Source organism: Tetrao urogallus (genome assembly GCF_951394365.1).
Source record: "Tetrao urogallus genome assembly, chromosome: 13".
Taxonomy (NCBI): Eukaryota; Metazoa; Chordata; class Aves; order Galliformes; family Phasianidae; genus Tetrao; species Tetrao urogallus.
In genome coordinates, this window is record NC_136826.1 from 4,962,838 (window position 1) to 5,072,654 (window position 109,817).

General features: G+C 44.7%; 2 protein-coding genes across 2 annotated transcripts; one reads left to right on the forward strand and one right to left on the reverse strand.

Moving 5' to 3' along the window:
- Window positions 1-20,988: 20,988 nt before the first annotated feature.
- Window positions 20,989-47,336, reverse strand: SMARCA1 (SNF2 related chromatin remodeling ATPase 1; the record flags this gene model as incomplete). Its single annotated transcript, XM_079542010.1, has 24 exons — window positions 20,989-21,060; window positions 21,748-21,858; window positions 25,898-26,110; window positions 26,338-26,456; window positions 27,905-28,037; window positions 29,588-29,710; window positions 31,540-31,653; window positions 31,826-31,936; window positions 32,461-32,580; window positions 33,209-33,357; window positions 34,284-34,416; window positions 35,554-35,706; window positions 36,103-36,224; window positions 36,679-36,905; window positions 37,568-37,677; window positions 38,412-38,480; window positions 39,217-39,348; window positions 39,593-39,748; window positions 40,640-40,819; window positions 41,608-41,708; window positions 41,811-41,911; window positions 42,823-42,989; window positions 45,030-45,116; window positions 47,244-47,336. The coding sequence occupies 24 exons, from the start codon at window positions 47,334-47,336 to the stop codon at window positions 20,989-20,991; spliced, it is 3,096 nt and encodes a 1,031-aa protein (XP_079398136.1).
- A 6,255-nt stretch (window positions 47,337-53,591) lies between these two features.
- Window positions 53,592-103,912, forward strand: GAB3 (GRB2 associated binding protein 3; the record flags this gene model as incomplete). The annotated part of the gene is made up of 10 exons (XM_079542113.1): window positions 53,592-53,663; window positions 88,712-89,015; window positions 93,958-94,174; window positions 95,046-95,515; window positions 97,952-98,007; window positions 99,068-99,323; window positions 100,213-100,294; window positions 101,535-101,637; window positions 102,856-102,969; window positions 103,796-103,912. The coding sequence occupies 10 exons, from the start codon at window positions 53,592-53,594 to the stop codon at window positions 103,910-103,912; spliced, it is 1,791 nt and encodes a 596-aa protein (XP_079398239.1).
- Window positions 103,913-109,817: the final 5,905 nt, after the last annotated feature.

A 109,817-nucleotide genomic window follows, 5' to 3' on the forward strand; every position in this document is an offset into this window, starting at 1 on the left:
TACCAGAAGAGGCGGTCTTCAAGCGTGGAGCCGACCGCCTCTCCTTAGCAAAGCTCAGAGGCTGTTCCACCACCTTGTTCTCAGCCTCCTCACCCTCCAGTTCCAGGGTTTCAAACCTATTACTCAGGGGCACCTGAGGAACCGAGGTAGGTCGGGAAGGGCGCCGCCTGCGTCGCTGAGGTGGGACATGCTGCCATTCCTCTTCTCCTCCCAAGTCAGCTCTGTCGGTTTTAGTACCATAAGGCAGAGAGTCCACTACAGGCTGGGGGTTGCAATCTCTGCTTGTTTCTCGCAGAGAGTTACACCACCAGTCTATCTCCCTCTCGCAGTCCCTAATGGATCTTAACCGCTCCACCTCCTCCCTAAGCTCTACCACAAGGCTGAGCAGCTCATCCAACTGTTCGCACCTCACGCAGGCGGATCCCTCCCATCGTCCCCCGGCAGCAGCAGACTCAGGCACTCCCTGCAGCCAGAGACTTGAACCGCGGCAGTTCTGGGCAGTCCCTCTGTCTGGGTCGCCACAGACTTGTTGGAGCATGCCCGACGTCTGGTAGAGACCATGTTTGAACTTACAGTCACTGGGTCAGCGAGTGGGAGAGCAGTCACCTGAGCAAGGACAAGATCAATTACGTGCCCTGCCACAAGACCAACCTTCCTCACCTACGGGTGCGGCAATGGGCAGCGGGGGCTGCGCTCACACACTGCCGGCGCTCCTTGTTAGCAGTTGCTAGTGGGCAGCAACACCCTTTTTTCACCCTTTTTTCACCGGGTACGCTAAGTAAGCTAAGAGCTAGCTCCCGCCCTCCCAGGAGCTGCTTATAGCCTCACAGAAAAGGGTCAAGGTTAATCACAGAGATAAGAATGGGCGGTGCCGGCACCACCCCTGCTGTCTCAGCAGCCCGCCCACCAGCTGCTGCCACCCCCAGCACCAGCGCCGTGCTTTTGCTGGTTCAAAGCAGCTCTAAAAAGAGCTTTTTGGACGGCCTTTTTGGCTTTTTTTGGCTTTAGCTCCCTTGCCCAGTGCAGTCTTACCTGCCCTGAAGCTGGTCTCCGCAGCAGAAGAAGAAAAAGAAGCTTGACTGGTAGAAGGGGAAGGTTCTACATTATCAGAGAGAATTGCTGTTGGCGACCTTTTTACTTATATAAAAGTTGTCCAGATCAAAAGTATATGATTGACTTTACATGCAGAAAAATGTAAGCCAGCAGACAAAAAAGATTTGGACATTTGAAACTCGGCGTAAAGGTCTTCTCAAATAGTTCTTTTATGTTTGTGCTGATCTGTGGAAAAAAAAAAAAGTTTGAATGATTAACAGCACGATTAGTATGATGGAGTGGCAGATTAATTTGCTTTTAGATACAGCCAAAGTGCTCCACAGCTGCAGGAGGTGCAGCATGCTGCACCTCCAGGTCACTGGTTCAAACACAGCCCGGGGGTAGGAGCATTTTTCACATCTAATGGTTGTTCAGTGGCCCATGTGAAATGAGTTTTGTGTGTGCACGTTCACTCCAGGTATCACAGTGAGTGCCTGAGCAGTGGCTGAGGCCAAGGGTTGGGTGGGTACGGTGAGCAGCGATTCCTCGCTTCCCAAGAGTGCCCTTACTGTGATGGAAGATCCACGCCTGAGCTGGCTGCTATACAGCTGCCCAGCAACAAAACAGACAGTTGCACAGCATCAGGGCTTGTCAGCTCAATTCTTGTCACCAGAATTTAATTATTTTTAAGCAAGCATTCAAGACAGAATTAATACCAAACAGACCCTCTTAGAAACAAGATCTTATTCAGTGGTGAATAAGCAATCCCCCTCCAAAGTTTCTCCTTTTTTTTTCCCCACCACTTGCAGATATTTGAGTTTGGCTGAAGAAATGTTAAGTTCCAAAATCTAGGAGGCTGTGGGCTGCTCTGGACCATTTGCAGATGCAACAGACAGGGCACGTTGCACCTGGAAATGTCAGCTGTGGGCAGACAGAAATAAGCAGCATGTCGTTTGTCCCTTACATAGTCCTACACCATAACACTGCCGAGAGGCCTCATTCTGTACCTGATATACATTTGAAGTTGCTTTTACTCCTGTGAGATAACACACTTATTTTAAAGGCAGAAAGCTGCTGGATTTTTTCCAAATTGGAAAACTCGTTTGAAGTCCAGAGCTTGAGAGCACTCAGTCTTAATGAGGGAGAGGAGCACTGCTCCCAAAAAGGCTGCTCTGCGGACACAGCCAGGCACCAAGTAGAGCTGTGCTGGATGCAGTGCTTTGCAGAGAAGGGAGGTGTTGCACAGGGACTGCAGAGGCAGCTGCATGCTCCTGGCTTCAGCAGCTTCCTCAGTGGCACACAGCAATGTGATCCTCAAGAGAACTAAGAGTTGCTGTGAGGCTTTCCTGATTTTCTTCTGCAAATGACACATCTTTTCAGGGGAGCCCCAGCCATACCTCTTCCTTACCCTGTGCACTCTACACGGGAGAGGGAAAGAGAGGCTACACCAGATCACATCTACAATAAGGAGAAGAAACAAAAAGCAAGCTCATATTTGCAAGCTCTCTCCATAATGCTATACAGAACAAACTGCAGATGGGGTAAAGGTTCTTGCCCCAGGTGCCCACACATAACAATTTATAGCACCAGATTTGGGGGCATTAAGCCGTACACGTAAATTGTGCCCATTATTATTATTCACTGTAAACATGCCATAAGTATGGAAATATGGCCCTGCTAGGCTACAGAAGTCTGTACTGAAATATTAAACAGCCCATTAAATAGAAGCAGTAAATACTCCAAAGTGCAGGAGACCTTATTCAGTTATGTAACTCTGGACAGGCTTTAAGCCTGGAAAATGCTTGGCTCCATCTAAATGCCCTCCTTACATCCCACAACTCTGCACTGCAAGAAACCACGGGAGAAAACAGCCAGCGAAAATCCACACAGGGCAGCAAATGCACTGCCACTTGAGTGACTGCTGGCTCCTAGAGCAAACAAATGGCATGAAAAACAGGCTCCACTAAAAGACAAGAAACAAGGAATGGAGACAAGGAATGCAGGCAAAGGTTACTTGAGCACACCTCCTGGTCCAGAGCAAAGATCTATCTAATTTAGGAAACAGAATTCAGGGCCTGGGGGTCCGAAGCTGATATGAATCCCAGAAAAACTCATCAATCCCGGACTCCACAGCATCTCTGATAGGGTGAATCCAAGGCCTTAGAGATGCATACGCTGCTTTTAACCCCTGTGTTAAGCTGCTGCCCCATGTAAGGCAGGGCCAGGCCTGGAGCAGACTGGCGCAGGATGGCACCTGTGTCCTCCCAGCACCAGCAGAAGTGCCAGGACGAAACAGCTGAACTGGGGGCTGTAAGGCTGGAACGCAGCCCAGCCTCGTGGCAGTTCATACCACTGTCAAGGACAGAAACCACACGCTTCTTTCTCTACTGAAGAACACAAAACCTCATTTACTCCCCTGATTGCATTAGCCAATATGAAACAAAGTAACTTTTAATAAAGTGTGCCATGGCAGAGAAAAATTGATACAATCACAGAGCCGGTATAATGGGATTTAATTCTGCTTCAGATGTGCTAGTTTTAATAAAAAAGGATTGAGCAAATCTAAAATAAATTACAGTGAAAGGTCAGGCTTATTGCTTGTACTGTTACGTTAACTCTTCTGCAGACATTTTTACAGACTGTATTTATGAGACCTTTTGATTTTCAGGATAGGTATAAAATACATCTGCAATTTTCCCATTATTTGTGGCAATGTTTCTTTTACAGGTGTCATTTCCCAGTGCTTCAATACAAATTTCCCTAGCTGACATTTATAAGAAATGATGAGTTATTTATGGGGTGGTGTTGTTGAATTAGCAAAACTATTTCCCACTAGAAAGTTAAACTCAACTAGAAAAAAAATTGTCAAGGGAATGATTATCCCCATTTTTGTGTCAGTGACACTTGTGATTTCTTTGTCATTAATCATTCCACCAGCACATCACTTATTCAATAGGAAGCAAATCAATTACTTACTGTTCTATTCAGCTATGTCCCTGCTTCTCTGAGTACTGAGAACAGACAAGAATGGGAAAAAGCTGCAAACACTGAATCTCATTACCTGTCTCTTATTAAAATTACTGCAGCACCTAGAGACCCCAGCCAAGATCGCAGCCCATTTTGCTCAGCGTTGTAACACAGAGCTCAATATCCATCCTAACCCTAAAGGACACACACAGCACAGACTGCTGTGGACAAGAAGAGAAGGTGAGCAAGCTGCAGAGGAAGGAGCTTGTTGTCACAGAGGAACTACGAGTGCATCATGGGCACACGGGTGTTTCTGGATATTTCTGTGCATCTTTACCCAACTTAGGTGCACATGACACTATGCATGGAAGGGGAACTATCCATTTTGCACTCATCTTGCGGTGATGCCCAGACACAATGAGCTCAATGCTCTAGAGCTGCAGCCATAGAAATCCTGCTGAGCTTGATCAAAGGAGCTATTGGAAAGAAAATGCAATCCCCTTCTTGGTATCTGTCTGTATTCACTCTGTCAGAGAGCCTGGCTACAAAGCCTAGACAATACACAAGCAAGGAAAGCCAGACTGTGTGATGTTAAAGCCCAGTTAAGTCATGTGTCCAGTTAAGTCGGCTCAGGACCATGGAGTCAACTGGGAGCTCCAGTGGGGAGCCAGCAGGCCAACCCCACCTGAGCTGTAGGCAACAAGAATCCACCCCAGCAGTCAAGGGCTCTTCACAGGGCTCCTGGCTTTTAAGAGTCACTTTGATCCTGAAACACTAGCTTTTATTTCATTCTGATGAAATCAACAAGAAATTAATGCCAGCTATTGAGGAGCAGATACCTGCTTTGTGCACAGCACAGAATTCAATCAGGAATGTCACTGCTCCGTAATCAGGAACATAAGCAGACACTACTCAAACTTAGAGAGCCATGGATTGATACTGTGGGCTGCAGAAAGGCAGTCTTCATGAGCTAGCAGCAGAGATTCTGCAAAACGCACTCATCAGAGTCTGAGTTACATGAATGTGTAAAAGGGGGCATGCTGAGAACACCTCTGAAGCCTGTGAAAACTCTGCATCACTTCAACATTTCTGCTTTAAACAGTCAAAAATTGCTGAGGTAGAGTGGTAACCAGAGAGCAAAGTTTGTGGCTTGGCCAGACACACATTGCCTGTGAGCTGTGTTACAACCAGACAGGTTCCACGTGCAGGAGGTTGCCAAGGCCTCTCCAGTCCCTCGGTGCTGCCCTGCACCTAGAGAAGGGGGAACCACCACGGTCCTCCTTCCCCCCTCTTGGCCTTCCATGCTCAGCCAAGGCCCAGCACAGGCTGTGCCCACAGCCTGTTGGCAGCAAATTGAATCTGAGCCAGCAACATGCCCTGGCAGCCAGAGGGGCCAACCATCCCCAGGGTTGCACCAGCCCCAGCACTGCCTGCTGGACAAGGGAAGGGCCTGTCCCACTCTGCTGTGCACCGGTACCGACTTGAGTACTGAGTATATTGGATCGCCGAGGTCCGCGGCTCGAAGCTGTCTCTGGCAGAACCGCCGCGACTTTTAGCGAGGTACAAGGGGATTTTAATCGCTTTCCTCATCGAGGATTCCCGCGGCAATCGTGCGGACGCCGCTCTCAGTCGGGCTGCTCTCGCGAGAGCAGCTGACGCAGAGTGGGCGTTGCCAACGCATCGGCGGGAGATTTAAACGGGCGCAAACCGGAAGCAGCCCTTGATCGCTGCTACTAAAAGCCCTAGGGAGGGCAGCGACACGTCGCTGCCCACCTGAGGCACAGCAGAGGAGGTAGTATAGCTGTCTCCCAGGCTGTCTTAACGTGGTGCTTTTGCAAGCTACCCTTGTCTGCACTCTCCTGCAAGGAATCTTGTTACAGCTATTGGTGGTAAGTGCCAGGGCACTTAGCGAACCTGGCAACAGTGTGAGGGTAGGGGGCAGCAGGGCAGGGCCGATCACTTGCACCCCTTTAGGACTTTCTTGTTGAGTTAGTGAGCCTGCTGGTTGCCATGGGTGCACCCCGGCAGAAGGCTTCAAGCACAAAAACTGTGAAGACCCGTGCAGAGGTCCCGAGCACACGCAGCAGAAAGACAGCAGCCAAGAAGACGGTCCAGAGCCAGACTGAGGTCTGGTGCGTGCATAGAGGGGAGAATAACAGTATGAGGTGTGTGGCGACTCAGACAGAGATACCATCACGAGATGCTAGTGTGCAGGTCACTGGCTGTGAGGAGTGCCACAGCCTGGCATTTGCAATGCCACATGAAGGAGGCAGCACTTGTATAAGGTGTGAGCAATTGAATGACTTGCTCAGCCTTGTGATTAGCTTGAAGGAGGAAGTGGAGAGGCTGAGGACTATAAAAGAGTGTGAGAGGGAGATTGACTGGTGGTGTCAGTCCCTCTCAACCTCAGGTTCTCGGCACACAGACGAGGCTCCTCACGGAGCACGTCAGCCCCTGCCACCTTACAAACACCTGGTAAAGGGGAACCAGCCAGCTGACAGCGTTTCAGCGAGCCCCCTGTCCTCTCTTCCCCCTAACAGCAATTTGAGAAGGGAGGAGGAGTGGAAACGGGTACCTGCTCGGCGGAGGGGGCATCCCCCAACCCGTCCATCCCCGACTCCCCAGGTGCCTCTGCGTAACAGGTTTGAGGCCCTGGAATTTGAGGGGGGGACGAGTGAGAGGGCGGAGACAGGTTCACCCGTGAGGTTGCCTCAGGCGAAGCGGTCGCCCACAAGCCTCAAGACTGCTTCTACCCGTAAGGACAGAAGGGTGATTGTCATAGGTGACTCCCTTCTGCAAGGAACAGAAGGCCCTATATGCCGGCCTGACCCTACCCGCAGAGAGGTGTGCTGCCTTCCTGGGGCTCGGGTCAGAGACATTTCAAAGAAAATTCCCGAGTTGATTCGGCCTTCAGATTATTACCCACTTTTAATAATTCAGGCTGGCGGTGAGGAAGTTGATAAGGAAAGCCTGAGGTCTATCAAGAAAGACTTCAGGGGTATGGGGCGAATGCTTGAAGGTGCTGGGGTGCAGGTGGTCTTTTCTTCTATGCCCGTGGTGTCAGGGAAAGGTACAGGGAGGATCCAAAACACCCAACTCTTAAATAGATGGCTAAAAAGCTGGTGCAGACACAAGAATTTCGGCTTTTTTGACCATGGGGCAATTTACACTGCACCTGGCATGATGGCTGCTGATGCATGCAGCCTGTCCCTGAGGGGTAAGAGGATATTAGCTGAAGAATTAGCGGGACTCATTGACAGGTCTTTAAACTAGGAACGAAGGGGGAAGGGGACAAAATAGGGGCTACTGGGGGTGAACGGGTCATTCGAGGGCTTGTACCAAACTCCATGAGCAATGACGGCAGAGTGCACAGGGAAGGAGTAGGGCAGGGGGATGCTGGGGATGCTGCTGTTCTAGGGGATCCTAGATCCCTTATAAAGGTGGTGAGACGGATAGCCCGGCTGAAGTGCCTTTATACCAATGCACGCAGCCTGAGTAACAAGCAGGAGGAACTGGAAACTGTGATGCACTCGGAAAGTTATGACCTTGTTGCTATCACAGAAACATGGTGGGATGACTCCCACAATTGGGATACTGCGATCGATGGCTATAGACTCTTTAGGAGAGATAGGCGAGGTAGGAGGGGTGGGGGAGTTGCTCTCTATGTCAGAGATTGGATAAACTGTGAGGAGCTCCCTACGAGAAACAGTCAGGAACAGGTTGAGAGCCTGTGGGTTAGGATTAGAGATGGGACTAATACAGGTCAGCTGGTGTTAGGGGTATACTACAGGCCACCTGATCAGGGGGAGGCTGTTGACGAGGCTTTCTTGCTCCAGATGCGTGAGATGTCTGGCTCACGGGCTCTTGTCCTGGTGGGGGACTTCAACCATCCGGACATCTGCTGGGAAAACCACACGGCGAGCTGCAAGAGCTCCAGAAAGCTCTTGGAATCCATTGACGATAGCTTTCTGGTTCAGGTATTGGACAGACCGACCAGAGGTGAAGCGTTGCTGGACCTGCTGCTCACAAACGCTGAGGAGATCATCAAAGGTGTCAAAGTTGGAGGCTGCCTGGGCTCCAGCGACCACGCCTTGGTTGAGTTTGTGATCTCAAGCGATGTGGGCCTGGCAAAGAGCAGGATCAGGACGCTGAACTTTAGAAGAGCAGACTTCAAGCTACTCAATGGATTGCTGGCCAAGATCCCCTGGCGCGCCGCCCTCAAAGACAAAGATGTTGAGGAGAGCTGGCTGCTCTTCAAGGATGCCCTCCTGGAAGCACAAGAGGTCTCCATTCCTCTGAATAAGAAAGTGGGCAGGCGAGGTAGGAAACCGGCATGGCTCAGCAAGGACCTGCTGAGAGAACTGAGGGCGAAGAAAGGGGTGTACAAGCTCTGGAAACAAGGCTGTGTCACCTGGGAAGAGTACAGGGATGCTGTCCGGACTTGCAGACGTGGGATCAGGGAAGCCAAGGCGCAGGCAGAACTGAACTTGGCAAGGGATGTGAAAAACAATAAGAAAACCTTCTACAGGTACATTGGCCAGAAGAGACAGGCCAAAACGGGTGTACCTACTTTGGTAAATTTAAAAGGAGAACTGGCTTCAACAGATGAAGAAAAAGCTGAGGTGCTGAATGAATTCTTCACCTCGGTCTTCACTGGTGGCCAGGATTCTAGTCTTTTTCACGTCCCTGAGCCCTGCATCCCCAAACCTCTATGTGGGGACCAAGGAGGTAAATCCCTCCCCACTGTAAGGGCAGAGCAAGTCCGACAGTGCCTCCTTAGACTGAATGAATATAAGTCTATGGGGCCGGATGGCGTGCATCCCAGGGTCCTGAAGGAGCTGGCTGAGGTGGTTGCCGAGCCGCTCTCCATCATATTTGAGAAGTCGTGGCTGTCAGGTGAGGTCCCGGACGACTGGAGGAAGGGTCACGTCACTCCCATATACAAGAAGGGGAGCAGGGAGGACCCGGGGAACTACAGGCCGGTGAGTCTCACCTCCGTGCCTGGGAAAATCATGGAACAGATCCTCCTGGACAACATGCTCGATCACATAAAGAATGAGCATGTGATCCGAGACAGCCAGCACGGCTTCACCAAAGGAAGGTCATGCCTAACTAATCTTGTGGCCTTCTATGATGGAGTGACGGCATTGGTGGACGAAGGGAAGGCGACCGATGTCATTTTCCTGGACCTGAGCAAGGCCTTTGACATGGTCCCCCACCACATCCTCATCTCCAAATTGGAGGGAAGTGGATTTGATGGGTGGACGACCCGATGGATAAGCAATTGGTTGAAAGGCCGCAGACAGAGGGTGATGGTCAATGGCTCTATGTCCAGGTGGAGGCCGGTAACAAGTGGTGTCCCCCAAGGGTCTGTCTTGGGACCGGTGCTCTTTAACATCTTTATCAATGACATCGATGAGGGAATTGAGTGCACCCTCAGCAAGTTTGCTGACGACACCAAGCTGAGTGGTGCGGTTGATACGGTGGAAGGAAGGGATGCCATTCAGAGGGACCTCGACAGGCTGGAAAGCTGGGCTCGGGTGAACCTAATGAGGTTCAACACGGCAAAGTGCAAGGTTTTGCATTTGGGCCGGAAGAACCCCAGGCACCCGTACAAGCTGGGAGGAGTGGTCCTTGAGAGCAGCTCGGCAGAGAAGGACCTGGGGGTCCTGATGGACGAGAGACTCAACATGAGCCAGCAGTGCGCTCTGGCAGCTCGAAAGGCAAATGGGATCCTGGGCTCCATCAGGAGAGGGGTGGTCAGCAGGGACAGGGAAGTGATTGTCCCTCTCTACTCGGCTCTTGTGAGGCCCCATCTGGAGTACTGTGTCCAGGTGTGGAGCCCTCAGTACAAGAAAGACATGGAGATTTTGGAAAGGGTCCAGAGGAGGGCGACTAAGATGATCAGGGGGCTAGAGCACCTCCCCTATGAGGACAGGCTGAGGGAGTTGGGCTTGTTCAGCCTGGAGAAGAGAAGGCTGCGGGGCGACCTCATTGCAGCCTATCAATACCTGAAGGGAACCTACACCCAGGAGGGGAGTAAACTCTTCATAAGGGCTGACAATAGCAGGACTAGGGGAAATGGATCCAAGTTGAAGGAGGGAAGATTTAGGTTGGATGTTAGGGGGAAGTTCTTTACGAGGAGAGTGGTTGGGCCCTGGAACGGGCTGCCCAGGGAGGTTGTGGATGCCCCGTCCTTGGACGTGTTCAAGGCCAGGTTGGACGGGGTCCTGGGCAACCTGATCTAAATGTGTATGTTTGGTGGCCCTGCTAGGCAGGGGGGTTGGAACTACATGATCCTTGAGGTCCCTTCCAACCCGGGTGATTCTGTGATTCTGTGTGATTCTGTGATTCTGTGATATAACATGCTGCAACGTGAAGAGATTAAAACTATTAGGGCGTTCAAAGGAGGGGAAGGGGCTGGAGAAAGAGACAGGTGGGAACGGTCTCACTCCCTTCCAACTCAGGCTATTCAATGATTCTTCCATTATGCGCGTAGCAAGTGTAAATGGTGAGCAGAACACATACACTAAGGAGCAGTGCTTGCAATATAGGGGAATTGATCAGCTCTTGGGTCTCTGATGAGCTCTTAGGTCTCTTCCTTAAGAAGCCCAAATCCTGGCCAAGGCCAAGGGCAGTAGACACTACACAGGAAGAATAAAAGACAGTCCCACACATAAAATAACAGAGCCAAGAAGATAAAAGAGGCCAGGTAGTACCAAAAACTGACTAGAGAAGGCCAATAGCACTTGCACGAGACAGAACACAAGATAGCTCTCAGCGAACAGATAAATGTAAGCTGCCAAAAAAAAAATCATACTGAAAGTTGTGTGGTCTTTTTGATGACTATTAGATAACTAGTAAACTGTAAGAAGATGTTACCTTCATTTTTCTCGTTGATAAATGTAGCAACCTTTAGACATACCCTCCCCAACTTTGCTTCAGAAGGAGAAGCATCTACTGAACTCAGTATTGTGATAGATCTGTTCATATATACTTTTCCTTATGATGCCACTGAGTCTTTGACAAGGTATCTGTATCTATTTCTAGCTATCTAAGATACAGACATAACCCACAGTCTTCGCAGAGGACCTACTATTTATAACCTCCAGCAACTTCAGAGGATTCACATCAATCATAGCAGATCTCCAGCAGGAATGTGGTCCCCATCTGACAAAACTGTCTGTCTTATTTTGTCTTTTATTTTAATAGGTTTCCTGCCAGCCAGGTTCTGCTTCCATTTGATCAAGGGTACTAAGTCTTCAATCAACTCTTCTCCTTGCTTTCTGGTCTATTTTTAAAGGCATTGACCCAAATCCATGAGAGCAGTAAAAATACTGTAATTTCACAACTTTTATTACAACAGCTAATTCCCAATGAGAACAATCATTTCTATAGCAACCCTCCAAAGAAGGCCTCAAAGCTAAATCAAAAATAAACTGAGTACACAGGCAAGCTAGCAGTGCTGCTCATCTTAGGTTCCAGGCACCATTCTTCCTTGAGGAATGGCTTTAAAAAAGCAGGTAGTAAATCGCTGACAGTCTCATCAAAGCTGTATGTCAACACAAACATACTGTACTGCATTAATTGCAAAGCAGGCTCTCCTTAACTCTCCAGCACCCTTGGCACACGCAAACAGGCTCTGACTGAAGGGCTGACTGTTTAGGTTGCCTCACCTAGTCTACTTCAGGAGCATCTAGGCGTGAGCAAGGGATACAGCAACCACTCAAAACCACTGGAATAACTTACTGTAACAGTTTAATATCCCTGTTGGGGGGGGGGAAGAATATTTTCCATCTATTTTGTTAATAGATGTAATTAACTACGTGTTACTTTTAGTTTCCTCTGCTGAAGAAGACTTTCTGACCATGTTCAGACAGCCTACCTTCAACATAGTACCAAGAAAATTGTGCGTGAAAGATGTGTTTTTTTCAAGAGTGATGCAGCCAGCCCATGCACTGGATTCTAAAGGCAGATGAACTGAGAAAGCTGGAGGTAAACATTAAGTAAATCACGCAGACCTCAGGATGGTTGAATGCCACCGAACATACTCTTCTAAAGAGTTCTGTATCTCAAAATACCCATGTGGAAGACAGAGCCATTTTCTTTACAAAGTACAACTCGACAACACTGTGCTCCTGTTTTCAAGCGAATTACTGTCCACAATCCTAATTTTCTGCCTCTGCACCTAAGACTACAGTAAACCTCAAACACTCCACAAAGTACATAAATGTTTATGTGACTCTGCAAACAGAAAACGAACGAGAGGGCAGCATGCAGCAAGGCATCTGATGCAGAATGATGGAGATTGGTACAAAATCTGAGTCAGCAACGTTTGCTTTAGGTAATGCCTGGCTCTGGGGAGCCCTTATTAGATGTGTCTTGTACACAAATCAACAGAGTAGAATAGGGATTGTTAAACAAAGTGACTGCAGCAATCGGTCAATACAGAAAGACCATTAGGGTTGGATGTAACTCTGCAGAAAGAAAATAAAAAAGTAAATTACCAATGTACAGAATACCATAAATCTTACAGCAAATAACTGATGCCTGTGTTCTACTTCTGCCAGAGATTCAGTCTTTTTATAACACCATTGTACCTGCCTTTCCAATTCAAATCACCTTTATTGTTGAAACAAAACACTAAGCACCAAAGAACAAGCTTTGCCACTGTGTATGTTAGTTGGTGCTTTTTTTAACAGAAAATCTGATGATGTATCTGCATCCTGCTTTTCAGTTTGTTTTGGCCAATTTCTCACTCATCCATCAAAACTTCTGCTTGTAAGGATCCTCATAAAGAAATGCTTGAGCAAACACGATGGCACACAAGGGTCATTCTCTCTGCCTGTGATGGCTCTACCAGCACCTGCAACCCAGCACATCTACACAAAAGGCACAAAACCACACGTAAAAGCATTGCACCCAAGATGAGTTCCCACAGAACACTGGATAGGAATCAGGACTGGTGCTCAGTCAGCTCTTACTTTTCAGGTCTCTGAGTACACTTCTAAAATGGAACACCTGTCAGTGCTGAAAAAAATAGGTTGTCTCTGATTCTGTTTCTGATTCACCACAAAATAACTTGCAGCTCCATAAACTTGGTCATGTTGTCACAGCACAAAAACAAAATCAAAAGCTTATTTATTCACTTTTACCTCGTAAGTCCTAAATCAATAATTGCACCTAATGACTAACAACAAATTCAAAACATTAATTTGCATTGAGTACCGTAACCTAATAAGAAGGCAACAACTGTATTTGTTGAAATTGATTTTCCTTTTGTTACCAGCACAAAATCTTCAGGTCTGTATAATAATAAGATACAGCGTATGGAGGAGTTCATTATCACAGAATACCAAATAGGCAAAAATTAAGTTTCTTTTTCAGTATGGAAGGGAAATGTTGAATCTCCAGGGCTGATGTTTGAACAAAGGAAATTTCTTGTACCTCTTCCGCACGAGCATTCAAGCAGTGGGAATCATCAAAAGGTGAATTTCAAAGCCTACTAAAATCACTTCGTAATGTAAATAATTAAAATCATTTCTGAAGTACATACCCATAGAAGCTATGAAGTGATGCTGAAACCCTGTTCTGAAAGGGGCAGGTGTTGTTTCCTTTGTTTTTCATTCCAGCAACAACTCTAGCAGCAAGTCACTGAAGCCCAGCCCTGCGGCACGCTGAGCGATGCTGGGATGTTTATGCTGCTTTTCGGCAAAGGCCTCCTCTCCAGGCGAGAGCAGGTGGGCACAGGGAGCACCACATCCACCAGGAGCTGAAGCGGCAGAGCCCTTCAAGTTGAAAACCTGTGGGGCTGGAGCAGGAAGGGGCACCCGGCTCACCCCTCACAACACCATCCATGCGGGTACTTTTGGTAAGGACCGACCAACTGGGAGGGGAGCGCAGGACTATGGCCTTGCTGAGGCAAATCTAAACTAAAGCCCCAAGCACCTCAGTACTGAGATAACACTCTCAGCAGCAAGTTACAGCAGCTTTACTTCAAATTTCAGTTTTTTACCAATAAAACATAGATTTTATCACTACTTGCCAGATAACTGCACACCAAGTTTCCCAGCACAGGTAATTGTTTTGAAGCCACAACCTTTTCCCTCTTCATTTCCAGTGTTAGCAGAGAGGCCCGCTGTGGGAGCAACCCTCACAACAGCTCAGAAACCTGCCAAGATCCCAATCTGTTAATTTGGACAGGTTTCCAAGGAACCTCCTCATGAAAACATCCATGATGCCAGCCAGCCCAGCAGGATTTGAATTAAGGCTTGGAAGCAAAATCTTCCTCTCGAATCAGAAGCACATTTTTATTGAGCACATCTCACACACTCATGCATCTCTGTTCATTACAGAGACTTGACCACCCTACAATCCAAACACCAAGCAGTATTTCAAGTGGCAGTAATAACCTACAACTCCTGTCTCTCCTCCTAGCGGTTGGCAACCCTGCCCACGGCAGGGGGCTTGAAACTAAGTGATCTTTGAGGTCCTTTTCAGCCCAAGCCATTCTGCAATTCAGTTTTTGCAGCCATGGAAGCATCAATCAGCAGCACAGCCTGGCATAAGCTGATCGTCTTCAGGGCTGCTTGAACTCGAGCTGTGGCAAGATCACACATGCCAAGCAGGAGAGCTACAAACAGCTCTGAGAAGGGTGGAAGCACCCAAGGACGTTCCTACCAACCAACTGCAGAGCACAAGGAAATCAGAGTGCCAACAACCACCAGCGATGAGGAACAAGGTACTGAATGAAAATATGAATCCTCATTTAAAATCATGTGAAGGCACCAGGGATTTCCAACCACAACAAGAAGGAAGCAAGCACCACATCATCTTGTTTTATTTAGAGGGGATGACTGAAGCAGAGTTGATGGCATAGAGTACGTGCAGTTTCCCCACATGCAACCAAAGTAGGCTTTTCAGTCAAACACGGTTGGAAAGAGTTAACTGATCAGTGGTATCACTCAAATCAGATGCCAAATCAGTGGTCTAGTTTGCCCCTGCTGCAGAGTGATTAATACATTCACCAACACATAGAGGCAGGGCCCCCCATCTGTTGAACAGTATTAAAAAAACACTCAGCAACAAATGTGTTGTCAATGAATAAGGTGTATCAGCCTCTAATGAGCAGCTATTCTTTCCAGAAGAGCACTTTGTGAACAGTATCTATTCAGAAGTTCTGTATAAATAAAAGACAGGACTCCATTATCAGTGAAGAACCAAATATAAACTCCTATTATCCCATGTTCTTACTGTGCCTACTACCACTGAATACGAGTTCATTAAAAAAAGCATTAGTTGATGAACAGGGAGCTCAGGCAGAAAAAAAGGAGCAATTAGCAAAGTTGAAGTTCTATCCATAAGTATATAAATACGGCTAGTGACACAGCTAATAAATATTAAAAGTTTATGGTTTACCAATATAGCTACTAGTCGTACCATCATGGTTGTATAACCAGTGCCTCAAGGTGCATTACAATTAAAAATTTATAACAGCCAATTCCTTTGAGAATCTTAAGCTATAATGCAGTTGCTACCTGAACACTGCTGTATTACGCTCATTTAGAAAAGATGACTCACCACCAACATAATGGATTTACTCTTGGAATTGTGGAGAAGCTCCATGAAATTCCAAAGCCACCAGTATGCAGCATTTGGCATTACTGGCACAAAATCTCAGCTACAGCTTCTCATTAGTGGCAGGGCTTAGGATTGCGATTTAAAATACTCCATAATCAAGTGTTCTTTTCCCCAGCAGAGATCACAAAATAAGAGGCAAAGAAAGCACTCAAAAAACAATCCTGAAGAATCTGTGGCCTTGGGCAGCATCCAACTAATTAACAATGGATAAAATAAAAAGGTAACTTTTCACACTGTTTTCATAAGGCATGAAACTGCCAGATAGAAGCAGCAAGTTCTGTTCCCTGAGAAAGATGGCCTTCCCAGACACTGAGGGCTGCTGTGAGAAAACCTCACACAACACCAACCACCACTGCTCTTCTGGCTGCTCCCAGAGCTGCAGCTGCTCACCCCCTTTCCACCTGCCCCAACTTCTCCTGCGCTGTTTTCCAGATAATCTGCGTACTGTAGCAGATCTCAAGTCCTGTAAGCAAAGCACCAAGTTCCTCCAGCTTCCCAGCTTAAAGGGGGACATCCCCACTCCCCTCCCACTCCATTTGCTTTCCCTAGTCCCTGGTGGAAGTGCTCTCATAGCACCTATAAAAGCATAGGTCACACAACTGTTATAGTGGAGAGCGATGTGGAAACGTTCTCTTCAGGAATGACTACAGAAATCTTTGTTTATAACAAACTGTTTTATTACAACAGTTCAGTATCTCTCCAGATGGGACAGATCTGCCCCAAGTTTTTCTAGTCCTCCATAAGGGGAAACTACCAACTATTCCTGCAGACAGGATAGCTGCTCCCTTTACAAGTCCTCTTATTTGAGCACAGAAGCTTCTTCAGAAGACTTAACAGGTCCAGCTTCCAAAACATTCTGTAAATGATAGGCATCAGTGCTCATAGACAGTATGAAAGTAGGAAGTAGCTACAGATCATCCTCAGCTGGGCACTAAACTGAGCTGAGGAATGAGATTGTGGAGTCACATCCACTGGTGATCAAAGGCTGCAGTGATACATTGCCTGGTTCTTACTACTCTACGTCAAATGGACATAAGCTCCAAAGTATTTTATTTCAGTAACTCACCAGAGGGATGAAAAAAACTGAAAAAACAGTGCAATATACTTTAATAAAGCATCAACATATTTTGAGACAACAACAGGTAAGGCTGTCACAAAAATACAGACACTAACACTTCAAGATTACAGGAAATTAGATTTTGAAAGCAGATGTGGAGCAGCCATACACACACCTTGCATTCAGCTGTAATAGCCTGAAAGCTCTGAGAAGTACAAGAGAAATGGAAATAAACCAAACTATTCTGAACAGCATCCCAAGTGCAAGGGCCAGTCAGCACCAGAGTGCAGTTACTGGAAGACGATAGTTCATATCAATTTTTATGTGCAATGTAAATCTCATTTTTAAGAAGTTCAGAAGTTACCTTTCAACACAATGCAGACTGAACACGTAGATGCTGAATGTAGAGGCTGGAAAGCATACAAATGCAATTAACACATTTCAAAATATGCAAACCAAGTTCAATTCTACTCTTTTAGAATATTTGCTTTTAATTTTTCCAACTGTGATGCAGCAAAGCTTTTACATATGTGCTTGAAGTACACGGACTAGATAAACTCACATAAAATTTAGCAATCAATCTTCAGTTCTTAACAGATATGAACTACAGAGATCAACTCTTTCCAACCCAACATCAGCAAGGGTGTCAGTGTCACATCTGTCATTTCATACTTTCAAACTACTGCTGGCTGAAAAATTCCATGTTTTTCCAACCTGTAAGGCCCTCGGAGGTTTTGGCTGTTTGTTAGTTGGGGCTTTTTTTTTTTCCCTTCAGTAGCTTTGTTATAAATCTGTCATCGCTGAACGTGCTTAATCCCAGCAGTGAGCCTGGGGAAGAGGCAGGCACAGTGAGAGCCTACGGCCAGTGCCAGGGACTGTGACAGCACACAGCAAGAAGTGCAGGTGCTGTAGGAAATGCATAGGAAGTTACTTCCATCAGCCATTCAGATGGATTCCGATTATATACTGCATTCCTTTGCTTATGACGTCAAGGAGTGAAAACTATTTTTCTTTCTAAACCATAACCAGTATTAGCAATGAATTCAAGAAGCAATGCAAATTTACAAGAAAAAAAAAATCTATTCTAGCACAGTGATGCTACTTGTTCAAATGGCACCTGAAGATGGTTTCACATTACTAGCAGGGAGAAAACCCTTCCTTCTAGATGTCATTATGAGAAATAGGAATTATAAAGAATGAAGATTCAGCCATGTAAGTTTATCACCACAAACACAACTCAAAAATAAAGGGTGGCTAATTTGAAACAATAAGTGAAAGAGCTGTTGTGCCCTCTCCAAGGAGGATACATGCACTTTGAGAAGTGCTGGATGATTGTGCATTACTTTCTTCAGCCCCAACACAACCATCACCAAATTTTAGTTGTATACTCAACAGGAGACAAGAAATTCCTTTCAAACTTTTCATATCATATTTCTCCAACAACTACCCAATTGTCTGAAGGCCCAGAGTTTTCAGGAGTTCTTTGTGTGACATTACATTCAGTGCTTACAAATTTCTCACAGGCAGTATTCCTCATCTAAGATAAAAGTAGTTAAAACTAAGTGATTCTTTTCTTTCAGCCCACCTAATTTTGAGCCACAGCAGCATATCACTTAGATTCTGCCAGGCACATACTGTGGTTATATCTACAACTAGAAGAACAGAAAAGGAAAAGAAAGATCCATTTTATTTTAATCCTGACCAGCACCTGTTAGCAATTTTCTTTAGTTATCACTGTGGGACATGATGAATAGGAAGACTCAATATGCTGAGCAACTAGAATATAGTATACAAGTGCTCTCAAGGATGCAGCAGCACATTTAGTTTAACCAGGAACCACAGACTGTACAAGATAACATATTTCCTGGGAGTATCTATCATGCTTCAGAGAAGCTGTCTGATCACAAGGGTAGTATCTGAAAGGACTGCATGATCTTGTGCTATGCAGCTACTGTATCACATCACTGAAGGAGCAGTATTAATTTGAGGTAACCAAAACCACAAAATCTGCATAAAAGAACAAGTTGAGGTATTAATATTTCAAAACTTCCCATATACTTTGCAAATAGTGCAGAGAAACTGGATACACAAGAACATAAACAAGAACAGAAGTGTAACAAAGCTAATCTCCAATAAACAGAAAAACAGATTTCATGTATTTTAAGACTTAAAGCATTAAAAATATTACCTGATTACAACAAATAGTAGCGAAGGAATAGGGTTCTACCCCTAGCTGACATAAGTAAAAATTAATTTGGCTCTTCCAGTTTATTTCCCTTCCTCTTTATACACGCTGTTATAACTTCAGGCAGTAAAGTTACTGAGTGACACAGGAGCTGAAAAGCAAATGTAAATAAGGCATCTTCCTCTATTAATAGCAATGCTCCAGAGATTTGTGATTTATATGTAGGTAGCTGCATAACAATTTACAGACCATAATTACACTAGATGTCCTCCTGCCAAGGACAAAACAGGACACTGACTACTCTGATACCAGCAATACTATTTGGAAAGCCATCCTTCTCCACACGCACTCTACCCCACTGTGGTTGCATACTCAGTTACAAGTATGCTGACCCCCATCATTAGCCTGCTGCCTGAAAGCTGTGCCCCATCATTACCAGGCATGGCTCTCAACTCAGATCTCAACAATAAATACTCTGTTGAACTACAAATCTTACAAACAAGCGCCCAGGGCAAACAATTAATGACTGGGTCCCTGGACAAAAGCTCCATTCTGAAATACAAAAGCCAAAAGAACAGCATCTTTCCAAGTGCCCAGCCAAGCCATCACACCCATTTTCGTACAAAACCTTCTACGCAGACCATCAGGAAAGACTGGTAATCGTTCATCAAGTGTACAGACATTAATCCCAGGAAGCCTCAGACACATTCCAGCAGATTTTAATTAACACAAAAATGTGGACAGAACTCTGTCCTAGAACTCAGTAAGTTTTTATTAAAGCTTAAGTTTTACAAAATTCAGAAGAAAGTAGCCAACAAAAGCATGAAATACAAGGCAACATTATCATCTCGAACAACTCACGAAGGAATCAAACTGCACTAGAAGAAACTTACACATCTTCAAGGAAAGTACCATGTAAAGCACACTGCATTAATCTAGACTTGACATTATAAGGTCATGTGTTGCTGTGGCAAGGTCCATACTAAACACCAGATCAGAGACAGAAGATTAAAGTAAAACATTAGATGTCACAGTCACTGTTCTACTTATCTGAGAAAGGCAGAGACTCCAAGGTGAGCAGAAACTATGAACCTGCTTAACAAAGGCCATTCTCACAAAGTCAAGAAAAGGTACATCCAACACTTTCATCCCCTCATTAAAATGGAAATACTAAAAAGGAGCACTCCATAGCATATCCCCATTGCTTCTGACTGACGTGCTGAATCAAAGGTGAAAGGAGAAAGAATTAAGAGCTAATTACAGCAACAGATCATCTAGCACAAGGCATCGTATCTGAGCAGCCTACCAACCAAGAGAGGAGTTATTTTGTTTGCTACTTAACGAAGCTATTAGTTGCACACTTCCATTCATTAGGCATAGAAAAGGTTTAATGTGGAGGTCATTCCAGGAAACACTTCACCCTGTGCTTAAGCACACATGCAGCCTAATAGAAACCAGTGACTAGGAAAACAGAAAAACTTATCTGCAGCATTTCCTTCGGAGTACTTCTGAGAAAAACACCCATCTGATTCTGACACCAAACAATGGCATCAGCTCCATTAGATTTTGTTTTGTCATGCTCCTGATGCTGTCTATATACTCCAAAAAAAAAAAAAATCTGATTGATGATGAAGGCACAATTATACAAACCTTAACATTCACTTTAAATGAGGCTATGCAGAAAAGAGGGGAGGGAAAACAAAGATGAAGTATGTTTCTGTTCAAATAATTTTATTTTCCCACAGCCATATAAATTTAAAATATGAAACAACAATAATACAGCTATAGAATCTAGTTCTTCTTTCAAAGCAGCAGCATATAAAACATATAAAAGCTAAAACCTCAGCACAAGCTTAAAAAAACAAGGACTGAGTGACTTTTGCTGAAGACATGATTTCACAAAATACAATACACAAAAATACTGGAATGCATAAAATATAAAGCTACACATTCTAGGTAAAGAATGACATTGTAAAATATACAAAATTGCAAAATTAAGCCAAGGAATTTGTGGGTGGGTACCATGAATACAGAGAAGTTGGCAATTAATACTTGTAGATGAAGAGAAGAAAGAGACAGCTTTATATTTTGAATTTGTTTTCCAAGTTCACGATTTAACTTTCTTAGCATCTTTCTTTCCAGAGTTTTCAGCAGCCAGGTCTGCTTTTCTCTTTTGTGACTAAAAGGGAGAAAATTTTAAAATTAATTCATAGAAATGGTGACATCACATTGCTTTGTTTTGCAGTATGTTAACTAATCAAGCAACATTAGCAACATTGATATATTTAAGTTCCAATTCAAATTTACAGGCCAAAACAGCAGGGTGAACAAAACAATCTTAGCCATAGACAGAATTCTGCCACCCCTTCTGCTTTCCTTAAGACCTGCACAAAATGGTCTCAATGGCACAGATACCATACAGCACAAATTAGATACAATCAGGACCTCAATTTATGTTTTATTTTAAAGGATTGTCATCTTTAAAGCAAGTAAACAGAACACTTCTAATTTCTTCCTCCAGGAACTACTACAAAGGGAGCAATGACAGTCCTTAAACTCAATTAGAGCCAATATATCACATATACAAATAGGCAGGAAAAAAAGAAAGCTTTGTTTTCTTACTAGCTCCTCAGTTACTTACACTAAAGCTTCTTCTGAGGAGAAAAAAAAAAAAAAAAAAGAAAAGACCCAAGCTGAATGAATTGGGAATACCAACAACAAATCTAGGGGAGTTGTTAACACAGGTATTTGTTTAATCTCTCAACTAATGGTATATACTTGAAGCCATCAGATGCTATTATCTTCATTTTCTAACAAGATATAATGGAATTCAGCCCCACTAGCAGTAAGGTGCTGCTCAACATACCGATGTGACTTTCGCTCCTCTTTTCTTCTTTTCAGCTCTTTCTTTTTCCTCAATTTCCATGTTTTCTTTCTCTATTAAAGATATGAGAGTATTGCAGCGTCTCTGAAACTCCTGAGGAAACAGAAAACAAGTTCCAAATAAAACTAATTAACAAAAATAGCTGAAATTCTTGAATTCCAAAGTACTCCATTTTTACAGAGTTGTCTTTTTCTTCTGAACCGATTACGGACTGATCCAGTCTTTTATCTCGCTTAGATGAAGCAAATAATACACTGCCTGCCAGCATACTTCGCCAGATTTTAGTAAGAGAGGTCTTAAGGTACATCTTTAAAACAGAGAGAAAAGAAATCCAAACCATCTGCAGCATTACTTTGCTGTGACACACGGAATCTCTTTGCAAAGAGAGAACACAGTGCAGAGCTCCAAACTACCAAAGATCTGTGCAGCTTTAAGCTTAGAACTCAGTGCTGAATTTTGGTCAAAAAGCACCCAGAAAGTAGGAGGCCTTCAACACTTGTAAGCAGCATGTCTCCCGTGGCATCTGAAAGCAATCTAGATTAAATCACATGATTTTTCTTTTTTTTTTTTTAAACTATAAACAACATTCTTCAGTACAACTGCCACCAAGCTGGCTTGGTAAAGAAAAACCCATTTGATTCTTCTTTGTATCCCATCTGAGAATAAAAAGTCTCCTATGAAATAATAAGTACATACTACTGATATTGTGTTTTATGCATGTTGGGAACAGCAATTCCACTGCTTTTCTTTTCTGCTCAAAGAATAAACATATATATATATATATATATATATTCTATCACACTCATGTGGAAGAAACCCCACAGCAAAAGAAAAACCAAAAATCTTCACAATTCGACCACTACAAACCTTCAAATTCCACACAAACACTGGCACTCAAATTAACAGTCAGCAAGTATGAGAAAGCTTGGGTGCGAGCAAGGCCAGTGGTGTCTGTCATGCCAAATACACCACTCTCTTTAGACCCCTAGGGATGACTAAAAGCAGAGAAGAGTAGAAAGATGATCATCCACGTGGCAGAGGCACTTCACATTGTTGGAATCTGTGTACATTGCACTCAGAGACTTCGGAACTGTAGGTAAAGACCAGTGACGACCTGTTCCACACAAAAACCCTTACTTCAACCTGTATGAATGTAAGAGAAATTGGCTTGTGCTAAATTCAAGACAAACCATTATCAGAAAGGTGTTGAGAAATAACCGTGCACCATTTGCCTCAAGAGACAAATACTCTAATTTCTCAGGTAAAAAATGTCTGCATAGACACATTCAGGTTCACACTTGGGGATTCCCAGATGGACTGCCACTGCAGAGCATGCTGTGGACAAAGGACTCAAAAACAGCTTTCTCAGGAGAATCACAGAAGCATGTGACATCAATAAGTAGCATGCACATGGACTTCTGCTACACCTACTATCACAGCATGATGAAGTCTGCCTTCAACTACAAGAAGTACTGTATGGGCTGATCCACCTCATTTTAGTGCTATGAAAGTACACTCAGTCTGAAACGCCTTGCACCTTTGCAGATGCAATTTCACTCAGTATGGCCTGATACTTTCCTCTTTAGGATTGAAAGAGATAAGATGTACTCTGCTCCCTGCTTTCATGGCTATAACAGCTAGTACTGCAGGAAGTAAGACGGGTGCACTGAACCATCACCTCCTTCTGCATGACTGAAGGCAAAGATGTTGGCATGAGTGTGAAAGTAGAAGTTCAAGGCTCTGTCAACAGGTCTGAATATTCCTGTATGTACAGTGGATCATTTTTCTTACACTGGGCAGGGTTTGCAGAAAAGCCAGAGGGCATGCACAAATTATGCCCAGAAAACAGAGATGATTCATTATTGTCACAATATTCTGCATTCTTCCTACGTAAGACAGAAACAAATCAAACATGCATGCCTCCACGCCATGTTAAGAACTTTATCACTTTAAAGAGCACCTAAGCTCTCTCTCTGCAAACTTACATTTTAGATTAAAAATAAAAAAAACTGTTAGTGGAATAAGTCAATGGAACAATTTATTTTTGCTTTCCTGTGAGAAAATTTACAGAAGAAAAATAAGATGGAAGATAAATCAGCTATTTATGTGGAATTCAAGAGACATCTAGTGGATAGTAGAATGCAAAGTCTTCCTGGAAAGCCCGATCACAAGTTCTTTTCAGAATTACACTCCCTGCTTAACTTGTTTCATGAGTTTGAATGTAATACAAGGTAACTTTGAGGTTACCTGTGAATTTCAGTGTTCTAAGGAGGGGTTTTATCCACTTCCACTAAACTTACTACACATATCCCTTTGTAATGATTCCTATTTATTCTTAGCATGTAATTCTTGGAACCAAGTTATCGTCCAACACTTCTCTTCACAGAAAGTATCAAGCCTGCACAAAACAGATCCACAGATGTGAATGCTTCCACAAATATCACCATATCTGTATGCATAAAATACACGATTATTGGCAGTTTAATCTTAACTATCCTAACAATTTAAAACCATTAAGAAAAATAAATGCATATATGAAGTGAAAGATTTTCTCTGTATTTTCATACCACTCCTTCAGCTAACAGTAGAAAAACAAATCAGTATTACTGTATATAGTTTGAGAAAATAATCCAGAATTCACTGTATGCCCCTCCCTTGGTTTCAGCACTAGCAAAACATTTCTGCACTTTAGAAAATGACTCCTTTCTCCTTCAAAAATAAAAATTTGAGTAAATGTACGATTAGGAAGATTTAAACATAAGATTTAACACTACCTCTGACTTAAATATGCCAACCAAAATTAAATGTTGAGCCATATTTTTAATTTCTAGTACCAGTTTCTATGACTTACTTGAATGGATCTCTCCATAGACTACTAAAAATTAACTGGACTTAATACTGGAGGCTTCTTTATGGTTACAATTTTACCATCAGTAATTCTTCAAACTGACATTTCAGCAAGAAAAGCTTGCTATCCTTTTTAATTAAGGGTAACCACTGGACTATCCAGAAACACTTCAATTGCTGAAATGTCAGGCAAAAATTGGACTGTGAAGCTGTAACAGTGGCAAAGTACACATTCAAAAACACACTTGAAATATTTCAACTTGTTCTATTATTCTTAGTACTGTACCCACAATTCTGAAAAAACATTTTATTGACAGCCTGAAGGAGACTGCATTAAGTAATGCACAAGTTGTTCTGCTGCACTGAACTATCGTAAGTTGCAGCTTTGCAAACAAAATAGTATGTGAGTTACATGACCACAATGTAACACTGAATTAGAAACTGGTTCACAGGGCAAGAGGGAATATCTAGGACAGCTGCATCTAGAAAAGGGTACTTCCCCTAGGTGTCTCAGCCATGCCATCATGCCTAGCTCTCACACCTTAGAAGTAAGATCACTTGATGTTATTATCAGAAAACTGGAAGGACATGTTTCCCATGTTTATATGATCACATACAAGATACAAATGCATTTGTTCTTTACATAGTGCAGACCTGCACACTGTATTCATGAATAGGCTCTCAACCAAAATTCAGAGTATTCGTGTATTTATCTACTGAACTTGGATTTGTTTTCCAAGAATGAACAAAAATCTCCAGAAAATGTCAACTAAAAAGCATTACATATGAAATCCCTATTAAAAACTAAAGATAATTTTAAACTAATGATTAGCTCACATTTAGCTCTGAAAACTTCCCTGGGCATTTAAAAATTAAAGAGCAAAGTTAGAAAAGCTGAAATTCCCTCTAAGTATCCAATTCAGATGTTTTCAGATCTTAACATTGTCCAGTAATTCTGAAGAGCAGTCACATTTTAAGAGATAACATTAAAACTTCCAGCTTGCAACAGCAGTACCTCTGCTACTTGTAAGGCTAGCTTTCTTCTGCATTAGTCCCTTTGGTAGCACGTGACTCAGAAGATTTTCTGCGCACTGTGTTGTCTGCTGTGCTACAGGAATAGGTTGTTTTTAGAAAACTCAAGTGAGAATGAAAGCCAACACTACTTTCTCAGCATGTTTTTCCTAATTTCCAGTATTCTGGCATGAATCCAAAGTATGTGATCCAAGGAAAGCTGCACTTAGTAATGACTTAATCTAATGACTTAGATCATGTAGCCAATACCTACCATTGCTGTTCTGGATTTGATGAACCAGTCAAATCTGAACTGAGGAGCGTTGCGCACACACTGCCTTAATTCCTCATACACATTTTCTTTGTCAAAGCCCATCTTGTGCAACATGCAGATCAAAAATCTGTCTTCCTCCTCTGTGTAATTTTTCCCTTTGTTTGTTCCATACTGAATACGCAACTGATGAAAAGGTGCTTTATACCTTGCAATCTGAAGAGAAACAACCACTGTTAAACACACAGCATGTCACCATGGATTACACATTAATGCTGATCACACACACATGGTTACTACATAAAAAGCTAGAACTCCCAACCCCAGCTGCCCCCTTCCTGACAGGATTCAGAAGATTCTATAATCTGTAACCTGTAACCCCTGTAACCACAGACACAGTAAGAAGCAATCAGCCTAAATTAAAAAAATCTTGCAGTAATTACTTTGGCATCAAGGGCTTTCTTGATACTGATCCTCCGTTGAATTCTTGCCTCTCCTCGTTCAATTTGAGCCATAATTCTCTCAATGTCCTGCAGTTCATTGCAACGTTCCCAGAAAACAGCTGAAAAACACAAACCAAAACAATTAGCAAAATAAAGTCTTCCCCTTTATTCTTACGCCTTTCCTCCATTAAAGCACTCCAGCAGAAAATGTAGTGCAGTTTGTAGATCTGTGAAGTTTTAAGGAATTGGTAATACTCTCCCTTTCACTGTGCTAGCCAAAGACAGCTCACACAAACCTTCATTCACCATCTTTACAGGCAACTACATAAGTTGCTCCAGAAGTAATGCCTCCTATTTATTTCCTCGGAAGCTACAATGGATACAAAGAGCACAATAACACCATCAATAGAACAAATTCTCAGCTACAAAACACTACTTTTCAACAGTCACCATCATCAGTTCCGCATTTTCAATGGCAAACAAGAGCCTGCATGCCACACCTGTGAACATCTGCACCAGCAGAGATGAGCCCTGCTCACTGTTGCCACTACTGAAACTTACCCCTCCCACCTCTCACTGTGCTCACATCCACTGCTTGGCTACCACAGATGCTCAGCAAGTGTCAATGAGTGTCAGTGGGTACCATTTCTTCCATATGGAGGAATTCAGTTCCACCCCTTTGCTTCATACACCCTTCTATGTCAGACTGCCCCTCTGCTGCTATCTGTCACACAGCAACAAACTGTAACAGGACACTGGTGGGAAGGTTCAACTTCTACTGCCATCCCACCAGCATCCACCTCTGATCTTGCAGGCCTAGATCATAAAATAGGTGGAATTGCTTGGAGAGCAGCCTTCATATAAGCAACGATTACTAACAACTGCAAGATGATCTACATCCAAAATAATTAACTGAATTACATAAAACTGAAAAACCTTTAAGTGGGCTTCTTATAACAATGGTGAAACTGGTTAATAACATGAGTAGACATATTTTAATGTCAGCTCTCACTTGCTGGGATTACCTGGTACTTCAGTTAACAAAGAACTTTAATTTGTGGCTTCCTCCCATCACATCTTTTTATTAACTCAGTAATTCAGCACTTTATAGGGAACTCTTGATTAACTGTTTGTGTTTTTTTTTTTTTTTTTAAGCAACAGGGAGAACACTGCAAAGTTCAATTTAATGAAGGATTTCAGCAAAATTAATATAAGAATGAAGCAAAGAATTCTGACCAAATTAAAAGATACTGCATAAATATCTAGCTAGAATAACAAATATATCTATAAAGAGTTCGTAGCTTCTAAAATACAACCTCATGAATCTGCAAGACCATAGCATCAAGGTCAACTATGCCACCTTTTAGATTTCAACTGAGGGATGGATAAGGACAGCTGCAGATGTTGTATGCTGCAAACAACTTAACATAACTAAGTCATCTAGGAAGAATTACAACAGTTCAAAGAGTTCTTCCAATACACAACCAAACCCTAATCTTACAGAAGAATATGCAGCAAAAATTGTGGATATCAGAGCTAAGAAATATATCTCAACAGATCCACATACCTGAGTACTCAATGACCTCCTCAGGCGATTTTCCCTCCACCTCACGGGCAATATTATCTATATCATCACGACCGTATTTCTCATTAGCTTTAATGAACTGATTAAAATCCCTCTTATTCCAGTTTGTAAAACCCTGTAAGCAGCAAGAGATCAAGAAGCCATTACTGAGGAGAAAGGCAACAAGTTCTGTCTTATGTGTCATTAGTTCCAACTGACAATGCCTCTGCAGTGCCACACAGTCACAGTGGCTAACAGTTCTGCAGGATTTCCTTAACTTCTATTACCCAGGGCTATTAGAGAGTCATTAGAAGTCTAATGAGTTTGAGAGTTGGTTTTTCATTGTTTTGGTGGGGTTTTTTTTGTTTTTGTTTGTTTGCTTTGCATGACTCCACATGCATTAATAAGAGCTTCTTAGTTTTTTTTTTCCTCTTAAAAATCTTCTCTACAGTACTTCTGCAAAGAAAAATCTCACTGACAGGTCAGTGTAGCTTCACCTAAATCACCCTTCACCAAAAAAGCAACAAAAAGTTTTAGGAGTGGAGAAAGCTCCATTGCAAGTGTCATTCCAAGTTCCTCAAGCAATGCACACAGCTAAAGCAATTGCTGCTATTTACAACATCCACAAATTTTGAACCAAACAGTTGGATGAAAATTTAACTATGTCAGGAAAAAAATCTCGTCTGAAAAGATGCAGTCAAATTCTATAGCACTGTCAAATAGAAAACATGTTGTGTACTGAAGTGAATTCAGAACTGAACAACAGTTAAGTGAAATGCAATGCACAAAAACATCATTCAAGAAACACATTTTCAAGACAGGGAGAGAAGAAAACATCAACAACGCCAAATACAAGCCTTGTGCCTTAACAGCAACTTGTAAGAGTATTTCTGTGATGAAAAAAATGCACTACCAGGAATTCTGTCAGTTCTACAGCTGACTCTACTACTAGACAGCTTCATTACAAGTTTAATATACACAACAGAAAGATTTTTAATCAATCATGAACAGCAGTACTGACACATACAACAACAACTTAAATATTCCCTCTACTATAAACAGGTGAGATTAACAGATTAACAAATTGTTACCTTGCAAATTTCAAGGTACACTAAGCTCAATTGTTTCAGAGAAAACTTATTACTTTGAGATACACCTTTCTCCTTACAAATTTGTTTTTAATAAGCCTTATTCAGCAATGTAACAGTCCAAATTGTCAAGAAACTAGCCAGTGATAGAGACAGCCATGGCAGAAAAAGAACATACCAAACTAAACTGGGGCAGAATTCATGACACTGCTTTATACAGCTGTGTGAAAAGCTCATGTTGATAGCAACTTGTCCTCTCCAAAACCTTTTCAGACAAAAATCAACAGTCAGCTGCAGGTAGAAGGAAGCCATTGCCTGGTTTCTCCAGGGACTGCTTGGCAGGACACTGACCACACAGTGTTTGCCTCAGAAATACTGCAGACATTCAGGGAACAAGAGCTGACTAGGAAAGCTAAGACTCAAGGACAGGAAAGGTCACTCAAAAGAAAAGCAAGTCAGAATTGTTGTATCTCTGTAACTTCAGTGCAGCTTTCCTTCGCATGTGGCATCATTATTACTTTGTATTTATGTTCCATGCCAGTAAAAATAATTATATTCATACACACACAATGTAATACTCGACCTGTCCTTATTTTACCTGCGTTAGTAGTTTCTCTTTCTCTTCAGTTTCTTCAGGATTCAGAGGCATAGACTCATCTATCTTCTTTTGTTCTTCTTTTTGCACCTGAGCTGCATTGGGGAGGTCAGGATTCCTGGGAACCTAAGATCCGAGGCATCAACAAGCAATAATGAAATGTTACTAAAGATACGTTGTGATGAATCCTGCTTTACCATCTAGAAGTGCACGTTAAATCTCACAGACTGAGGTGGTAACCTGCACCCATTAAATATCTGTTATCACAGAGCAAATCCAAACAGCATCCCACACCTTGGCTACCCTGAAGGAACAAACCCACAGTAAAAATATTTTTAAATACCAGATTACTAAAATACTTTTGCAGCTATTTAACTACCACAAAATCGAATATCCTCCTGTAAGACAAGGCAATGTGTTTATCTCTGCTTGTTCCTTCTTGTCTCAGGTAAGAAATGGAAAGTTGCTTCACCTGTAAGTAATAAAAGGATCCTACTCTACTTTTCTTCAAGAAGCTTCAGTTTATCGAGGTATCTTCAATCTGTTGTCCTCTCCTGTCTAAAACGTACTTTAGGAACTTTTCTGTGTACATACCTTAACTGGTAGGTGAACTGCTACTGCAAATAAAGGCTTTGCATCAACAAAATTGTACTATTTGTATATAATTGTATGCTTCCTATGTCTAGCCATCTAACAGCCTTAATCCATTTTCCTGTATTCATGTTTCATTTCTAGAAGTCTTACACTTCTTTCACCTGGCATTCCTTCAGTTTTCAGAAGTGAGCAGTGACCAGAACATCCTTCCTCCTTTCCAGGCCTTGAGTTTCAGTCTTCCCAATTCCAATTTCAACTCTCAACCTCACTGAAGCATTCATTGAAGAATTCCTCCCAGCTAATTTTACTTCCTTTAATTCTCATCTATCCTGCCTTATAGAAAAATCTTTTTGCTTCCTACTAGGCTTTAAGACACTTTCTACCTTTCCTAAAAAAAAAAAAAAAAAACAAAAAACAAAAAAAAAACAAAAAAAAAACCACACACAACCACAGCAAAACATGTTGCCAATATTTGTTCTACTCTTTCGCAACGGCAGTTTCCTATCTTGCCTCGGATGACAGTTTATGTTCTCCCCCACATTTTACAAATGCTTTCCTCTTATCACAATCCCTCATGAGACATGGTTGTTTTGCAGTAAGGTGCATGTCTGGAAGTAGGGGGATCTAATCCAGTTAATCAACCAGCAGCGGCACAAGCAATGAAAATCAACATCAGAACACAATGCTCCTGTTTGCCTGGTAATGTCAGCAGGGAGAGGGGGAAATTGTGCTAACACACAGTAGGGAAAAAAATGTAAGTCTCTTGTCTTTTCTTTTGTAACGGTAATGCATTCAGACTTGACATCTTTAAACATTTTATATCCCAACAAAATGCGAGGACAATTGATGTCACTTCGTTTACCATCATATCAACACAAAGCTGATTTCAATATTACCTGAAGTTATTTTCTGCATAAGATACACAACTATGAAAACCCACACCCTGTACTCAGGAAGGTGATCTTGTATTTTTCAAAACCTATTTTCTCACCTTAGAGCACATTTTTTTTTGTGAAGTTTATTAAGCATCAGAACTGCCTTCAGTTTTTCCACTCAGTCTTATTGCTAGGAACCCACCACAAAGCACAAGGATACCCACATAGGACATTTTTAATAGAGGAAGGAATTACAGACAGCTTTTTCTACTCTATTATGGAACAGAAACAGGAGGAGAGACTTCAAGCCATTTTCATTCAAAATGAGAAACACATTAAAAAGAAATAAGACCAGAACAATAACTTCATACAGTCTTATTTACTTTATTTAGCTCTTTTCAAGAGAATTTGCAAGGATGAATAAAAATGCCATCTATGAATTTGAAGTGGGGGTGGGGAGGCAGAAGAGGGAAGAAAAAGCATTACCTTATACCCTATCGTCTTACGATAATACAGAATTTCTTTTTCCAGAAGTTCAAATAACCGCGGTGGAAAAAACTGGAAATCCTGAATGTTTGGCTGTTTTGGAGGTCGTGGAGCCTTTAAACACAGATAGGTACATTAACATTCCATAAGCTTGATTCTGAGTATTTAAACTGCCATAACTGAAGACACTGATTTTATTACCAGTATAGGATGAGAGCAGGGGATGCAACAGGGGAGAAGAGCCAAAGCAGCACAAAAATGATTTCCACACTCGGCAGTTTCTTACCTTTGGGACTTTGGGCTCACTGACACGCAGGGCTTCTCTGAAATACGCATCAACTGCGTAATTAGCTTTGCGTTCTCGTTTAGGAGGCTCTATCCATTCCATCATGCTCAGCTACAAACAATTGAATGACAACATACTAAAGAACAGTTAGGGCAGGCCATAGCCTTGCTGCGGTATGGCCACATACCTTTACAGTATTTACTGACTTTGGTTACTTGAGGGAAGTTATGACTTTACTACTCAAACGCCATTGATGGTCTCAGGCTCTAAATTCCATCATCTAATATGATACAACTGAATTGCTTCTCTAAATATCCCAATTAATAAGCTCTACGAGAACTACAACGTTGGCAAAAAAAATCCATTAGTAGCAGTGAATTAATCTTACTGAAGGACTTCAATTAAACATTATTAAACTCACAAAATCATACTTCAAAACTACATTGTATTATGCTGACTTCTTGTAATGAAGCTACCAAGAAAAACTCTGATGTTTGTGCAGAGCTATGTGAATTGCTCAGTGATTTCTACCTTCTCTAGCACAGCCTTTTTTAACCACAACATTTCTAGAGGTCCAAGCATACAGGCTATGCTAAACTGAGCTCTCAAAGACTTGTCATCCTAAGGAAAATTACCTTTTGTTTTTCTCTATAATCTTCACCTTCAAAGTTGTATAAGCTCATCTCTGTGTCCATAGTGAAATTTCTTAAAGAGCTCTCCCCCATTTTCTGCAGTCGTTCATTCATTTCAGCTGTCTAAAACACAAAAAGACATTTCTAGGTTTATTCGATTTGTTCTGTTTTCAAAGAAAAAAGCATTCATTATTAAAATCATTTTTCATATTTTTATGCATTACACTTTTACTTACATTTTTCTTATTATCCAGGAGAGATGCCCACTGTGTTTTCCAATTTTGAACTGACTCTAAGCCTTCCCATCAAACTGAAACTATAAATGCTGCGATGTGGCCCTACAGTTATATGATTTCACTTCAGATTTAAATGAAATTTATGCCCAACAGTTTGGAGCTGAAGTGCTAGTTCATATTTTTTTCCCACAAAGCTACCCATTCCTCAGTGAAGTTCCATAAAGATTTTGTGTCGATTAGAATTGTTGGCATAAAATTTACACGTTTCTAAAAACCCCATGAATTAAATGATGCTTAAGATGCAGTGCTCAGTCTGAAATGGTGGAAGTAATTACAACTCACTATTCTTACTCCTTCCTAGCTTTGAAATATTTATGAATAATAAAGTAATAGGTGGGCATATAAAGCAGATTTACATATAATTACACCATTCTTGTCTTCTTCAGTAAAATACACTTTGCATATCTATTTTTAATGTTTGACACACTTCAAGATCTATATAAAACTGCTCTAACCTTCTTTTCTCCTCTTTCTAAAATAGTGGTTATGTCTTCTTCTGTCAGCTCACTGTCTTTGGAAGCAAAGACATGCGTAGCTCCATGCCGGATCATTTGCAGCATTTCATCTTTTGCCAATTTGTTAGACTGCTGGTCTATGAGCCTCCCTAGAATTAGAAGAAATATTAGGAAAGCTATAGAAAAGGTAAAAATTCCAATAAAAACATGAATACAGAAGATTTTTTTTTTTTTTTTTTTTTTTTTTTTTTTTTTACAGTTCTCTGGCAGCAAAGAAAAAAACAAAAAACTAAGAACCAAAGAAAAAAGTTGCATTTAACTGAAGCTAAAAATACACAGAAATTGGGAACTTTTAGGAAAATCCAGAATGCAACAATGGGTCATGGATCAAGCCACAGCAAACAATTTCAGTCAGATAATCCATCTTGTATTTAAGGCGTTACTCTTGCAAAGTTAGGGTCTTAATATTAAGTTTAGCTATTTCAAAATTAAGAATGACAAGTTATTCTGGAATAACCACTGAATAGAATTCAATCTCTTTTAACACTCACTTCACTGATTTTGACCCATCTGTGAATGCTTTAATTTTTCACAGACCTCTATTCTCTGTGCCAAGATTTCACCAGCCTGGTTTCCACAGACCATCACGATTTTGATCATTATTCATTCAGCAGCCCATTCTTTCAGAAAGGAACAATCCAATGGCTCACAAACTTCACAAACTCAGCTACAGAACTTTGGTTTTTGTCAAACTGTTCTCCCCAAGCTTTTAAACAAAGTCACACAAAGCAGCTTTAATCTTTACTAAGCTCTGATTTGGTAAGTACAGCTATTCTTCAGTACCTTGCTCATTTAGAATCTCTTTGAATCTATACTCACATCACTCAAGGAAACAGTTGCTTCAAAAATTTCAGCTGAACAATTGAATAACTTCTGCATCATATTTGAATTTAGCATACTGTTACTATACACAAGGCCTGCTTTCTCTCTGGCTGCACTTCTGTACAGCAGTTTAACAAATACTTGAAGGTACTGAACAACTCTGTTGCAGAAAAAAATACATAGCAGTTGATACCTTGTTGTATAACTATAGAGTCCAGCCTCAGTTTTATTTCAGCTCTTTCTACAATCCTCTCTTCAACAGTATTATCAGTGATAAGGCGGAACACCCGTACTGGTTTCTTTTGACCAATACGATGCGCACGATCCTAACAAACATAAATTAATGAGTGTTCAGCAACAGAACTCACAAGCAATAGACAGTTAACTTGCTACATAGGCAGAAACATCAAGCTGAAGCTAGCATGAATTTCTTGGCTCCTTGCTTATTCAGCAGAACACAAGAGTTGCCTAGCTACATTGCTGGCTATTACACCTTCTAAATTTGAGGTCTTTCTATTGCAAGAAATACATCTGCTTCACTGTAAATGCACATAATTAAATGTCTGTGTAAACTGCAGCTGTGGGATATACGTATACAAGCCCACACTACATTCAGTTCACAACAGAAGCACTGAAACAGCATCCTTGGCTTGACAGCATTAATTCCACATGCAAAGCCCATGCAGCTACAGCTTCAATATCATAGCTGTCCTAAGTTGGCTACAATAAATCAGCAGTACAGAGCTCACAGTGTACAGTATATGAAGCTACGACTAACATTCTGTATTTACATGTATCAGAACAGGTGGTTATTCTCTCTACAAAATATGAATACAAATATTTTGTCTTCAATTTAAAAAAAATGGTCCTTTCATGTGCTGGCACCAGCATTCTCTGACTGTCCTTTTAAACATGACCTACGTATGGTATTCCTGAAATTCCTAAAGCTCACAAGTCACGCTCAGCAGTTTGCAGGAATTTCATCTACGACTGGTAAACAACATGCATCTCAGAAGGAGGTGTGAGATAGTCACAGTAAATACTTAATGCACTTAACATTCAAAAGCAGAACTGTCCAAAGCATGCAAGAAGGCTCATGACATTTTTAATCCACAAATTACATAACTTCATTTTAGAAATTAATTAGCAGTCAGAAAGAGGAAACATTTAAAATCAAACACTAGGGTTTCTTTGCCCTTCCTTACAAGCAATGATGTTACACTTCTGCAGGAAAAAAAAGGAATTTGCAGAAGCATAACGTTTCCAGAAAGATTCAATACAATGCTGGATGATTTTGTTCTTTTCCTATTACTTTGGAAACAGCCAAAGTAGTTTGACTGATTCCTTAGCTTGCTGGTAATAGATTGTAAAAAGTAACAAAAAATAACTGGAAAGAAAGTTCTGGAAATACTCCAACTTCGACAACTTCAACAAAACCACCATGTGTCAGATGATTAACTCACCATGGCTTGCAGATCTACTTGAGGGTTCCAATCTGAATCATACAGGATAACCACATCAGCAGTTGCCAAATTAATTCCTAGACCCCCAGCTCTGGTACTCAACATGAAAATGAATTTACTGCTGTTGGGAGCATTGAAGGTATCTATTGCTTCCTAAAAGAGAAGAGTATTTTTAATGCATTACAGTTGTCTCCAAAACACTGGTGAGTTTTTAAAGAAACACCTTCAAAGTTTAAAAACAGTGTTCTATGACAGCACCAGAAGCAATCATGTGGATAGTTTTGCCTGTGCAAACCTACTCAGAGTGAACAAAACACTGTTGTTCAATTAGTTGAGGAATGCATGAAATCTACTTTACTATGCACTTTTGATTAGAAAAAAGGTCTTAGCTGCCTTTCTAAACTGTAGCATTTTCTTTATTTTAATGAATAATTCCTTTTAAGGAATGACAAACATCATTCTTAACGTATTATATACTTGATCACAGCAACAGTTTAATAACAAATTAAGGTGTAAACCAGGCATTTCTTGCTTTCATATCTTTCTTACCTCTCTTTCTTCATGTGGCGTCTGCCCATCGAGTCGGCAGTACTCGTACCCACGCCACATGCAATAGTCTTCCAAAATATCCAATAAACGGGTCATCTGACTGAAAAGCAGCACTCTGGAGCCTGACAACACAGGAGCTTCAGTCGGTTTTATGTTTTCAAGTTAATTTTTATAGAGGTATTGCACTAATTTAAATAACTCTCTTCATAAAGTTGAGGAGAAGTTAAATCAATATCAGAAAAGTAAAACAGGTTATTTGATATTCTCTATAGAAGAAATATACAACTTAAAAACGTGGTAAGATGTGCACAGACACCAATCCTCAGAGAAGTTTAGTCTCTTCTCTAGCAGTAGAAACTTTTCCCTTCTCCTTAATTGTATCACTAGTCTTCCTCACCATTCTTATAAGGCTTCCTTGCAGCCCTCCATGCATTAAGGTCTACTGAAAACTGATTTTCCAAACAAAACCTCACTGAAAATAACAAACACGTTCACTGAAGACAACGCGTCTCCACATGCTTTAAAAATGTAATTTTTACCTATGAGCACTGCTTCGATTGTTTCTGCTCAACTCACCTTGCTCTCTGAGTTTTGCCAGCAGTTTATCCAGAACTAACATTTTACCACTGTTAGTGATGAGATGTGTGTCAGTGGTGTAAGGAGGGCCGGGCTCAGCACCATCAAACAGGTACGGATGGTTACAGCATTTCCGTAACTGCATCAGAATGTTCAGCAGACGCATCTTATCCATTTTCCCAGCTGAATTTAGGATATCAATATCTTTCATCAAGATCCTTGTATACCTGAAGTTTTACAGGCAATTTTGAATAACTCTCAGTTTTTATTTCATATTCAAAGCATGAATGAAATCTGCTAATCCCAATTACTAATTTCCAGAAGCAGGAGCTGTTTCTGTTTACTTAAATAATGAGCCATTTTATTATCAAACCTGAAGAAAACATCTGACTGATACTAAGCACTTATAAATCAATACCTAACATGAACGGCAACTTGCCTGCAAGTGTCAGTGATTTGTCACTCACAGGCATTTCTTCAGCTTTTCTTACATATGACTATGAAGTTGATTAAAGATCTCATTGATTCTCCTGAAGCTGCTACGCTGACCTGCCATTTTCATTTTCACTTTTCCTTGGGTACATGGCTCCTGTGGCCACTGGTAGTTTCAACTCTGAGACTTACTGGCACATACCTACTTGCATTTAACAGAAATAAAAATAAACAGGCATACATTTTTTCAAATAAGCTTAAGGAAAGAAAAGCTCTGCTTTATTCTTCCCATCCCCTTTTATGACAGTTCCTGAGTTCTTCTCAGCTTGTGTACCTTTACAATGCCCCAAAAATAGCTACAGATAGGCTTCTCCATTTGACTGCCTTTGTGAATCTTCACGAAGAGTCGTAGCGTTCCGTATCAGAGAAGAATCTTACTTTAATGCAAGTAACTCACCATTCCCTCTGCATTTTGCTGAGTCCAAGATAAATTTTTACTTCTTTCTTTGGAGGCAAACTCTTTTCAACTTCAGCCTTTATGCGACGCAATAAAAATGGCTTCAAAACCTACAAAAATTAAGAGTTTCTAAGACACAAAGATACTTAAAACTGATCACCTGAAATACAAAGTTATTAATTTCTGTGACATTTACTTGAAACTAATCAATATCTGTTGCTATCACAGTGACTCCTTCTGAACAATTCTGCTACAGTCTGCAAAAATGAAGCATCCACTACTATGCTCCCAAGTTCACACTAAAGATGTGCAGTATTACAGATTGCCATACTCATCCCAGCTGCTGTCCTGAGCAAGAACCAAATCCTTATAAAAGTCTATTTCCCTTTATAGTCTGTTTTTTTCCTCCTCTAGAGATGTAAGCAAATTACATCAAGATTCCAAAGATAAGCACTGCATATTAGACTTCTTTTGTTGTAAGCGATAAGACAAATGGGGAAGTCATCTCATTCATAGCAAACCAAAGATGAAAACATGCCTCTCAGGGCTTGCATGAAGCCTGTATCAGTTTAGTACTCAGGATAAGTTGCTTCCAAAAGGCCTCAAAATCCATTTTGTATTTTAAGCACAGATTTGGTCTGCTTCAAAACAGTAACACTACAAAAAGCAGTGACTAAACAGCAAGTTCCAGCATTTCATTCATAAGATTTATCTGGGTGTTTCTGTAACTCTGTATCTTTACATTCATCTTAACTTTGACTTAGACAAAAGGAGAAATATTCTTTTATTTACTTATTTCACACCACATATGTGAATGATGACATTGAATAGAAGCTTTACTTACAGCATGAAGTCGTTCTACAAGTTTCTGATCACCAAGACAATTTTTGGTATCAAACCATGAGTCAAAATCCTGTGGGAAGAAGCAGCACAACTAGCATGAACTATTTTTACCATCTGTGGTGATAACAGACACATTGATCCGCTTTCACTCCAGCTGACTGACAAACGATTTCTATGAGTGAAAGAAAAGTGGGGCTACAATTCTTTGCCAGCTGCCCAGAAGGTTACAACATTTAAGTCAACTGAGTAACTCCACTGATGAAAACATTACTACTATGTTCCATTTCCAATGTTACTCCACACTGACTGCTGGAATATGCACGTTCCTGCCTTTAGTGCTTGTTTAACGGTGGGGCAAGAGTTCAAAAAAAGACAAAAGCCTGAAGAAATAAATGTGATAGAAAACATGACAGCAAAAACAATGCAAGTAATGCACAAACATGGGAACATAAACAGTGAAAGATGACTCCAATTCTCAACAAAGAAAGCTTATGCACATTTGGATGCGCCCAGTCTCCGTTCTGTATTACCTTCCACAGTTCTACTCCACTTTGCAAAACTCTATTTTTCTGAAGTGTTAAACTGTTAATGCCAGTCTGAGGCCTTACCTGCACACTAATGTAACACACTATTTTAACCTCAGCAAAAAAATAAAAGAGAAAGGTCCAGAGTTAGGCAAAGTCACAGAGCTCCTACTGAATCCAAGTTTTCTACATTTGATGTCTCTTGCTAGGCTGAACATTCTCTTCTACAGAAAGCACCTTGAGAATCAAAACAACAAGATTTTACTTCCAAACTCTACTTACATCTGCAGAATTAAAGACATCAGGTAGAAGAAAATTAAGCAATGCCCACAGTTCATGGAGGTTATTCTGTAAAGGAGTCCCTGTAAGCAGCAATCTGTTTGTTGTCTTAAACTCCCGGACAATCTCTGACAGCTGGGAATACAACAAATAGTTATCATCATAATGTACATTTAACATAACCTATTTTCATTGGTTTCTGAAACATGAAATCACATGAACTGAATGTAAAGACGGGGAATATTAAAAATAAATATTTACAGCCCATGAGCTCATAGCAAAAAAACAAAAACCCCACATACTTAACATTAAAAAACTGCTAAAACCAGAGAGAACATTGTATAAAAATACCTTAAAAAGATCAAACATCTGAGCTTACCTTAGACTTCTCATTCTTTATTCTGTGTGCTTCATCAATTACGAGGTACCTCCAGTTAAATTTTTTGAAGACTGATTTCTCTTTAATGACCATTTCATATGATGTAACACAAACATCCCACTCACCAGGCATCATAACATCGCGGATAAAAGCAGCCTACAGTACAGCAAGTGAATTAATAAGCTTTTATGAAGTACAAGTATCTTTGCAACTCATGAGAATCTCTCTCTGCCAGCAGCACTGAAGCACCAAGTGCACAAAACAAATCTGAAAAATACTTTGTATAACTGAAAGTTACTATCACTTTCAATCCTTCCCACTTTATGGGGGAAATTATTCTGTACAGAATTAGATATTTGCTCCTTAGGGTATTTTCTTTCTGTAGTTGAAGTACAGTACAAATTACTAAGGGTGCAAAAGAAACACCACACTAAACTACCCAGTCCTAAACACCCCCACTAACAGGAAAGTGGTTTTAAAACAGCCCACCTATTCCCCCTCCACCCCTCTTCATAAAGGTGCTATTAGCAATAGAGATCCATGCAGTCCATCTGGAGAATCAAAGAAGTCATTCCCCACTTCAAGCAACAAGCCACCCTCCACTGAACTCAATGCCTACACTATGAGAAATGGAAGCTCTGCAACAGAAGCCTAATTAGAGGGCTGAGCATGGACACTGGATGCAAGTACAACATAGGAGCATCACCTGAAGCAGCTGAAGACAGAGGCAACCAGGTGAGAACAATAAAGGAAAATGAACAAAACTGTCACATTGCAAATACAGAGGAGATCCAAGATAGTGCAAAAATCAAGGAGGAAAAGTCAGTCACAGACAGCTGTACTTCAATACCAATTTATTATTTCAATTACTAATTTGCATTTTACCCTCAAGTTACCAGTATAGCATTTTGCATTTTCAATGCTAACATAGTTAAAGACCACTGACAAATGCTGTAATTAAGAAAGTGGCCTAGGAAGGGTTCCATGCCCCCAGATGGTGATTTCTGATAGAAAAACACAGACATGGTTTAAATGTAGAACACTTACTCTGGCATCTTTATCTCCAATAAGGCAAACGGCACGTAATGAAGGAACCCAGCGTTTAAATTCATTCATCCAATTGTGCAGAGTTGATTTTGGAACCAGGACCATATGTGGCCCGGGAATGTTTCGATAATGCTTCAGATAGCCCAACAATGCTATTGTTTGCAGAGTCTTACCAAGACCCTACATTGACAAAGAAGGGAAAAAAACTTTCTGAAACAAAACACAGTACAGAAATAGCTTCAAACAATTTTCCCAGTGTAGCACTTTATTGCCAGGTACACAACAGAAGTTTGCCATATGGTATCTTTCACTACATACAGATCCAGATGTGAAAAAATGTAACTGCTGCAAAATGGCACATACTACTTGCTGCACATACAGTAAATACTAGAGGTACAGTGTTAGAATTTTGCCCAAAACAACATCTATTGAAATTCAATGTTATCTTATACATATCTTGTTTCATCATTCATAATTATTCTATTTTGACCAAAGAACTCTTCAAATACTCTAAAGATATAGTAACTTGAACTCCAGATGCAAAGAAACTAAAAAAAAAAACTAATTGTTTTGGAAACAAAATTAAAGCAAAATCAAGCATGAAAATCTTGGACTTCGAGGCTGCACAAACTCACCTTCTGGGCAGTGCTGAAGGAAGGAACATGTACACTGTTGTTACTTATGAACATACTAGTCACATACAAAACAAATAAATGTGAATCTATTTCCATCTATTCAAATTACACATGGACTCCCATTTACTATTTATATAACTGGAATAGTAACTCCTTGAATAATATCTCTTCCGTGTATTTTTTACTAAGAATAACGTAATGCACAAAGCACACAACGTACATTCACTGATGGGAAACTGAAGGATATAAAATATAAGAAAATATACAAATTAATTTGAAGTGGCAGAAAAGGATGGTGAATTCCCACAGAAATTTCCAAAGATTACTGCTTACCATTTCATCTGCCAGAATGCCATTAACACCATTTTCATACAGTGAGATCATCCAGTTCAGACCTCTGACTTGATAATCTCTTAGCGTTCCTCCTTTCACATCTGCAAATGTAACACTTCTCTAAGTAGAAGAACACTAAGTACAACACTTTGTGTTCTGCTCATCAGCTTCTCATCACTCCAAAGCACCAACAGAATACTCACATGAAGGAGACTCCTCAAATCGAATACACACGTTAGATGTTTTTCGACTTTCTGATAACAGTTCTTCATCTTCTTCCTGTTCTGTGCGCCTGTGACGATAACTGAAGAACACGAGATGTGTACAGGAAAAATTCAAAACACTGGCTATAAAGCCTAAAAAGAAGTTACCACAGAAATGATTATCCACCCACAATGAGCATGTATGTTCCTGATCTTTGGCCAAAATCACGTACTGTGTATCATCTATTTGTCCTGGTCCATTCCAGCTGTAACTCAGAAGTCTGATATGCATCTCTCTCCTCCAGAGCCATAGCTACACCAACAGGTATCAAACACTCCTTAAGGCACACTTTAACGAGCAACACAGCAATACAACACCCACATCAGCAGTGAACTTAGAATTACTTGTTAAGTACACCATTAAGAAAATGCATTTACTTGATTCCAAAAATATTTAAGAATTGATAAAAAAAGTTTTATTTTGTAAATGCTTCAAAAATGTTGTGTTCATTCATACATAACCCCTCAGCAGCACTGCACGCAGCGCAGATGTGGATTAGGAACTAGCATAGCAAGACCTGTGAAGAGAGGCAGTTCATGCTGAGGATCCAAGCCCAGCACTACCTGGCACTGTTTGAACTTTGTTTACCTCTGCTCTGGGCCCACTGACATGTCCACAAGTAGCTGGAACAGACCTGGTGTGTTCCTAGAGAGCATCTTGTAGTGGAGTGTCATGCAAAAGAAACTCAGTTCATGCCACCTTCACAGCACAGACCAGAGCACAGTAAATAGCAATAACCAAGGATTTTACTTTAGAGGTGCTCTCCTGATCCAAGATCATACTGATGCAGAGGATCCAACATGCACACACAAATCCACTTTTAAAGAAACTGTGATACACCACTGACTACAAAAGTTCTGGACTTAAAGCACAATCTCTATTACTGAATAGATACATTAAAATGAATAATTTTCTTAAAAGCTTAAAGTCAGAAATAACAATTAAACATACTCCCCAGCTGAGATCAAACTCTGCTTTTCATCCTTCTTTATCCGGGGACGTCCCAGCTTGACTTTCAGTGGAGATGTTGGTGACTTTTGTGCTGCAGGCTGGATAAAATGAGCGAAGAGTTCTGTCTGCTTCAGGAGGAATTCAAATCTTTTTGCACGATCTGCTTTCTAGTTTCCAGAGAGAAATAAAATCAGTAACTGTTCTTCACAGGAAAAAAAAGTGTATTTTTCTTAAGAAACAGAATTCAGATACTCATGAAGACAACTTCTGAGCACAGACTCAGAAGACTCTCTGCCTACTCTCAACCAAGAGGGCTGCAGGCACCACAAAACAGCTCTTGAGCTCCTACTGCTTACAACTTTGCATCTTTAGAGCATCTAATTGTAATTTGCTGTCGTTCAAAAGGTCCTTCACAAAAACCACAGTAATCTGGAATACAATCAAGAGCTGATAACCTCATCCCTACAACTCATCTCCTTTCAAAACCCAAAATCAATAAAAACAACTCAAAATTTACTTGGATATATTGCTTATATTGACACAGCACCCCAGTAACTGCAAGGGTGTGCTTCAGATGATATTTTGAAAACATCAGTTCTGAATCTTAGCCTTTCACTTGTCAGCATCAAGACTTTCTGGACCTCACCCAACACAACACTGTGGTAGCTCTGCTTTTAGAAGCATGACAGAAGTAACAGGGATGCACAAGGTCAATACTGCTTGCACTGAAGTTAGTGGCATTTGTTCTCAGATTTCCAACTTCAATCATGAAGCACATGCACTTCACTATATGAGCACAGCATCTATACATACACAACTCAAATATTTTTAAAAAGAAAAATAGGACAAAATGCAAAACCTATCAGGTTGAATACTATTGCTATCACTTCTTTTATGCCATTTCTAAGCATCACATAATGCTCAGTTCTCACGTGATTAATTTTGTAGATTATGGTGATACATGAAGTTAAACCACAGTTTTGTACCATATATTTCCTAACAAAATGTGAACAACAGAATGCTTCTCCGTAGGTAACTTACACGTAAAAGCACGTGCCACAGCACCAATCAGTCTAAGAAAAAGGCAGTGAATGAATCTGGGATGCAAGGCAATGTCTCACCACATGAGGGCAATGTATTCACAATACACTGATTTCAGCAGTGAATAACCTGTCACACAACACTTCTGTTCATCATTCAGCTCATCAACAAGCAGATTTATTTGTGTTTTCCATGTCTAAAAATTAAGTAGTCATTCAGGCAGGTATCAACTTTTCTACATCTAACAGAGATACTCTTCCCTGGCTCCTGTGGCTTTACAAACACTACTGCAATTATTAGGCATCCATTTAATGTTAAAGCTTCTAAGGGAAAAAAAAAAAAAGCAGCCAACCAAGAACTTAACTACATGAACAAGGTTTGCAAAGTCTATTTTTGCTTTTTTAATACAAAAGTTACCCAATTATCTCTCTTCTTCAGTGCTCCCTTAATTTTTGTCCTAGACAGATCCTCTTTTGCACTGAGTATATATTATGAGGCACATCAATATTTGAAACCTTTGTATTTTTGTATAAGAAACTAGCAGCTTCAATATTGCTTTCATTTAAGTGACCTCTTTTCATTTGGTGACTGGGAAAAGAGAAACAACACTCTTGTTTTGAGGAAAGGGAGAAAGGAAGACTAGGGAACTACAGGCCAGTGAGCCTCACCTCTGCACAGGGGAAGATCCTGGAACAGATCCTCCTGGAAGATACATTAAGCCACACATGAGATGGGGAGGTGACCCAAGATGGCCAGCACAGCTTCACCACGGGCAGAGCGTGCCTGACCAACCTGCTGGCCCTTCTAAGATAGAGGAATGGACAAAGGCAAGGCAACTGATGTTGCCTACCTGGACTTCAGCAAGGCTTCTGACAGGGTTCCACACAACATCCTCATCTCTAAATTGGGGAAATACAGATTTGAAGGTTGAATTATTTGGTAGATAACAATTGGTTGGATGGTCGCAGCCTGAGGGCTGTGGTCAACAGCTTCACACCCAGGTGGAGGCCACTGTCAGGTGATGTCCCCCAGAGGTCCCACTTGTTTTCTCTTTCCTACATATCCTGCATGTGAGAACTTCTTATTACTTGCAACTTCATTGATACAGTTCAGGCAAACAAACCGTAAAAAAAAGCTGCAGCACCTTTTCTTGTGAAATTACCTACCATCTTCTCTTCATATTCTGGGTCAATCTCTTTTTCAGGCCTGGCTGCCTTAGGAGGAAGCTTGAGTTGAAATGGAGGATCATTTTTCTGGAATTCAAATTGCAAATATCACCATCTTCATTTAACAAAGCAAAGACAAACTTTAAAAACTAAATATTTCAACAGGAAGTGATTGCATTACTTTACCCAGAATAGAATTCACAATGTTACTAAAAAGTAGGAGAGATAGACAGATAAAATGTAAAAACGAACACAAGGATGAGACTCAGCTTCAAATATTTACAAGTAGGATCCAAGTTGGAAGGACTGAAGCAAAGCAATAGGAGAGGGCCAAGTTCAGTTTATCACAGAGATCTTACTTGAAACGCATAAATTCAGTATCTTGAAAAGACATTTAAAGAATAAATGTGAAAACTGGAAGTAAACGTCTTCACTCTTACTGTTAGCACTTCCAGGTGAACAACTGGAGTTCAAAAACCTTAAAGTGAAATTGTAAACTAAACTATTCAGGGCCCGGTAGCAAAACCTGACCAAAACAGAACTAAATATCCAACAGCTTGTCAAGCAGAATTATGCTTACTTGCATTTCAGAACTGTTACTGATAAAAGAATCTGCCACTCTACTCTTTAACTTCAGGCAGAGAGATGCAAATGGGACAAACAATTCCTGATGTTGAAGAATGCTTTTAAAGTTTTGGCCCAAAGATACAAATCTCTGTGGTGATGAGCAGTATTAAGTATATAATTAAGTTGTTTGACTATTCAGTGATTTTATAACTGCCTATGTTCAGTTGCACAAGACTAAGCAATTTAGTTGCATTCAAAACATTCTACATTAAGTCACTCTTGATATACATATTTATTTTCTGAGTTAAGGAAGTAGATGAACAGAGGTGTGAAATTCATGCAGCTCCAGCAGTGTAATTGCACAGCCTACACTTCAAGTCTCAAGGCAGAACACATTTATGGCCCTGCTGCCCCTTGTTTCTCATTACATGTTTCTGCTGATGGCACCAAAATAGTAGGGGAACCCAAACAAACCAAAGCAGATTACCAAAACATGATGACAGCAGTGTAAGACACACAGCACAAGACCCTCCTGATCACTTAGCAGGAGAAAAGCATGCTGTACTTTCACTGGAGTGCTACAGTTCTGTGCTGTGGAACTGACAGGCAGCAGGAACAAGCATCACAGTCCAGAAACAACAGACATTGGCCGCTTCAAGGATCCAAAATGCTGCCTTTGACATCTGTGCCAGCCAGACCAACAAAGCCCTGACTGCAACAGTCCTAAGCCAGGTGGGTCACCACACACTCTAAGTATTGCGGGCAGCTTTGGTTCACTCCACTCTTGCAATTAAGTACTTTGAGAACACACTACAAATCACAACAAGCAAACACGTGGGCATCCACCGTGTGTATGCAAAGTGGAGATACACTTCGAATAACTGTGAGGGCTCCAACTGACAGTGAAGTAAAGCAGCACAAGAGGAAAGGGGCACCACAGGTTCCATTATATTCAGTTACTCTGCAGCTTTTTAACTACAGAACTGTGAAGAGGACCTGCAGCCCAACAGAGGGGGTCTCACAGCCTGGGCAGGAGCTCCAGCACCCATCCTTCCAGCCCTCAGAGAGGCACGGAGCAGCAGGCACAGGCTGGCAGCCATATGAACCATTCTCTGCTTTCTGCAGGTGTTACAGCCAACGCACTGGTATTACACCCCAACCAGTCTTACAGAATAGAGGGCATTCCCCTGCAAAAATAACCCTTAAGCTTCGCCTCCCAGACGTCCGGCTAACGCTGAGAACTGCCGTATTTCACGGCCCTCCTGCACAAGAGCAACGAACCAACGGGTCAGGTGCGCTTTTCAGCCAGACTTCCACGCACCGAAACCCCGCCGTCCCCACTATCGGTATTTGCGAGCGGCATCGCGATGACGGGTCACACGCGGTCCGCGCTCTCACGCCGAGCTCCCGCCGGACCACGCGCGGCTCCCAAGGGCACCGCGGCCGCCCCGCCCGCCGCCCTCTCTCACGGAGCCCGCGCTGCGGACGGAGGCTGCGGGCGAGGCGCCAGCACCGGGGCAGAGCGCGCGGAGCACGGCTCCGGGCCCGGGGCCGCCACGCAGGCCGGACCGGGCCGTGCCGCACCGCGGCCTCCGCGCGGGCCCGGCGGCTCCGCCACCCCCCAGTTCCCGCCTCCCGCAGCGGTACCTCCTCGGCGCCGGGCTCCTGCGCGGAGGCCGCGGAGGTGGAGGGCACTTCGCCGTCCAAGCGGGCAGAGGCAGCCACGGCTCCCTGCTCCATTTTGTGCGCGGCGGGGGCGGGAAGAGCGGCCCCTCCGCCCCCAAACACGGGGCGGCCCCGCCCCGCTCAGCCCTCGCGAGGCTTCGGCGAGACGCGCCGGGCCGATTTGGCGGGACGGGTCGGGCCCCGGAGTGGGCGATCCGACTTTCTCGCCGCAGGCGGAGCGCCCTGAACCGCAGCATCCAGATGGCGGTCCCGCACGGAAGCACGAAGCTCCCAGCTGCCCTCTCCCCACTGCGAACGCTGCAGGCGGCGCTCCTCAGAGCTGCCTCCGGGCCGCGGCTTGCGGCAGCGAGAGCCGCGATCGCTCTGGCGGAAAAATCCCTCTCTGCGATGAGCCCGTTCTGAGGCTCGATGGAAAACAGCTTACCAGCAATTCTTAATATCCGGCTGTCCCACTGCAGCTTCAAACGCTCCTAGCTTCTGTTTACGTGAAATGCTCTAGAGTTCCTTACAGCTTGCCTTTTGCTGGCAGTTCGCAGCGTTACACGCAGTACCCAGCAATCAAGCTGCTACTGTCATGAAAGATCCCCTTCGGATATTACTTGCTTGTGTGCCTGACATCTGCATTCAGCAATTAGCTGAGAAGTTCTCACTTCTTGCAGGCTATGCTGGACGCTCCTGTGGTTCTGCAGGCCATCGGCTGAAAAAGACTCATACAGTGCTATTACCAAGCAGTAATCTAGTAAGTTACCAAAAATATATGGAGGTGTGTTTTGTATTTACTATTTTTCCTTCTTACACAACATGTTTTCAAAAGCATTTGCAAAACCCCACAGAATTTCCCCCAATTTTTCTTTATTTTTCCGTGGCTGGGAGGCAAGGAGCTGGTTGCCATGTAAAGAATGAGCTGCTGGCTCTTTGCTTTTCCTCTTTTACCCCCCTCTCATTTCAGTCTGCAAACACAATTGGCAGGGCTGCATGTGTTGTGCCTTGCACTCAGAGTTCATAACAGTGCTTTGTCCAGTTCAGGTAGCATGTTTTGTAAACAAAGCTATGCTGTCCTTAGGCACGTTGTTATTCATTTTTACATATCAGGCACTACAGACATACATAAAAAGTTGGTGAGGCATTTCTATTACTATCCAGAATGCAAGACTTCTGAGATCCTGGACTGTAGATACTCTTCTCCCAAATACAGAACGATTCTGGAGAACAGAAGACTAATTGTGCTGGTCTTAATTTCTCCAACACAGAGACATTGCTTTGGTGTAACTTTTAAAAATTGAACCATGCAAGGAAATACACGTATGCTCCTCATGAGCAGTTACCTGCTGCCAGCAGTGAAATGTCAGTTCTGTTAGCAACAGCAACGCAAGTAAGGAAAGGCGTTGTAACTACAGGTTGTGATTTGAACGTTCTCTGATGTGAAAAGGAATTGAAGTGCAGCAGGCAGCAGCACCCTGCCCGATGTCACTAGGTGGCATTGCCACACCACGGGCTGGATGGAGGCTGCAGAGCAGTGGGAAGCTGCCCAATCATACGGCTGGTTTGATCATGGAAAGGAAAAGGATAATGCAAGGCAGATGTGTAAGGCCTCTTGCACCTGCTGCTGTATAGTCATACTCAGCACTGCATTATGCAGCAGTACTGGGGGAACCCACTGTACATTGTTAGAAGGGGCCGGGTGCCATACCTCTGGTCATTAATCTGTTTGTTTGTTCCCTTATGCATCATAGAGACTTTCCATTGAGCACTTTAGACCAAAATCCACCCCTGCAGCACTAGTTTTTCCTCATTTAAATGTATCAGTGAAAACTTTGACTACAAATGGCACATGAGGCCTGCCAGCATCAGTAGTTGACATCACGACCACTGGGAAACCAGCCGGGCTCTTTGAACCATAGAGCATGGCCAGAGAGGCCTGCAAGTTCTGCCTCTTGTCTGCGGCCACCCTCATCCAAGTCCTGCATGCTGCTCAGCCCGGCACAGCATCCACAGCCTGCACCTGCCTGCCAAAAGCAGGCCCCCAAATGGCAGCCCCATACAGAGCCCCATGCTGGCCTGAGGGAGCCTGGTATCACCAGCTGCCATGAGGTCACTCGAGAGCATCTCAGTTATGGGCACAGGCAACAGCCTTAACATGAACTGTTCATACAGAAGGGGCCTTGTTGGTTTTGCTTTTGTTTTGGTTTGAGTTGTAAGCACCATACTCATGCCTCAGTTTCCTGTATCCAGTTTTCACCTTGCTCTATGGACAGTCTCCAGAGTGGACAAGAGAACATACAAACAAGACATCATTCAGTAGTGAAAAATAAGAAAATTGCTAGTAGTAGTGTCCAAAAATCCAGCCCAGTGGAGAGATCTGCTAGTTGCCTCTCAGCTCAGCTCAGCACATCACCCCAGCTGCCCAGGATACTGCCTGGTAGCAATACAGCAGGGCAGGTAGAGGCCAGGGCTGTGGCCACTCTAAGCCACATCTGTTGAGGCAGCCATAAACCAGGCTATAACAAGAAATGGTACCACTGTGTGTGCTGCCCTGAACCACTGATTTTGCCCACCTATGCACAGTGATGTCCTGTGTATTCAACAAGCCAGGATCCTAGTTTCATTGGAAGTGAAAGACACTTCAAAAGTGTTTTTTAGATCAAAGCAAAAGTGGTCAAAATGGATTTTTCCAACAGAAATACAGTGGTTTGGCAGTATTGAAAACCTATAAATAACCTGCCTACAAAGAGACAGCATATTACAAAATGTTGAGTGTTTGTGAGTATTGAGCAAGCAGGTCAGTACAGTGTAGGCTTGATCTCTCTTTAAAGCTTCCTGAAATAGTTTTTTCACAAATTCTCTTCCCAAAATAAATTGTCTTAAGCAAGAGCATATTCTGGTGATTGATTTCACTGTTATCACTTAGCATATCACAGAGTATTTGTAAATGTAACAGTGCTCGTACAAAGACTTTAGGATGTACCAGGATTTCCTTTGAGTCCAAGCAATGTGCGGAAGGATGCTGCAAAGCAGTCTTGCAAGCATGGCCGACACATTCCGGAGGCCAACAGCCATCACAGCAGTAAGCCACAGGCTTTATCATGCTGTGGAAGTCCTCTTGCTTTCATCCTGTTTGGATGCTTTTATTTGCCAACATCCACTCACAATGGAAGACCAGACTACACCTTTTATGTTTTCCAAAGCATTACCAGTTTCTGCTTCAGGAGCTGTTAAGCAGGACTAGCTTTGGCTCACTTATTAAAGCCTACAGAGAATCTGCTTCTGCTCCCCATGCCTTGTGCTGTGCTTCCCTGCCTGCCTGGCTTCTTTCTTCCTCATCCTGCCATCAGCCTTCCTTTTCTGCAACAATCTCAAGCACAAAGCTGCCACCAAATTGTTCTTCCTTCCCTGCACTCACAGATATGGTTCAGAAGCCTGTGCTGCCTGAAATGCACTCTCTTTGCTGCAGTACCCTCTACTCCATGGTAACTGCACACAGTATTTCCCCATGGGATACCGAGGAGAGGGGAGGGGAGGGGAGGGGCTGAACGTTTCCTGTAACTGGCTGAATGTGTCCTCGTGAACGGATAGAGTGAAACGTGCTGTCTGTGGGGGAGCAGGGTGGGAGCTGTCAGGAGCAGCTGGAACACATATACACTGTCATGGCTTTTAGTGGCACGGGGCATTCTGCTGGCTGTGGGAATGCTGCAGAGGCATGCCAGCATTTTGCTGAGTAAGTGTGGTGGGAGCCCCACATGTAAACAGGGTTCAACCACCGGGTGAAAGAATGGGCTGTTCCCCAGACTGGAGCTGCCTCTCAGCTGCACTCAACCTCTGCAAGGCTTTATAGGTCAGCATGGGGTAAGTTGCTAGCTAGACACTTTGGATGTGTTTCCCGCTTGAATGTGTACTTTGGTTGGATATCAGAGAGGGTACAGCTGTGGTCAAATAGCATTTCTTACTCTGCACACTATTCCTAGATGTCCCTGCGAGGTTATTTGTGTTATTAACCTAGTGCAAGAGAATAGGAACTCTATCAGGGATGCTCAGCTGAGGGCATGCAAGAGCAGAACAGAAAAAGACAAGGAAGGACAACCAAGAGGCCAGAAAAAGATGCAGAGGCAGAATTGCTCCCAACAGTGGGTTTCTTTGCTGTCTGTAGCTGCGTGTCTGTGGAGACAGCTTCATCAAGCAACAGGGGTTGAACAGTTAAGCGCAACACTGTATCATCTAATGCAGACAAGTAGCAGAGACAAAAGAGCACAGGTCGTGTGATAGGGGCACATCTTCTAAATCAGTGTCCGAGGAGTGTCGTAGTGCCAACATTTCGGTTGCCTGAAGATTAGTTATTAGAGCAACACATTGAGGGAAAAAACAATACTGCTGTTTTTGTAAAAAGGTGGGCTAGGGAAGTGCAAGTCAGTATGAGTGAAATGGGGACTAACAGTGGTGAATGCCAGTTTTGGTCTCTGTATGCCAACAGGGAGATAGAAATAGCTGGAGAGAATTTGAAGGGAAAACATAAATATTACCCAGACAGTAGAAAACAATCCTTATAAATAGCTGCATGGGAGCTCAGCCTCTGGCTGCAGAAGGGAAGGTAAGGGGTGATGTGATCCCTGCACAGTGAGACGTGCTTGGTATTTGTAGTGGTGAACTTTTTAATGAAATAAAAGTCACAGAGCAAGAGAAAATAACCAGAAGGTCAAATTTAGTTGAATTTAGGTTTCAAATAAAATGTAACATACTCTGTAGAAGAGCACAGGAACAGGCTACAAGGAAATCTTTTCTCTCACCATTGCTTGATATACTGAAGGTCAAATTAGATAGCTCTTTAAAAGATGTGCTTTAGTCCAGACCTGGGAGAAACGTTTGCTTGTGGGAATGTCAGCCCAGATTACTGTGGCATCTCTTCCTGTTTCGATACCCACACATTTGTCAACCAAATAAGTCCTCCTGTTCTGCCTTTCCTTTCCTTCCTGATTGCTCCTCTCAGCAGTGCAGTGAGGGCTTTCACACTGTGCTCAGCATTCATCACAGCACCATTAGCTCTGCGATATGGAAACGAGCAGGTTCAAATAGCACGCCTGTGTGTTCCAGTCAGGTGCCTATGGGGACATGGGGGAATCATAGAATGGCTGAGGTTGGAAGGGACCTCAAAGATCACGGAGATCCAACCCCTGCCGTGGGCTGGCTGCCCCCCTAGCACAGGGACCAGGGACCATTCCAATGGCCCTACACACCTCCAGGGATGGGGCACCCACAGCTCTGTGCAGCAGTGCCAGGGCCTCAGCGTCCTCTGAGTACAGACTTTCCTCCTCACATCTGACCTAAATGTGCCCCTCTTATAGTTTAAAGCCGTTCTCCCTTGTCCTATCTCTATTACATCATGTAAAAAATCACTCCCCTTCTTGCTTTCCACAAATGCAATCAGGCAATTTGTTCTCTTCTGGCTTACCAGTAGTCAGGGGTTGTTTTTCTTTGAAACATTAAGAGCCTGAGAAGGGGAAGTAGAGAAAACTGCAAGCAGAGAACTCCTCTTAGGTACTGGCTGAGATGAAGTGTGCCTGTGTTTGGGGTCAGACTGATGCCCCTTTGCTGGTCTTTGCCAGTGGCACGTATCAGATCAGTCTAGTGAGGACCTCAGCGCTTCAGTTCTGTGTTCTCTAACAGTGCCCAGGCTCCTCAGCTTACTCATTTAATGACCGCATGGGATACCTCGGAGAGGAGAGGAGAGGAGAGGAGAGGAGAGGAGAGGAGAGGAGAGGAGAGGAGAGGAGAGGAGAGGAGAGGAGAGGAGAGGAGAGGAGAGGAGAGGAGAGGAGAGGAGAGGAGAGGAGAGGAGAGGAGAGGAGAGGAGAGGAGAGGAGAGGAGAGGAGAGGAGAGGAGAGGAGAGGAGAGGAGAGGAGGAAAAACAAAAACCCTCAGCCAAGCGAAGAAGCGGCGAGGCACGTTGTGCTGCAGGCAGGTGCTCGGAGGGCGGGAGCCGCGAGCCCGGCGGCATCCCCGGGTACCGGCAGCATCCTCGGATACCGCCCCACCCCCGGGCCGCCCCTCGCGCTCACCGCCCGCGGCGCCGCATCTTTCGGGCGGGGCCACCGGCGGGACCCCGCCCGGCCGTCGGTCCCCGTCGTCCCCATCACGTGCTCGGTGTGCTGCATTGTGTTCGCGGCGGAGGGAGGAGGGCCGGCCGTGTCAGTGATCAATGTCATGACTTCCTCCCCGGGCCGGAGCGCAGTGGGAGCGGGGCCGGAGGAAGCTCGCCGATCGCCGGGGAACGAGGCGCGGCCGCGCACCCGCGGACCCGCGCGCGGAGCGGGGGGAAGATGAGCTCCGGGGACGTCGTTTGCACCGGCTGGCTCATCAAGTCGCCCCCCGAAAGGAAGCTGAAGCGATACGTAAGTGCGCGCGGAGCCCGTCCGTCCCCGGCGGGCTGCCGTTCCCGGCGCGTCCCGACCGAGCGGACGGAGCCGCGGTCCGTCTGTGCGCCCGCGGGCTGCGGTGCCCCGTCCGCGTGCAGCCCCGCTGTTGTTATGCAACGTGCTCTAGGTTAAAAACCGCAGCTCGCTTTCAGTTAACGTTACCGTAACCAACAGCCTCGTAAGAATTTCGGACGCGTTTTCCCCATGGAAGAGCGCAAAAGCCCCTGAAAAAAAGAAGAAAAAAAAAAAGCCAGCACATTCCATTCCGAGGCTCAGCTTTGTTAAGATGCCTGTAACGCTTGCTAACGGCTGCGGTGGGGATACTTTTATTTAGCAGCTCAGTGCGCCAGAGGCGGTCACTTAACGGTGCTGCCGGGGCGGCTGGGGCAGGGGAGCAGGGACGGCAGGGGGCCGTGCTGCCCAGCCCCTGCTGGCTGCGGGTACGGGGACTGGCGCTGCTCCGCGCGAACGGCTCCCGCTCCGCGTTGCATCTGTTTTTTTTTTTTTTTTTTTTTTGAAAAAAAAAAAAAAAAACAAAAAAACCGAAACAAACAAAAAGAAACAACGGGTGTGCGTTGCAAACATAAGAAACTGCATCGCTGCAGAGCTGCAAGGAAGGTATTCCGGGTAATATCCTTCACAAATAAATAAAATCGCTTGGGACAGCGATCAAACCGTAAGCCCGTCGGGGGCCGTCCTGCGCCCTGATGATCCCCGTGCAGGTGCTGCGCTGATGCTCACGCTGCGCTGTGCGCCCTGCCGGCCTGCCCTGCCCCGGGCACCGCGCTGCCGAGCGCAGCTCACGTCATTCGTCGTATTCGCTTCTGTTTATCAGCGTTTTTTTGCCAGACTGCTGATGTGAGCTTTTTCGTATCGTATGAGGAATAAGTGCCTTGTGAAGAACGTGGCAGAGATCGTTCAGTGGTGTAGTTTTTCCTTTCTGCTAAAACTAGGAGAAAGGCAAATTTACTGAGGTTAGGATTGGATTTACTTTTGACTTGCTGTAAGCTGGAGTTTCTTCTCTTAGATTGTAGTACAGCATTGAAATGGCCGAATATTTGCTTTGTTCCACTAACGTTTTCCAGTTCTAAAATAAGCACAGTGATGTGTCTCAAGGGAGCTGCAGATAAAATATGGACATGTAATTCTCATCGTGTGTTGTCCCAGGGGTGCTAACAGCCCCGTGCAGCAGGCACCAGACAGCACAGGAGCCACTGATTCACCCAGCTGGTACCATTAATAACTCTGCCACTGAAGCTATTTTTGATGACTCAATATTCATAAAAGGACAAAGCGGAGAAAACAGAAAGTGGTAAAGCTGGGTTTGAAAGCCCCCATTATGCAGGCAGGGGGACGGCCGCGACAGGGGCTCCGAGTAGTGCGGCACTGCCTGCAGCTCACCCCCACTGGGCTTTGCACTACGTACCTTGGCGCAGTGGCTCTGTGCTACTCTTCCAGCAGGACTAGATTAGCTGGATCTCTTCAGATTAGACTTTGTTTTCTGATTAGGAGGATGTACTACTCCTTTGTCTACAATAAAGCAGAAAAAGATCTGCTGTAAGCACAGCTAAGGCTGGTGTTCCCTCTCATATGACTGGTGACAGAGGAGATGATGCAAACCAAATGGAAAACGTCTCTCACGTGCTACAAGACGTTGTGTTCACTTCTCATAGTTCCACCAGTGTGGCAGCTTGCACATCTCGCTCAGGGCTGGAAGGCAGCACAGCCGAACCGCCTCACCTGCTTGAAAACAGCGGAGCTGGAAAACAAAGCCTGCTTCAACAGGCTTCAGGAGGCATCAAGCATCAGCCTGGTGCTGGCTCGACAGCCACACATCAGCATGGCAGCAGCCCTTCTGCCTGCTGGCACCACCTGCAGCAGAGCTGGCTGGGGGCTCAGGGGCTGCCCACCGCCTGCTGCATCCCTCTGTGTCACTTCCCAGCATACGTTTCCCTGAGTTCAGCATCAGGCCCAAGCTGTGCCTGAGCATGGATCCCTTCTTGCTCCTCAGGCTTTACCCATCACTAAGAAAGTCCCACGACATTCATTGGGATCTGGGCAAAATGATGAATTTGGGAACTGGGAACTGCAGATAGTCCCCCTGAAGCCAGTGGGAATGTTTAATGTTTATAAAATTAGGGCAGCGTGCCTTTGAAAAATGGGACCCTAAAGACCAAAACATGCCCTCCTTTTTAATTGCTCTTTACTGAGACCAATCAGGCTTTCCATGCATAAACAAGGGCAGGATTTGGCTCTAGGTTAGCAGTTGTTTTCAAAACTTTGAGAAACAAAAAGCAGGTGTTAGGAGTATGTATTTTTCCTGTAAAGTCTCGCAAAGCTGATGCTCTCAGTAGTACTATTCTTAGAAGTGTCTTATCATTCCCTAACAAAGGCTGCTCCCTTACATGTGCAGGAAACGAACATGAGATTAATTACCCGCATGTAACTTTCTGTAAAAACAGAGCGCTTAGTGCTAAACGCTGAGAATTCATTAGAAAGCACAGGGAGCCTCGCTCCAGCAAGCAAATACTCTGATACTGTGCTCATAGTACAAGCAGTTCTGCTCCTCTGCCTGACACCTGAAATGTGAGTCTGCCATAGCAGCCTGGCTGGGGAGGCAGAGGACTCTCCTGGGAGAACTGTGGGTGTTTGCTGCCATTCTTTATCCCCTGTGTGTGACCTGAAAGCTGTGCTGCTCTCATTTCCCCACTTTGTTTTAGGGTCTGTTGCCCATTGGGGCCATGTGTGCTGGGGGCTCAGGGGAGCCGAGCGTGGGGCGGGCAAGAGAGGAAGAAGGCGCTCTGCAAAACTGGGAAGTGGCATGGCGAGGTGAAGTCTGTCCTGCTCGAGGCTGAAAATGCAGTTTCAGGCAGACTCAGACCTGTGGGAAGAAAACCTGGCCCCACTAGAGATGTCTGTTATGGGCATTAGTGGATCGCGAGTACCAGCCTCTGCAGGAAATCAGATGTCATGGAAAAACCTGCTGCAAGTCCAGTGGTTGCTCTGTGCCTTGGGTTAGAGCTAAATGCTTCCAGCCAAAGGGTTGGATTAGGCAGAAAGAACCTCAAGTGGAGAAAGTCTGTGTTACAAATAAGAATCACAACATCAGGGCGGTGTTGTAGCCCAGTTCTGTAACATCAAGCTTTATGTTGCTTTTCATGTTGAGATGAACCTGATCACTGAATCGTAATAGTTGTTTTCTGCTTAGTGAAATAGGGAGAAAATCGCTTCATGGTCTGGAAAACAAGGGCATTTTACAGGCAGTGCAGAATGTCGCAGCGAGGGAAATAAAAGCATGGCAAGGGCACAGAGGGTGCTTAATGAAGTAAGAGATAAATGCCATGGAGAAGGTATGTTTTTCATGTGCTGATAAGGAGATGGAGATCAGATTTTTAGCAGGCAGCTAATCTGAACCCACCCTTGAGCCGTTGTGCTGTAGCTCCTCCTGCTCAGGAGCAGCAGTGACAGGCAGCAGCCCACCTGCTGCTCCGTGAGTGCTCCTTAGGTGGGCTGCAGGAGTGAAGGCTGCACACAGACCCTTGCTTGGTGTGAGTCTGTGCAGCTCCATTAAGCCAGCTCTGCACAGCTGTACCCCAGCTGAAGAACTATTTTTAATCTCCAGTACTGTACAAACTGATGAGGAAAGACCACTTGCTCAAAAAAAACAACCAAGTCTCTCGCTTTACTTGATGAACTGGATTCTTTAGACACTACTGAAAATCAGAATTCCTTCTCAGCATCTCTAGAACAAGAGTCCAAAATAAAATAAAGGGGAGAAAATTCACTTTGCAATTCTTAACACTCTACTTCTTGGAGTGTCGGAGCTGCAAAGGTAGAAGGCTCAGCTAGCATCAGATGAGCAGCTTGACCAGGTTGAAACTAAGAGTTTACATCCATTTGGATTTTTGGGTATGGGATCTGTGCCATACAGGGTGTCTGCAGGCAAGTTCTGGTAAGTGAAGTGAAGTTTAAAAGATGGCCTGTGGAGTTATGGCTTCCACAGCAAGTTGGGTAGGTTCACAGAACCAAAATTAGCAGTGTCGTAAATCAAAAAGGTAGGAAAGTAGTGTCCCTGCTGCTGTCTGCGTGGGAAGGGCCATCAGAAGGGCACAGCAGGTAGCACGAGATGGCTGCCTCTGCTGGGGGATTGGCCGAGACTTGACCATTGTGCCCATCTCTATGGTTGTACGAGATAAGAGAATTTAGATGACTTCCTCATTTTTAACTGAAGTTCTGATGTTTATCAGGAGAGCAAATGGGAAGTTACTGGCCACTAAGAAGAAAAAGTAAAGTAGAACTATGGAAGAGTTTGCTCAAAGAATAGGAACAAGAATCACTCAGCACAGCGAGGAGCTGCTCTCTGCTCTAATGTCGTGTAGTGACACTGCCATGTCTGAAAGAAATCCCCAAGTGCTGTGTGACTCAGATACTTCTGCTGCTGTTTGGGAGCTGGGGTATTTTTGCAAAAAAATAACTAGAATGTAACTTCTGTCCATCAGTCTGTTCATTTCCAGATGTTCCTACAAAGCCTCTCATGCTCTGCCCTCTCTGAACAGAGAGCTATGGCCACCTTTCATACCCTGCTGGAATCCACATCCCCAAATTGCATTGAGATAATGGAGTGCGTTTAGATAATGTGTGCAAATTTGGGGAAGGTGGGAATTAGAGTGCCCCGTGATGAAGATTATGGAGCCTTTTAGCTGATCCCCTTCTTTGTGAAACACTGAACAAACAGATCTCACAGGTAAAACAACAGCAGAAAATGTATTTTAGGGAGGAGCTTCCATCCTTAAATGTTTATAATTAGTGTGATGCAAGCCGGACCATGTTCCACCATTTGATCGTGCTTCGGTAGGTTAAGCACAATGTTTATTCTACACCATTTTCTTCCATCTTGACTGCATTTTGGTAGTTCATATACAATGTTTAACGAGATAGGCTGACTTCTAAGAAAAAATAATTTCTAAAAAACACTGCTGTTCTTGGCAACCTGAATATCAGAATGTTAAGCAGAATAACTTCCCTCAGACTATTTATTTGGGTGGGGCTGTAATAGCTCTGAAGCCCCAGTTTAATCTTTGCCTACATGTTTTCAGAGCACAGGAATGTCCAGCTATTGGTTTCTATTCAAAACAGAAAGCCAACTTATCAGTTCTTTGCATTCAAAAGTAAAGACTTAAAAAAAACATGTTCGAAATTGAGAAGGAAATGTTAACTTGAGCGGTAATTAAACTCGTGATGCAACTGAACTTATATTGGAGGAAAAAGCATTAAAAGTAGCACTTCGGTGAACTATTTGTTGTAGCATGAAAAGTGTAATGTGAATAAACACATTACTTTTATCGACGATGTGTCAAAATGCTATGAATGCACATTATGCCCACGTGATGTTTTCAGGGGAAAGGGTGAGTTTACTCCTATGGCATCACTTTGTAGAGAAACAGTCTCTTTTATTTGTTTGCTTGTCCTTTTCATTTGAGTTTGAAATGAATTAACAATGAGATAAGACAAGGAAAGAATGCCATGTTTGAAATGAAATTTGCATGTCAAAACATTACAAGCAGCCAGATAAAATAGATTTTCCTCTTTCTCACCTATTGTTGAATAAAATGCTACATTTCAACCTTTTCTTATTTTCTGTTTTATAAAATTCCTCACTTGTTCTTGTATGTGTTATGTCAGGAAAAAGGAGCCCTAAAAGCCATGCAAAGTTTGGTTTTAAAATCTGCTGCATAATTTAGTACTTGATATTCGTTAAAAATAAAACAAAACCTGTGTCTAGCCTTCACAGCAGCACAACATTCTCTTTCCTTTCTGAGCTTAACTCATTAATAGCTTTCTAATCGCCAGAATGAAACCACTGTTCTTAGAGATTTTGCTATTTCCCTTCTTCTAAAGTAGCTGATGCCAGAAACCCCACTGAGCCTTGCAGTCAAAACCACCTCACAGCTTTCCACCAGAGCCTGGAGCAGTGCATGGCAGCTGCTCAGTATCTGTTCCTATGGAACTTTTGATGGAAAGACAGTAAAATGTCATTACTAGTATGAGTTCAAAATTACTTAAATGAAGGTGTTGATTTAAATGGAACTCGGATTGACACTTGAAAGCTTTTGACTCATTTTTGGCAGTTCGTTTTAAAAGACAGTAGTTTCTGTGAGCCTTGTTAATGGCAAATGTTATTTGCCCTGTGAATCCCAAGTGCTGGGGACTGCGGGTTCTGCATTTGCATTTCTGTTGAGCAGAATAATGGTCATAATGGGGCCCTTTCTAAATGTGCACCCGTTGTAATCTCAGCAGAGAGCATAGTTTGCGGACAGTCTGTTTTCACATACCAAACTTACAAACTGTTTGTGGAAGGTCAAGGATCTTGCAGTTGTGAAGACATTTGTTTAAGCTGACAGGAGCTGGTGGTGCCAAGAAGAAGAAGCCAGTAGTTGGGAGCAGTCATCCATTTGTTACTTGCAGATTTCATGGTCTGGGTGATAAAGCCTCTAAAACAGAAGCATTGAGCTGATGCCTCGTGAAATCCTGCTCTGCAGGGGCTGGGCAGGCTGGACGCTCATGCCTGTAGGTGTGTAGGCACACAGTGCAGAGCTGCTGGCAGGCTGGGTGGCCGTGCGCTGCCCAGAGCTCTGCAGAGGAGCACTAAGTGAAGAGGTACCAGCTGGGCTTACAGAAGCAATGAGGCCACACTTGCACAAGGCCCACACTGCTGCGTGAAGCTCTCGCTACTGCTCCAGCTACTGCATCTGTGTTGTTTACTAATATTTATAGTAGAAGCTTTGCAGTCGTAGGTAGTTTTATTTTTAATAAATTCAACATTTTGAACCCATCCTAATAAAGTGATTGAGTTCTCACTGAGGCCCTAGGCTTAAAAATAAGTAGCACTGCTGAGGGAACTGCTTTTTTGAGGTACTCAGGCACCTTGCTCCCACTAGATGCGGTTTGCAAAGTGTCCTTAGGCAGTACCCCTCTGATGTGACGGGTGCTTTATGGCTCTCCGCTCACTTACTCTTCCTGTAGTGAGATTTGAACTGCTAAGTGTTGGCTGCAAATGGGACTGTTGCTCCTATTTCATTTCACTGTCTTCTGTTGTGTCGCTTCTGGACAGATCACCTGAGCTGCAGATCATAAGATAATGGGAAACTGTTCTTGAAACATGAAGGGAAAACACCAAATACATTCCATCATTATTTCAGTATCTTCCCCAAACTCCTGCTTTCATCTCTGCTCAGCTTGAGAACTGTTTGAGCTGAAACACCAAGGACAAGCAAACAAGAAGGTCAGGGGCAAGTGTGACTTGCACAGCTAGAAGCCATCTCGGTGGTGATGCTGCCCACTTCCTTCAGGCATCTCTCCACTGGCTTTGCAGAGTGGGAACCTCATAGTACTGGCTTGTAAAAGGGAAAACAGAAGCATTTATTGTAGTGTTACTAGATCGTAAAGCCTTAACAGTTTGCTTATGAAAAGTGTGTTCTTTTTTCTCTGTTTTTTTTCGAATTCACAACTGACAGTACTGTTGCTATGTTACTGTGATGGTGTGTAGGCTGCTAAATAAATAGAGGCAGTTTAGTCCATGCCAGAAATAGAAAGACAGGTCAGAGGTGACATTTGGGACATGATGAGAAAAAAAGAATATATAATTTCCTTCCTATCATTCTCTTCAGCCTCATTAACCCCAGGCTGCTTAGAAGGAAATTACAACAGAATTTCATGGTATGTGAGAGTACTTTAGCAGTAGTAGTCAATTTTTAAATCGACACCTATGGAATTTCACTGAGACTTTTTGTTTTGTTTCTTACATGACTGAATTTTCAAGGGCAACTCTGGCAAAAGCGTGGCAGCTCGTGCACTTCAGAACATGTGCTCCAGGACATGTGGGGGATAGAGCATTGCTGAGAATTCTCTCTGGAAAGGTGTGCTGGGGAGGGAAAGCACGACAAAGAGAACAAGCTTTGAAAAACACGCCTCTGCAAAGCTAGAAACAGGAAATCTGAATCCATTGTCCTTTTTGGGACAGCCTGGCCAGTGACCAAGGCCCAGGCACACAACAACATGTGTAGGTCCTCACACAAGTGTCCCTGGGTACCTGCTTGAACACTTGGATGCACTTCAGGCTGGTGAATGTGCACAAGAGCTGGGCCGCACTCACACAAAGGCATCTCCAGTGGTGTCCCCTGCTGTGATTACAGCACAGCCACCAACGGAGCTGTTGAAAACAAATTATTGATCTGGCACAAGAAGGAGTGTCTGATTGCCTTGTGAATTAGGAAGAAGCCCACAGCCAAAACCTAAACCAGTCTGGTGCAGGCAATCCCTTAGAGATCTTTTTTTGTGGTGCTTTGTACCTCCACAAATCTGCTTTCCTACTAACAAAACATGTGAATGTACTCCCTACCCAAGAGACCTTTGGATCCAAAGTGGAAATCTGAGGCATTCCAGAAAATCCCACGTTTACCATAAAACTTAAAGAGGAGAACTAAATTATAGGGTAAGGCAAGAATTAATGATGCTAAGTACAGGTTTCCTTGCTCCCGAATTGCAGGGCTTTTGCAATTCTCTTTTTATTTGTTAGCACTTCTTGAAAGGAGTGCTGGAATCAGAATGGCTAGGAATATTTCTTTACATGATGGATTTGAATAGCTGGTTTAATAAGAAGCTTTACTAATTTTCAGCCAGAAGCCAATCCCCAGTGCCTTAGACCTTGAGCCATGTCCATGAACAAGGTTTGGTGTCAGCACGTGACCATCAGGGTCGTTTATTTATCTATGCAAAGAGTTTGGTGCTGCCATGTTTGGAGATGTTTTTTTGTGCACAGCCAGAGTTACGTTCAACCTTATGCTGAGGGGGTGAGTGTCACAGGCTTTCTTGTCTCCTGTGGAGTTCAAGCTCCGCTTTGAGCCCACTCAGATTCTGTACCCTTACCAGAGCCTGCATTTATCTCAGGCTCTGAAGAACAATTACAATGATTTATCTGTCTTCAGAGTGAATAAGATTTTACCAGGCGTTTTCTGCATGGAAATCTCCAGCCGGGAGAATTGCAACCTACAGCCCATCCTTTCCAGGACTGTGTTGCTCACACACAGCACATTGCCCAGACTTCACCATCACTAGCAGCACTGCTAAATGGAAAGGAGAGTGAATTACATCCTCTGCAGCTCTGTTGTGTTCTTCTCCTAAAGGACCTATTTGTCTCTTGTATTTCCACGTCTTTTGTGCCTGAAATGATCTTCAAAACTCTATAAATAAACTTGGTGTGCTGGAAGGTGAGTTAAAGCTGTTTGCTATTAGAGGATTCCTAGTGGGCTGCAATGACATTTGCCTCTTTGTTGGAGTCAGTAGCTTGAATGTTAAAACGGAATGAAATTTTGTCAGGCAGAAGATGCCTGATACAACCAGGTTTCAAATATACTGTAGCTAGCCAGGAGAAGAGTAAGTTTGTTTAGACTGCTGCTTTAAGTCCCCAGGGGCTCCCCTTACCACGGCACTTACCTCGTGGTGGCCCCAGAGAGGCTTTGGTGAAACCCACCATCCAAGAACAGGGGACACAACCTGCGGATGAAGAGCCGGGCAGACCTGCTTGAACATTTCACCGTGCTGATCTTTCCAGAACAGGGATGAACAGGGAGAGTCACAGAGATGCACCCAAGTGATATGTCTCAGGCATATTTCTAGGCAAATGAGTTGCATGCAATTTAACAGCGTGGGCTAGGTGGAGATTTCAACAGCGTCAGCCCCAGTTCTCATTGTTCAGAACTTATTGTGCACCCACAGGCACGTTTTGGTTTGACTCAGGTTCACTGGATTTGGAAACGTAACTTGGATCTCTATACGATCATAACATTGTGGATTTTAGTTCAGAGGTTGGGGTTTTTTTTTGAAGACAGGAAGTGTTTAACACATCATCTGAGCTTTGGAGTAAAAGATGTAGAGCAGGGGAAAGCAAATTCAGATAGAAAGCCTTGGTGTATTGATGGTTCAGGTACACAGGATCATTTTGTAGCAGGGCAGCCAGAAGTGCAGACTGGCATCAAGCATCTGGCTTGATGCAGTCAAGATACCTGTTTGGATTAGAAAATGGTAATGCAAATTCACTCCACATCTGGTTCTGTCTCAGAGTATGGTGGGATCTTCATGGGTCCTTGCTTGAACCAGCAAGAAAAGGCAAATGATGCAGCAGAACAATAGCAGCAAGTAGGCACAGTGATGCAACTGATAGGCAATAAACTTTTCTTTTGCTAAATAAATTGCATCCATAATGGACAGAAAGACCAAGTAAGCACTGTCTTTAATAAGCTGCCGGAATTGAGCAGGTGTGCAGTCAGACTGGAGCATTAGATCTGAAGCTTTCATTTAAATTTATCAGCTTGCACAAATTTGCTTGAAAAACCTTTTTGTCCTCTCTGAAAGGATTTCAGATACAAGTATTTGGCTGGACTCATCAGAAAAAAAGTCCTGAAATAGAAATGGCGTCTCATGTTCTTTAGCAATATCAGAGCTTACAGAGAAACCAGGAGCCAAAAAATGCGAGTCTTACATTCTAAATCAGTAGGACTGCACTTCTGGGCAAAATTTAAACAATCTGAGCAGTTTCCCCCACATATTCCTTACTACTAAGTGCAGCACTACTAAGCACCTTATAACTGGTGATAGCTTTCCTTCATTAAACACTGAAACTGAATATCAGAGTTGAGCACCAGGCTTCAGTGGGCTATCAGCTTTTGCATCAATTGGGTCAACAGAGATCAAGGGCAGAGCTGTGATTCTCAGCAGCAATGGGATGGGAAGAGGAGGGATCTGCCGTCATGAGAGCTCCAGTCAGTGAAACTAGGAGGTGTGGTGTGAGATATGGGATCTGCAGTTCTATTAGCTAGTAACTGGAAACTGAAAACCATGGATGTTAAAATGCAGAGTTTCGGTTCATTTTGCGTTATGTCTTTCAACAAAATGTTTCCATTCAGAGAGATGAGAGCCAGACAGTTCTATGGTGATTTCACAGAAATCGATAAGTTCTTCAAAGGAGTAAAGTCACCAAAAAAAAAAAAAAATCACTTTCTATCTGAGAGATAAAATCTGTGCATGGTGGAGCCATTTTTGCTTTGCGTGGCATAAGATTTGCATGACTCATGCACAAAGCGCAGCGAGGGCCTAGAAGTCATGCATGATACAAAAGGTGCTGGGGAGTTCCCATTGCATCTTTGAATGGTGATCCTGTTTGATGGGGCAGCACCCACGGTGGGAGGCAAGTGCAGGTCACATCTCCCTGTTGCGTCAAGTTGTTCATCCAAAGAGCCTGAGACAAGACAGAGGCTGCCAAACAGCTGCTGTAGCCGACAGCCCCAGCGATTCCAGTTCCTCCAGTAGTGAAATGCAGTGGCCAGAGAGATCTCATGCACCTTCCCTGACAACTGCAGCCTTTTGGGAGTTTTAGGGAAGCACTCATCCATTTCAGAAAATCTCAAAAAATCCATTCTTTGTTTAAAAACTGACCCGTTTGCACCCCTCTTTCTCTAGGACAGCCCCTTATGTTGCATGCTGTTGCTGTGGCTGCTGGGCTCCCTCTGCAGCGATGCCATTCGAGCTAGATTCTGAAAAAAGCATCTTTAGAACAAATAGCCCATAGCAGCCATTGCCAGTTTGCTGTCACATTGCACTGCTGTGCACTATCAGTGGTGTTAGCAGCTGCCTTTTTCCCCCGTGGCTTTCTAACGAAACTCTTATTCCAGGGATATATATTCCCATGGGAAACAGCAGTAATCCAGGCTTTGTGGTACAGCAGAATTCTGTCCCACCAACCAGTTTACAGATAATGCTGGTGAAAAGACAACCGCTACGTAGTCTCAGGAAGCTCCACTTCCAGTGCAATCTGCAGGAAGATTGTATGCATATATGCTGACGCATTAATTTAAACCCATATTACTATGCTGATAAATTTCTTGCTTAAATGTTCTTAGGAAAAGTGACATGTTTTTCCTTTATCTTAAGCCACTTCTAGACAATATAAACTAAACCAGGAAAAATGCTCTTTTTTCTGCTATCACAGCTATGCCAGCAGATACGTGGCAGCTTGGCTGTGCTTGTAAAACTGCAGAAAAGCCCTTGGATTCAAACAGTAACAACAAGAGCAGTGGTAAACCCCACTTCCCGGCGTACTATCTTGACAAAATTCCTTTTATTATCTTCTGTCTTAAGACCACAGTTCAGTTTCTGTGGATCTTTTGCCCTTGCTGTATTTATTTGGACTGCAAACAAAAAGTGCCTTGAATTCCTCCTGTATTTGTTATGGTCCCCATGGAGCCAGCACTGAAGCTACCAAAGGCACTGAGCTTGTCCAAGGGGAAACCCCAGCTTCCATCTGGGTGGGCTGGTCATAGGGCCAGCTGCTTCTGGGAGCCCCAGTGATGGTGGATGGGATGGAATGGAGTGGAACCAGCATTGGCAGCAGGGATATTTCGCTACTGGACCTTTAGGGTGTCCTTAGCAGAGAGACTGCTATGTGCTGGGAATGCACAGGAAAATGTTTTTTCCAGAAAATTCTATACCATAATAATGATCTGCTGTAATTACATTCTGTACGTACAGCAGCCAAACAACAGTAAAAATATTCCAGATCTGTATTCGCTGTTTGTTAAATAATACACTCCAGAGTGTCTGCCAGCTTCAGGACTGTGAGTCAAAGTGGAAGGTTTTGTGTTAGCAGAGGAAAAGTTGAGCATCATCCTCTGTTTTACTGTAAGGATGTTAAAAGCTACGTTATTCTGACTCACATTTATTGTATGTGAAGTGAATTTCTGGGATATTGTACATGCTTATTGCAGAACGGTTAAATAGGAAATAGTGAAATCCGCCATGAATTTTACATAACTCTTTCTTTCATAACGCACTTGTGCAATGGAAGAGTCAGAATGCAATGTTCTGACCATGTTTCCTCCATGCTTGAACACTAGTGATCATCTGAAAAAGTAAATGCTACATGAATTCAGTGAATCAATAGGTGACACATACTCAGTGAATTGGTCCAGTGAAGAAATCCCCTCCAAAGAACCAAAAACTTGCTTTATTTGCTTGGGTAAGGTGGTTTGTGCCAGGAAGGCATATGACAAGACAAAACCAAACTAGTTTGCCACCATTTGTACTTGGAGATGGCACTGATCTTCCATGTCAGACACCATTTTGTCAAACTGATCCCTCTGTTGTCACGGAATCACAGAATCACAGAATGGCCAGGGTTGGAAGGGACCTCAAGGATCATGAATCTCCAACCCCCCTGCCACAGGCAGGGCCACCAACCTCCACATTTAATACCAGACCAGGCTGCCCAGGGTCCCATCCAACCTGGCCTTGAACACCTTTAGGGACAGGGATCCACAGCCTCTCTGGGCAGCTGCTCCAGCACCTCACCGCTCTCTCTGCAAAGAACTTCCCCCTGACATCCAACCTAAACGTCCCTCCCTCAACTTCAAACCATTTCCCGTTGTCCTGCAGTTATCAACCCTTTCAAAGAGTTGATTCCCCTCCTCTTTGTAGGAATTGAAATGCTGCAATGAGGTCACCTCGCAGCCTTCTTTTCTCCAGGCTGAACAAGCCCAGCTCCCTCAGCCTGTCTTCATAGGGAGGTGCTCCAGTCCCCTGATCATCTTCGTGGCTGTCCTCTGGACCCTTTTCAACAGCTCCCTGTCTGCACCAGGCTCTCAGTCCCTGCTCTCAGACCCCATCCCCAGCTTTGTGAGAACGGTGGCAACCCAGGAAAGGCGCTGAAGAAGGCTGCATAGCAGCAAAAAGAAATGCCTAAGTGCTGGAAAAACAGCCACCTTCTGCTTGAAGGTCTGCTCCGAGAGCAGCCTGACAGAATCTCACCGGTGTGAATCCTCTGAGCAGGACTCAGCACCCACAGTTCCAACATGACTCATCTTGTGGCCACAAAATCCACAGGGCTACTTTGTCCTCTTTACTTTGACGCAGACATTATCAGGCCCAGCTTTCATCCTTCTGCTTTTGGAGGGGTCTGGAGGGTGAGAGGAGAGGCTGATGGCTGCTGACAAGGGCTCTGCCATCACAGATACCCTTCTGGCCTGAGCCCTTCCAGCCAGTGCGCAGCACCGGCGGTGTGCAGTTATCACCCTGCTAGCGCCGGGTGGTGCCGCCTCTTCCCAGTACCGCTATCCAGATCGCCATCTCCCTGCTGAAGGCCCAGGCAGCTCTGCTCCTCTCTCGTTTTGCAAGGCATGTCTGACTGTGTCACACAGCCGGCTTGATGTCGTTCCTTGATTTGCTCAGCTTTTTGGTCATTCATGTCATAAATGTCATCAATTCATAATTGCCTTTTACTTCATGGGATGTTATGGGGAAAGTGATGTGGGTCTGCAGGCAGCTGCATTGGCATGGGGACCCCGGAGCAGGACAGAGGCAGCAACTCTCTGCTGTGGCAGTGCAAGGCAAAACCGAAACGTGAGTCTTACACTCTGTGCACCTGTAGCTTTTCACTACAAATAAAACTGGGAGTTGTTTTATTTGTCAGTTAGGACTGAGCACAGAATCTGCCTCCGAGGAGGAGTCTTGACTTGATCAAATGCAAAGTCCTCATCCAGCTCCAGCTTCCTTTCAAGGCAATCAGATTATTCTGCTTGATTTTAGTAAGAATTGAAACAAATGAATCATTGTGTATGTATTGCAACTCCACGACAACCGTACTGCAATAATATAATGATAGCGTACTGTATGCCCCATAATACTTAACTTTAAGGAAGAACAAAGGCACAGAATAAAATACAAACATGATGGGTTTCAAAAGTGAGTTCAAACAATCGGTAAGACCAGAAGCTCTGTAAGTGCAGAACTGCTCTTTTTATCTATGGATCATTATTTCCAAGAAACAAGTAACAATTGTAAACACTTCCAAGCATTTGTCCCTTTGGGTATAGGGTGTGTTAAACAACAACAAAATATTCTTCGTGAGCAGAAAAGAATTGTTGGCCAGGGCACTTCAGGCACAAGTGAATAATGGATAACTTAGCGAGCAGTCATTAAGAAGAAAATTGCAAATGGTCATATTACCTGTTCATGGCAATTCACCATTCACCACAGCCTTGAAATGAAGACTTCCTCAGGGTTAAAGAAGGTTAAAGAAACCAACTAGAAACTTCTTTCTGCAGTAGAATTCAAAGCAAGAGATACAATTGCTGGTAAGAAAACAGCAAATACGCGCAGCGGTGGAAACCACAGAGCTGGAAATCAAGCCTCTGCTGAGCTGGGTCAGATTCTGTGCTTGATTACACTGCATGAATAAATTATTGGAAGGCACACATCAAGCTTTTCAGAAGTGAGAAAATAATTAAGATTTACTTTTTGCCAGGCAGACCAGAAATGGGCAGAAGAGCGTGACACCATTAGTTTGCCGTGTTACTGGTTTATGGGTGTCTTTTTAGTAACAAAGTTAAAAATATCCTGTTGCTTCCAGCATAGATTGTAAGAATTTTAATATTGCATGAGTTGTCGAAGTATCTCAATCCATTTTGTTTCGCATATTACCTTTTTGATGATGATGATTTGACCTCACAATAAAAAGTGAAACAGTATATGAAAGGTAGGGTAAATGGAAATTGGCAGCAAGCAGTCCTTTCTTGATATGAGAATTAAAAAGTGGCACAAGAATTGCTTCATCTAAACCAAGAAGCAGATAGAAAACCAGAAAAAAATAGTAAGGTTGCTTTTTTTTTTTTAATATCTGCTGGAACCCAGCTGCTCAAATGTTGCAGCTTTTGCCTGTTGGCAGCAAAGGCCGAGCAAAACTCTTTGTGTTGTATGCTGTATATACCAAGACCATCAGAAAAATTCTCCCTTGCCTTCTTTGGAAGCTTTGTCAGTTTCCTCCGTGACTCAGGGGAAGCAGCTCCCTGAGATTTTGCATTGGCTTCCAACACAGCAAACAAGAAAGTATTAGCATGTGATTCTTCCAGGCCATTATAAAAATGATTTTCTAATAGAAAAGGCTTTTATATTATCAGTAGTTAAAATTTCTCTCAAGTTCACATATATCCTTGACTCTTACCGCATCTCTTCTCCTGCCCTTTAAAAGCTTCCTACATCCATCAGCACCACAGCCAAACTTGTTCTCCAAAGGCCAACGTTGCAGCCATGTATACTGCATGGCTGAAGCACCTCCATGAAGTTCTGTTTAAGAGTCCGCTTACTTGCCAGAAGTTGCCAAGTTCAGCACTTCCGCATCACACATCTTCCTTCTCACCAGCAGGTGCTTGACCACCCAGTTGGCTTCATTTGCACTGAACAGTTAGTCTAGGAGGTTGAGGAACAACCTGGTTCATTGAACCATTGTGGCACAGACCTTCCTTGTGCACTTCATCCCGGCGAGTCACATTTACAAACCGCTTCTCTGAAAAACACGGTGAGAAAGAGTCACAAGCGAAGGAGAAGAGTAGGAGTAATCCCGCATTCGGATCTAAGTTTGTGTCAAGTGTAGGATGCAGTTTAAAATAAGAAGAGATAATAGTTAGGGTTCTGTTGTTTCTTTCCACCTCTTTGAAAAGTCAGCTTTGATAATATTCCTTACCTCTCAAAAAAAAAAAAAGCAAATTCCAATGACGGACTTTTGCTGAAGTGTTTCATTGTTAAAATTAACCTTGAAAGTTAGCATGCTGTTTTTCATTCTGCATTTATTTCTATTTTATTTTTTCTTGTCTGACCAGAACTGGGTAGCATGCAAATGTCTTCTTGTGGTTTAAACAAATAAGCCGTGAAATCTAAAAATGGAAAGCAGTTACTGCTTTCTGTGTACAACCACTGCTTTCAGATGTCTCTTTTGTGTCTGCTACTGCTTGTGACTACGGCTCCATCTTTACTCAAAACTGAGCAGCTTTCTGCATTGTTGGGGAGGAGGGATCAAAGGAAGGGATTTCACTGGCCTGGTTTTTTCCTTGAAAGGCAACTCCCACAATATCCCTGCCCTGGCAATCAGCAAGGACCCACCGTACGGCATGAGGATGGACCTTGCCTTTCCCTGCAGAACAGAGAGGATTTGTTATTCAAAATGTCAACTAATCTACAGTAGAAAGCTACAAAGGTTTCAAACACAGTGCCCATCCCTGAGCTCCCTTGCCAACACCCGTGGTTCTACAGTTGTGCTTCCTGTGTGCTGCTCTCGGCACTGTGGCAGCGTGTTACACCCCAGTGACACCACACACAACCTGTATTCTCAGCTGGGACCCTTCTGGGAACACGTGCAGGCATTATTTCAGCCTTCACAGGACAGCATTTCCCTCCTCTCTGTAACGTGGCTACCAGACTGCAGACAGCACTTTGCATTGGTACGTTTTTGTGAAAGCAAAAGAAAAAATAATTCATTTTATTTTTCCTTTTCTTCTTTAATGTGTTAGTTTATTTTTCTCAACTTGGAGCTTTTGCATTGAGTTGAGCTCTGAGTATTTTCAGTTAGGATAAGGCACATGACTTTAAAGAACTGTAAGCTATGTTAGCTTTTCTCTTCCACTCCCTCGGTCTGTGCCCTGCTGAAAGGCCTGATAGAGAGGTTTTTTAGAGGATAAATAAACACTAATAAAAAACTGACAACCATTCTCTTTATTTTAAATATATATTATCCTTTACATTCAGAGTTGTTAGGCATTCTTTGCACTTTGAGAAGTCTCCAGAGGCTAGTTCAGTCATTCATACAATTAAAAGTTAAGCATGCTTAAGTTGAAACCACTTTGTTCTTCGTTTGTGATTAATCGGGTTTCTCACGTTGCACTTCAGCCTTTGGTTTGCATACTTGAGGAGTATTTGGTTACTGAGATCTCCTTTATAGTAATGTTGAAGATCAAAATATGGTAAATTTGGACTCTTAAGAGAGAGGGAGAAGTTGAAGACATCCAGAATCCTTTCCCGTTCGTTATGAAAGTAGTATAGTGATAACACTATAAGGAGCTCCCTTTAAAAAAAAAAAAAGCAGATTATGGATACAGATGAAGAAAGATGAACTCACAACATTTATTAGCCTCAAATGGATCTACAGATCGTGTCTGATGATATTCTGGTTGGGGTTGCCTGTTGTTTCAAGGCAGCTGTGCAGGACCTGTCCCATGGGAAGCATGTCCCACAGATGGAGAAGCATCTGCACTGAGCTCAACCTGAGCATCTGCTAGGTGGCTGAGAATTGTACTGATTTGTTGTCTTCATATCTATAGGTAAAAAATAAAAGTGTGATTCAGAGCTTGGCTTCAGCTGACCCATGGGCTGAGCTGCTGTTTGTTTTTGTAATTTCTATAGTTACACTGGAAGCACTCTAGGCTTTAGTTATTTTGACTGCTGAAATCCAGAAATAACTAGTTGGAATAAAAGTGTTAATAGCCTGATGGCTGTGTGAGTCATAGCGCAGTGGCCTTTGAGACAAAAGAGAGATTGCTCTGAGCACAGCAGTGGATAAAGCCCTTCCTCTGCACAGCCTGACTGCAGGTCAGATTTAAACTTCCTTACTCAAAGCACAAACAGCTTTTCTATTTCTACATCCCAAGCTCCCGTACTCCAAGATCCCTCTCAAATCCAAAGAAACTGAATGGACCGCTGCAAGGCCTGCAGAGGCAAACCCTGCCTGGTGCTCATTGCTCATTGCTGCCCCTCAGGGAGATGCCTTCTTCTGTCCGGGGAGAAGTCAGGCATTCCTGTTGGCTTTGCATGGCCTACTTGCCATCCAATGTTGGTCATCCAACATTCAGCTGAGAAAGATTTCCTCATATCTCACACACACATTTGGGTATGGTGCTTGCATGGCTTTCCATGGTGCCTTGCATTCACGCAAGAAGAGGGAATGTCCACTCAGTTTCATGACACTATACCCAACATCTACATTTCAAATGAATACTATGAAATTGCATTTTTCAGAAAGAAAAAAAAGAAGGTGGTTTAACAGCAGTTTGTTGGAGTCAAGATTCTCACTTCATCTTGCCAGGCACTGAACAGGCTTCAGGTAGTGAAAACGGTGGGGAGGACTTGGACTGCAGCCCAAAGGAGTCAGGCTCAATTCCTCAAAGTATTTCAGTTTAACTGAAGCTAAAAGACTGTTCCTGAACTTGCTGTTAAGACTGTGAGTGCATTCTGGAGCTGGGATCTAAAGTGGGAAAGCAAGTGATTTGGTTCTAAATGATTTGGCTTTTTTGGTACCTTCAGGAAACAGGCTGCATCAAAACACTTTCTGTCAGGTTGAGTTTGGGAGGTGAAATAGCATGCTTATTCTTTAGGATAAATGAGTATCATATCCTTTGGGATGCCTCTCAGGAGCTCTAGAGGGCCTTTCCTAATGCTTCCAACCGTCCTGAAGCCTCAGGACCAAAATGCTCTAGGGTGTTTGTTTGTTTGCTCTGCACTCAAACTGCTCTTATCTCACATCACTTTTTGTGGGACTCAGCTAGCAAAAACAGTGCCTGTGAACTTCACGCTTCTGCTTCTAGCTCCTGACACAATCGCTGCTTCTTGCGCTCTGCAGATGGAGCAGATCGTGTTGAGTTTTGTTGTTACTGTGAAGATACGGTACCATGGGCACAGTTTCCTGCTCTGTGGCCAAGCCAGGAACTGGGTCAAGCAGCAAAAGCAAATTGTTGTCTCAGTATGAGAAGATGTGCGTCTTTGGGAACGGGGCATGGGCCAAACTACAGATCTTTCTTTTTTTGCAGACTTCAGGAACTTCGAAAGAGCACATGCAGATATTCAGCATAATCAAACACTTCTGCTGACACTAAATTTGCCTGCTGCCGTAAGAGTACCTTGATGCTGATGGATCACTCAGAGCCGTGGTGCAGGATGCCCGGCTGAGTTTGTGTCAGAGGACTGAGTTTGGAAAAGTTGGCAAATCCAGCAATGCTTCACCTTGGGGAGTGAAACTGCAGGGAAAGGGAGCTGAGGTCTGAAGCAAGTCTGAGCAGCAGGTGCTCTGTTTGCAGCTTTGATTTTCTAGGGTAGCAGAGAGCCTTTGGGGAGCTGAGCTGCAGTGTTTTGAATTGACATTTGTGTTGATTCTTTGGGGAATCCGCTGTTGGTTTTGGGCTGGTAAGGCTGCTCTCACACCTACGCATGGCATTATGTTGTACTGCACCACAGGCTTGCTTCACACACCCTTACCGAAGCGTGAACAATCATGTACATGCCACTAGTGTGGTCTTTTCGATGGCAAAAGTGATATGAGGTGTAATTGCATATTGGTCCTTAAATAAACAGGGAGGTGTGTCTGCAGTCACCCGTTCAGGCTCTGCTAACAGGGCAGGAGGGAAAAACCCACACGTATGAGAAACTCAGAAGAATCTGTTGACGTGAATTGTTCTCATGGTACTTATGAAGATATATGGTGGTTTCTTACCACACAGCAACCAAAAGAATTGGTCAAATTGTTGGAATGAAAATGAGATGAGAAGGACAAATTACTCAGCCCTCCGATGCCTTTAAATAGTGGGTGAATAGATGCTCTGTGCTGTGACAATCCATCACTCTGCTTTTGACATAAGTGATTGGGGTGGAAAAGGAGCACTGCACGCAGCGCCATTTATCATGGGCTGCATGTTTTCTTCAGACTGTTGGCACCTGTACTTTTATTTTCAGCTGCTTCCCTTAACTAGATCAATCCCTTGGATAGTTTCCCTATGTACAGCATTAGTTGATGATGATGAGTGTTACCACAGATTTTGATCACAATTTAAATGAGAAGGTAAAAATCTTTACATTAAATTAGAATGTGTTGATATCATTTTTTTTTCTATGGGTACTTCTCAATTTTTTCATCAAAATACAGTCATTAGTTCCTGTCTAATGGTTTACCTCTAAATGTAGTTTTAAGAAAAAATCTGGCACTTATTTTTGCAAATGAGGATGCTCTGTATCTCTTCACAACTACCTCAGCCTTCGTGTGGCTTAGTATACAGTTACTCATGTTTTTATATTTACATTTTGAAGTTAGAGAGTAAGCATTATGCAAAGCTTTTACTCCCTCAGTAGGGATTATTTTATGTGACTTGAAACAAGCTGCATTTGAATGAAACTGGAATTCAGTAGAACTGCACAAAAGAATTAAAGCACTTAAGATTAATTATTTATGTGAAATTCCCTACAAATAAGCTAGATGGTTTTTATACAAAGTGCAATCCCTCTTTGATTGCACTACTTTTCTTTGTCTTAAAAAACAATTTGAATACAAAATTCCAGTTTCTTTTATGCTGTTGTTTAGGAAGAAGTATGTGGAACGCACATAGGAGCCAGAACTGTAGTGCTAGCTGATGAACTGTGAAGCCCATTGCAGCTTCCTTCAGCTCTTTAAGAGAACTACTGTGCACTTTAGCCCAAGCCCTGGGCTCGATGTTCCCTTCCATGCCATACTACAAAACCATGTTGTAAACCACCTATGTTGACATTCATCCTGAATTTCCTTGAAGCTAAAAACCTATGAACGGTATCCATGCATGGAAGTGCTCAATGCATTGGTCTTGTGTTTTAGTGCTTGCAGCACAAATGTGATGTGGCTTTGGGTAGCTGGGCTTTTGCTTGTCAAGAACAGCTGGCTCCATTATGACTTAACCTCTCTGAAACATTCACTGGGGGAAGGCACAGATACAGCCACTGGCTGTAGGGTGGGAAAAGCCCTCATCCCAGGAGAGCTGTTGAGGGAGCAGACAGGGCTGTGGCCACACCACATGCACATGGCATCTTCAGCAAATTCTGCTTGGAGACTATGGGCCAGAGGGGTGCTAACCTGCTTTTTTCAGCCCAGGATCCTGCCCACCAGGTGACAGTATGCTCAGCTGTTTAAAGGATTATAAGTAAAAAGCAAAGATCATTCCTACTGCAAATTTCAAAGAGAATCAGAAGCAGCCAGTTGAGTGAGTCACACAAAGAAACTAGTGCACATGACTTGTGCACAGTGATTTTGCCTTCTGATGAGTAAAATACAAGAAACATCTAAAAGTCTTTGTATAAAATACGTATTTTCTTAATTTTTGGGGATGTTCCAGCATTTCAGCCAAATGACAAGAGGCCATCTGGGTTAGGCCATGCTTTGTCTCTCCCAGTAATGGCACAGTGTGGGGATAGGACAGCAATCACAACATTTGCACTGGAGTTTACTACCAGCTTTTACTTCACTGGCTATGGCTGGAGCTGGTTGGCACTTCTTTACCTGGTAGCAAGTGGAGATCTTGCAAGGACCACCGTGAGCTCCCGTGCACTGGCTGTGTTTGCAAAACTCCTAGGTTTCAGTATTTTTGTCTTGCACAACAGGGTGATGGATGAAGACCATCAAAGAGTGCCACACAAGATCTGCACCAAGTCCTTTTTGGATTCCCACTGGTGCACAAGTTTACCAGACTGAAGGCACTAGCTTCCATCACTGTTCAAAGAGGAGCTCCAGACTTCTCCTATGTGCCCCACAGTGCCAGAACAACAGCACAGCACAGGCCTTGGGCTACTTCACCTCCTCAACCATATGGTGAGCTGAACACATTTGACTTGCAATGCTGCTCATGAAGGCTGCTTTTTAAAGTCAGGGAATGTAATGGAAAGATGCACAAGAGCTGCTAAAGGTGCAATGAGAGCAGAGCAGCTCTTTGCCGCAGCCCCAGAAGACTGTGGTAGGGAAAAGCTGGAGGAGGGGGGGAGGCTTGCACAATGCAATTTGCTCACATCATCCCAAAGGATCAATTTTCAAGCCATTATCTACTTTCCCACACGTGCAAGCACATGTACCTCACTGATCTGGGAAGGATTTGTGCATTACCACCTGAGGAATAAACATCCCTGTAGGGACACCATTTGCTTTAGGGGCTGTTAATGGCTGCCCAGGCCCCGCTGCCCCACCAAGGACAGCATGCAGTGCTGTCCGCTTATTTTTCACTGAGGCACGTCCAGTGTCTTTGGGGTCTTTTAAATCTGTCTTCAGCCCAGACACAGAGCTGAGGCCTTCTCCATTCCTAAGCCAGCCCGACAGACACAGCTATCTAGCAAGTCAGACTAGCCCTCCCTAGCACAATCGCAGGAAGTTATTCCAAGCCTCAGACAAACCCCATTTCTATCTCTGGAAGAGTAAAAGGTCAAAAAACACCAGGCTGTAGCAGTGCCAGCAGCAGTAATCCCAGCAGCCCCAGCGCAGCTGGAGCAAGCTGCGTCCCTGCAGGGCAGGGCTGAGGCACTGGGGCTCTGGGGGCTCGGTCACGGCCGGCCTGGGCCCACAGGAGGCCCAGCAGGGGAAGGGGAGTGCAGCCCCCGGGTTGGGGAGCCAGGTCACAGGGGAGCCAGCGTGCTTGCAGGCCCACCCGCCCTGCTGCTGGCTCCCAGCCACCTCCCCACCCGCTGCCGGCAAGAGGCAGCGCAATTAGCACAAGTCCTGATTAGCTCCTTCCCTACGCTCACAGTGTGCTAGCAAAACAGGAGGTTTCTGGGGCTCCAGGTCGTTCTCCAGCAGCGGCTGTGTGGTCCCGGTCTGTCCAGACCCAGGAAGGCTGTGCTTTGGTCCCTACTGCAACACAAGGAATCTCTTGTCGATCCCTGCTGTCCTCACAGGGTTTCGGGAATGGCACCTTCCCTCCTGAAACCCCTTCCCTCCTGTTGTGTTGCTTTCCTTTCTGTTTGGCACTGGCAAGAAGACCCTCCCAAACACCGCAACAACCAGCCAGGGCCTGGTGATGCTGCAGTGCATCTCTCCCCACACATGCCTGTTTTGTTTGTCCTTCTGTTCTTCTCATTCCTGCTTTTCCGAGTTTCTTGCTGGTTTGGGTCTCCTTAAGCTTTCACTTTAGCTTTCCTTTTGAAACCTCTCACAGTCACCTACTTCTGCTTTGCTGCTAGGACAATAACCCCCGACACCAGCCCTGTTTAAACACAGCCCTCATCTTTCCGCATGCTGCTGCCTGCAAGCGGCACAGCTGTGCTGCTGCTGAAGGCTGACAGCAAAGGGAGCGGGGGAAACCTTTGGTAGTTGAAGCATTTTGCTTGGAGAAGTGGGAGAGTCCAGGCAGGGCAGAGCGTGGCCACACGGACTTGTGGACGAGTTGTGCTCTCATTCCTCACTGTTCTGGAAGCAGTGGCACCCGTGGAACACCAGGAGGTTTTGGTCATCTGCTGCGTGCTTTGAGCAGATCCAGTATACGAGGGTGTCTCAGCATTCGTGCTATTGCGTTCTCCTTCTTCGTGGATCTTTGCCATGGAGTTAGATGAAACAAAAAACACTTAAAAACTGAAAATGGGGTTATATGATTTCAAAAATCACAGAGGAACTCTGAGCTCGCCTGAATTTCACTTCAGATCCTGTTTAGCAGTGCAGGTTGACAGCGTCAGCATTAGCATTAGCCGCTCTTAAATTCACTTCCTTCTCAAGCACATGCAAGTGCTGCAGGCTGCACTCTGGACTGCGCATTTTTGGATCTGAGAATTTAAGAAATTTTGTCTGGATTAGGCAGAAGAGAATGACTTTAAAATCAGTAAGAAGCCATCTGGCAAAGCCTCCCCATCAGAGGAGAACAGAGCTGCTGGAGTTGCAGCCGAGTGTGCTTCAGGTGCCTCCTTTTGGGGTTGGGGGGAAGAAGCGCTGTGACAGTGCTGCTGGCACCCGGACCAGCAGCAAGTGGTGCAAAGGCACAAGGCAGCATCCCCATCCTGAGAGCTGGCTGGTGGCTTTTTTTTCTGGGCGTAGTTTGACGTGCATAAACTCATGAAAGAGGGGATAGGGGAGGGATGAGAAAAGAGAGAAAAGCTGCAGAAAAGCAGAAATAAACACTGTACTTTTGAAAACGACTGTGGAAAAACCCAGCTGGCTCTTTGTCCTCACTTTTGTAACAGTAACATTGATCCTATTTCACCGTCCCACAAGCACATTCTCTGTTCATAGTTTTACTGCTAAAAAAAAGGGGGGGAGGGGGTCTGGGTAAGCTGCACACCACTGCTGCCTGCCTCCCAGTTTACCAGTTTCCATTTGCTACGGATTTAGCTTTTGGTGTTTAGTAGATCAGTGCTCTGACAGGCTGAAAAATGATGGAAAGGGAGCTATTACCGTTCTCCCACGTTGCTCATATTTGAGATACTGTTGAGAACGTTAATTGCACGTTGTTCCTGATAGATCAAGCTGAACTTTCGTTTCTGAAATCTGTTTTCACTCCCAAACCGTTCCACTCTTCGTGGAGTTTGGCAGAGAGCTTCACTCCTGCTGCGCTCACACAGAGTCTGCATTACAAAATACTGATGACTGCCCGAATGTAACCCCACAGAGAAGGCACCTGCTCAGGAAAACCGGCCCATCCTCTGCAAGCTGCAGCAGGGAGGTTGGAACCCTGTCATGTTAGTGCCATGCTGAATTTTGGCTTTCCACACCATAGGGATGGTCAGGCTGAAGGGCACTGACTGCTGCCCATGGCCGGGGCCAGGAAGCAGCTTTGGGGCACCCTGGGCTCATGGCTGGTCTGGGTGCTGCTGTGGCACTCAGGCTTCCAGGCAGAGCTGCTGTTTGGCAAGTCTGGGGATTTCCTAGGAATAAATCACAGCACATAGTTGTTTTCAGAGCTGCTGTGATCAGAGTGCAGATCTGCAGCATGAAGGCACTCCAGAATTTGGAGCATTGAGGCAAAAGCATACAACGTGCCAAATGTGATTGTTTTCCTTTTGCAGCCCGTTATATTCAGAGGCTGAGGAAATGATTTAATATTTCTGAACATGTTGTGATTTCATCGCTGGGTTCAGCAAGGGAAGTTTGAGAAGGCATGCAAATTAAGATAAACATTTAATACTCTCTTGGTGCTGGATTTGCCATGCTGCTTTCTGACTGTGTGGCTCAGGAGTTACAAATGAATAGCAGCACCATGCAGAGGTGCTAGCCAAGGGCACAGAGATGTCTTCAGAATGAGCCAAGGCTGCAGCACTGCACTAACAGGGGTCTGAGGAAACTTAACTGATCTGCAGCTTGCAGCTTGAACATCCCGCATCAGGAGGGGAGAAGAAAAAGGACTGAGAATGAGCGATGCAGGTTGGGAGCAGTGCCAGCTCTGGAGCACCTCGCTTTGTGTGTCGATGTGAGGCTGGCAGAGAGCAAAGCAGCACAGTGAGAAAAAATGCGTGGGTCTGCAGAATTTCACAGGCAGCAGCGTCGTCCCACTGCAGAGCAAAGAAATGTGCAGCTCGCCCCAAAGCATGGCAAGTTTATACGATGGCTGTTTGGATACTGGGGCTGACTGGAGTCAGCTGACTTGGTGATGCACACCTCGAGCTGTTGAGCTACGAGCCCGCAGCATCGCCCTGCACACCCTGTTTGCTGGGAGGAGACATGGGACGCAGCAGCAACAGAAGAACTCCGACAGCTCCGAGAGGATTCTTAAACAAACAAAAGAAAACCTGGCACGGGGAGCTCTGTTTATATTTTTCCTAACATTTATGTATTTTAAAATAAAAAATGATGGGCAGGAGATGTTGTGTGTTATGAGCCATATGAGTGATGACCACTTTTCCACAAACTAAGGAGAAAGAAAAAAATAATTCTAAAAATGTCTAAGAACCAGCTCAGTCTCCTGTGAAATGTAAAGCAGAGAAGATTAATTTAGAGGAGCTTTTAAAGAAGAAGGAAAACCAGTTCTTAAAACGCACCGCTGCCTAGCAGAATACCGAGGGGTAAACTAGCCATGTAGTTGATGGCAAGGCAGCTGAAAACAGCAGAACTGCAATCAAAATAGATGTCTAAACTCCCTAGCACTGGCTTTCTAACACCGTACTTTGAAATGAGCAATTGGGTGAAAACCCAGCTGTCCTCCTGCAGTGCTGTGCGGCTCAGCCTGGCCCAGCTCAGCCCCCACACACCCACAGCAAAAGAGCTCGCCCCATGCATTTCAGCCCCATGTGTATCACTTGGTTTCACCCACACACTTAGCATACCCTTAAGTACAGTTATGATTTTTACTACAGTGTGGGGCAGATAGCACCCAGCTGTAGGAGGGCCTCTGTTGCCGTGATACAGAAGACGTTTGCAGTCCAGCTGCAGAAAAGTTGGGGCTGGGGGCAGCTGGTGTGTAACACGCATACCCAGGTTAGACCCACAAGCAGTGAGTTCATTGTCTGATGTATCTGATAGAAAGGCTGCTCATCAGTCTGAGACAGATTTTCTTTATTGGGATAATTCCTTCAGCTCGTGTTTCCATTTTTGGGAATCTCTCAATTTCTCAGTGCTTCCTGTCAAGAGGAGGACCTGGCCCTCTCCAAGCAAATGGGAGCTTTGCCATTTACTTCAATAGAGTCTAAATGTCATCTCAAAGGCCGGTGGCTCCCACGGGAAGGACTGCAAGCCAGCACATAGATCCTAGCAGAGATCTCCAGTGTCTGCACAACAGGGAGTGCACCAATCTACTGGAACTAGCGCTCCTCACACAGCAGGGTCCAGAACTCTTCTGGGCACTGGTGGTTACTGCTGTGATGTTGGACCTCTCTCTTTTTCTATTTATCTCCATCAGAAAGGTTGGTTCTTGTTTCCAGTGCTCTTGGCCTGCTCCCCAAAACAAGCCCTCCCATGCATGTGGCCTCCTCCCCGCTCTGCTGCTTCTTCCTTCACTCTTCCTTGCTCCAGGCAATTCTGGGAGAGAAACAGAGTGCAAATGTCAAAACCTTTGCAGCATGAAGTGGGGAGTTTGATGTGGGTGCACAAGAGATCTGGCCCACGGTGGATGTGGAGATGTGTGTGACACCAGCCCATCCCTGCACTGAGCCATGCTGTCATCGTTGGACAGAAGTGTTGCAGCGTAAACATCTGTGGCTTTCTTTCTGATCGTGCCGGCCGCTCTGGTTTTCTTCATCAGATCCAGCAGGGTGTTGTTGAAGAGTTGAGTTACCAAAAAAAACCACCAAAAAATGGTGTTGTGGTCCCCTACTAAAAGAGTCACTTTGCCCAATTTCCTGTTTATGTTCCTTCTCTTCAGAGCCATAGCATCATGTGAGCTCAGACAGTTATAGATAGGCTGCATGACTGTTGCTGACCTCACACCACATGTTCAGTTAACAAGGTGAAACAGCAAAATTTGTTCTGTTTGTGTAAAAATACTAAGAAAACTGCCAGTTCTCAGTAGAAGAGAAGAGAGAGATTCCAGATAGCCAGAGGTGGGGTTCAATCTCTAGGCTTGAGGAACCTGCAGCTCCTTCTGGGCAATAAATGCTTTGCACATCTGTATTTATATTGTGCTGATGACTTACAAGGAAGGGGATTAGCCCCAAGGTGAGTTTTTCTTTCTTTAGCAGGGGAGTTTTGGAGCTCTTCCATAAAAGCTATTAGTTTAGCAAATTTGCTAAAAATTTGTTCAAACTTCAGTCTCTTCACTGTATACATTCTGCTACGTTTGCTTCCAAAAATAACCAGAAAGTCCTTTGACTTCAGTATCTTCAGCCATCCCTGAATGTATTCCCTGAACAACTTGCAGGCAGCCTTGCTTGTAGTAAGATCTCAAGGATCCACGCAGAGCCTTGTAAAAATCCTTTCAGATTGAGCAAGAGTTTTGGATTAAAGCCTTTCCAAGAACTTGAACTTACCTCTAGGCAAGATGCTATCTCATTACTGTGTCTGTATTAAAGAATTTATTGCAAACAATTTAGAAAGATCTGAAAGGTTTCCAGGCTTTTACATAAGTTTTACACAGGTAGTTTTCATGCAGCTGTAGGAATCCCTGCTATGCTGCATGAGGTTTCAGTGGCCCCTTTTCTGCTGACAGAAAATGAAGTTTTGATGTTAAACCCAGGAGGGCCTGTGAAAATGTGTTGGTTTCTTCTTTCGCCCTGTTCTGAACTGATTTCTGCAAAAAGCCCAGCCCAACCCCTCGCAAGAAACCAGGATTCTGCTTTGCAGCTGGTGAAGGAATGGCAGTAAGCCAGAGGAGTGGGCTGCTACCCGCTGCCCTCTGCCATATCACGGGTAAATAAGGATTTCAGAAGGAAGAGCTGCACCACAGCCTGCCCAAAGGCAAACAGCACACAGGGGTGAGTGCACAGCTCCAATGTGAGGCAGGCGTGCTGAGCATCAGGAGCGCAGCGTGGCTCTGGGAGCAGGTGTACCCATAGCAGGTGAACTGGTCAATGCGTATGTGCTGTGTAACAACCCTGTACCAGCTGTCAAGTGACTCAGGGCTCAAGGTGAAAGAAAGCACTCTAGAAATTCATGCTGTGTTCAGGATGATAATAATAATGTCATTTTAGATGCTGCACATAAGAGTGCTGTGAAGGAATATGGAACTAAAACTCTTGGCTGGCTGGTGAGGCTGTAAACATCCTCGTGTGAAGGGCCCAGCCTGTGAGTCTTCACTGTCAGGGAGCTTAACTGCCTGCAGAAACAGAGCAACAGCCAGGAGGTGTCATCTGGGGGGCAGTGAGGAGGGATGAGTGCTTTGCTGAGCCTGCCCTCGGGAAGGAAGAAGCGTGCCCCAGCCGAGAGGAGGGCCTTGGTGGGAAAAGATGCTTCGGTGTCTTTAAAGCAAGCCTGATCGTTCTGGGGCTGTCTTCTATTGCTGGGATGTCTCCTCTGAACCACAATCTGCCTGACATCTCTGTCAGATGTGAAAAACAGACAAAATGAGAAGGTGGGGAGAGCACGGGGGTTGTGGTAGGACAGGGTGTGACTGCTGTCCACAGGCAGGGGCAGGGCCCAGGGCAGGCTGCCTTTGGCTCTGGCTAGCTTCTTGTAGGGCCATCAAGACAAGTGACGGGCTGCTGAGAGTGATGGCAGCCCAGGCACAGTCCCACCTGTAGGCACAGACGCCTCTTCTAAAAGCCCATGAGACCGTCTTCCCTGCCACGTTGATCCCAGTGAAACACAGACGGACACATTGGTGGAATTACTTTCTGTATTTATGAGCGATGTCATTTTGAATTTTGCTTTCAGAACTTGTTTTCTTATCTTCTACAAGGTTTCTAAGAACCTAAACCTCCCATGTTTCAAGGTCACTATGCCTTTGACCCTCTGAACCCAACTGTACCCATTTGCTTTACAAAGAATCTGCATGTTTATCAAACAGCAGTGACTCATTCTGTTGCAGATGTTTCCATATGTAAAGCACCATAAATATCATGGATTGGGATGTGGAGCAGGCAGTGCGAAGATGTGTAGGTTAGCAGGCAACATTTGAGTCTGGGTCTTTTTCTTTGTTATTTCAGTGTGTGTCATTTTTTCTGCACAGACCGCAGGCTCCTTTTTATGAGAAACAGCAACAAAGGAAAAGCTCCCTGGTTCTAAAGGACGTCACTGTCGATGCTTTATGACGAAGCTTTCACTGTATTTACAGTCCAGGAAATTTTTAGGTTTGCATTTTTAGTCAATGAGTGTATCTGCACCATCTTGCAGAGAAGGTATTTCCCCTTACACTTCACACCTGTGGCATCTCCTCCGAGGAGAGCTCGTGCTGCCTTTCCTGAAATAAGATTCATTTAGAGTCATAGTGAAACTACCATGAGCAGATAGACAAGTGACTCAGTAAGTGAGTCACTGCTTAGCAGATAGAAATAGAGTGTTAGACGGTAGTCTGTCCCAAAATCATTGCATTGTAGTCCAAACTGCATTTCCAACCTGTGCTGAGAGCTGCTGGGAGTCCAGCTCTCAAAGACATGGCTTGGCACAGCCAAGAAGGGAGCAGCCTTTGGGAGCATCGCCAGTGGCCAGCTAATGGAGAAAAACTGCTGCAGAAAATGTCTCTTTCTGCTCTAGAGGTCACATTAGTGCTGCACGCTGATGGAGGTGGAGGAACAATCCCAAAGGAGGAGTATTCCTCTCTGGAATTGAATGTATATTGATTTTTCTTTCCCAGCCGTAAACTGTGAGTTTCAGCCCCTCACTGATGAACAAGGTGGTAACTTCAGAGCAGAGAATAGGAGGAAACAGCAAGCAAGAGAGACAAAACCCAAGCTGAGCCCGTGGGTGATGGGCAGGGAGCTCAGCTGTCCTCAGCAAAGGGGCACGCAGGCGGTCTCATTAAGGAGATTTATTATGCAGAGCTGATGGGATCCGCCACCCAGCAGCCAGGACTGAAATAGCAAAGCCGTCGCTCCAGCTGGGGAAAGGCTGGGTGCTTTAAGAGGTCTTCTTCATCTCAGATTTCCGCAATTGAGCTAATTGCCCAGCAGGGCAGGCAGACAGTCTTTGCTCCTGCAAAGTCTGGCAGGAGGAGCGCCCGGCGGCATCCTGGGCTTCTGGAGCACGAGGACTCTGTGGTGAGCTGCTTTGACCCTTCCTAATACTGTGCCCTGTAGGTGGGCAGCTCCAACCCTGCTTTTCACAAGGCTGTCCATGTATGAATTTTGACTTTCTCTTTGAAATCATTTATAGGAAATGATATCAAGTTCCACCTCTGTTTTTTTTCCCCTTAAAATAAGACAGCTAAAAATAATTCTTTGAAATCTTCTGTCCCAAATGCTGGCACTGCTGCAGGACAGTCACCCCATGGTTTTGCTGGCGGCCATCCCCAGGGATACCCTGTGGTTTGGCCTCAGAGGGTGTGTGGCTCAAAGCCAGCCTTGCTGTCCTGCTCTCCACTGAGCCCTTGGCCTTTTTTCCACTGGACCTCCTCGTGGGACCGCACACTACCAGCACGTGGCTGCTGCTCATCCTGCTGCCCTCGCCATCCCTGTGGCTTTGCTCTGTGCAGTAAAGATTATCCTCATGGGGGAGTCATGAGCATTAACTTAGCTGGTAAAGAACATCAAAGTTTTTGGCTATTCTGTGTTTTGTTATTACAACCAGAAAAAAACCCAAAACTCATAGGACACGTAATATTTCAAGTCAATTTACCTTGTTTCTACGTGCTCAGACACCGGTTATCTCACACCAACACGTGTTCCCTGGCGGGAGGTAGGCAGCCTTGGCTGAAGCCCTCCTGTGCCGGCTCCCAGCTCCCACTGTCCCCTGTTTACCAGCTGGCTCTTGGTAAAAACCTCGCAGGTTTGCTTGTGGCCTGTTTTATCTGGCACTGCCTCCAGCACTCCTGCACAGCAGCTGCCCATGTGCAGCAGCAGCCCGTGTTCAGCTCCATGCTGGAGACACCAGGGTGTGTAGGCAGCTATCGATTTCTTAAAATCCCTCCCAAAATGAAACAGAGTCACTCCTTTCCCCTCTAGAAGCAGCTCTGCCACATCTAAAGTGAAAAATTCAGAAGTATAAAGAAAACACTGCTAGTCTGTGCTGACCCGAGCCACGGGCTGGCACCCAACCAGCGCCGCCGCAAGCTCCGGCTTCCTTTTGGCACCGAACGCTCCCACTTATGAAGGGCAAATGAAAATTGTTCTGGATTGGCACTGGCTCTTGTCTGATTACAGCTGTGCTGTTCTGATACAGCCTTCTCACAAACAGCACTGCCCAGGATGGAGGAGCACAGCCGTGGTGCGGGGCAGCCCCAGCCGGGATGAGGATGAGGAGGAAGGCTCATGCTGCTCCACACCATGTCCTGCTCCATGGGACAGGTCACAGCAAAGAACCGGGCCAGGCAGCACCTAGATAAGCAAAAATGGTTTGAAGCACAAATTTTGCAAGTAGAGCTTGGTGAAAGCTTCAGGATGGAAACGAGCTATTTTGGAGAAGGGAGTGGTAGGACTAAGAATGTAAAATAGAGTAAGAAGTGGGAGAGATGGTGCCCACCCTGCAATGGGGGATTCATCAGTTTCTGTTGGTTTTGCTCCCTTGGCAGCAGGTAAGGAGCAGCCCCCAGCAAAGTCCTCAGTAGCTCACCCTCCCCTTGCACCCACGCTGATTTTGTTATTTCCACCTAGCCCTATCCTCTGACCGCACGTGATGACCAGTTTCTCACTCAGCATCAGTGCCGCTCTCCTCTCCCAGCAGTGTGAGCACCAGGCAGCCCCCCACCTCCACTCGCTGTTCCCATCATCCTGCTCAGGCTGTCTGCCTGCAGGGAGCAGGACATCAGGCCGCCCTTTGGCTCACACAATGCGCAGCTGTGCCTTTGGCTCTCCTACTGGTTGCCCAGGTTCTTCTGAATCCTACAGGCCTTTAGACTCACTAAATCTTCTTCCAAAGGTATTTCTCTTCCTGTTGCTTAGGGGTGAGAATGTGCTAGGAAAGCTGACCTGGCTGTCCCGGTGCATCTGCAGGATATGCACGAAGCATGCATGGTGCTCGGATTGAGGGTGGTGGAGGTGTGAACTCCACCTGGGACTGTACAAAGCAAGATGTCTGCTGAGCTGTGCCCCACTGTTGGAATTAGCTACTTAAGGAAGCATTTTCTCCATAAGCACTTCTTTCTTTGCTTCCATTTCTTTTATTTTTGGGTGGGGGAACATTTTTTTTTTCTTGGCTCCCACACAATATCTTGGGCAACTTGGGTAATTATCAGTAATCTGATGTTACCTCCAGCTAATTCCAGCAGAGACTAAATCTCTTTCAAACCTGGTCAGGTCATAAATTTGCTTTGTTCAATACTTTGCACTTCAATTCTGCTTTGTGTCTGTTCCAATACAACCTCCCCTTTGAGAGCCACTCCTTTCCCTAGGCTGCTGCACACTCATTCAGCCTTGCAAGAACTCTAAATACTGCAGCCTCTGGTTCCTGGGTGATGTTTTTGATTTGTCCTTTGCTTTCAAAATAGATTAAAGAACTGCCAAGCTGAGTAGATATATTTATAGATAAAATATTGTGTGAGTATGAAAACACTGAAAAGCTTTGCCCTGCAAGAAAGCCTCTTGAGTAGAGAAAAAAACAACCACTTTTTCTTGACTAATGGCTATTTTTTGTTGATTGTTTTCATCATCGGTGTATCCACAGGAACTGCAGGTGAAATGTGTAGTGCTGATCCCTGAGTGTCCCAGAAAGAACTTGTACATGTTAGTGAAAACATCCTGAAATCAGCTGTTTTGCATCAGGGCCAGATGGTTGGATCTGACAGTTTAAAAATGGTCACTCTGAAAAACAAGCGTGAATTTGAACCCACGCTGTTGCCCAGGTCTGCGTTGTGATGAATCGCTTTGCAGTGAGAACATGAATAGCACTCAGGCAGGGAGGTGGTCCTGGTTGTTCAGATGATTCCTTGTAGAACTCGTAACTGCTGCAGCGATTAGAGCAGCCAGCTGTATGCTGTATGGTGCCTGTGCACCTGAACGGCATGGGAGCCCCTTCACCCCATGGAGCCAGGAGCCCCAGTGCCATTTGTGTGGAGTTGGATGAGGGCAAGCTCCAGCAACTTTTTTCAGCTTTCCTCTGCAGAGCTGAGCTCAGGGTGGATTCCGTCTGGCGCTTGAAGTAAGCGTGTTGGTGACAGCTCTAATCAACACAGGGACACTTATAGTGCTGATGAGCTAAAACAGCTGCTGTAAAAGTGGGGAATGTTGTTTTGTTCCTAGAAACTTGCATGTGGCTTAATGAAGTGATGCAGCATCTTTGTCCTCCCAGAGCTTCATTTAAGCCTGTACAGGATCCATACCTTCAGCCATAGCAGCTAAGGAGGCGTACTGACAGGGCTTGGTTCAGGTTAAGAGTCACTGGAAGCAGCATCTGTGTAAGCAGATGTTGTTCTACACTGTTTGGGAGGTTCTTGTTTAACTTCAAGCACTACAGCTCCCATAAGGTTAGTTCTGGGCTTCCAGATGTAGCTGACAGCTCATTAACAGGTTTTTACTGCCCCTGGAAACCAGCAGGTCACCTGCAGGCCTCACTTTGGGCAGGAGATCCTTGTTGCCAGGTGTTAGTTTATGTGCTACAGCATGCAGGGTGGGCCCAGATATTTTCATTTCACAGAGGGAAATGCATTATCTCTTCCTGGTTCACCCACGGCAGCTAAAGGCAGGTGAAGCATCAGAGGAGCTGCACCATGCTGGCAGGCCGAGGGGGATGAGGAGGGAGAAGCCTTGTTCCTCATGGCCTCCCAGCTGACAGCCCTCTGCCTCCTACCGCAAGCACCAGCTGATAGTAAGCACTTTGGATGGAAGTCACACTTCAGCCAGCTTAGTGAAACACTCGTAAAACCTGAGAGAAAAGCAGGCGTGCGTGCGATTGCTGTGCTACGCTAATGGGGCCCTGTCTGTGCTGCCTGCAGGCCTGGCGGAAGCGCTGGTTCGTGCTGCGCAGAGGGCGCATGAGTGGGAACCCAGACGTGCTGGAGTACTACAGGAACAGCCACGCCAAGAAGCCCATCCGCATCATCGACCTCAATGAGTGCGAGGTGCTCAAGCACTCGGGGCCCAACTTCATCAAGAAGGAGTTCCAGAACAACTTCGTCTTCATCGTGAGAACCACCTACCGCACCTTCTACCTGGTGGCCAAAACTGAGGAGGAGATGCAAATCTGGGTGCGCAACATCAGCCAGATCTGCAACTTCGGGCATTTAGAAGATGGCACAGGTAGGACCGTGCTTGTCTTGGGGGCTGGAGGCTGCTGTGGGTTTGGGCTCTTCCATAGCATTGCTTGGGGCAAAAGGAAACGTAGACCGTGGAGCAGCTCTGAGGTGATGCTAGACCCTGATTTGAAGATTATCAGGGAACTGGCTTCTGCTGGGTGGAAATAATAGCTGGCCACTTGGTCTCGCATCGATGAAGCAATTTCTGCTAGAATAAACATCAGGCCTTTAATAAGAAAAGGTACTGTTTATGTGAAAAGCTGACTGTTATCTTCTGGGGCCGTTTATTTCATTACACGTCCAATATTTATTTAGTTTGGCTTAATGCAAGACACCTGTTCCTGGAAAGTGTCCTGCAAAACTTGTATTTTCTCAGGCTTTGTTGGATGTGGAAAGTGCACAGATTTGGGTGTATGTATACATAGCTCAGTATTTTTGTCATTGATTTATCTTTGCCTATTAATGAGAAGAAAAATAAAGCAAAGGCAGAGGACAGAAGAGCGCTGGGAGAACATGCCTAGACTGAAGAGATGGTCCTTCCGTGCAGCACGAAGCCGGCCTGTTCTGCCAGGCCCTGTGCCTGTGTGTAGGCAGGAGGGTGAGTTTCTTGGAAAGCTTCCAGGAGTTAACCACTCCAAGATGGATCTAGCCAGTAATTAAAGCCGGGACCTGTGTCATCATTAACCTGCCTTTCAAACGAGAAAACTGGGCTCAGATAACAACAATCTGTCTTTCCCTTGACATTTCCAAGGGGCAGATACAGCAGCAATTTGAGAGCTTTGTAGGAAGTGAGTCAGAATAAAGTCCTTTGCCGTGACAAAAGCTAGCAGAAGAGCAAAAAGGGCGGTGATGGAGAGACCTGGCCCCATCCAAGATAACTCAAAGGGCAGCAATATGTTTAGGGGTGTCACAGTGTGACTGAGCAGACTTTCCTGCCCTAATCCATGTGTTAATCCTGGTGATTGCAGTTGCTACTTGGACATATCGCTACCTGGTAGCAAGAGGAAGCAAAAGGTAATTAGATGTTTTGTTTTAACCTGTTACAGTTCCTGGCCTTCTTTAATAACTTTTTCAGTAGTTCATTCTGAGGGGAAATGGGAGTGGGAAGAGCAGTGTTCCTGTTAAACACTGATGTCTTTGCATTAATCTTAGAGACCTCTAGGAAATCTTTTTGTGCCATTAGAACTTGCAAATTTGAGCTGGTTGCCTTTTGTGATAGCAGTCAATGGTCCTTCCAAGCTTGTGGGTAACCAGGGGCCAATTAGGAATCCACTTCCTACTCATCTGCCCTTGTTGAAACTCAGGTGTAGCTCTTGTGTTGCTGCTTTTGCTGCAGTATTATGTGGGTTATGATTTTTACCAATTAGTCTGAAATGATGTCAAGTCTTCTCATGCAAAATAAAGAAAACAAATGTATTTCTTCATCTCAAATGTGCATTCAGACTTCTGGCACAGTACTGAGGATATGCACAGGGAGATAGGATCTGTGGCAGGGGAGCTAAGACTGTATCTGGAATAGATGTATTTTTGCTGGAAAACTTTGTTGTTATTCTGGTAGAGCACAACATTCCCTGCACAATGGCTGCACGTGGGCAGTACTGGCAATATCACACAGTATTATTTCTCTCCAAACGAAGACCACCAGTGTAGGTGTTGATGGACCAAAAGTGACAGCCTTTGCTCTGGCAGGCTGGAGAGCTGGCATCCTTGCTTTCTGCTCTGTTCCTCGAGGCAAATATCCCCCACAGTGCAGAGCATTTGCTTGGGTCATTATAAAGTATGGCATCTGAACCTGCAGCCTGCATCACAGACAGTGCAAACAAAGCTTCCAGGCATGACCTCCGTATCTCTAATGGCAAACAGCTGATTTATCCTGCAGTTCCTGTTGATGTGGTTGGGTCTGGGGTGTGTTCGAGTCAGGCCACAGGGCACGTTCAGATCCTATTCCTGCCCTCTGGTTTAAGTCTGCATAGTTCCACAGGCTGCACAGTACATCTCAAAAAGATAATTGCTCCTTTTTTTTTTTTTTTTTTGGAAGCACCTAAATCCCCCAAGAGGCTGTAGGTTCAAACAAATTACCCTTAAAAAGTAGCATGAGAAGTGAAAAGCTCTATTAAATGCCATATGCTTTTTTAACATGCATGCTACTGTTACAAAAAATAACAGTCCCTAAAATGAATCATCAAAAACGCATGCATTGCAGGAAATTTTAATAAGCTGTTCAGTGTATTAAAATGACTATCAAAGCCAATATTATATTATGAAATCAATCACTCTCAATCTTTCTCAAAATCTGCTCTGAGGCTGACTCTGACCTATCCCAAACCTAATGCTTTCTCTGCTTAATGCACAGAGTGCAGCAGGGTGTGGGCAGTGACTCAGTCCCAAACACCACCCAGTTCTCAACCCTTCCAGCAGCAGAGAAGCCGGAATTCCATCAGGCCTTCTTCACCAGTGGCCTCTGGTTTGGCATTTAAGCAGCCAGACCCAGACCAAAGCTATCAGAACCTCTGCTGGCCCCGTCAGGAAAATCTTTTAGCCAACATGAGCCGGTGGAGAGGAAGCATGAGCTCCAGCAGCTGTCAGGAAGCACCTGGGCAGGCAGCAGGCACCCAGGCCAGCAGCCGCCCTCACCCCACAGCATTGCTGGATGTGATGTGAGGCTGGCACCATCTCTGCAGGAGGGGGAGCCCCCACTTCATGGTTTGGGATGAGATGAGGTGGCCAGGGAGCTCCATGGCTACCTGACATCTCATACGCATACTGAAAGTGGTGGATGCAATGCATTGTAGCAGCTTCTGATGGGAGAAAGTTGGTTTTCATCTCATTATCATTAGGAAGCCATTCTTTAAAGACTGTAGCTGTGCATAAAGTGTTCCCCAGGGCCACACCTTGGCAGGCTGCTCCTAAGCCCAAGAAGGACGTTTTGTCTTGGATTTCCTCTTCATTTCTTCCATGGGCTTCAGGTATTGCTCTACAGCCCATGTGAATGCCTTGCCTCCTTCCCTGTGCAGTTCCTTATGATCCCTACTCATCTCCAGTTGCTCTGCCTTCTCTGACAGCAGCCAGGACCACACTGGGGCCTGATGTCCAGTCAGCAGCATCCCCTGAAGCAATTGTTTACCCTGTATCCCCCTGGGATGCTGGTGCTTGGATAGTAGCGTTTCTGGTACTCCATCCAATCCACTGCTCTCTCACCTCTCTGTGGTTCTGGTCACTCTTGCTTGCACCCATATTTGCACACAGCTGAGATCTTCTCCCTTCCTGCTGCTCTCTAATGGTTTCTTTGCTTCTTTTCAACCTTGCCAGCACAGGGGGCTAGTTTGACTCACCAGTGCCTTGGTGCAGCCACTCTGGGCACATCTCAGCCAGCCAAGGCAGCGTGCTGGCAGCATGGGAAACCAGAAGCTCTGTTCCCAAAAGGATCACACTCTCCTCTCAGAAATGCTTTCCCCTTAAGGTCACTGCTTTATTTCCCCCCTCTACTCCATACAAAACAAGCAGGGCAGTGCCTGGCTCTTGAGTGGAGTCAAGGGGAAGTGTGACTGCTCCTCCCAGGCCTCCTCTGTGGGAGGAAATCCCTCCCAGTGCTCCTCAAGGCTGCTCTTTCATGTCAGCCATTGCTGCATTTCCACTTCCATGCAGCCTGGTGTGGGGGATGCTGCGCACAGGGACCCCCCCACTTTCACTGTGTCCTCATGCTGCCATTGCTCAATGATCATTTTGGGGCTGCAGCCTGAAACAAAGCTTTTCCCTCCTGCTATTTCAAGCAGTGGCCCTGTATTGATGGACAGAGCATCCTTTGCAGCATCTTTGTCAATGCAAGGCAGAAAATTTGGGGCTATTACCCACCAAAACAGCAATTTTGGCAGATGAAGCCATCTTCTGTCATAGTGGCAAAGAGGGAGACAGGCACCAAACCAATTCTTTGCCTGCTCTCTAGAAAATGGGCATGCATAATTTATTCTCCCCAACTGCTGTCACAGCACAACTTTAATGCACACTGGTTTGGTTACCAGCAGAGCTGGCAGGGAAGGGGACGATCTGTTAGGAGCTGGCTGTGGGTTTCCAAGCCCCTGAAGGCCAGAAAAGAGCAGCCACACAGCAAGCGGGAGGGATGGGGATGGTGCAGATCTGCCATGTGTTGTGCAGCCCGCAGCCTTTCCTGATGGGATAATCTGAGGCTAAACTCTGCAAGTACCAGATGGAGCTCAGGCCTGTTCACTCTCTACATTAATAATCCAGAATGTCATTAATTTTTCTTGTACATTGTGGGTTTTTTAATTTTTTTAAATACTGGTCAGAAGGTGACGTGAACATGCTTTGCTGAGGTCTCTATGGAGTTAGCCTGATGCATATTTGATCACACTCAGCTTGCAAGACAGCTCCAAGTCCAGTATCTGCAATCTGAGTTACTGCCTGAGCCAGCAGAATGAAAAAGAGAAAAGTTATTTTCCAGCTGGGAAGGCTTCAGCTGTCAGCCCTGCTCCACAAGCATGAAAACTCTTGATGCCTGTGTCTTTCAGATGATCACTGGGGCAAAGAGGGCTGCTGAAGTCACATTGCTGTGAACACCTGTCTAATACTATGCAAATGCTTTGTTCAGGTAGCTTGAATTTAAGCATGTGCATTGGTGCTTTGTAACCTGGGGTTCGCTGCTATGCCATACCTCCAAGTACACAGGGGGAAGCGGCAGCAAGTCAGTGCTGATGGGGAAGAAAAAAGATGACTCCCTCCCCACTTTAAAGGGAAAACACCACTTTCCCCTGCTTCTTTTGGCTTAGAGGAGGATGCAGGCTCTCGCTGTGCTGAGGGCTGGGTTGACCTGCTGGGTATCTCACATTTTGCAGTGCAGTGCAGGACCTGGCCCACAGAGGCATGCTCCCGGCCATCAGTTATCACCTCACCCTGCTGCCACTCACCAGGGCTGCTGTTTCCCCTTGCAGGTTCAGTGGAAAGCCTGTCCCACACAACCTCGTCCCCCCAGCCTTCGCCAGCTGCCTCCACCCACACATCCCGCATCGCCGATCCCTCCTTCTCGGTTGACCACACTGCCACCGACGCTTCTGCTGCAGAGGAGACCCCTAGTGAGTCGGAGTCGGTCTTCCTCCCCGACTACCTCTTCCTCTCCAACTGCGAGTCGGGCAAGCTCAGCCACACCAGGTAACTGGGGTCTGTGCACATGTCAGGTTGCAGCCACCACTGCCTACCCAGCGATACTATAGGGGATAACGGGGGGCAAACTGGTCCCTGAGTCCTGCAGCTCCAGGGAGGCTTTTGAGACCAACGGGGGGCCATCAGCCTAATCCAGTTTACAAGGTCTTTTTATAGTGAAGGTGAGCAGTCAAGCATCATCTGTTGGTCTTGGCCCATGCAATCTTCCTCCAAGTGCTCTTTCTGCCTGCTGCTGCCCAGGATGTTCCACAAAGCACCCCATGCCCCAGCTCAGGAGGCATACATACCATGGCTGTAGGGAAGGGACAGACTTTGGCTCAAACTGTGCTTTTTGTCATGCAGTATCACTCAGAAGGAAAGAAATGGTGAAGTCTCAGCAGAACAGTGCTCTCGCTCCTCCCCTTCCTTCTCTGAAAGTTCCTCTGGTTTTTAACTTGGGTTCCTGAAACACGACAGTTGTCTTGCTCTGGGAGCTGCTTCTCCTCTTGCCTGGGAACCAGACTTTGTAGATATAGGTATTTAGTGGATTCTGCAGCATAAAGATTAAAACTTGAGAAGTGGTGGCATGAATGCTTCTTGTGGACACTGAGGGCTTGGTCTCTTCACTGCTGATGCAGGGGATTGAAGCCCGGGGCTGACAGACATGCATTGCTGGGAGGCAAAAATGGGGCATGCACTGGGCCAAGCTCAGGCAGAAAGCAAACAGCATTAAGGGATCAGTGGGCATTTTCCAACTGGGAGTGAAAAGCAGCCCATGGAGCTGCTCCCAGTGGATTGCACCCCCAAGTCCCCACACTCATGCATTCATCCAGTTACAAGGAGAAAAGGCAATGCCGGTCCTGCTCTGTGCCCCACGCAGGTGTGACAGCTGGTCCAACTCAGACAGATCGCTGGAGCAGACCTCATCAGATGATGTTTTCATCGACTCTCTGCAGTCCCAGCCCTCCTTGTACCTCGTGCAGCCATCCGGCACCATGCACCAGGATGGGGCCCCGCTGGCAAACCCTGGTGTGGTGCTCAGGAGCACGGACATGAGTGGGACAGCCAGCGACTTGTCCTCCTCTCCACTGCTGGGGACACCGCTGACACCAACCTTTCCAATGGAGCAGAGCCAAAGCACGCTGCCCTATGGTGTGAGCCAGCTGGACGTGCTCTCCAACACACCCCCGCCACGGCCCCCCAAGCCCACCCACTTCTCAGACAGGCGAGGGGATGAGGTAGGTGGTGGGGTGCTACAGAATGGCCACGCGGGGACCTGCCGTGCTCCAGTGGCACTGGTGCCCAGGAGAATCTCCCTGTCCAGCCTAGACAACATGAGGAACTGGAAAGGTGAGTGCAAAACTGCATCCCAAAGGGTTTGCTCCAAACCAGTTTGCAAGCAGTGTTCTGACCTATCTACCAGTGTATTCAGTTCTTGTCCCTCTCTCTGCCTCTGAAGGTCAAAATGTGGGCTTGTACAGGAGAAATGTCTTTGTGGCTGTGCTGCTCAGAGTCCTCTCAGTAAAAGCAGCAGTCTTTCCACATGCTTAAAGAACAGGAAGCCAGGGAGATGCTGGGGGTGGGATGTAATCCTGGCTGAACCAGGGTAATTGTGTCCTTCAGCAAATCCCCTCTGTCCTTGCATTGCTTTCTGGCTAGCCTGAAAACTTACTGCAGAGCTAGACTGCTGCAAAGCAAGCTCAGGTTCCTGGTGAGGTGCATTTCCACTTGTTCTTAAAATACAGTCATTTCAAAGTAACATTTCAAAATAACCCGGAACATACGGATGTCAAAGTCCAGCACACACAGTATATGAGAGTTTTATTCTGTGGAGCCACAGAACGAAGAGCAGCTGAAATACCTAGCTGGAAAGCATCACTTATTTTGGAATGACATGTCTTTTTGGATGACAAAGAAAATGCAGGGCTTTATGGATAAGTGTCCTCCAGCCTCCTGTGGGAATCATCGAGTCATTAAGTTTGGAAAAGACCACTAGGATCATCTAGTCCAGCACACTCAGTGTCTGGGGCCGTTAGATCTTGCCCTTGAAGCTCAAGCACTAGAGCAAGGACACCTCTGCCCCAGGCTGTTTATCAGCGTACAAACAATTCTTGGAAGGTTTTTGCAGAAACACCCATCAGTGGAAATGCTGTTCTTCATTATCTGTTACGTCTGCTTACTCTCTGAAAAACATTACTTCTGCTTCCACGCATACACTGCTCTGACACCAGCAGCATGCTTGAGATGGTTAACGTTTCTCCATCACAGTTTATGCCAAAATGCTGTTAAGAGGATTAAGTGCCCAAATGTCATGCTCTGCTACCATGCTGCAAGGTTATCTCTGCCTGACAGGGGGCAGCAATGAATTAATAAGTACTGCTATTTTTTTTTTTCTTCTCCTGAGTGCAGCTGAAAGTATTTGAAAGGTTAAATTCTGAAATAAAATGTGCTTCACAGAGAAAGATCTGAGAAAGAAATAGGGAGAAAGCAGCTGCTCCTTATGGGCTCCTGCAGTTTAGTTCATTTTTTTGCCTTTGGTAACCTGTAAATGCTGAGCTGCTGTTAGTCAACCTGCTACAAAGGCAGCATGTGCAGGCAGAGCACCTATGTTGTGGCACCTGCTGGTGCCTGAATGCCTTTTTGCCAAAATAACTAAATACAGTCAGTGTCTGCTGATCCAAATCCATCTGTGCCCACACTAACCTTCCTGCTTAGCATTTCTGCCACCATTGGCATTGCCCCACGCCCCACTGCAGTGCAGCACTGATGTCTCCTAGGCAGGGAAGGGTGCAGGCTCATGATGCTCCTGCCCAAGGACTCTGTAGAGCACAGAAAAACAGTTTTCTGCAAAGGAGATCATTTTCCAGGATAGGATGGTAAATGTATGCACAGGTAGAATTATATATGCCTGTGTGTGCACGTATATATGTATATATTCAAGTACATGTGGTAGGTAGGAGTGACAGCACTTCTGTTTCCTCCAAATCTCTCTGTTTCTATTTTCTGTCCTTGAAAACAAAGTGTAACAGTCTTCCATTTTTTAGAGTGAAATCTCACCACACAGAGAAGAAACCTCCCAGCATTTCCCTCCACTATACATTCTACACACTGAACAACATTCTTTTTCACCTTTTCCTTAAAAAATGACGTTGACCTACACCAAGACAATCCAGGCAAGGGACACTGTGACCAGCAGCCTTCTCTCTGGCTGTTTGTCCTCCACCAGCACAAGGCACGTGCATCACATCAACATTTCTGGGTGGCAGAGATAATTTCTCCCCTGTATTATGTTTGTTCACACAGCTTCAGTACAACACATGCTTCCTGGCACCTCATGCCCTAGGCACCTAAGTGGCTTTCTGAACAATAGCAAAATAATCTTCCATCCAGTCCAGTTATGATGGGTGTTATATGATAGATGGGCAATAGAGAGACTAGAGCAGGTGTTGGGTTTAAGCATTGGTCTGCTTGGTTGCTTGCTCTGCATACCAGTCTTTCTGCCCAGAAAACTGCTTGTGTCTATGGGAAGGTCATTTACAGCAGAATTACATGTGAGTAATTTCCTTGGTTTCATCATGCTTAAAGCAGCTGTAATTGTTCTTGAAACATTACCAAGTTAGTCCTGCTCCTACATATCATCGAATTTCCTTGTTTAGGGTAAATAGCAGGAGTTCTGCAATCTCTGTGTAGCCGTGGTTATTTTAAAGCCATATGCTTTATTCTGGAATGACCTCCAATGAGGTTGCTCTGGCTTGCCATATTTTTAATCACTTTTTTTCCTTGCAGCAGACATGGAAGGCAGTTCTTTAAGAAGTCGGGACAAGAGACTTAGCTTGAATTTGGTAAGTACTCTGCATAAATTTAAACACAGGTGCATGACAGACTTCCAGAGGTGAGTCATTTCATATCCTGATAGACAGTCACTTCTGTCCTGTGCTCAGCAATTTAGAAAATGGAGGAAGCCCTTGGCCTTTGACAATTTCTGTGTCACTTCTTTGAGGCCAAGGAGAGGGGAAGGTCACAACATGGAGAACCTGCTTTTAAGGCAGACAAAGGCAGGTCTGCTGTGAAGGACAGCAGTAACTCTAGAATGAACCTGTTGACCACAAGCACCTGAGAAAACTGCTTCTCTTGGAAAAAAAGAGGTCTAAAGAAGCCTATCATTTCCTGATCCTAAGGAACATCTCTTCTCAGGACATAGGGAAGTCTCTGCCTCAAAGCCCCTGTGATTCAGAACTCTGCAAGCCCAAAGGTCCTGCCTCAGCTTTTGACAGACGTGGGTTACGTGTAGCACCATCAGGCATCATGCAGCCAGCCTTCTGCTTGGCACTGAACAGTTTTCTGAGTGGGAGTTCCTTTGCTGCTCATCTGCAAGCCCTGGTGGTGTGCAGCTGATGCCTACCTCCCTTTGAAAGCTCGCAGCGTTGATGATCCTCTCTCCTCAATGCTCAGCCAGCACCAGCCTGCATGAAATGAATCTCTAGCGTTTGTTCCCAGCTGTCAGAAATAACTTGTATGTCTGTGCCTTTGCTCTCTTAGCTCCTACATTTGCAAAAATCTAGTTGATCAGGTGTTCTCCTTTTGAGTGTTTTCATATAAAAGGGCCTCCTTCATGTCATAGGACAGAATTGCTGCTGGAAAAGGCAAATGCAGCCTTGCTGAAGTCAAAGTATTGAACCTACTGAAGTTACCCATAAATTTGGTCTTACTTTCCAGCAGTGAGTGGCTGAGCTCAGCTGTGACACGAGCTCCACTTCTGGCATGAGCATCTGAACATGTGTGTTTCTCCTGTCCTTCCAGCTCACACTTCTTGCTGAGGTCTCGCCAGGACCTCTCAGTTTGCTCAGAGCAAGCTGTTTGTTCACCAGCATTTCTCTCTCCTTTCCTCCCTCACCACTGAAGCCCTGCCCCTTCTCCCCGCTCTACTCGACGGCTGTGGATGGAGCAGAAGACAACTATGTGCCCATGCGCCCCAGCACCTCTCCCTCGGCACCCGGCTCCGACTGCTCCCCTGATGGCTACATCCCCATGAGCCCCAGCTCGGCAACCTTCACCTTCCCTGTAGTCAACACTGAAAAGGTCACCAGCCCCTTACCTGAGCTGCCCTCCGACCTGGAGCCGCCCCCAGTGAACCGAGACCTCAAGCCTCGCAGGAAATGTAAGGCCAGACTTAAAGAGCAACCACTAGGCAAGTGCCCTGATAGAGGGGACACAGGAGGCCTCCTCTGGGAGTGGCCCTGGTACATTTCATTTGGGTTAGTATAGTGCAGGAGTGTGCACCGACTCTGCAAATGGCCACGTGGGTGTAGTTTGGGAGACAGGAGGCTAAACTTCTGCCTCACCAGCTGCCCTGCCCCCCAAGAGCAGGACAGCCAAACACTCAAATCCGCACACCTGATGTGGATTTTTGGTTAAATCTTCCTTAAAGTTTCCTTCATGCTTCTCATGGCTCTTCCAAAATTTGAGTTGCATTTTCAGAGGATATACTGGGGACAAAATTTAGCTCTGCAGAGAAGAAATTGCTGAATCCGAGTTTGTATTTAAGCACTTTGGGCTACAGATCCAGCGTTGCTCAGAAATTTGTTGAAGAAATGCTACATGAAGCAGGGAGAGAAATTTAGAGTGCTGCCAGAAAGCAGAGCAAGCTCAGCTTCTTTCTTAGAGGGTTTCGAGAACTGAGTGGAAAAGGTACCCTAGTGTGAGGTGTAGTCCTCTCCATATGTAGCACCTTTGGGTTTAGAAGAGAGCCCAGAGCCTTGACCTGAAGGTGAATTGGGTTCTCCTTGCTGAGGCATGGACAGGGGTCTTGTAGGGCATTTGTTTTCCTGATGCCTGTTGTATTTATTCTGTTGGTTTTGGACTAATGAGGGACTTTGCTTTCCTGCACTGACTGAAGCAGTCACCTGTTACTGATTTCTATCAATTAAGTTTTGTGAAATACTCTGTTAGTTTCTTAGTGTTATTAAAAATTTGCATTTTCCTAATCAACCCATGCTTTTTGTGAGTCTTGCTCTTGCAAATGTAGCTCCTTTTGTATCTCTTCGTAGCACGGCCACCTCCTTTGGACTTGAGAAACCTCTCCACAATCCGAGAGCATGCTGCTGTGACCAGGATGTGGACTGTGCCTTAGTAAGTCAACGTGAAACCCATTGCTCCAATCTTTCAAGCATTAACACTGTGGAATGGAATTAAAAATAACTGATCACATTCCTTGAGATACAGTTTCCGGGCAAAGTCCACAAACCAGAATTTCACAGGGTTCCTTCCAACATCCCCCAGGCTTTTGCTGTCTCTAAAAGTTGATGCTCCCTGTCAATCCAGGTAGCTCCAGTGAGCTGAGCATCATGCAGTGCTGCCAGGAGGGATGTGGGTTGGGTATCTTGCCAGATTAGTGTTTGCTCAAAACTCATTGTCTTTTGAAGGTTCCTTTTGAAAAGACCAGAGCTAACCTGTGCTCTGAAGTGCTTGTTGTGATGGCTAAACTTCAACTTCAGGGAACTCATGAGCTGGGGAAGTCACGGCGAGATGCCTGGGGGAAAGCCTGGCCTACCAATCCCAATCCCCAGCACAACCCTTGAAAGCTGGTAACCCCTCAGCTGCCTGCCACAGTCTGTCTGAGGGAGAACCAGTAGCCTCCCTTCCCAGCATTCCTGCCAGAGTGCCACAGTTAATGAGTGCTGACACAGTGCAGAGTCCTGAAGGATAATGAGCTCAGAGGGAGTTTGCATGTTTCGCATTAACAAAACTAAAAAAGGACTATATCCGGAACTAATAAAGCAGAAGGAATTGCACTGTTGATGCTGCACGAAGTAGCCATCCAGTTCCCTAGTAACTAACCCCATTGTGCCAGCCTGCAGTAATTCACTCATGATACACCTCTGACAGCAATGTTAGTGAAGAGATTTCCCTGAACAAGGGCTGAGTTGCAGCCATCTCTACACACAGACAGCATGTGTTTACATGGTGCTCAGAGCCAGCCAAGTCCCTCTGCATTCCCCTCCAGTAGCTAATTAATTTGTGTTAATCTCCAAGGAGCGGGTAGCCGCACAACAAACTGCCCCACCGGCACTTGTTATCCAAACGAACGTTCTCTGTTTGTGCCCCTTGATGGAGGATGGCTACAATATTTTATGCTTTCTGTCATAGCAGAGATGGTAAACATTCATTAAAAAATAAAATAAAATCAACCAAGACACTTACAAGATTATAGCACTTTTTCCTGAACTAAGGAATATTTTTGGACATCCTTTCCATAAAGGCTGCAGCGTTAGTGTGAGTTTATTCACCATATGGACTGTGTCAGGCTTTGGCTTCATTTCAGAGCATCTGTAAGATGCTTCCTTAACCTCTCCTGTGTTTTTCTTCATAGCAATCGAATGAGCTTTATCTCACCAGAAAGAGACGGTATTAATTCAGCAAGAATATTTGCCAATTCAGTTTCCGGAGAAGAGGAAGAAAGTTACATTCATATGGTAATCTTCATTTTCACACAGCCATCCTTTGCTTTATTCTGTGCTGTCACACTGATGGAGAATGTAGAAGTTTGTTTTCTAAGAAAAAAATGTTGAGGAGGTTTGTCCTTTGCCTTCTGTTTTAACAAAAATGATGAAACGGTTTTAAACCAAAGACAGTGGGACCAATTTACAGAGAGATAAGGGGAGCCCTTCTTCTGCTCTGCAGAACTCAGCTGTTTGCCCACGAATGTTGCTGAGCAGTTCCAAGAGATCACAGGGATCAGCCATATTTACATGAGAACTCACTAAGGCAAAGGCAAATCAAATCTTTTCGCCTTTCAAAAGTGTGCCCTGCAAAATCTCCAAGGAAATGACAGAAAGCCGTTAGCGCACTTCCTAAAGAAACACACCAAATATTGTGCAGAAACAGAACGCCCATTGCAGTCTCCTATTGCTTCTGCTTTGGCTGGTGGCACTAACCCCACTTCCCATCCCACGAGAGAAGAACATCTGGCTTTGTGGCTTCCTTTTCTTCATTCACTCTCTAGCCATATCTTGCAAAAGACCAGAACCTCAGTTTCCTTCGAGTTTTGGGTAGAAATTCATCTCAAATCCCTCATTCTGAGCCACTGTTTACACATTTGGCTCCAGAACTAAAGCCCGACAGCAAAGGCTCTTCAAATACATTGCAAAACTGACCACAGAAGACTTAAACAGTCATCTCAAATTTTAACCCACATCTTTGCTAGATCATAACCTGCTCGAAAGTTCCAGGTGTAACTGCTCCCCTTTTGATTTTTCCAGTCAGTTAGAACTCTCCACGTGATTGCGATCGTCTGTTCATTCCCTGACGCTCTCAGTTGCTAGATTTGCAAGAGTTACCCCCACGATGGTTCAGATGGCACCCCTGCAAACCTGAACCTTCCAGGGTCTTGGGGTGAGAAGCTGAGCTCCTTCCTGAGAATACTGTCTAAATCAGAATGAAATTCAGCATGATTTGCTTGCTTTGCTATAATTACCAGGAGGAAAAGGCACTCTCCGTTCCCTCATGGCATGTGACAGCTAATCAGCAGTACCCTTCAGTTAGTCACCAGATGCACCTTTGGCACAGACTGCCCTGTTGGTGCTGGCTGTCCTCCTTTGTGCTGTCGAGAGAGCCTCTGCTTCCAAGGTTGTCCTGCTTCCTCCTGGGATCGTATTTTATGAGCATTAAAAGTTTCTCTTCTTTCCTGACAGGAGCACAGACAGGCAACATCTCCATACAGTGGTGCTTTTCCATGGACAAGGAAATCTAACCTTGATTACTTAGCATTGGATTTTAATTCTGCTTCCCCATCCCCTGTACAGAAGGTATGAGTCCCTGCGAAGAACCCCAAACCTCCTCACTCTGTATCTACTGGGAGGAAAACAAGATCCAGAGCCTGCCAGGTGCCCTAGGGATGTGCAGCAGTGAGGGCTTGTGGGCAGGTTTGTTTGGTGCTTGCAGGATCTCTGCATGCTCTCCCATTTTCACTTTGTCTCCACAAACCCTTTCCTGCTAGTTTTCCCCCAAATCTCTTTGCAGTAACAAGTTTACAGCCTATGATATATTCACCAGGTAAAACTGTACCATCTCTCATAACACAGCAAAATGTGCATCCTTGCTCTTGCATCTCTGAAAACATTATAATTTCTTTAGCAATGCTGAGAAAACACAGTCCTTGTTCCAGAGAGCTTACAGCCTGCCCAGGTGATGAGCAGGTACCACTGCAAGCAAAGAATACTGTGTGTTTGGGAAGTTTTGTGTCCCATAGACCATTTTCCCTGTCAACTAGCACTGCTGGAGGCAAAAGACTTAGCCCACCGAAGCCTTTTTAAATGAAAACCATCCCTCTGGTTACAGTGCAGGCAGGTTATCCCGGCAGCAGGACTGCTGGCTTGATGAGGATGGTAATCTGCATGAACATAGCCCAGACAGCCATTTTCCTCACTCACATCTGGGCTGAGCGTAGGGTGGTGGATGGTTGACTGTAGCTCAGGCAGGCTGCAACGCAACGCTTTTGTCAGCTGATGTCACTGCGAGCTTCAGGGTGAAGTGAGGCAAACAGAGAATAAGGGATAGCAGAAAATCGAGCCAGGTTTCACTAACATCTCGCCCTGAAATGAATGTAATATTTTTTTCCCTTGTCTCTCACAGAAACCATTTCTTTCTGAGGAGCAGAGAGTGGACTATGTCCAGGTAGATGAACAGAAGACTCAGGCTTTACAGAACACTAAGCAGGAATGGACAGATGAGAGGCAATCAAAAGTTTAAAGGAAGAAGATTTGGATCTGGAGGAGGTGGTTTGTTTGCACTGGAACCATGATGTCAATGAAGCAGCTATCACAGAGTTCAAAGGCAGAGAGAGTGAAGAAGCTGCAAGATGCTTGCAGTCTCTGGAGGAGTGGCATTTCTACCAGAAATCTTTGATTTCATTTGGAAATAGTATGTTAAATGAGTGAGTGCTTCACTGATTGAAGTAATGCATTACTCTTGTTACTGCCCTTACTGGTAAGCTACATGGTACCATTTCTGGCATAACTTTGGGACAAGTCAGACACTTAATGTTAACAAATCCACTACAAGTTGCATTAATCTAGTTGGTCTTGTCTTTTCCCTCTGTTGTATCATTCCTAGTTGCTAAAGCTATCTTTTATATTCCTTACAAACACTGTGGGTGCTCAGGCTGCCTGTGGCAGCAAGCATCTGACAGATATTGATGACTAATCAACTAAGGGCTAAAATACTGAAACAGTAAAAAGAACTTTTAAAATGTACAGCACTCAAGCAAAGAGAATTTTGGAACGTATTTTTCCGCTGTGTTTAAAAGATCTGACTCTGAGCTGTCAGAAGCTCAAAACAAGACTATGTACTGATGGGTCTGGGACATGTGGGCATTGACCCTCTGGTTGATGACCATCGTGTTAAGTTTCTCTCTGCTGTGGCTTATTCTTGTCACTCTCACTCTGATTACTACTGATGTTTTCTTCGTGTCTTGAGGAGTGTCCTCAGCACAGCACAGCTGCTCCTCTAGCAGGAGACTGCTGACACGCAGCTCTCAGCTGGCTGAAAAATAGAAAGGGAAGCTGTGAGCCTGTTTCTGCAAGTCTTGGGAGACCTGGCAAAGGATCAAGAATGCTTTCATTCAAACTGCAGAAGAAATGCAATTGAAATTGCTGGTAGCAATTGTCAAACTGATTGTTTCATCAGACTCACCCCAAAAAATGGAAAATTAAGAAATGCAGCTTGGTCTGTGAGAGGCTAGCAGGCCTGCTGGGAAACAACAGCACGGCATGAGGACCTCTGGGTTCAGGAAGCTTATCTACCTTGGGTCTTGTTAGGGACACTATCTCAGGATCATATATGTGTATAGTTTGACATATTTAACTGAAAAAGCTTGGCTGCAGGCTATTTTAAGATGGCATATAGCCACTGCAGAACTGGCAGTTTGCAGTGCAGTGACCCACACCGGATTTGATCTTTGCTCATGCAGGTAAGTTCCACTGGCCATAGATGCCTGATCCTGCCAGCATGGAAGATTTCTTTGACAAAGCCAAGTCACTGGCCCCCTCGTGTGCCTGTTGTACCACATTATCGTCAGACCTACTCAAAATGCTGAGTGACCAAGCAGTGGCCATGGAAACATCATTGCAGACATCGCTGGCACTGAAGGTCCCTCCTTACTGCTCTCCCTCCACCCCTGGGCTCACCAGGTGGGCTGGGTTGCATGTCCTACAGGAAGGGGCTGCCTCAAAAGCAGAAATGCTGCTTTCCTCCTACCTCAAGACAGCTGAAGTGCTAGCAAGTCTTGCTGTTTACTTAGATCAAATGCGGAGTTGGGTACCTGGGAAACACCCTGCAAGAGCAGTGAGATTTGCCAGCACCTCTACTGACCCTGGGGCAAAGTGGGCAGCTGGCTCATAGGCAGAAATTGTCCTGGGTTAGAGATGCTTAGAAAATTGGATTTATGCTCCAGGATGTTCCCTCTTCTCCCGTCCCAAAGCACTAAAATGAAAGTTGAATGTCCAGAAAAGTTTCATAAAGATTCCAGGCTTTTCAGCATAAGATCTGGAGTGAAATTTAGTTTCTGAACCCTCTTTTTTTTTTTGTTCCTAAACAAAACCCAATGCAGGCAAGTGCTGCACGGCCATGTCCCAAATGGGGCTGTGGGAGAGGGGAACTGGAGTGTGGGGATCCGCACCTCTGGGGGATGCAACAAAGCACAGCTCACAGGGCCATGCTCACAAGGACTTTGGCCTTTCTGCTCACACAAATTGCTGTCATAAAGCATACAAATGATAAAATGCCACTGAGAGCTTGCAAGGTATGCTGCAGTACAGAGTTAACGCTCGGATGAGGTGTGTATTGTGGTAGGGGATCGTCACACTGAGGAGCCTTGTGAAGTACAGAAGGCATCTGTAAAGGACAAGATCAATTATGCTAAGCTTCTGCAGAGCCCAAATTGTGAAGCAATGGCATGCTAGCCTCTGATTCAGACTGCAGTAGCGTGCAAATCAGCTCATGTTCTACTGGAGCATTTCTTTTCATGCTGTCAGAAAATCTTCTAAAGTGGAAAAATACCAAGCTGTTGAGGACAACTGACACGTTTGTTATTGTGGTTTGTTGTAAAACTGTTTAAACTTGGACAAAACTTGGCTACTGGGTCAATCAGAAAGAGCAAGTTCTTCTGGTTCAGTTTTCTTAAAAAGACATAGAAGTTCAGCTTGGATGTGGCTGTCCTTCAGTCAGTCCCCCCTTAAACTTCTGCATGTCTCCTTTCTGCTCCCAGAGCTGTCTTGTCCCCATCAGATACAGCTTACTGGTTTCTAACTTTCACTTTTAAACTCAGAGTTAAGTTTGGGGTTATGCTCAGGCTTGTCATTTAAGGTCCGACTGCTCCGGAGCCCATGAGATGCATTCTTGTGCAAATACAATATACTAAACAGGAGCAATTAAAAAAAATTACAGAAGAAGTTTAAAAGCAGAACAGTCCTCCCCAAAGGCTTTTTTTTTTTCTTCTCCCATGTAGTCAAATTCTGCAGTAATCCAAAGAGGGCAAAGAAAAGGAGAATGGCGTGAGGATGACAAAAGCCAAGTCTTCTGCAGTCACCGCCATCACTGGGCACAGTCTAAAATGAAGCAGCAGCCCTGCTGTGGTCTGTCGGTGATGGACTTGGTGGCTGCTGGCAGCATCCCTGCATCCTGCTGGCAGGAGGGGAGATGCTGGAGGGAAAAGGAGCCAATGCTTGGTTCATTCTGCTCCTTGGCCAAAGGCAAAAGAAAAACTGTAAAAGCACCTGGGAACTGAATCAGCCTTTGACGTGTCATGTCTGAAAATGCAATACAGGCAGGAGGCCAGGCACACTCCTTGTAGCATCTTCTGTTTGCTGTAGGGCTATTGTTTTGTTATTTGTCTGTATTTCTTGGAGGGTATCAGGGGAGCTGGAGCAGAGGGAGGCTCTGCACCTTGATGAGCATGGGACAGCCGGCAGCCCCTTGTGAAGCTCCTGTCCCCTGGGGACCCGGCATTGCCCAGCTCAGGACCTATAGTGCCTTCTCCAGCATCCCTGGGGGTTCTCATTCAAAGTGGAGAGGAGCATTAAGCAGGCAGAGGGGGCTCGGTTTACTCAGCTGTGTTGCTCCGTGGAGCTTGCTGTTGCAGCTGATGGCATGACAAGGAGGACAGCAAGCTGAGCGGTGTCATTGCCTATGGCCAGTGGGCACTAAAACACCTGCCTGAAATAAATCCTGCAGATCATAAAGAGGTCAATCTGCTCTGAACTTCTTTCCTGAAGACAGCAGGAGTGCTTATTGGGAGTTGCACTCGTTCCCAAGGCCTTTACTCAATTAGGAATTAATACAGCAGTTCTTCAGTCATTCACTGATCACGCAATGAGCAAAGAGCATAGCAGGATCCAGGACTCTTTGTTTTTCGGACTGAACTGTGTTTTACATGTATAACTCCTTACTACAGGAGATGGCATTAAGTACCTTATTGTCAGATAGGAACACTTCACCTGAGAATGCTTACAGCCATTGAATTGGAGCCAGGTGGTTCCCACCAGCTCCCTTTGCCGAGGGCAGAGCCCGCGCTCCTCCGTCCCACTGATTGCATCACAGGTGTGGGTTTGGGAGTTGCATTAACTTTATGTGATTCAGTGGTTTAGTAATTCAAAGACCATCAGATGCTGTGATGAGAATGAAGCACAGGGCAATGCCTTCCTTTTGTTCCCCTGTTCCGGAAAAATTGCTCAGGTTAAAAAAAAAAACCCACCAAAATAGCAGACTTTTGTCGTTTCAAAGCCAGAATATTTTTTGTTCAAATAAAACTTACATCTCGTGCAAATGGAGCATTACACTTTTTTTGTGTCTGTAAATCTGTGGGGAAGCATTAAGCAGTCATCACTGTTGCCAGGGGGAAAGCCATTGACAGAGGGGAGGAGCTCTCCCTGATGTTTCGTTGTGATATTTGTTGTATATATTTGCACATTCAACCGTGTATCCTTTTTTCTAATAAATTAATATAAAATGTAGCTCTGATCTTTAGTTATTTTGATAAACAACAGGAAACTTACCTCATTTTTCATTTCATTTTCCATTTTCAGTCCCTTATTAAGCTGTGACTTGTTTGGCTATAATGAGGATGCTCTTGGGTTTCTCATGCCTCTCTGCAAACTACTTTGGTGATTTTACAAAGTGCATTTGGTGAGGAAGAGACCGACCCAAGGCCAGCACCAGCAGCAGAATGCCTCAGGGTCTGTGGAGCCGTAGCCTTCTGCCACCAAGTAACAGGCTGGTTTTTGATGGCTCTTAAGATCTGTATTTCTCCATCAAACAGCACATGGAGCTCCTCTCCTGGCTGCTTTGGTCAGCCAGCACAGAGGGAGCTGGCTGTTACACAGTGACAGCAGTGCCTGGGGTGGTGGCAGCAGCACTTCCAGCGTTCACTCCTTATGAGCTGCTGCCAGGGTCTCAGCTCCGTCTGCACTCCTGCACTGCCCTTGCTCTGCCAAGAGTTTAATAGGTTAATGCAGCCTGTTAAATCACCTTTTTTTGTGATAAATGCAAATGTTTTCCTTGCGTATGTTTGTTGTTGTTGCACTTTGGATTGCATTCAAACATACTTCATGCTTTGCCCAAGAGCTGAGCTCCTGGGAGTGCCTGTGGCTGTGCTGCAATCTAGAGATGGTTGATGTTGCCACTGCTGCTCTTATTTCTTCGCTTCCCTCCTCTCCCCACCTGGGCATCACAGAGCATGGGGAGACCTTCTCACTGTTCTGGCGTGGGATTTCCAGGCGCACGTTCACAAGGAGCACTGACACTGTGCAGACTAAGAGAGACCGAGGGAGAAAGCCTCTAGAAGAGGAGCCTTGAGGTGCTCCCTTGCATAAAAACTTTGCTGCAAGTTCTTGAGCATGGAATTTAATTTCTGAAAGAGATGAAATCTGAGGGAGCATTTTTTCAGGCTACAAACTACTTCCTTAAGAGTGCTGGGCAAGCCCCGATGGACTGAAGCCAGCAAATACAGCTCCCAGAAGACGACAAGGGCTTCCCAGCAGAAAGTGGATTTGGCTTTGGTGTGTGTTTTATCTGTGAGGACGAGGCCATGAGCAGGGAGCAGGCAGTCTGTTTGCTGTGCAAAAATAAGACGTCAGGGTTTTTAAGTTATTTTAAAAAATATTTTAGAAAATGAAGATTCATCATTTCTTTGGTTGAACTTCCTCTACAGATAGTCAGAAATCATCAGGAAATGCCAGCTAAGGAAATCCTTCCCGAACTGCATGCTCAGCATAAGGAGCGCATGCACACAGACGGAGCGGCGAGGTGGGCTGCTGGGATCCCAGGCAAAGAGCTGGGCAATGCCACAGGGACAGCTTGAGCAAGGACTGCACGTGAAGTGAAGGGCAGGGAGACAAAGCAAAGAGGAACTGGGAGGTGAGACACTGGGACATGCAAGAGGAGGGCAGCTGTTCATACAAAGTGTCATTCCTATAGATGAGACACTGCATAGAAACGTAACATATGTGAATAACCCTAAAATTCAGCTTCATGGGTTTGTTCTGGAAACAAACACTCTTATTCATAAAACTATCTGCTTTGCATTATTCTGTTGCAGGTGGTTTTTTGTTTGTTTGTTTTGTTGGGTTTTTTTTTTTCATCATCCTGAGCTTTCTGCCTT